The following is a 141,440-nucleotide window of genomic DNA, read 5'->3' on the forward strand; positions in this document are numbered from 1 at the left end:
AAAGAGACACAGAGTGGCAGAACGGATAAAAAAACATGATCCGTCTATATGCTCCCTACGAGAGACACACCTTAGACTTAGAGATAAAAACAAACTAAAATTCAAAGGATGGAAAAAAATATATCAAGCAAACAACAATCAAAAAGAGCAGGAGAGGCAATACTAATTCCTGACAAAATAGATTTTAAAGTTAAATCCACCACAAAGGATAAGGAAAGGACACTATATAACGATTAAAGGGATAATATACCAGGAGGATATAACCATATTAAATATTTATGCACCCAATGACAGGGCTGCAAGATAAATAAAGCAAACTCTAACAGCATTCAAAAGTGAGATAGACAGCAGCACAGTAATAGTAGGACACTTCAACACACCACTTTTGCTGAAGAACAGAACATACAGAAAGAAGCTTGGTAAAAACACTGAAGATCTAAATGCCAGATTCAACCAACGTGACCTCATAGACATACACAGAACACTCCACCCAGTAGCAGCCAAGTATACTTTCTTTTCTAGCACACATGGAACATTCCCTAGAATAGACCACCTATTAGGCCACAAAGCAAGCCTTACCGGAATCCAAAACATCGAAATACTACAAACCATCTTCTCTGACCATAGGCCATAAAAGTAGAAATCAATAACAGAAAAAGCTGGGAAAAGAAATCAAATGCTTGGAAACTGAACAATACCCTGCTCAAAAACGAAGGGGTTATAGAAGACATTAAGGATGGAATAAAGAAATTCATAGAATCCAAAGAGAATAAAATATTTCATTTTGAGACACAGCGAAAGCAGTGCCCAGAGGTCAATTTATATCAATAAATGCACACATACAGAAAGAACAAAGGGCGGAAATTAAAGAACTATCCCTACAAATTAAACAAATAGAAAGAGAGCAACAAAAGAAACCCTCAGGCACCAGAAGAAAGGAAATAACGAAAATTAGAGCAGGATTAAATGAAATAGAGAACAGAAAAACAATTGAAAGAGTTACCAAGACCCAAAGTTTGTTCTTAGAAAAAATTAACAAAATTGATAAACCTTTGGCCAAATGGATAAAAGAAAAACAGGAGAGGAAACAAATAACCTGAATAAGTAACAAGATGGGCGATATCACAACAGACCCAACTGAAATTAAAAGAATCATATCAGGCTAATACGAAAAACTGTACTTTAACAAATTTGATAACCTAGAAGAAATGGATGAATTTTTAAACACACACTACCTACCTAAACTAACACAAACAGAGGTTGTTGTTGTTGTTGTTAGGTGCCATCGAGTCAGTTTCGATTCACAGCGACCCTATGCACAACAGAACGAAACTCTGCCCGGTCCTGCGCCATCCTTACAATCGTTGTTATGCTTGAGCTCATTGTTGCAGCCACTGTGTCAGTCCACCTCGTTGAAGGTCTTCCTCTTTCCCAAGGACCCTGTACTCTGCCAAGCATGATGTCCTTCTCCAGGGACTGATCCCTCCTGACAACATGTCCAAAGTATGTAAGGCGCAGTCTCGCCATTCTTGCCTCTAAGGAGCATTCTGGCTGTTCTTCTTCTCAGAGAGATTTGTTCACTCTTCTGGCAGTCCATGCTATATTCAATATTCTTCGCCGACACCACAATTCAAAGGCATCAATTCTTCTTCGGTCTTCCTTATTCATTGTCCAGCTTTCACATGCATATGATGCAATTGAAAATACCGTGGCTTGGGTCAGGCGCACCTTAGTCTTCAAGATGACATCTTTGCTCTTCAGCACTTTAAAGAGGTTCTTTGCAGCAGATTTGCCCAATGCAATGCATCTTTTGATTTCTTGACTGCTGCTTCCATGGCTGTAGATTGTGGATCCAAGTAAAATGAAATCCTTGACAACTTCAATCTTTTCTCCGTTTATCATGATGTTGCTCATTGGTCCAGTTGTGAGAATTTTTGTTTTCTTTATACTGAGGTGCAATCCATACGGAAGGCTGTGGTCTTTGATCTTCATTAGTAAGTGCTTCAAGTCCTCTTCCCTTTCAGCAAGCAAGGTTGTGTCATCTGCATAACGCAGGTTGTTAATGAGTCTTCCTCCAATCCTGATGCCCCGTTCTTCTTCATATAGTCCAGCTTCTCGTATTATTTGCTCAGCATACAGATTGAACAGGTATGGTGAAAGAATACAACCCTGACGCACACCTTACCTGACTTTAAACCAATCAGTATCCCTTTGTTCTGTCCAAACAACTGCCTCTTGATCTATGTAAAGGTTCCTCAGGAGCACAACTAAGTGTTCTGGAATTCCCATTCTTCGCAGTGTTATCCATAATTTGTTATGATCCACACAGTCGAATGCCTTTGCACAGTCAATAAAACACAGGTAAACATCCTTCTGGTATTCTCTGCTTTCAGCCAGGATGCATCTGACATCAGCAGTGATATCCCAGGTTCCACGTCCTCTTCTGAAACCAGCCTGAATTGCCGGCAGTTCCCTGTCTATATACTACGGCAGTATGTAATTTTATAACTCCCAACCAAAAAAAGCCCTGGCCCAGACAATGGCTTCACTGGAGAGTTCTACTAAACCTTCAAAGAAGAGCTAACACCACTACTACTAAAGTATTTCAGAGCATAGAAAAGGACAGAACACTCCCAAATTCATTCTATGAAGCCAGCATATCTGAGATACCATAACCAGGTAAAGACACCACAAAAAAAGAATATTACAGACCTATATACCTCATCAACTTAGATGCAAAAATCTTCAACAAAATTCTAGACAATAGATTCAACAACATATCAAAAAATAATTCACCATGACCAAGTGGGATTCAGACCAGGTATGCAGGCATGGTTCAACATTAGAAAAACAATTAATGTAATCCACCACATAAATAAAACAAGAGGCAAGAATCACATGATTTTATCAATTGATGCAGAAAAGGCATTTGACAAAGTTCAACACCTATTCATGATAAAAAAAAAAAACTCTCAGCAAAATAGGAATAGAAGGAAAATCCCTCAACATAATAAGGGGCATTTATACAAAGCAAACAGCCAGCATCACCCTAAATGGACAGAGCCTGAAAGCATTCCCATTGAGATCGGGAACCAGACAAGGATGCCCTTTATCACCACTCTTATTCAACATTGTGCTAGAAGTCCTAGCCAGAGCAATTCGGCTAGGTAAAGAAATAAAGGGCATCCAGATTTGCAAGGAAGAAGTAAAAGTATCTCTATTTGCAGATGACATGATCTTATACTCAGAAAACCCTAAGGAATCCTCCAGAAAACTACTGAAACTAATAGAAGAGTTCAGCAGAGTATCAGGACACAAGATAAACATACAAAAATCAGTTGGATTCCTCTACACCAACAAAAAGAACATCGACGAGGAAATCACCAAATCAATACCATTTACAGTAGCCCCCAAAAACATAAAATACTTAGGAATAAATCTTACCAGAGATGTAAAAGTCCTATTCAAAGAAAACTATATGACACTACTGCAAGAAACCAAAAGAGACCTACATAAGTGGAAAAACATACCTTGCTCATGGATAGGAAGACTTAACATTGTAAAAATGTCTCTTATACCAAAAGCAATCTACAGATACGACGCAATTCCGATCCAAATTCCAAGGACATTTTTTAATGAGATGGAGAAACAAATTACCAACTTCATATGGAAGGGAAAGAGGCCCCGGATAAGTAAAGCATTACTGAAAAAGAAGAACAAAGTGGAAGGTCTCACACTACCTGATTTTAGAACCTATTATACCGCCAGAGTAGTCAAAACAGCCTGGTACTGGTACGACAACAGATACATAGACCAATGGAACAGAACTGAGAATCTAGACATAAATCTATCCACATATGAGCAGCTGATATTTGACAAAGGCCTAAAGTCAGTTAAATGGGGAAAAGACACTCTCTTTAACAAATGGTGCTGGCATAACTGGATATCCATCTGCAAAATATGAAAAAAGACCCATACCTCACACCGTGCACAAAAACTAACTCAAAATGGATCAAAGACCTAAATATAAAATCTAAAACAATAAAAATCATGGAAGAAAAAAAAGGGACAATGCCAGGAGCCCTAATACATGGCAAAAACAGTATACAAAACTACTAACAATGCAGAAGATAAACTAGATAACTGGGAGCTCCTAAAAATCAAACACCTATGCTCATCCAAGGACTTCACCAAAAGAGTAAAAAGATTACCTACAGGTTGGGAAAAAGTTTTTAGCTATGAAATTTTTAGTCAGCATCTCATCTCCAAAATCTACATGATACTGAAGAAACTCAACTACAAAAAGACAAATAACCCAATTAAAAAATGGGCAAAGGATATGAACATGCATTTCACTAAAGAAGACATTCAAGTAGCTAACAGATACATGAAGAAATGCCCACCATCATTAGCCAGTAGAGAAATGCAAATTAAAACTACAATGAGATTCCATCTCACTCCAACAAGGCTGGCATTAATCCAAAAAACACAAAAGAATAAATGCTGGAGAGGCTGTGGAGAGACTGGAACACTTGTACACTGCTGGTGGGAATGTAAAATGGTACAGCCACTTTGGAAATCGATTTGGCACCCCCTTTAAAAGCTTTTTTTTTTTTAAAGCTAGAAATAGAACTACCATACCATCCAGCAATCCCATTCACTGGAATATATCCTAGAGAAATAAGAGCCTTTACATGAACAGACACATGCACACCCATGTTCACTGCAGCAGTGTTTACAGTAGAAAAAGATGGAAGCAACCAAGGTGCCCATCAATGGATGAATGGATAAATAATTTATGGTATATTCACACAATGGAATACTACACATCAATAAAGAACAATGATGGAAGAATCTGGAAGGCATTGTGCTGAGTGAAATTAGTCAGTTGCAAAAGGACAAATATTGTATGAGACCACTGTTATAAGAACTCGAGAATTAGTTTAAACAGAGAAGAAAATATTCTTTGATGGTTACGAGAGTGGGCAGGGAGGGAGGTCGAGGGGTACTCACTAATTAGATAGTAGACGAGAACTATTTTAAGTGAAAGGAAAGACAACACACAATACAGGAGAGGTCAGCGCAACTCGAGTAAACCAAAAGCAAAGATGTTTCCTGAATAAGCTGAACACTTCGAAGGCCAGCGTAGCAGGCGCGGGGGTCTGGGGACTATGGTTTCCGGGAACATCTAGGTCAATTGGCATAATATAATCTATCAAGTAAACATTCTGCATTGCAAATTGGAGAGTGGCATCTGGGGTCTTAAATGGTACCAGGTGGCCATCTAAGATGTATCAATTGGTCTCAACCCACCTGAAGCAAAGGAAAATGAAGAACACCAAAGATACAAGGTAATTATGAGCCCAGGAGACAGAAAGGGCCACATAAATCAGAGACTACATCAGCCTGAGATCAGAAGAACTAGGTGGTGCCCGGCTACAACAGATGACTGCCCTGACAGGGAACACAACAGAGAACCCCTGAGGGAGCAGGAGAGCAGTGGGATACAGACCTCAAATTCTCATAAAAAGACCAGACTTAACGGTCTGACTGAAACTAGAGGGACCCCGGACATCATGGTCCCCAGACCTTCTGTTAGCCCAAGATAGGAACCATTCCCAAAGCCAACTCTTCAGACAGGGATTGGACTGGACTACAGGATCGAAGATGATAGTGGTAAGTAGTGAGCTTCTTGGATCAAGAAGACACATGAGACTATGTGGGCAGCTCCTGTCTGGTGGGGAGATGAGAAGGCAGAGTGGGTCAGAAGCTGGCTGAATGGACAGAAAAATAGAGGATGGAGAGAAGGAGTGTGTTGTCTCATTAGGGTGAGAGCAACTAGGAGTATACAAAGCAAGGTGTATATAAATTTTTGTATGAGAGACTGACTTGATTTGTAAACTTTCACTTACTGCACAACAATAATTTTAAAAAAAATACATAGAGAGGTTTTTGAAATAAATTCTTCAAAACTTTCAAAAAAAATAAAAGGATATGTTCTACATTCTACTTTGGTGAGCAGTGTCTGGGGTCTTAAAAGCCTGTGAGTGGCCATCTAGGATACTCCACTGGTCTTACCCCTTCGCAAGCAAGGAAGAATGAAGAAAACTAAAGACTTAAGGGAAAGATTAGTCCAAAGGACTAATGGGCCACATATACCACGGCCTCCACCAGAGTGAGTCCAGTACAACTAGATGGTGCCCGGCTACCACCATTGACTGCTCTGACAGGAATCAGAATAGAGGGTCCTGGACAAAGTTGCAGAAAAATGTAGAACGAAATTCTAACTTGAGGGCGGGGCCAATATGCCTGACTAGGTAGAAGCTACCTCAGATCCCTCTTGCAACAAAGACTCGGAAAAACAAGTGAATCGATCACATACATGACAATCTACAAACCCTGACCATCAAACACAGATCTAAAGAGTTGAACTGAGTGACAGGTGCGCGAAAAGCTGCGTCCTCAAGCAGCAACTGCCTCTGGAGCTGGCATCTGGCACCACAGCCTTGAGCCCTCGCAGTTCCCTGGTGCTGAGTGGCGGGGCTGACTGCGGCTTGCTGAGTCGGGGCAGGCACGGGACACAGCCCTAACCCCTAGCTCCCGGGGGTAACCTCCATAGAGACTCAGCCAGTGCAAGCAGGCTACACACTGACGCGGCTAACAAGAGAACGAGCAACCACGGGGAAGCACCGACTGTTTTCGGAGCCTGGAGCCAGTGTCCCAGTCAGAAAACTGTGGCAGCAGGCTTTGGACTGGGTGCAGGGGAGCTGAGCACGGCATCTTGAGACGGTGCAAACAGAGGACTCAGCCCTAGCCCCCTGAAGTAAATTGGGGGAATCCCAGCCAGTGCACACAGGCAGTGCAGCGACACTGCTGACAGAAGAGAAGTCACCGGGAGGCAGCGAATGGTTTTGGAGCCTGGAGTGCAGCATCCCAGCCAGGGAACCTTGGCACTGGGCTTTGGACTGGGAATGGACAAACTGACTACGGCTTCTGAGGCAGCACAAGCACAGGACGCGGGCCTGACCCTCACGGGGGGCAATCTCGACCCAGCCAGGCTACAAGCCCCTCGGGAATCTCAGATAAAACAGTCCTCACCAAGCAAGATAAGTAACTTTGTCTATATTCCGGGGTGTTACTCTCTCCTATTTATCTGATCCCTCCCCTCCCTTCCCAGGCAGCTTAATTAACATTGGAATTTCCCGGGCCAGAGAGCGAAGTGCTCTGAGGTTTTCGTTTTTTTTTTTTTTTTGTCTTTTCCTAACCCATTCTCCTAGCCTGAGAGAAAAAGCAGCTACAAAAAACCCAGGGACCAAAATTCCTTCCCTGACTTCCCGAAATTGGAATAAAAATACAGAACCAGCTCCAGCCAAGCATATAAGATCCACAGTCTTGGGCTTTCATCCCTACAGGGAACAAGGCGGCTATTATAATGCAAAGGCAATTCTGATAGTGATCTGACTGTAATTGTTTTAGCGGATTACTGCAAAGACAAGTTTTCCAGGTCTGATATCTCTACCTATTAAACAGAGCCCTCACTGACCCACAATGGGGAACTGAGGGCTGAGGCTCCACTCAAACCACCTAACCTCCTGCCACAGGGGTCTGAGGATAGTGACACCTACCAAAATGTAGAAGTACATGCATTGGGTGCCTAAGGTACACCTGGAGAGCCCACCCACCAAAGTGCTTTAGGAATAGAGACACACCTACCTCACTGGCACTTGGGGGAAGCCTGTCAGCATCCTGCCCCCCGGCGTGTGACCCCCTGCTGCTACTGGAATCTGGTACACACAACTATCACCACTACTCCTCTAAGTGAATAGGTGACAGTCTACACCACACACTTGGGGACCCAAAATCAGATTCTACTCAAGAATAGTGAATGGACTCTTAGGGTTATATATCTGGTAACAGCCCAAACCAGCTGGTAATAGGACATAAGTGATTAAAAGCTACAACAATCAAGACAGCGCAATCTAGGAGCCCATCTACGTATATTGAAAGAAAACAAAACAAGATAAGACTCACTGAGCAAACATAAAATAAATCATTACAATAGTTTATAGATGGCTCGGAGACACCAGTCGATATCAAACCACATAAAGAAGCAGACCATGATTGCTTCTACAACTCCCCAAATTAAAGAATCAAAATCTTTCCCAAATGAAGATACAATCCTGGAATTGCCAGATGCAGAATATAAAAAAACTAATTTACAGAATGCTTCAAGACATCAGGGATGACCTCAGAAATGAAATAAGGCAATCTACAGAAAAAGCCAAGGAACACATTGATAAAGCAGTTGAAGAAATCAAAAAGATTATTCAAGAACATAGTGGAAAAATTAATAAGCTGTAAGAATCCATAGAGAGACAGCATTCAGAAATCCAAAAGATTAACAGTAAAATTACAGAATTAGACAACCCAATAGGAAGTCAGAGGAGCAGAATCAAGCAAGTAGAATGCAGAGTGGGGGAGATGGAGGATAAGGCAATTGACACCAATATAGTTGAAGAAAAATCAGATAAAAGAATTAAAAAAAAATGAAGAAACCCTAAGAATCATGTGGGACTCTATCAAGAAGAATAACTTGCATGTGATTGGAGTCCCAGAACAGGGAGGGATAACAGAAAATACAGAGAGAATAGTTGAAGATCTGTTGGCAGAAAACTTCCCTGACATCATGAAAGACGAGAGGATATCTATCCAAGATGCTCATCAAACCCCATATAAGATTGATCCAAAAAGAAAACCACCAAGACATATTATCATCAAACTTGCCAAAACCAAAGATAAAGAGAAAATTTTACAAGCAGCCAGGGATAAAAGAAAGGTCTCCTACAAAGGAGAATCAATAAGAATAAGTTCAGACTACTCAGCAGAAACCATGCAGTCAAGAAGGCAATGGGATGACATATATAGAGCACTGAAGGGGAGAAACTGCCAGCCAAGGATCATATATCCAGCAAAACTCTCTCTCAAATATGAAGGTGAAATTAAAACATTTATAGATAAACACAAGCTTAGAGAATTTGCAAAAACCAAACCAAAGCTACAAGAAATACAAAAGGAAATTTTTTGGTCAGAAAATCAAATAATATCAGATGCAAACACAACACAAGGTCACAGAACAGAATATCCTGATATCAACTCAAATAGGGAAATCACAAAAACAAATTAAGATCAATTTTAAAAAGAAAAAAATGCTCAAAACAGGAAATCATTGAAGTCATTATGTAAAAGATCACAATAATCAAAAAGAGGGACTAAATACAGGAGGCATAGAACTACCATATGGAGAGGAAAACAAGGCGATATAGGACAATACAAGATAGATTTTTACTTAGAAAAATAGGGGTAAATATTAAGGTAACCACAAAGAGGTCTAACAATTCCATAACTCAAAATAAAAACCAAGAAAAACATAACAACTCAGCTAACATAAATTCAACTACTATGAAAATGAGGAACACACAATTTACAAAGAAAAATGTCTCAGCACAAAAAGTAAGTGGAAAAATGAAACTGTCAACAACACACATAAAAAGGCATCAAAATGACAGCACTAAACACATACTTATCTATAATTACACTGAATGTAAATGGCCTAAATGCACCAATAAAGAGACAGAGATTCTCAGACTGGATAAAGAAACATGATCCGTCTATATGCTGCCTACAAGAGACACATCTTAGACATAGAGACACAAACAAACAAAAACTCAAAGGATGGAAAAACATATATCAAGCAAACAACAGTCAAAAAAGAGCAGGAGTAGCAATATTAATTTCTGACAAAATAGACTTTAAATTTAAATCCACCACAAAGGATAAACAAGGACACTACATAATGATTAAAGGGACAATTGAACAGGAAGATACAACCATATTAAATATTTATGCACGCAATGACAGGGCTGCAAGATACATAAAACAAACTTTAACAGAACTGAAAAGTGAGATAGACACCTCCACAATTATAATAGGAGGCTTCAACACACCACTTTCAGAGAAGGATAGGACTTCCACTAAGAAGCTCAATAAAGACACGGAAGACCTAATTGCTACAATCAACCAACTTGACCTCATAGACTTATACAGAACACTCCACCCAATAGCTGCAAAGTATACTTTTTTTTCTAGTACACATGGAACATTCTCTAGAATAGATCACATACTAGGTCATAAAACAAACCTTTGCAGAATCTAAAACATAGAAATATTACAAAGCATCATCTCAGACCACAAGGCCATAAAAGTGGAAATCAATATCAGAAAAAATCAGGGAAAAGAAATCAAATACTCGGAAACTGAACAATACCCTGCTCAAAAAAGACTGGGTTGGGTTATAGAAGACATTACGGAGGGAATAAAGAAATTCATAGAATGCAATGAGAATGAAAACACTTCCTATCAAAACCTCTGGGACACAGCAAAAGCAGTGCTCAGAGGTCAATTTATATCGATAAATGCACACATACATAAAGAAGAAAGAGCCAAAATCAGAGAACTGTCCCTACAACTTGAACAAATAGAAAGCGAGCAACAAAAGAATCCATCAGGCACCAGAAGAAAACAAATCATAAAAATTAGAGCTGAACTCAATGAATTAGAGAACAGAAAAACAATTGAAAGAATTAATAAACCATTGGCCACACTGACTAAAGAAATACAGGAAAGGAAACAAATAACCTGAATAAGAAACGAGATGGGCCATATCACAACAGACCCCACTAAAATTAAAAGCATCATATCAGATTATTACAAAAAATTGTACACTAACAAATTTGCAAACCTAGAAGAAATGGATGAATTCCTACAAAAACACTACCTACCTAACGCAATCAGAAGAAAAACAACTAAATAGACTCAAAACAAAAAGAGAGATTGAAAAGGTAATCAAAAAAACTCCCAAGAAAAAAAAGCCCTGGCCCGGACGGCTTCACTGCAGAGTTCTACCAAACCTTCAGAGAAGAGTTAACACCACTACTACTACAGGTATTTCAAAGCATAGAAAATGATGGAATACTACGTAACTCATTCTATGAAGCCACCATATCCCTGGTACCAAAACCAGGTAAAGACACTACAAAAAAAGAAAATTACAGACCTATATCCCTCATGAACATAGATGCAAAAATCCTCAACAAAATTCTAGCCAATAGAATTCCACAAAATCTCAAAAAAATAATCAACCACAACCAAGTGGGATTTATACCAGGTATGCAAGGCTGGTTTAATATTAGAAAAAACATTAATGTAATCCACCATATAAATAAAACAAAAGACAAAAACCACGTGATCTTATCAATTGATGCAGAAAAGGCATTTGACAAAGTCCAACACCCATTCATGATAAAAACTCTCAGCAAAATAGGAATTGAGAGGCGGGGCCAAGATGGCGGACTAGGTGGACGCTACCGCGGATCCCTCTTGCAACAAAGACTCGGAAAAACAAGTGAATTGATCACATACATAACAATCTACGAACTCTGAACAACAAACACAGACTTAGAGACGGAGAATGAACAAATACAGGCAGACAGCGATCGTTTTCAGAACCAGGAGCCAGCGTACCAGGCAGGTGACCTTCGGAGCCCGATCTGGGGCAGAGCCCAGGGGGGCAGACGGAACAGACAAGGGGCCCAGCCCTATCCCCCGAACTCATCCCGGGAGGGAGCCTATCCGGTTGGTGCAGACGGCGTAGCGGTGCAGCCGGTGGGAGAAGCACGGGGGAGGCAGTGACAGGTCTTGGAGCGGGGAGAGCAGCATCCCAGCCAGGGAGCCGTCCCGCTGGGATTTTGGCGGGTGCAGACGGGGCGTGAGCACGGGGATCAGTTATATTCCCCTGAATTGACCTCGGGGGCGGGCCCAGCCGTTCGTACGGGCGACGCCCACCCAGTTCGCACGAACGGTGTGCCGCACCGGAGGGAGAAGTCCCTGGGAGGAAGTGACTGGTCTCGGAGCGGGAAGAGCAGCGTCCCAGCCGGAGAGCCGCCCCGCTCGGATGTTGGCGGGCGCAGGCGGAGCGTGAACGCGGGGATCAGCTCTATATTCTGAGGTGCTACACTCCTAGCTCTCTGATCCCTCCCCCACCCTCCCCAGGTGGCTCGATTAACATCCGAATACCCTGAGCCAGAGGGAGAATTCAGATAGGGATCTGACTGCATTTTTTTTTAGCTGATTACCTGGAAAATCTAGTTTCCCAGTGATGGCTCGGAGACAGCAGTCCATATCAAACCACATAAAGAAACAGACCAAGACAGCTTCTCCAACCCCCCAAGCAAAAGAATAAAAATCTTTCCCAAATGAAGATACAATCCTGGAATTATCAGATACAGAATATAAAAAACTAATTTACAGAATGCTTAAAGACATCACAAATGAAATTAGGCTAACTGCAGAAAAAGCCAAGGAACACACTGATAAAACTGTTGAATAACTCAAAAAGATTATTCAAGAACATAGTGGAAAAATTAATAAGTTGCAAGAATCTATAGAGAGACAGCATGTAGAAATCCAAAAGATTAACAATAAAATTACAGAATTTGACAACACAATAGAAAGTCAGAGGAGCAGACTCGAGCAATTAGAATGTAGACTGGGACTTCTGGAGCACCAGGGAATCAACACCAACATAGCTGAAAAAAAATCAGATAAAAGAATTTAAAACAATGAAGAAACCCTAAGAATCATGTGGGACTCTATCAAGAACGATAACTTGGGAGTGATTGGAGTCCCAGAACAGGGAGGGGGGACAGAAAACACAGAGAAAATAGTTGAAGAACTCCTGACACAAAACTTCCCTGACATCATGAAACACGAAAGGATATCTATCCAAGATGCTCATCGAACCCCATTTAAGATTGATCCAAAAAGAAAAACACCAAGACATATTATCCTCAAACTTGCCAAAACCAAAGACAAACAGAAAATTTTAAAAGCAGCCAGGGAGAAAAGAAAGGTTTCCTTCAAGGGAGAATCAATAAGATGAAGTTCAGACTACTCAGCAGAAACCATGCAGGCAAGAAGGGAATGGGACGACGTATACAGAGCACTGAACGAGAAAAACTGCCAGCCAAGGATCATATATCCAGCAAAACTCTCTCTGAAATATGAAGGCGGAATTAAGATATTTACAGATAAACACAAGTTTAGAGAATTTGCAAAAACTAAACCAAGACTGCAAGAAATGCTAAAGGAGATTGTTTGGCCTGATGACCAATAATATCAGGTACCGGCACAATACAAGGTCACAAAACAGAACGTCCTGATATCAACGCAACTCAAATAGGGAAAGCACAAAAACAAACAAATTAAGATTAATTCTAAAAAATAAATAAATAAACAAAATAATACACATAACAGGGAATCATGGAAATCAATAGATAAACGATCACAATAATCAAAAAGAGGGAATAAATATAGGAGGCATTGAACTGCCAGATGGAGAGTGATACAAGGCGATATACAACGATACAAGTTAGGTGTTTACTTAGAAAAATAGGGGTAAATAATAAGGTAACCACAAAAAGGAATATCAATTCCATAACTCAAGAAAAAAGTCAAGAAAAACGTAACGACTCAACTAACATAAAGTTAAACATTATGAAAATGAGGATTTCACAATCTACTAAGAAAAACGTCTCAGCACAAAAAAGTAAGTGGAAAAATGAAATGGCCAACAACACACATGAAAAGGCATCAAAATGACAGCACTAAAAACTTATTTATCTATAATTACGCTGAATGTAAATGGACTAAATGCACCAATAAAGAGACAGAGAGTCACGGACTGGATAAAGAAACACGATCCATCTATATGCTGCCTACAAGAGACACACCTTAGACTTAGAGACACAAACAAACTAAAACTCAAAGGATGGAAAAAAATATATCAAGCAAACAATAAGCAAAAAAGAAGAGGAGTAGCAATATTAATTTCTGACAAAATAGACTTTAGACTTAAATCCACCACAAAGGATAAAGAAGGACACTATATAATGCTAAAAGGGACAATTGATCAGGAAGACATAACCATATTAAATATTTATGCACCCAATGACAGGGCTGCAAGATACATAAATCAAATTTTAACAGAAATGAAAAGTGAGATAGACACCTCCACATTTATAGTAGGAGACTTCAACACACCACTTTCGGAGAAGGACAGGACATCCAGTAAGAAGCTCAATAGAGACACGGAAGACCTACTTACAACAATCAACCAACTTGACCTCATTGACTTATACAGAACTCTCCACCCAACTGCTACAAAATATACTTTTTTTTCTAGTGCACATGGAACATTCTCTAGAATAGACCACATATTAGGTCATAAAACAAACCTTTGCAGAATCCAAAACATCGAAATACTACAAAGCATCTTCTCAGACCACAAGGCAATGAAGCTAGAAATCAATAACAGAAAAACTAGGGAAAAGAAATCAAATACTTGGAAAATGAACAATACCCTCCTGAAAAAAGACTGGGTTATAGAAGACATCAAGGAGGGAATAAGGAAATTCTTAGAAAGCAACGAGAATGAAAATACTTCCTATCAAAACCTCTGGGACACAGCAAAAGCAGTGCTCAGAGGCCAATTTATATCGATAAATGCACACATACAAAAAGAAGAAAGAGCCAAAATCAGAGAACTGTCCCGACAACTTGAACAAATAGAAAGTGAGCAACAAAAGAACCCATCAGGGACCAGAAGAAAACAAATAATAAAAATTAGAGCTGAACTAAATGAATTAGAGAATAGAAAAACAATTGAAAGAATTAACAAAGCCAAAAGCTGGTTCTTTGAAAAAATTAACAAAATTGATAAACCATTGGCTAGACTGACTAAAGAAATACAGGAAAGGAAACAAATAACCCGAATAAGAAACGAGAAGGACCACATCACAACAGAGCCAAATGAAATTAAAAGAATCATTTCAGATTACTACGAAAAATTGTACTCTAACAAATTTGAAAACCTAGAAGAAATGGATAAATTGTTGGAAAAATACTACCTACCTAAACTAACACATTCAGAAGTAGAACAACTAAATAGACCCATAACAAAAAAGAGACTGAAACGGTAATCAAAAAACTTCCAACAAAAAAAAAGTCCTGACCCAGACGGCTTCACTGCAGAGTTCTACCAAATCTTCAGAGAAGACTTAACACCACTACTACTGAAGGTATTTCAAAGCATAGAAAATGACGGAATACTATCCAACTCATTCTATGAAGCCACCATCTCCCTGATACCAAAACCAGGTAAAGACATTACAAAAAAAGAAAATTATAGACCTATATCCCTCATGAACATAGATGCAAAAATCCTCAACAAAATTCTAGCCAATAGAATCCAACAACACATCAAAAAAATAATTCACCCTGATCAAGTGGGATTTACACCAGGTATGCAAGGCTGGTTTAATATCAGAAAAACCATTAATGTAATCCATCACATAAATAAAACAAAAGATAAAAACCACATGATCTTATCAATTGATGCAGAAAAGGCATTTGACAAAGTTCAACACCCATTTATGATAAAAACTCTTACCAAAATAGGAATTGAAGGAAAATTCCTCAACATAATAAAGGGCATCTATGCAAAGCCAACAGCCAATATCACTCTAAATGGAGAGAACCTGAAAGCATTTCCCTTGAGAACGGGAACCAGACAAGGATGCCCTTTATCACCGCTCTTATTCAACATCGTACTTGAAGTCCTAGCCAGGGCAATTAGGCTAGACAAAGAAATAAAGAGTATCCAGAGAGGCAAGGAGGAAGTAAAGCTATCACTATTTGCAGATGACATGATCGTATACATGGAAAACCCTAAGGAATCCTCCAGAAAACTACTGAAACTAATAGAAGAGTTTGGAAGAGTCTCAGGATATAAAATAAACATACAAAAATCACTTGGATTCCTCTACATCAACAAAAAGAACACCGAAGAGGAAATAACCAAATCAATACCATTCACAGTAGCCCCCAAGAAGATAAAATACTTAGGAATAAATCTTACCAAGGATGTAAAAGACCTATACAAAGAAAACTATAAAACTCTGCTACAAGAAATTCAAAAGGACATACTTAAGTGGAAAAACATACCCTGCTCATGGATAGGAAGACTTAACATAGTAAAAATGTCTATTCTACCAAAAGCCATTTATACATATAACGCACTTCCAATCCAAATACCAATGTCATACTTTAAGGGGATAGAGAAACAAATCACTAATTTCATATGGAAAGGAAAGAACCCCCGGATAAGCAAAACAATACTGAAAAAGAAGAAGAAAGTGGGAGGCCTCACCCTACCTGATTTCAGAACCTATTATATAGCTACAGTAGTCAGAACAGCCTGGTACTGGTACAACAACAGGCACATAGACCAATGGAACAGAATTGAGAATCCAGATATAAATCCATCCACGTATGAGCAGCTGATATTTGACAAAGGACCAGTGTCAGTCAATTGGGGAAATAATAGTCTTTTTAACAAATGGTGCTGGCATACCTGGATATCCCTTTGCAAAAGAATGAAACAGGACCCATACCTCACACCATGCACAAAAACTAACTCCAAGTGCATCAAAGACCTAAACATAAAGACTAAAACGATAAAGATCATGGAAGAAAAAATAGGGACAACCCTAGGAGCCCTAATACAGGGCATAAACAGAATACAAAACATCACCAAAAATGATGAAGAGAAACCAGATAACTGGGAGCTCCTAAAAATCAAACACCTCTGCTCATCTAAAGACTTCACCAAAAGAGTAAAAAGACCACCTACAGACTGGGAAAGAATATTCAGCTATGACATCTCAGACCAGCGCCTGATCTCTAAAATCTACATGATTCTGTCAAAACTCAACCACAAAAAGACAAACAACCCAATCAAGAAGTGGGCAAAGGATATGAACACACATTTCACTAAAGAAGATATTCAGGTAGCCAACAGATACATGAGAAAATGCTCCCGATCATTAGCCGTTAGAGAAATGCAAATTAAAACTACGATGAGATTCCATCTCACACCAACTAGACTGGCATTAATCCAAAAAACACAAAATAATAAATGTTGGAGAGGCTACGGAGTGATTGGAACTCTCATACACTGCTGGTGGGATTGTAAAATGGTACAACCACTTTGGAAATCCATCTGGCGTTATCTCAAACAGTTAGAAATAGAACTACCATACAACCCAAAAATCCCATTCCTCGGAATATACCCTAGAGATACAAGAGCCTTCACACAAACAGATATATGCACACCCATGTTTATTGCAGCTGTTTACAATAGCAAAAAGCTGGAAGCAACCAAGATGTCCGTCAACGGATGAATGGGTAAATAAATTGTGGTATATTCACACAATGGAATACTACGCATCGATAAAGAACAGTGATGAATCTGTGAAACATGTCATAACATGGAGGAATCTGGAAGGCATTATGCTGAGCGAAATGAGTCAGAGGCAAAAGGACAAATATTGTATAAGACCACTATTATAAGATCTTGAGAAATAGAAAAAACGGAGAAGAACAAATACTTTTGTGGTTACAAAGGGGGGAGGAAGGGAGAGGGTTTTTTATTGGTCAATCAGTAGATAAGAACTGCTTTGGGTGAAGGGAAAGACAACACTCAATACAAGGAAGGTCAGCCTAATTGGACTGGACTAAAAGCAAAGAGGTTTCCGGGATAAAATGAAAGCTTCAAAGGTCAGCGGACCAGGGGCTGGGGTCTGGGGAACATGGTTTGAGGGGACTTCTAAGTCAATGGGCAAAATAATTCTATTATGAAAACATTCTGCATCCCACTTTGAAATGTGGCGTCTGGGGTCCTAAATGCCAACAAGCGGCCGTCTAAGATACATCAATTGGTCTCAGCCCACCTGGAGCAAAGGCAAAGGAAGAACACCAAGGTCACACAACAACTAAGAATCCAAGAGACAGAAAGGGCCACATGAACCAGAGACCTACATTATCCTGAGACCAGAAGAACTAGTTGGTGCCCGGCCACAATCGATGTCTGCCCTGTCAGGGAGCACAACAGACAACTCCTGAGGGAGCAGGGAGACCAATGGGATACAGACCCCAAATTCTCATAAAAAGACCATACTTAATGGTATGACTGCGACCAGAGGAATCCCGGAGGCAATGCTCCCCAGACCTTCTGATGGCACAGGACAGGAACCATCCCTGAAGACAACTCATCAGGCATGAAAAGGACTGGTCAGCGGGGGGGAGAGAGGTGCTGATGAAGAGTGAGCTAATTAAATCAGGTGGACACTGGAGAGTGTGTTGGCAACTCTTGACTGGAGGGGGGATGGAAAGATAGAGAGAGAGGGAAGACGGCAAAATTGGCACGAAACGAGAGTGAAAGGGCTGACTCAATAGCGGGAGAGCAAGTGGGAGAAGGGAGTAAGATATATGTAAACTTACATGTGACAGACTGATTGGAATGGTAAATGTTCACTTGAAGCTTAATAAAAATTAATTAAAAAAAATAGGAATTGAAGGAAAATTTCTCAACATAGTAAAAGGCATCTATACAACAGCCAACATCATTCTAAATGGAGAGAGCCTGAAAGCATTTCCCTTGAGAACGGGAACCAGACAAGGATGTCCTTTCTCACCGCTCTCATTCAACATTGTGCTAGAGGTCTTAGCCAGAGCAATTAGGCTAGACAAAGAAATAAAGGGCATCCGGATTGGCAAAGAAGAAGTAAAATTATCTCTATTTGCAGATGACATGATCTTATATACAGAAAACCCTAAGGGATCCTCCAGAAAACTACTGAAACTAATGGAAGAGTTTGGCAGAGTCTCAGGTTACGAGATAAACATACAAAAATCACAGGATTCCTCTACATCAACAAAAAGAACATCAAAGAGGAAATCACCAAATCAATACCATTTTCAGTAGCCCCCAAGAAGATAAAATACTTAGGAATAAATCTTACCAAATATGTAAAAGACCTATACAAAGAAAACTACAAAGTACTACTGCAAGAAACTGAAAAGGACCTACGTAAATGGAAAAACATACCTTGCTCATGGATAGGAAGACTTAACGTTGTAAAAATGTCTATTCTACCAAAAGCCATCTATACATACAATGCACTTCCGATCCAAATTCCAATGACATTTTTTAATGTGATGGAGAAACAAATCACCAACTTCATATGGAAGGGAAAGAAGCCCTGGATAAGTAAAGCGTTACTGAAAAAGAAGAAGAAAGTGGGAGGCCTCACTCTACCTGATTTTAGAACCTATTATACAGCCACAGTAGTCAAAACAGCCTGGTATTGGTACAACAGGCACATAGACCAATGGAGCAGAATTGAGAATCCAGATATAAAATCCATCCACATATGAGCAGCTGATATTTGACAAAGGCCCAGTGTCAGTTAATTGGGGAAAAGATAGTCTTTTTAAAAAATGGTGCTAGCATAACTGGATATCCATTTGCAAAAAAATGAAACAGGACCCATACCTCACACCATGCACAAAAACTAACCCCAAGTGGATCAAAGACCTAAACATAAAGACTAAAACGATAAAGATCATGGAAGAAAAAATAGGGACAACATTAGGAGCCCTAATACAAGGCATAAACAGAATACAAAACATTACCAAAAATGACGAAGAGAAACCAGATCACTGGGAGCTCCTAAAAATCAAACACCTGTGCTCATCTAAAGACTTCACCAAAAGAGTAAAAAGACCACCTACAGATCGGGAAAAAATTTTCAGCTATGACATCTCCAACCAGCACCTGATCTCTAAAATCTATATGATTCTGTTAAAACTCAACCACAAAAAGACAAACAACCCAATCAAAAAGTGGGCAAAGGATATGAACACGCACTTCACTAAAGAAGATATTCAGGCAGCTAACAGATACATGAGAAAATGCTCTCGATCATTAGCCATTAGAGAAATGCAAATTAAAAGTACGATGAGATTCCATCTCACTCCAACAAGGCTGGCATTAATCCAAAAAATACAAAATAATAAATGTTGGGGAGGCTGTGAAGAGATTGGAACTCTTATGCACTGCTGGTGGGAATGCAAAATGGCACAACCGCTTTGGAAATCTATCTGGCATTTTGTTAAAAAGTTAGAAATAGAACTACCATACAACCCAGAAATCCCACTCCTCGGAATATACCCTAGAGAAATAACAGCCTTTACACGAACAGATATATGCACACCCATGTTTATTGCAGCACTGTTTACAATAGCAAAAAGCTGGAAGCAACCAAGGTGTCCATCAACAGATGAATGGATAAATAAATTATGGTATATTCACACAATGGAATACTACGCATCGATAAAGAACAGTGAGGAATCTGTGAAACATTTCACAACATGGAGGAACCTGGAAGGCATTATGCTGAGTGAAATTAGTCAGTTGCAAAAGGACAAATATTGTGAGAACACTATTATAAGAACTCAAGAAATAGTTTCGAGAAGAAAATATTCTTTGATGATTACGAGAGTGGGGAGGGAGGGAGGTAGAAAGGTACTCACTAATTAGATAGTAGACGAGAACTATTTTAGGTGAAAGAAAAGACAGCACACAATACAGGGGAGGTCAGCACAACTGGACTAAACCAAAAGCAAAGACGTTTCCTGAATAAACTGAATGCTTCGAAGGCCAGCATAGCAGGGGCGGGGGTTTGGGAACCATGGTTTCAGGGAACGTCTAGGTCAATTGGCGTAATAAAATCTATTAAGAAAACATTCTGCATCACACATTGGAGAGTGGCGTCTGCGGTCTTAAACGCTAGCAAGCAGCCATCTAAGATGATGCATCAATTGGTCTCAACACACCTGGATCAAAGGAGAATGAAGAACACCAAGGACACAAGGTGATTACGAGCCCAAGAGATAGAAAGGGCCACATGAACCAGCAACTATATCATCCTGAGACCAGAAGAACTAGATGGTGCACAGCTACAACTGATGACTGCCCTGACAGGGAACACAACAGAGAACCCTTGAGGGAGCAGGAGAGCAGTGGGATGCAGACCCCAAATTCTCATAAGACCAGACTTAATGGTCTGACTGAGACTGGAAGGACCATGGTGGTCATGGCCCCCAGACCTTCTGTTGCCCCAGGACAGGAACCATTCCCGAAGCCAACTCTTCAGACATGGATTAGACTGGACAATGGGTTGGAGAGGGATGCTGGTGAGGAGTGAGCTTCTTGGATCATGTGGACACTTCAGACTATGTTGGCATCTCCTGCCTGGAGGGGAGATGAGAAGGTGGAGGGGGTTAGAAGCTGGCAAAATGAACACAAAAAGAGAGAGTAGAGGGAGAGAGTGGGCTGTCTCATTAGGGGGAGAGTAATTGGGAGTGCGTAGCAAGGTGTATATGGATTTTTGCGTGAGAGACTGACTTGATTTGTAAACTTTCACTTACAGCACAATAAAAATTATTAAAAAAAAAAACGAACCATGCAAAATGAAAACAAAACTTAAAAGATTTGCAAAATTCTGTTGTACAAACTAAGGACTTGCATTCCAGCATGATCACCAAGGATGTGGCTACACAATCTTTTGTTAAAGAGATTAAGCCTGTGACTGATGGATGTAACCAACTACCACAGCAGAAAACCCATCCTCTTATAGAGAAGGGGGCAGAGAAAGAACGCTGTCTGCCTCTTGCAGTTCTACAGGTAAGACACAGACCAAAGTAGCTACATTTTTTTTCCTCCAAGAAAAGAAAAGAACCATCCCTGGAGCAGCTCAGAGATCAGCAAACTTTTGGAAGGAGCATGGAAAGCAGGGCCTTCTTGGTTTCAAGGGGTGGGGCCATGGCCTCTTGGGTCTCAAAGGATAGAGCCCCCATCTTCTAGGTTTCGAAAAGTCAGATCATCATCAACTCAGTTCTGGAGTGTGGGGCTGCCACTCAGTTTGGCCAAGAGAATGGGACCAATGCCCAAAGCTGAAAGGGCAGGGCTGCCATGCCCAAGGGGCAGAAGAACAGGGCCTGCTGGGGCCAAGAGGTTCCCACTCAGATGGACTAGGAGAATCGGGTGTCCCAAACCCCAGGGAGCAAATTTGCCATCCCAGTAGGCCTCCACCCAGAATCTAGAGGGGATGGCCAAAACCCAGAGGGTCCGAAAGAACAGAAAATTATTTTCAAGCTTTGAGAGTGCATGTCAATTGTTCTGCTGGGTTTTGGACTTGCTTGGTATCCAGTATCCCTTCTTTTCCTTCAATTTCTCACATTCGTAATGGAAATGTTTACCTTATGCCTGTTCCACCATTGTATTTTGGAAGCCAATGACCTACATTTTAGATTTCACAGGTTCTCAGATGAAGAGAAATTTTGCCCCAGGATGGAATATGCCTAACATCTCACCCATACTTGATTTAGATGATTCAAAAGATGAGATTTTGGACTCGGAGTAGATTTAAGACTTTTGGGATGATGTGATAGGGTGAATGTGTTTTGCATGTGGGAAGGACATGAATTTTGAGGGCCAAAGGGTAGAATGTCATGGATTGAATTATGTTCCCAAAAAATATGTGTTGTAAATCCTAACATCTATACCTGGGGTTACAATCCCATATGGGAATGGGTTGTCTTTGTTATGTTAATGAGGTAGGAATTGTGTAGAGTGAATCTTGAGTCTCTTTTGAGATATAAAAGAGATTAAACAAGCGAGCAGAGAGAGAGGGTAAGATAGATGCCAAGACACATGGAGGTCTCCAAGGAACCAGGAAGCAGAAGCTAAAGAGAGAAGACCTTTCTCCAGAGCTGACAGAGAGAGAAAGCCTTCTTCTCTGAATTAGGATTTCTAGCCTCCTAATTGTGAGAAAATAAGTTTCTGTTTGCTAAAGTCATCCACTTGTGGTTTTTCTGTTATAGCAGCACTAGATAAGACACAAATGCAGTGGATTTACAGCACAACCAAGTAATACTGAGCTTGGGAATCCAGTCTGCTCTTGAGCCCAGAGAGAGACATTACCTCATCCCTCCAGGTTGCTGTCAACCCAATCCAGAAAAATGGCTCAGGTGAAGAGAGGCCAATCATCAATAATTACAGGGGACAATAAAAACCAAAAAACCAAACCCAGTGCCGTCGAGTTGATTGGGACTCATAGCGACCCTAGATGGGCCCAAAAGCAACTTCCAATGACTGATATCAGTTCCTTTCAGCTTAGTAATGCCTAGAATATTGTTCTATTTCATTTTTGACTTCTAATTTTCATTGATTCATGCATTCCATGTTCTGATTCTTAACAGATGTTTACAGCTGTTTCTTCTCATCTTGAGTCGTGCCACATCAGCAAATTAAGGTCCTGAAAGCTTTACTTCATCCGTGTCATTAAGGTTGACTCTACTTTGAAGAGGCAGCTCTTCCCCAGTCATATTTTAGGTGCCTACCAACCTGAGGGGCTCGTCTTCTGGCACTATATCAATGTTTGGCTGCTATCCATAAGGTTTTCACTGGTCAGTTTTTTCAGAAGTAGGCTGCCAGGTCCTACCAACCTGAGGGGCTCGTCTTCTGGCACTATATCAATGTTTGGCTGCTATCCATAAGGTTTTCACTGGTCAGTTTTTTCAGAAGTAGGCTGCCAGGTCCTTCTTCCTAGTCTGTCTTAGTCTGGAAGCTCTGCTGAAACCTGTTCACCATACATGACCCTGCTGGTATTTTAAATACCAGTGGCATAGCTTCCAGAATCACAGCAACACGCAAGCCACCACAGTACAACAAACTGACAGAGGAGTGGTAGTTTCTCACATAGCAGTTAGGTATTGGCTTTTATTCAGACTGCTTGGTTTGAATGGTGGTATAGCGGTTAAGTGCTGCAGCTGCTAACCAAAAGGTTGGCAGTTCAAATCCACCAGGCACTCCTTGGAAACTCTATGGGACAGTTCTACTCTGTCCTATAGGGTCGCTATGAGTCAGAATTGACTCGACAGCAATGGGTTTTTTATGGGAAGTTTTAGTTGGAGCCCTGGTGGCACAGTGGTTAAGAGATCAGCTGCTAACCAAAAGGTTGGCAGTTCAAATCTACCAGCTGCTCCTTGGAAACCCTATGGGGCAGTTCTACTCTGTCCTGTAAAGTCACTATGAGTTTGAATCGACCTGACAGCAATAGGTATGTGGGAAATTTGACCTGTGTGTGTGTTTAAAATACGTATTTAAATTTTTTATGAAGCAAAAGCCTTTTTCAGGACCAGATCCCAAACTGACCACTTTAAGCTCATTTTTCAAAATGAAAGCTTCTCCTAAGAGGCCGCATTGTAGGGCAGGTGGGATTTTCTGTAAAAGGGAGAAAACAGATTTCAGGCAAGGAAAATGGTGGCCCAGAAGTTGATATGACTAGCATCTTGGTAGAAGCAGAGGTTGCAAAATGTATACAGAGAGGGTTTTTCCACTTAGGTGGAATCGGTTCGAGTCTTGGTTTAGAAAGGTACAAAGTCTTTTTAATATTTTGACTCTTCAATTTTTATTTATTTTATTTATACTAAATTTTATCTTTTAAATGTAATTTTATTATTTTACTTTTATTATGTATTTGTTTTATGATTTTTAAGAATTTTATTGTTTCTGTTTTTTTTAAAGAAAAGTACAAGAAGATATAGTAATTCTTCTAATCTTAACAGGTCTGGGGACAGACATTCATACTTTGGACCTATTTGTAGGTCCAAATAATCTATAATTTATTTTATTCCTTAATTAACTCTAAAAACCCAGAAAAAATATATGTTTCCCAGAACATTATGGTCTGGTAGGGGATATAGACATTTTATAAATATTTAATGAAAATAGGAAAAAAGATAGAAACTTGATAAGAGATCTAAGTAAGTGCTGTATTATTTTGCATTATGTCTGCTAGCAATATTCATTGTACATTGCCTAGAAATGTAATAGTCTTTTTCTTTTTCTCCTAGATGATTTGTGAGAAAACTGTGAGCAATTTTGCACAGAGACAGAGTGAGACTTCTATGTCTGGCTAACATTTATTGACTACTTGTAGGTACTAAGAACAGTTCTAAATGCTTTTCATATATTATCTCATTTAATCTTCACAAACAGGCACTTTTATTGCCACCATTTTATAAATGGGGAAGCATCTATAAGTGGCAAAGCTGAAATTTGAACCTGAGCAGTCTTAAGGGACACATCGTAACAGTGCTTTATTGTTCTCCTCTGTAAAATGGCGGGTAATGATACATGGTAATTGATTAAGACATGGTAAGTGATTAGGACATGGTAAGTGATTAGGACATGGTAAGTGATTAGGACATACAGTTAGCTCTTGATAAATGTCAGTATTTGTTACTATTGTAGCCTTGGTTAAGGCTCTTAGCCACTCTGTCGGTTAGATACTAACATGATCTCCCTTTTCTAGAAGAAAAAAACTGAGGTTCTGAGAGAGTATGTGACTTGTCCAAGGTCACTCAGTTGGTATATTGTATAGCTGGGCTCAAGCTGTGGTCACTTTTCCTGCTTTAAACTCTTCCCTGTTTCCACATCCTCCTCTAGATAAAGTCTTGGCATGAAGGCTTTTGATTCATAAAATTTAAATATATTTTAAAACACATATACACATAAACCATGGTGTGGCATTCAGAGCCCTCCCTGATCTAGCCCCAATCCTACCTTATCTTGATGGGTTTAGGATTTCTGATGGTCTCTTTCTTCCCTCCTTCCCCCCCGCTTCCTTCCTTCCACTAAAAAAAAAGCAACCTAATTTATTTTTTAAATTCCTTGTAGCATGACCACAATTAAAAGGACAACACACCAAATGCAGTTTATATGTGCTATGGAAAGAAAAAAACTCAACAATAAGTGTAGAGAATGAGTAGTAAGGGGGATTGGGAGTGAGGAGTTGGAATTTTAAATAAAGAGAGTCTTCTTTGAGAAGTTGATATTTAACAGAGACTTGAAGGAGGTGAGGGAGTTGGAAGGAGAACAAAAAGATAAGGCTACAGCATTTCGGGGCCGCCAGAAGCGTACCTCTTAAGTGACAACTTGTGGGACTCATCAATGGCTGCTCTTTTCCTAAACTGCAGCTGGGACCCTAGATCCTGCTTCTGACCCTGGCAGTTTCCCAGATCCTCTATACCTTTGAGACGACTGACTCCAAGAATCCCTCAGCTTTTCTGACAACACTGCTAAAGGCCCTGACTGCTAGGTTTGTCTAACCTTCTCTTCATGAACCACTGCTTTCAATACCTAAAACCTCTCAGTAATAACTGCCAGGTTTGCAAAACTACCTTCCATCCTGGATTCACAATCTGAACATTCCCAAAACCATGTTTACCCCAATTTCATTTTTTAGAGCACTTATTCGAAAACTTCCATGATCACTACTACATTAATATTAATGAAGATTCATTCATTCAGGGAACATTTACAAGCACTTAAACCTTAGAAAAAAAGGAGCCCTAGTGGTGCAGTGGTTAAGCGCTTGACTGCTAACCAAAAGGTCAGCGGTTCAAACCCACCAGCTTCTCCATAGGAGAAAGATGTGGGAGTCTGCTTTCGTAAAGATTATAGCCTTGGAAACCCTATGGGGAACTTCTACTCTGTCTTACAGGGTTGCTATGAATTGGAATCAACTCAATGGCAACAGGTTTCTAGTTTTAATCCCTAGAAAGGAGACTCTGGGTGGTGCAGATTGTTAAACTCCCAACTACTAGCTGAAAGGTCGGCAGTTGCAACCCACCCAGCGGCATCTCGGAAGAAAGGTCACAGCCTTGAAAACCCTATGAAACAATTCTACTTTTCACATGTGGAGTCGCCATGAATGGAATTGATTTGATGGCAACTAACAACAACAATCCTTAAACTCAAGGATGGTGAGACTTCATCTTGCTTACTTTGGACATGTCATTAGGAAAGACCAATTCCTAGAAAAGGACACCTTGTTCGGCAAAGTGGACAGTAATTGAAAATGTGGGAAACCCTCCACGAGATAGATTGACAAGGTGGCTACAACAATAGGCTCAAACATATGAAGGATGTTTGAAAGTGACCACAGCTTGAGCCCAGCTATACCATGTACCAACTGAGGATGGTATGGAACTGAGCAATGTTTTGTTCTGTTATACATAAGGTTGCCATGAGTTGGAGCAGATTTAACGGCAACTAACAACAACAGTAATCTTTGTCAGGCAATGTTGTAAATATTCTTAGATTAATCCTCACAATATCCTGTATGAGGTAGTTAACATGGTTATCCCCAGTTTTTCAGAGGAGGAAAATGGGAACACAAGGTCACACATTTAGTATGCAGGGGGCTGTGATTTGAACTAGGCAGTCTGGCTCCAGAATCTATCCTCGTAACCACTGTGTTAGGCTGTCTCACAGTCTTGATTCTTGTTTCAAAGTTATCTCTTCAATTACACATTTACCTCAGATCTTTCTCAAATGTCATCTTCTCAATGAGGCCTTTTACCTGACCACTCTACCTAAAATTTCATCACACACACAAATATGTACTATGCCCTTTCCTCCTTCATTATTCTCCTTAACACTTATTACTGTCATATATTCTACTTATCAACCTACCAATTATTACTCAAAAATTTTTTTTCTTACATTTATTATCTGTGTCCTACACTAGAAGGCCCTGGGTGGTGCAAACAGTTTGCACTGGGCTACTACTGAAAGGTTGGTGGTTCAAACCCACCCAGTGGCACTGTGGAAGAAAGACCTGGCGACCTATTTTTGTAAGATTATAACCATTGAAAACTCTATGGAGTGTAGCTCTAATCTGGCACACATGGGGTTGCCATGAGCTGGGGGCTGACCTGATGGCAGCTACCAACAACAGTGTTAGTTGGTGTTTCCAATCGCCTCATATGCATGGGAAAGCTGGACAATGAATAAGGAAGACCAAAGAATTGATGCCTTTGAATTACGGTGTTGGCAAAGAATATTGAATATACCACAGACTGTGAGAAGAATGAACAAATATGTCTCGGAAGAAGTACAGCCGGAATGCTCCTTAGAAGCAAGGATGGCAAGACTTTGTCTCATGCACTTTGTACATGTTATCAGGAGGGACCAGTCCCTGGAGAAGGACATCATGTTTGGTAAAGTAGAGGGTCAGTGTAAAAGAGGAAGACCCTCAATGAGGCAGACTGACACACTGGCTGCAACAATGGGCTCAAATATAACGACGATTGTGAGGATGGGGCAGGACTGGGCAGTGTTTCATTCTGTTGTACAGAGTCACTGCGAGTCGGAATCGACTTGACAGCACCTAACAACAACAAAAAACAGTAGAAGTCAGCTCCAAAAGGGCAGGGATTTTTGCCTATTTCTGAATCCCCTGTTACACAGTAGATATTTGGTAAATGTTTATGTGATGAATGAATGAATGACTGAATGAGGGAATGAACTCTGCTTACAAATATTAACATTTAACATTGTAATTATGCCAACTTAGGTGAATTTCTACGGAGAAAGTTGGCCTTGGAATGAATTCCCCTGAGTCAATTTGTTACCATACAGTAGTGCCGTTAGCCCAAAGTCAATATTTGCCATTTTCATTTTCCTGAAATTATTTTCAGTGCAATTAATCATTTTCCGATTAATTCTTACAGAGACAAATCAATTCCTACATCAATAACTTTCTTATCTGTGTCAAGTTTAACCTAGTTTCTCCCAGATATCTTCTTGGCCTCAGGCTGCTTCATTAACATCTCAGGCACATTCTTACTTCAGGAACTCTGTACTGGTTGTTCCTCCAGAAATATTCTTGCACCAGGTATCTATGCAGTTAATCTTTTGTTTCCTTCCCATTTTTGCTCAGCCCAAGCTATGAGCCCTCATGGCGCAGTGGTTAAATGCTTGGCTACTAACGGAACTACCAGTTGCCCTGTAGGGGAAAGATGTGGCAGTCCGCTTCCGTAAAGATTTAAAAAAAAAAGTTGCTGTCCAGTCCATTCAATTCCTACTCATAGCGGCCCTACAGGACAGAGTAGAACTGCCCCATAGAGTTTCCAAGGGGCACCTGGTGGATTCAAACTGCTGACCTTTTAGTTAGCAGCTGTAGCTCTTAACCACTAAGCCACCAGGGTTTCCCCGTAAAGATTACAGCCTTGGAAACCCTATAGGGCAATTCTACTCTGTCCTATAGGGTCACTATGAGCTGGAATCAACTCAACAGCAGTGGGTTTGGTTTTGCTGGCTTTAAGCTGACAAAGGGTTGGCAGTTCAAATCCACCAGGTGCTCCTTGGAAACTCTATGGCGCAGTTCTACTCTGTCCTATAGGGTCGCTATGAGTCGGAATCGACTTGACAGCACTGGGGTGGGATCCTATTTAGGGAAACCCTGGTGGCATAGTGGTTAAGTGTTACGGCTGCTAACCAAAGGGTCGGTGGTTCAAATCCGCCAGGCGCTCCTTAGAAACTCTACGGGGCAGTTCTACTCTGTCCTATAGGGTTGCTATGAGTCAGAATTGACTTGAGGGCACTGGGTTTGGCTCCTATTCATAATTCAAGCTTCTCCCACGCCCACTCCCTGAACTCCTGATTGCCCTTACTGGCTTTATTTTCAATTTAATGGATACTCATCACGTCCTAGGAGTCCCTGAGTGGTGCAAAAAGTTAAAACACTCAGAGGATGACTGAAAGGGCTGGTGGTTCCAGTCCACCCAGAGATGCCTCAGAAGAAAGGCCTGATGATCTACTTGTGGAAAATCAGCCATGGAAAACCCTATGGATATATTTATACCACCACCAAAAAAAAAAAAAAGAGTAGTTTCTGAGGCTGCTCATGTACAACCAAACACTTCATGAGATTTGGCTCCTTCATTTGGAGGTTTAGGGCCATGATTTCATGGAACATCCCAGCTAATTGGCCTAATAATGTGTTTAGTATTTCTGTTCTGCCTCCTAGTTCCCTGCGTAGTGACGAGGTCTTAAAAGCTTGCAAGTGGCTATACAACTTACAACAATATGGTCTCTATTTGCCTGGAGCAACAGAGAAAGGAGAATCAGGAATAGGAGGAGGAAATGGAATGTGTGGTTAATTGCCTCCGCGAACAACTCACAACTCTCTCCTTTGCCGTGAGATCGAAAGAACTGGACGGTGTCTGGCTACCATTACTGAACATTTTGATCAAAGATTCTACAGAAGAATCCTGATCAAGAAGGGGAAAATGCAGAATAGAATTTTAAATTCTTACAGAATACAGATTTTCTGGAGCCATGGAAGCTGGATGAACCCCTGAAACTATTGCCCTGAGATAATCTTTAAACCTTAAACCAAAAATATCCCCTGAAGTCTTCTTAAAACCAATCAATAGTTTAGCTTAACTAGTAAAAAAAAAAAAGTCTGCCTTGAGCATTATGCTTTTTTAAGAACTATCTATATGCGATCAAACTGACAACAGCAACTCGAAAGATTATGTAGGAATCTTAGGGGACAGTGAGTTTATGTTAATGGGGGAGGAAGAACTCAGAAAAGGAGGGTAAGAATGTTTGCACAACTCAAAGAATGTAATCAACATTACTGAATTGTATATGTAGAAATTGTTGAATTGGTGTGTGTTCCGTGTATATTCTCAACAACAAAAATTAATTATATATAAAAAAAAAGAAAACCCTATGGAACATAGTTCTACTCTGACACACATGGGATCGCCATGAGTCAGAATTGATTCAATGGCAATAGGTTTGGTTTTTTTGGTTTACCACGCATATAACATACAAACTTATTGCATTGTCTATTGTCTGTCTCTCCCTGATAAACTATAAGCTTCAAGAGTCCAGGAATTTTTTAATCTTTTGTTCCCTGCTTTATTCCCATCACCTACAATGGTGCCTGGCACCCAGTAAGCACTCAAGAAATATTTGCTGAATGAATAGCTTCTATCATTCTGAATGTAATTTGTGGCCAGTTTTCATCAAGTCTAATACTTCAGAGTCAAATTTTGGAGGTCCACATTTTGCTGAGAAGATTGGATATGTTAATCAATTTTCACCCAATACACTTTAAAAGTTCACAGTTTTAACTGCTGTCAGTTTATTGTGTGGTGCCTGTATTCACTGTGAATCTGGTAAAATATTTTGTCTTTACTTTCTGGGTAATCCATGAGCAAAGCAGTAAGCAATCCCCCTCAGTCCATAATTGTCTGGGATGGATTTTGCTAATTTGTGTTTTCAGTAAGCTTCCAGTCAACTTTGTGTAGTGCGTAAAGTCTAAAGTCCTTGTAATCATGGCCAGTGGGGCTCCACTGATCTGGCCCCTGCCCACCTCAGTAACCTCATCTCAAGCCACTCTCTTCCTCGCAATATCCCAGCCACACTAGCCTTCTGGTATAACTTGTCTCTTTTGTTGATTTGTGTGCTTGTTTACCCTTGGTCTCCTTGAGGACAGGGGCTGTCTTAGTGTGGGTCCCCCCAGAAGCAGACCCTAAGACAAAAATTGAAGTAGTTTATTTAGAAAGTAATCCCAGGAAGCACCTGTACAGCAGTGAGGAAGTGAAACAAAGAAGAGAAGGTAGCCAATAAAGAGTGTTATTAAACAATTTACCACTGTGGGAAACTGGCGCATATTCTCACTAGGGAGATCCGGGGGCCAGTGGAGAACACACACCTTAGTTGTCCCATTTGAAAGGTGACGGGGTAGAGATAGTTATCCACCAGCTCTCTTCAGTCACTGGTTGAGAGCTGCTTCTAGGGGTGTTAATTTCCTGGCACTTAATTTTTTTTTTCTAGCCTGTCAGCCCCTCAAGCGGAATGACCTTTGGAAGCTTGAGAGAAAGAATCCAATAAAGAAATGCAGACCCTGGCAGTCGAAGTTCACCAGTGCACAATAGAGCAGTAAGGTCACAGGGATATGGACAGGGAACCAACAGTGTCCACTGCAGGGCCAGAGTGTCTTGTTCATGGGGTATGGTTTGCACGTAAGGCTTGTAGTTGAAGACTGAAGGATGAAGGTTGGTGGCTTTTACATTGGCAGAGCAAAGCTGGGTCCAAAACACCAAGGTTCAAATGTCCTTGAGGCCCAAACGGTAGGGTGAAAACATTGTTTCAGTTCTCTGACCACTCATACTGCACCCCCACCCCCAAGAAATTCTTGACGGTAGGGATCCCAGTTTCTATCACTGTCTGACACAGGTCTTGGGACACTGTAGGCACCCAACCCCCACTCCTCCATCTCAATGTGGTCCTTAAAAGGTCAGTCACCCAGCAGAACGGTTAAAATGGAAAACGTTGGTGAGGGTGTGGCACCCACTACTAGAGGAAGTGTAGGTTGGGAAACTGGCATTATTTACTAAAGCTGATCATGTCTACCCATGGCTTAGCAATTCCTAGGTATACGCCTGAGAAATGAGTGCATACGTCCATCAAAAGATAGGTACAAGAATTTCATAGAATTATTCTTAATAGTCCAAAATACAAAACTACACAGATACCAATCAATAGTACAATAGGTGAAGTACGGTCTATTCATACAATAGATTAGAATATAGCAATCAGAATGAGCAAACAAGAACGGGAAGCACCTGAGATGAGCTACTGAGGTTTGGTCACGTTCTTTCTTGACCTGCGTGCTGGTTATATGGGTGTCCCATTTGTAAAAAGTAAATGAGCTGCACATTTACAATATGTACACTTTTCTGTATGTACACTTAAATTCAATGGTTAAAAGAAAAGAGAGAGGTGGCCAGCGTGGCTGAGCTGGGACAGGAAGGTGGTATTGTTGTGGTCAGAATGGGGGGGACAATGGCGTGGATTTTAGGATTTACTCTAATTACGGCCACTTGTTTGACCAGAATGGAGGTTTCTTGAAAGCCTGAGAGTGTGATGAGGAGGCAGGATTGAAAGTGTTCATCCTCAGCAACTGTAGGCCTGAAGGGCATGGATGGGTAGAGGATGTCCCCTATACAAGAGGTAACAATATGGATTTTTTTTTTAATTTTTATTGGGCTTTAAGTGAAAGGTTACAAATCAAGTCAGTCTCTCACAGAAAAACTTTTACACCTTACTACATACTCCCAATTGCTCTCCTCCTGAGACAGCATGCTCCCTCCCTCCACTCTCTCTTTTCGTGTCCATTTTGCCAGCTTCTAACCCCCTCCACCTTCTCATCTCCCCTCCAGGCAGGAGATGCCAACATAGTCTCAAGTGTCCACCTCATCCAAGCAGCTCACCCCTCACCAGCGTCCCTGTCCAACCCATTGTCCAGTCTAATCCATGTCTGAAGAGTTGGCTTCGGGAATGGTTCCTGTCCTGGGCCAACAGAAGGTCTGGGGACCATGACCACTGGCGTCCTTCTACTCTCAGTCAAACCATTAAGTCTGGTCTTATGAGAATCTGGGGTCTGCATCCCACTGCTTTCCGGCTCCCTCAGGGGTTCTTTGTTGTGTTCCCTGTCAGGGCAGTCATCAGTTGTAGCTGGGCACCATCTAGTTCTTCTGGTTGCAGGATGATGTAGTCTGTGGTTTATGTGGCCCTTTCTGTCTCTTGGGCTCATAATTACCTTGTGTCCTTGGTGTTCTTCATTCTCCTTTGATCCCGGTGAATACCGAATATTTAACAAGTGCATTAAAAAAAACCCATTGCCATCAAGTTGATTCTGACTCACAGGGACTCTATAGGATAGAGTAGAGCTGCCCCATAGGGTTTCCAAGGAGTGGCTGGTGGATTTGAACTGCCAATCTTGGTTAGCAGCCTAGCTTTTGACCACCGTACCACCAGAGCTCCATTATCAAGTGCATACTACATGCTAATCGCTAAGTGAACACAACGTACCTGCTCTTATAGAACTTACATCCTAGTTGGGGGTGAGTGCGGGTAATGTGTTCTCTGGGCCAGTGGTGGGGTATGGCTCCAGCATGCTGAGGTTTATTATAGGGTGTATTACCCCAGTATACTCAGGTATTTGATGGCTGGGATAACATGTCTCTTTCACTTCCATAGTCCCAGTAAATGCAGGTTGGAGGGTGGAGAATGCTCCTTTTACACATTAGTATTCTGTGCTTTGGGGCTTAGCCTCAACTTGGGAGACTTCTACCCACAAGGAAGCACTCAGCGGTGATAGTCCTCACTTACAGGAAGGTTTGTATGTATACTGCTCCCACCTTAGCCACATACAAGTGGACTAGGGCTCCTCCTGAGACTCAGTATCTAGGGGTGGGGCATTACCTCTGGTGGGACTATCAGGCCAGATTTTCTTCTGGCAGCCAGTGACTGGGGGCTCCTACAACCTCTGAAGCCCCAAGAAAGGACAAGCATAGCAATGGTAGCAATGAGTATATGCATGAATATGAATATGTGAGCTGTGGAAGGGGAGAAAGGGCAGAAATGCCAGAAGCATGAAAGGGAGCCCAGATGTACAGACTTAGGGAGCTAGGAGAAAGTCCCTGGAAAGAAACAAAGACAGCCAGAGCCAGAGAAAAGTCTCCTACTCCATCTGCCAGGTCCAGAGAGAAAAGAGTCTGAGACAGTAAGCCCGTGATGCAAGGAGACGGCCTATTCCCAGAAAGAAAGTGAAGTGGGAGGAAAGAAAGACTTCCTGTTTGAGAGAGAGACACAGAAAAACAGGGAAGGAGAGAAGGCAGGGTAGAGAAACAGAGTTAGAGACCACTCAGATTTTGGGTAGAACGGAAGAAACAAAAACAAACTAAACTGAGCCAGTTGTCATCAAGTCAATTCCTACTTGTAGTCATCTCAAGTATGTCAGAGTAGAATTGTGCTCCACAGTGTCTTCAACGGCTGGGTTTTTTTTTTTTTTTTGGAAGTAGATTGCAAGGCCTTTCTTCTGAGGCACCTCTGGGTGGACATGAACCACCGAACCTTTCAGTTAGCAGCCAAGCAGAAAGGTGCATAAATCATAAATCTAGACTCATCAAAAGAAAGGCTGAAAGAGGGAAGACAGAGAAGGCAGGGAGAAAAACAAATACTCATCCTCAGCAATAAAAAAGCCCTGCTCTGCTCCACCATCCTCAATCCAAGGTCTCCCTGGCCCTTCTTCAAACACAGGCAATCCCAGTGTGGTAGCTTGTGTCTAAAGATGACTGCCATCAATTTCTTCCTAAGTGCTACTTCCCCATTCAGAGGAGCCCTGAGCCACCTTGTAAAAAGCCCAGGCTATTTTCTGCTAGAGAGCGGCCACATGGAAGAAGACTCATGTGCCAGACAGGTGAGTGAAGAAGTCATCTTGGATGCCCAGCGCAGTTGAGCTGTCAGATGACTCCAGGCCCAGCCACCATCTGACTGTAACTACCCAAGGACAGTCTTTGGAGGAACTACCTAACTGAGCCCAGTCAATCCACAGGACCATGACAGATAATAATAAATTGTTGTTTTAAGCCACAAATTTTTAAGGTGGTTTGTTACACACCAAAAGATAACCAAAACACCCAGAAACGGCTGCAGTGGCCTTTTAAGGCTTGTGAAACCCCCACCCCAACCCCCCACACAACAAAAGCAACACTAGCCAGTCCGATTTTCAGTCTCTTTAATTAGGTGCTCTGAGGAGAGGGCAGGAAGGCAGGTGGAGTGGGTGGGAGGGTGGTGCTTCGTAAGCCCCACTTGGCAATCAGTCAGTCCTCTTCCTCTGGCAGCTGGATCTTGCTGGGGTCAAAGCAATTGGATTCCATGATGGGAAAGCCATTGGCCTCTCGGTACTTTACAAGCCTCTCAGCTTCCCTGCGGGCCCACTCGTGCATCCTGGAGGCAGCAGCAGCAGGGGGTAGATGTGAGGGAGCCTCACTGGACACCTATCCCTCATTTTAGCTCCCCATTCCCCAACAGTGCAAGGACGGGATTCCGGGCAGAATCCCCTTCAACCTCCACCCCTGCCTCTGCCCCTCACCCATCCCACTCTCTTGGACACCCCATGCACCTGTAGTCAGGCAGGTAAGCCACAAAGGTGCTGCCAAGGACTAGGACGATGGAGAAGCCAAAGAAGAAGACAACACGCATGTTCCAGAGGTCCACAACAGGATCCTTGTCATAACCATGGGAGTCTGGGTTCTGTGGCAAGGAGAAGGAGGTATCAATGAGGGCTTCCTGCCATTCCACAAAGTCTCATGCTGGCCCTGCATAACCTTGTTTCTGGTCTCACGTCAGATCCATCACTCCTCCCTCACCACATCCCTCTCTTTCTATTCTTAGGACATGGCAAGTTCCTTCCCACCACAGGGCCTTTGCACTTGCTGTTACCTCCCATGGAAACTTTTCCCTGAGATCTGGTCATGGCTGGTTCCTCCTCATTCAAGGTTTCGGCTCAACCATCACGTCCTTTAGGAGGCACTCCCTAGTCATCTTGTCTATTAAGTTAGGAAGCATAGGAAATTGCCATTTTATAGGTCAAAAAACAGTTGAATATTGGCAATTTCCTATGGTTCAACCTAATAAAATAACCTATCTATAAGTCACTCCCCATCCCTTTATCCTGCTTAACTTTCTTTCTAGCATTCATCATTATTTGAAATTATATTCATTGTTTACCAAAGCAGTGTGCCCTCAGATCCTCTGTATCATATTATCTTATATTATTATTACTTTATACTATCATCTTCTGATATTTTACATGTTTATTTTCTGTCTTTCCCACTATCATGTAAGGTCTATGAGAGCAAGGGCTTTGTCTGATTCCCATACTGCTGTATCCCTAGAGCCTTGAACTGTGCCTGACATAAAGCAGGGCTTTGATACATATTTACATAATGAATGAATAAATGAATAAGCATCCTACATATCCACGCCCCTTAACCAGAGGTTAGTATTGATGAGGTACCTATTATGTGCCAGGCCTTTTCACATATATAATCCTCACAATATCGCAGTAAGGTGGAAAGTGATGAAAATAAACCCTGGTGGCGTAGTGGTTAAGTGCTACGGCTGCTAACCAAAGGGCCAGCAGTTCGAATCTGCCAGGCGCTCCTTGGAAAAAAGTTCTACTCCATCCTATAGGGTCGCTATGAGTTGGAATCAACTCAACGGCACTGGGTTTGGTTTTTTTACCTTGTTTTGGTTAATGTTAACTGAAGGAGCCCTGGTAGCACTGTGGTTAAGAGCTGGACTGCTAACTGAAAGGTCAAAAGGTCAGCAGTTTGAACTTACCAGTCACCTAGCGGTAGAAAGATGTAGCAGTCTGCATCCATAAAGATTACAGCCTTGGAGACCCCATGGGGCAGTTCTACTCTGTCCTATTGGGTTGCTATGTGTGGAATCGACTTCATGGCAGTGTTTTTTTTTTAAATGGGTAATGTTATCTGGGTTTTTAATGTTAACTAAGTACTTACTAAGTGCCAGCTGACTCATTTAGTTTCAAGAGGCAGGTGTCCTATTACTTTTTCTATTTTACAGGCAAAGAAACTGAAGCACATGGGGTTAAAGTATTTGCCCAAGGTCACACAGGTGAGTAACTGTCAATGCTTGGATTCTAACACAAGCCACCGGATTTCAGAGTCTCTGCTATTAATACATCACAGTAGACCTGGCAGATTTAAGTTCAAATACCGGTTCCACCACTTACTCAGTTATGTGAGCAGAGGCAAGCTACTTAACATCTCTATGCTTCAGTTTTCACATCTGTAGAATAGGTGTATAATAGTGCCTACCTCAAAACAGGAAACCCTGGTGTCATAGGGGTTAAGTGCTACGGCTGCTAGCCAAAAGGTCGGCAGTTCGAATCCGCCAGGCGCTCCTTGGAAACTCTATGGGGCAGTTCTACTCTGCCGTATAGGGTCTCTATGAGTCGGAATCAACTTGACGGCAGTGGGTTTGGCTTTTTTGGGGGGGGGGATTACCTCAAAATAAGGTTGTTTCGAGGATTAAACAAACTAATGTATACAAAGTGTTTAGCGCCACATAGATTCTTAACATTAATGTTGTTAATCCTATATTGCTTATACTGTGTTTTGATCGCTACCCATTTCAGGTTTGATTTTTGTCTGCAAAATAAGGTCAATCTCACCTCTGGGTCTGGACCGAGGATACCGGGGGACAAAGGCAGAAAACAAACTAAGCAAAATTCCCAAATCTTAGACGATTTCGTTGACTGCGCAATATCCAGCCACCTAATAATGTCCTCTAACTGCGCCCCGTCCTTCCGCCCCCGATTGACCCTCCCGATGTCCCGTTCCCCCTCCCTCTCACCTTCTCGTAGAGGTTTTCGTCCTCGGGATCCGGATCCTCCTGCGAGCGTATGGTCGGTTCCCGCGGCCGCTTCCCCGCGATGGCGGGTGGAGCAACCACAGCCCTGGAGGCGCTGGATTCCCAGCGGACACGGACAGTCGGGAGCCCTCGTAGCGCCGTTGCCGCCAAAAGGCGGCGAGCACACAAACCTAACAACCCCACCACCATGATTGTTCTGCAGCGTCTCGGAGGCGGGGACGGAAATGAGAGTTTGCGCAGCTGCAGCTGCCCCTAGCGCGATAATTTTCGCTCCGCCTCCGGCGCACCAAATAGGTCCCAGGTCAAATGAGGCTGGGCACTGAGTAACCCTCTTTCCCTCCCTTTGTCGTGGCTTTACGGGACCACCCAGTCTCTTATCCTCTCGATCAGGCTGAGAAATTTCTTATTGCTAGTTCTGCTCATTTCCTTGATGGAAGAAAGCGGTGACATTTGGGTGGATACAGTTCCCAGCCAATCTCACAGAGATTTCCCTTGCCCTTTGGGGAAGGGGACGGAGCTTCCGTTTGCCTTTCATCTTCAAAGGAAACCAACCTTCTAAAAAGCAGACCTTGCTGGATTGGCCAATAGCTACTCAACTTCTCGACTTGCGGGCGTTCGCATGGAGAGTGGGGAGGTGGCATACACTTGCCAATCAGAGGAGGCCAGGGCTGGCCGACAGCGGGCAGTGGCCAATAGCCGAGACCCGCCAGAGCGCGCTCCCTTAGTAGGTGGATGGTGGTCTAAGGGCCGGCTCCCTTCTCGTCGTCGCCATTTTGTGTTGGTGATTGCGGCTGGCTGGGAGTAGGCGGCGGTGAGTTTCTTTGGGGAGGGTAGCGCGCCTGGCGCTTCTCCCTTCCCCCTTCCTCGTCCCTTCTGCCTCCAGCCTCAGACTTGGTTGTTGCGTGGACCGGCTCAGGCTGAGCTGGGAGAGTTGGAGGAGGTGGCGACGGGCCGAGGTGATGTCTGGGAGCCCTCCCTTGACAGCCCGGACCGAGAAGGTGAGCGTCGACGCTGGTCGTGGGGGCGGAGGTAAGGGGCCGGGGGTGGGGTGGGGGCGTAGGGGTGGTGCTAGGGCGGACTATGGGCTAGGGGGCCTGGAGTACGCACAGAACCCAGGAATTGCGTGCACTGTCTGAGCCAGGGAGGGGGGTGTTTCTCTTTTTTTTTTTTTTCCTTTTGAGAACAGAGGCGCGTGCGCGATTGGGAGACGGGATGGGTGCACGCGGGTTGGGGGAAGGGAGGGACAAATGGGAGTGGGTTACTGTGTCTGCGACGCTGGACTTAATGGGAGACGGGTGTCTGCGACTTTGGTTTTTATCCATACGGGAAGTGGTGTGCTGTTTGCTCTGTGAATCTGATGCTTCATCTGTCCATGGAGAAGTGTTCTGTGGCTCTGGTCCTTATTCCTTGCCGGAGGCGGGGGGGGGGGGGTAATGTCTGTAGACTCTGGTCCTTATCCTTAGGGCGTGTGTTTGTAACTCAAGTCCTTATCCATGGGGGCTGTCTCTCTGACTGGCTCGAACTCACTTTGTGGGGAGGAGGAGCGGGGAATGTGTGCGTGATTATTGCCCCTTTTGGGAGGTTTGCATCTGTAGCTCTGACGCTCAGTCGTTGAAAGTGGTCGCAGTGTGTGATTATGGCCATATTTATTGCGGCTTCCTATCAGTGATTTTGACCCGTAATTATTTGGGGCCCCTATCTGTAACTTTGGTCTCTATCCGTTGTGGATTCTAGTGTGTGACTCTGGCTTCTTTGCCAGAGTCTTTTGAGATTTTTGTATCTAGCTCTGATCCAGTGGGGCCCCTGGTTGTAGTTCTAATCCTTATCCATCTAAAAAAAACGGTGTCCTCTAGAGAGAGGTAACTGGTTCCCTGAGGCTTGTGGCGGAAGAGAAAATTTGTGTGTATGTGTACACACATGGGAGAGAGGTGTCGTGGCAACCTAGTGTTGGGCAGGGGCTGTTAACACCCGGCTTAGCATAATTCCTGTTTAGAGGGTGGGGCCTGAAGAATTTGGGTACGTCCTGACCCCTGGCTGGGTCACATGGCTCTCAGGACTCCCTTAGTCTTCAGGGCAACTGTGAGGGTTGGGTGAAGTGATTTCTCTGTCCTGGCAGAATAGCACAGTGGTTTGGAACAGCCTCTGAAAGGCCCCCTTTTGCCTCTGAGAAAACTTGGGCTTAGAGCCCTTGGGGAGAGAGAGCTGTCTTGGGACCTGGCTGTGTGTAAGGCTCAGGGCTGAGCCAGTTGCTGTGTGGGCTGAGCTGGCTGGGAGCCCAGGGAGTCAGCAGCTGTCTTCTTGCCAAGTTAGCACCTTCGCTACCCCCAGCAGCCTTTCATGGGGTCTACCACCATGGAGGGGTCTGCCAGCATCTTGTTGGGGGGATGAAATGGTACCTGATGGGTACCTAAGACTCCCATTGTTGTGACTTGAAGTCTTGCCTCAGTGCCTTATGAACCTAATCTCTGGTCATTCAGCATTGATAGCACCCTGAGCTTGTCTACCAGTCTCAGATCGCAAAGCCGTGGTACCACAACCCCTCTACAACCCTTGAATCTACAGCCCCTGGGAATGTTCCAGGTCTCTCTGCAAGATGTCCCCTGTCTGATGAAGGCCTTGCTGTTTCTAGGGCAGTGGGCTCTAGCCTTATGTTTGTGGGGAAAGGAAGGAGCAAGGCAAGAAGGGGCTGTGTTCTCGCTTTGGTCCACAAGAGCAGTAGGAGTTGGGAAACAACTTATCTGGGCTAAGGGACAGCAGAGAGCCTTGAAAACTAGGGTTTCTCAAGGAGGTCCCCTCTGCCTCAACTGCCTTGACCCCTTTCTTCCTTCCGCTCTCCCCAGAGTCCCTGCAGGAGGCAGCATCACCCAGGCTGGCAGATCATGGTGGCAGCAGCGGGGGTGGCTGGGAAGTGAAACGGAGCCAGCGGCTGAGGAGGGGCCCCAGCAGCCCCCGCAGACCCTATCAGGACATGGAGTATGAAAGACGGTGAGTTATCCGCTCCCACCCCTACTAGGCAGCCTAGGCTCGTCCCCAGGTGGGAATTGATCCATGAAGGTGCTAGAAAGGGCCTTCTAGGCAGAGGAAACAGTAATAGATGATTGTTTTTTTGTTTTGTTTTGTTTTTGGCACCTGTTTTGAGCCAGGAACTGTGCTAGGCTCTGGGAATGCAGTGGTGAGTAAGACAGATATGGTTTCAGCCCTCTCTTTATTTGGGGGTCTCACAAGGAAGAGTGCTCAGTTTATGGGTGATTACAGAACAGCATGATGGATGTCCTGATTAGATGTGAGGTTGGGAAGGGATCAAGAGAAAGGGAGGACTTGGGGCTGATGCCAGAGTTTCCAGCTTGGGTGACCTGGATTGGTATGTGGTGCCATTCACTACTGTGAGGACAGCCACTGCAGGAGGAGAGGCAGAGATTGGTATCAGATGGCTGTTGGGTTGTAAGTGCCTGTGGATGCACAGGAGAGAGGTCTGGACTGCGACTTGGGGTTTGGGAGGTGGGTGGGAGTGGGGCCTTCAGGGTCAGGAATTTGCCCAGGACAAATGAGGCAGATAGTGGGAGACATCAGGGACAGGTTGGGCTAGGGTTGGTGCTACTTGTCTTGGAACAGACTCACTCAAGGTTGGTGATACTTGTCTTAGAACGAACTCTCTCAAACAGTTATTTTTAAATTCTGGTATGAGCAAGAAACACTTGGGATATTGGGTAAAATACAGAGATCCTGGGCCATAACCTTACTGACCTGGTGGGCTACCCCAGGTGATTCTGATACAGGTTATCTATCCATGACATTTTAAGATTGTATAGAAAGTGGGAGACCTGACTCTCCCAGAAAGCCTCCATTAAGAGACCAGGATGGCTATAATCAGAAAAACGGAAAACAACAAGTGTTGGTTACAAAGATGTAGAAAGATTGGAACCCTCATCAGTTGCTGGTGGGATTGTAAAACGGTGCAACCACTGTGGGAAACAGATTTGACACTTCATCAAAAAGTTAAACACAGTTACCGTATGACCCAGCAATTCCACGCCTAAGTATGTACCCAATAGAGTTGAAAGCAGGGACACAAATAGATACTTACTTGTATACAATGTTCATTGCTGCATTATTCACTCTAGCCAAAAGGTGGATACAACCTAAATGTCCATCAATAGATGAGTGGGTAAACAAAATGTGGTATATACACACAGTGGACTGTTATTAATCCATAAAGAGAAATGAAGTTCTGATATGTGATGTGACATGAATGAATCTTGGAAACATTATGCTAGGCAAAATAAGTCACAAAAGGACAAATATGTATAGAGACCAACGTTTATTAGTGGTTGCTGGAGGTGAGAAGGAGAGCAGAAAGGGGAGTTGTTTCTTAGGGGGCACTGAGTTTCTGTTAAGGTCGATGGAAATGGGTAATGGTGATGGTTGCACAACACAATGAAAGTAATTAATGTTACCAAATTGTGCATGTAAAAATGTTAAAACAGCAAACGTTAATTTAAAAAAGGAAATTTGTAAAAATTTGAAATAATTTTTTAAATGCCTTACAAAGGATTTTTTCTACTTTTACCCGTTTTTAAAAGTGCAGAATGTTTTTTTTCTGGAAAATGAACCCAAATTTGAGTGTTATTCAGTCTTGAACTTCTTTAAAGGTGTCTTTTGAAAGGCATTTGATTTTGGATAGTATTAACCAGAAGTGCTTTGTGGCACTTTCCGAGTTTGAGCAGATGATATATTTGATTCCGACTTTACCAAATAAAGCCACTGGCTTTCTTTTGGCTTTTAAAGGACCTCAAGTGCAGAGGTTTGAGTTAATCATACTTTCCAGTTCAAGGTAGGTTTATTTCATAGGTCAGCACAAGGCCCTCTTTTGCCATATTTTTTTTTCCCTTTTATCCTCTCCATTTCCTATCTCCGTAGGCAGCTGCTCTGTCATGTTTGATATGTATTCTTCTAAAATGTGTAGTGTTGTTTTGAGTGTTTGTGTTTTTAACTTACACAAATGGCAAAGTGCTACAGTCTTCATTTCTATTCTGTTTCCTGAACTTTTTTAGTTTCAGGCTTTTATGTTTTTAATTCTGTCCATACTGTTGTATGTATATTAGTGCTTTGCTTCTAATTGCTGCTGAGGGCACAATAAAGTATGTCTATTGCATTTTCCTTATCTATTCCTGCAAGAATGGATACCTGTTCTTAATTTTGATGTGCTTTAATATTGACCTTTTTTTTTTTTTTTTTGGCTTATCATTTGTGCTTTCAGATTCTTCTCTTTTCCTACCCCTGGATCACAGAGATTCCTTTCACTCTATAGTTTTACCTTTAGCTCTCAGGTCTTTAGTCTGTCTAGAGTCCACTTCTGAATATGGTATGAGGTAGGTTCTGGTTTTATGTTCCTGCATATAGTGAGCAGTTTTCCCAGTACCATCTCCTAAACAGTTTGTTCTTTCTTCGTTTGTGGTACTTCATCTGATCTCAAGTTCCTTTGTATACATGGATCTGTCTTGAGTGCTGTAATTTGTTCCGTTGATCTGTGTGCCTATTCTTGTGCCAGAGCCTTACTACTTTTATTATTATGACTTTATAAAATGCCTTAATAGCTCCCTCTTTGCTCTTATTTTTCAAAGTTGATTTAGCCATTATTTTTCTATATAAAAAGTTTGTTAAGTTCCTCAAAAACATTCAACAAGAATTTTACAGAGATTGCATTTGGGGAGAATTCTCATCTTTATAAGTAGTCATCTTATCCAAGACCTGTAGAGAGAATATTTCATTTAATTTTTATTCTGAGAAGTCAAAATATACTTTTATTATGCTATAACTCTAGATTGAGGATATGACTTTAATGTGTGTCTACCACGGGCATCTTTTTTTTTTTTTAATAATATTGTGTTTTTGGTAAAGACTTACACAGCAGTTTAGGTTCCCACTCAGCAATTTCTATACAAGTTGTTCAGTGATATTGGTTGCATTCTTTATAATATATGAACATTCTCATTATTTCAATTAGAATACTTTAAAATTCATTTAAAGGACATAAAAATCTGAATAAATGAGAAAGCAGGTTTTGCATATTCTTTGTTAAAGTAATTCCTAGGTACTTCAGTAGTTTTTGTTGGTGTCTTATTTCTTTTATATTTTCCAAGCTGATAATTGCTGAGGTAGAGGAAAGTTCTGGATTTTTCTAAGTTATCTTATCCCTGCCATATGCTCTTGTTATTTCTAATGGTTTGTTGTTGATTCTAATGGTCTTTCTAAGTAGTTGATCATATTGTATGCAAATACTGAGTTTTATCCCTTTCCTATCAACCCTGTCACTTTTATTTTTATTTTTTATTGTGGTACATTTATAGGTAACAGAACATTTGCCATTTCAACAATCTTCTCATGTAATTCTGTCATGTCTTATTTCTTTTTCTTCACTTATAGCTTTGGCCAGGACTTTTACTACCACTTAAATAATACCAGTGATGCTGGCTGTACAAATTAAGATTTGTTTTGGCTGGTTGTGACAGAAATCCCAAAGAATAATGGTTTAAACAAGATATTTTTCATTCACTTAGAGGAAATCTAGAGATAGGCAGTCAGTCTAGGGCTGCTTAGCACATGGTATTCTAGGCAACCAGAAGGAAGAAGGGGAATAAAAGGATATGCCTTCTCCCTCTAAGAACACTTCTTGGAAGTTTTATGTGGTATTTTTATTTACTTCCCATTGGCCAGAACTTATCCACATGGTCTTTATTCTGGGCAGCCAAGTGCCTAGCTAAACACTGGGGATTTACTAAGAATATCAGAAGCCAGATATGGTAGGCATCTTTATTTTGTCCTTGATCTTAAAGTTTCTCCTTTAAGTAAAATGTGTGCTATAAGCTTTAATATAAAAAAAAATGATATAAAAAAAATGATATAGTCTTTATTAATCCAAGAAAGTTCTCTATTCTTAGTTTACTAAGATTGATCATAAAATGAGTGTTGAACTTCATATTCTTGTGCTTTTTTTTTTTCTCCTCTTGTCCAGTAATTTCATAATTACATTAAATTACATCCTTGGCATTCCTAAGATATACCCTACTTGATCATAGTAGTATGTATAACTTAATATTTTGAAAAAATTTCAAATTAACAGAAAAGCTGCAAAAAAGTACACTGAACTCCCATATATCCTTTATACAGAATCAGTGATTATAAACATTTTGCCATGTTTGCTTTATCATTCTCTTTATATACATACACGTGCATGTGTGTATATATATATACGCACACACAAACATACACACGTTACATTTTTTTGTTTGAACTGGTGGCAGGCATCATGACCCTTTAAGTACTTCAGCATGTATGTTCTGAGAACAAGGACTTTCTCTTACGTAACCACAGTACAGTTACTGATATCAGGAACTTTAACATTGATACAGTACTTTTGTATAAAGTTCCTATTCACATACTTTATAGCTATTTTTCCGCAATCAGGATCCAGTCCAAAATCATGCATTGCATCGAGTTATTTTGTATTTTTAGTCTCCTTTAATCTCTGGGATGGAAACCCTGGTGGCGTAGTGGTTAAGAGCTACAGCTGCTAATCAAAAATCAGCAGTCCAAATCCACCAGGTGCTCCTTGGAAACTCAGTGGGGGCAGTTCTGCTCCGTCCTAGAGGGTTGCTATGAGTTGGAATCGACTCGATGGCAATGGGTTTTTTAATCTGAAACAATTCTGTAGTCTTTCATGACCTTGACATTTTTTAAGAGTACAGGCCAGTTTTTTGGTAGAATGTTTCTGAATTTGGGTTTTTCTAATGTTTACTCGTGAATTTTTGGGAGAATTATTAAGTATCTTAGTTAATCTGTTGCTATAACAGAAATACCACAAGTAAGTGCCTTTAACACACGCACATTTATTTTCTCACAGTTTAGGAGGCTACAAGTCCAAATTCAGGGTGCTGACTGTAGAGAAAGGCTTTCTATCTGTTGGCTCTGGAAGAAGGCCCTTGTCTCTTTTGAGCTTCTGCTCCCTAGGTGATCTTCATGTGGCTTGGCATCTCTCTTCCCCGGTCTCTGCTTCTTTTGCTTGCTTGTTTAATCTCTTATATCTCAAAAGAGATTGACTTAAAACACACTGTATGCTAATCCTTAATCTCATTAACATAATGAAGACAACCCATTCCCAAATGGGATTATAACCACAGATACAGGGGTTAAGATTTACAACACATATTTTTGGGCAGTATGTTCTTCCCTTTTGGTTTTCTAACTCCAGGTCTTCGCACATTTCATTATAATAGTTTGTCCCCTTGAGCCACCCTTCGAAATCTTCTGTTCAGCTCTTTTACTTCATCATTTCTTCCGTTCACTTTAGATACTCTATGCTCAAGAGCAAGTTTCAGAGTTTCTTCTGAAATCCATTTTTAGTCTTTTCTGTCTTTTTAATGACATTTTGCTTTCTTCATATAGGATGTCCTTGATGTCATTCTACAACTCGTCTGGCCTTTGGTCATTAGTGTTCAATGTATCAAATCTGTTCTTGAGATGGTCTCCAAATACAGGTGGGATGTACTCATGGTCGTATTTTGGCTCTTGTGGAGTTACTTTAATTTTCTTCACCTTCAACTTGAACTTGCATATGAATACTTCATGGTCTGTTCTGCGGTCGGAACCTGGCCTTGTTTTGACGGATGATATTGAGCTTCTCCATGGTCTTTTTCAACAGGTATAGTCAGTTTGATTCCTGTGTATTCCATATGGTGAGGTCCACGTGTATAGTTGCCATTTATGTTGTTGAAGAAAGGTGTTTCCAGTGAATAAGTAGTTGTTACTGCAAAATCCTGTCATGCAATCTCCCACGTCGTTTGAATCACCAATGCCGTATTTTCCAATTACCAGTCCTTTTTCTTTTCTTTCAGACTTTCACATTGCAATCACCAGTAATTATTAATGCATCTCAATTGCTTCTTTGATCAATTTCAGATGCAGAATTTGGTAAAAAAAAAAAAAAACTTCATTTTCTTCATCTTTAGCGTTAGTGGTTGGTACATAAATTTGAGTAATAGTAATATTAACTAGTCTTCCTTGTAGGCATATGGATATTATCCTATCACTGACAACATTGTACTTCAGGATAGATCTTGAAATTTTCTTTTCGACAATGAATGTGACGCCATTCCTTTTCAATTTGTCATTCCCAACATAGCAGACCATACGATTGTCTAATTCAAAATGGCCAATACCAGTCCATTTCAGTTCGTGTCTTAGTCATTCTTAGTCATCTGGTGCTGTTATAACAGAAATACCACAACTGAATGGCTTTAACAAAGAGAAATTTATTCTGGCACAGCCTAGTAGGCTACAAATCCAGATTCAGGGCATCAGGGGAAGGCTTTCTCTCTCTGTCAGCTCTGGAGGAAGGTCCTTGTCATCAATCTTCCCCTGCTCGAGGAGCGTCTCTGCACAGGGACCCCAGGTCCAAAGCATGCACTCTGCTCCAGGTGCTGCTTTCTTGGTGGCATGAGGTCCCCAACTCTCAGTTTGCTTCCCTTTTATCTCTTGTAAGATAAAAGGTGGTGCATGCCACACCACAGAGAAACTCCCTTTACGTTGGATTAGGAATGTGACCTTAGTAAGGGTGCCACAATCCGACTCTAATCCTCTTTAACATCAAATTACATTCACAAAGTGGAAGACAACCACACAATACCGGGAATCATGGCACAACCAAATTGATACACACTATTTTGGGGGACATAATTCAGTCCCTGACATTCCACCCTTTGGCCACCAGAAAATCACATCCTTGCAACATGTAAAACATTTTCATCCCATCAGCAAAAGTCTTAACTCCAAGTCCAAAATCCAAAAATTCCTCTTCATCTGCGAAGTCTAGAATACAAGTTATCTGCTTCCAAAGTACAATGGCAGAACAGGCACAAGCTAGACCTTTATCCATTACAAATGAGAGAAATTGGAGGGAAAGCAGGCGTAACAGTCGCCAAACAAATCAGCAGAACCCATTACATTAGCCCTCAAGGCTTTGAAAATAATCATTTGTTCTCTGAGACCATTTACACAATGGCCCTGCCCTCCAGCCTCTTGGTATTGGCCACACTCTCCGGATTCTGAGTGGAGACCCCTCGGCCCTGGGCTTGAGCTCTGCCTTCCGGGCCCACTGGGACGGCAACTCTGCTCCCTTGGGTTTAGGTGTACCATTTTCCTAGTCCATCTGAGTAGTGACTCCAGCCCTAGAAACACCAGAGGCCATGGCTTCACCCTTTGAAACCCCATGGATTATGACCATACCTTTTGACACTGGGGCAGCTCAGCTTCTTGTGTTCCTTGTCTCTTCAGCTTCTGCTTCCGGGTTTCTTGGCCTCTTGGCTCTTTGGGCCTCACGCCCTGGAGGCGCCCCATTCTGCCTAGAAGCGTCCTGCACACAGGCACTCGGCTATCTTGCTCCATGGGTCAGGTCCAGCACCTCGTCGCGCTTGTCTCCTAGTTCTCCTGCTGCTGGTTCTCTGCCGCTGCTGGTCCTCAGCCACTGCCACTCCTCTATCCATTCACAGTTTCAAAACTGCTTCCACATTTTAGGTATCTGTTAGAGCAGCACCCGACTCTCGATACCAAATCCTGTCTTAATTATCCAGTGCTGCTATAACAGAAATACCACAAGTGGATGGCTTTAAAAAGAGAAATTTATTTCCTCACAGTAAAGTAGGCTGAAAGTCCAAACTCAGGGCGTCAGCTCCAGGGGAAGGCTTTCTCTCTCTGTCGGCCTTCTCATCAATCTTCCCGCAGACTAGGAGCTTCTCCACGCAGGGACCCTAGGTCCAAAGGATGCGATCTGTTCCCAGTGCTGCTTTCTTGGTGCTATGAGGTCCCCGACTCCTTGCTTGCTTCCCTTTCCTTTTATCTCTTGTAAGATAAAAGGTGGTGTAGGCCACACCCCAGGGAAACTCCTTTTACATTGGATCAGGGATGTGACCTTAGTAGGGGTGCTACAATCCCACCCTGATCCTTTTTAACATAAAATTACAATCACAAAATGGAAGACAACCACACAATACTGGGAATCATGGCCCAGCCAAATTGATACACACATTTTTGGGGGGACGTAATTCAATCCATGACAGTTTACTAATGCCTAGGGTGTTTATGCATTCCATTTCATTTTTTATGACTTCCAATTTTTGTAGATTCATATTTCATACATTCCACATACCAATTATTAATGGATGTTTGCAGCTGTTTCTTCTCATTTTAAGTCATGCAGCATCGCAAACGAAGGTCCTGAAAGCTTTACTCCATCCACGTCATTAAGGTCGACTCTACTTTGAGAAGGCAGCTCTTCCCCAGTCATACTTTGAGTGCCTTCCAACCTGGGGGGCTCATCTTCTGGCACTATATCAGACAATGTTCTGCTGCTGTTCATAAGGTTTTCACTGGCCAGTTTTTTTCAGAAGTAGACAATCAGGTCCTTCTTCCTAGTCTCCCTTAATCTGGAAGCTCTGCTGAAACCTGTCTACCATGCGTGACCCTGCTGGTATTTGAATTACCGGAAGCATAGCTTCCAGCATCACAGCAACACTCAAGCCACCACAGTACAACAAACTGACAGATTGGCCTGAGTGTTGCTGTGATGCTGGCAAACTGATGGAAGACAAAGTATTACAGTGAAATGTGCAAAGACCTGGAGTTAGAAACCCAAAAGTGAAGAACACGCTCTGCATTTCTCAAGCTGAAAGAACTGAAAAAAAATTCAAGCCTCAAGTTGCAATTTTGAAGGGTACTCTGGGCAAAATATTGAACGATGCAGGAAATATCAAAAGAAGATGGAGGGAATACATAGAGTCACCATACCAAAAAAAATTGATCAACATTCAGCCATTTCAGGAGGTAACATATGATCAAGTACCAATGATATTGAAGGAAGAAGTTCAAGCTGCACTGAAGGCATTGGCGAAAAACAAGTCTCTAGGAATTGACGGAATACCAGTTGAGATGTTTTAACAAGCAGATGTAGTGCTGGAGGTGTTCACTCGTCTATGCCAAGAAATTTGGAAGATAGTACATGGCCAACCGACTGGAAGAGATCCATATTTGTGCCCATTCCAAAGGTGAGCCAACAGAATGCGGAAATTATCGAGCAATATTGTTAATGTCACATGCAAGTAAAATTTTGCTGAAAATAATTCAAAAATGGTTGCAGCTGTACATAAACAGGAAACTGCCAGAAATTCAAGTAAGATTCAGGAGAGGAGGTGCACCGAGGGATATCATTGCTGATGTCAGATGAATCTTGGCTGAAAGCAGAGAATACCAGAAAGGTGTTTACCTGTGTTTTATTGACTCTGCAAAGGCACTCGACTGTGTGAATCATAACAAATTATGGATAACATTACAAAGAATGGGAATTCTAGAACATTATACATAGAAAAAAAAATTTTTTTTAAGCATAGACCAAGAGACAGTCATTCGAACAGAGCAAGGGGATACTGCATGGTTTAAAATCAGGAAGGGTGTGCATCAGGGTTGTATCCTTTCACCATACTTACTCAACCTGTATGCTGAGCAGATAATCCGAGAAACTGGGCTGTATAAAGAATGCGGCATCAGGATCGTAGGAAGACTCATTAAAAACCTTTGATAGGCAAATGACACAACCTCACTTGCTGAAAATGAAGATGACTTGAAAGCACTTATTAATGAAGGCCAAAGACTATACAGCCTTCACTTCAATATAAAGAAAACAGAAATCCTCACAACTGGACCAATAAGCAACATCATGGTAAAAAGAAAAGATTGAAGTTGTTAAGGATTTCATTTTACTTATATCCTCAATCAACGCCCATGGAAGCAGCAGTCAGGAAATCGAACAACATATTGCATTGGGCAGACTTGCTGCAAAAGACCACTTTAGAATGTCCAAAAGCAAAAGATGTCTCTTTGAGGACTAAGGTGTGCCCGACCCAAGCCATACTTTCAGTCACCTCATGTGCGTGCAAATGCTGGACAATGAATAAGGAAAGCTGAAGAAGAATTGAAGGAGCTGCTTCGGGGATGGTCCTTTTCTTTTCTCGGAGGACAACAGATGTAGCTCCTTTGGCCTGTTTCCTGCCCATAGAATTCCAAGAGTCAGCGTTCTTTCCCTTCACTCTTTCTCTGTCCTGTTCCATATAAGCTGATGAGTTTTCTGCTGTGGTGGTTGGTTAGATCCATTAGCCACAGGCTTAATCTCTTTAACAAAAGATTATGTAGCCACATCCTTGGTGGTCATGCTGGGACACATGTCCTTAGTTTGTACAACAGAATTTTCCAAATATTTACATTTGTTTTCATTTTGCATGGTTCATTTTTAAGTCGATCTCTTTCTCTCGCATTTTACCATAAGCAGCAAGGAGAAACCACATGGCCTCTTTTAAGATCTTCATAAAAATCTGATCAGCCGGATATCCAAGTTCATCACTTAAAAGTTCCACCTTCCACCATGTGTTTGAACATAATTCAGACAAGTTCTTTGCCAGTGCATAAAAAGCATCACCCTCCCTCCGTTGTCCAATCACATGTTCATTTTCTTTTAAAGTCTCACCAGAAGCACATTTGATATCCAGATTCTAGCACCGTTCTGTTGCTGATGCCATATGTATTCTCTAAGATGATAGAGATTTTCCCTGTAGCTCTCTTCACTTCCTTCTGAACCCTCACCAGAATTGCCTTTGATGTCCGTAATTATATCACAGTCTCTTCAAGACAATCTAGGCCTTTACTATTGGGCATCTTAAAATTCCTTCATCCTCTACCTATTACCTAATTCCAAAACCACTTCCACATTGTAGATATTTGTTAGAGGAGCGCTCCCACTTCTCAATACTAAAGTTTTAGTTATCTAGTGCTGCTATAACAGAAATACCACAAGTGGATGGCTTTAACAAACAAATTTATTTTCTCATAGTTTAGGAGGCTATAAGTCTCAATTCAAGGTGTCAACTCTAGGGGAATGCTTTCTTTCTCTGTTGGCTTTAGAAGAAGGTATTTGTCTATTTTGAGCTTTTGCTCCTGGGTGATCTTTTTTTTTTTCCAAAACTTTATTGAGGTATAACAATATGCAATAAACAGTACATATTTAACATATTTACAGTATACAGTTTGATAAGCTTTCATCTATCTATATATGATAAAACCATCACCCAAATGAAGATAACGAACATATATATATGCATCTCTCCAAAAAGTTTCCTCATACCTTTTGTAATACTACCATCCCCTGAGCAACCATGGGTCTGCTTTCTGTCATTGTAAATCAGTTTGCTTTTCCTAGAATTTTATATAAATGGAATCATAGAGTATATATTCTTTAGCTGTCAGGCTTCATTCACTCAGCATAGTTACCCAGAGATTCATCCATGTTGTTGAATGTATCCATAGTAATTTTTTTTTGTATCTGCCATTTATTTATTTTTTATTATGCTTTAGGTGAAAGTTTACAGAGCAAATTAGTTTCTCGTTGAACAATTTATACACAAACTGTTTTTGTGACATTGGTTGCAATTCCCGTGACATGTCAGCACTCTCCTCTTCCCTACCCTCGGTTCCCCATTTCCATCCGCCCGTTTTTCCTGTCCCTTCCTGCCTTCTCAGTCATTTCTTCCAGGCAGGTGTTGCTCATTTAGTCTACTATACTTGATTGAACTAAGAAGCATGTTCCTCAAGTGTGTTATTTTTTTTAATAGATCTGTCTCATCTTTGGCTGAACAGCGAACTTTGGGAGTGGCTTCAGTTCTGAGTCGAAAGGGTGTCCAGGGGCTATAGTCTTGGGGGTTCCTCCAGTCTTTGTCAGACCAGTAAGTCTGGTCTTTTTTTTATGTGCATTTGAATTTTGTTTTACAATTTTCACCAGCTCTGTCCGGCACCCTCTATTGTGATCCCTGTCAGAGCAGCCAGCGGTGGCCGGGCGCCATCTAGATGTTCTGGGCTCAGGCTGCTGGAGGCTGTGGCTCATGTTGTCTGTTAGTCCTTTGGACTAGTATTTCCCTTGTGTTTTTGGTTTTCTTCATTTTCCTTTGCTCAGGAAGGGATGGGACCAGTAGATGTATCTTAGGTGCCTGCTTTCAAGTTTTTAAGACCCCAGATGCTACTCACAGAAGTTGGATGTAGAACATTTTCCTTATCAATTTTATTATGCCAGTTGACCTAGATGACCCCCAAGACAATGGTTCCCAGCCTTCAGCCCCAGTGACTCAGTCCCTCAAGGTGTTGGAATGTGTCTATGAAGCTTCAATGACTTTCTTTGCCCTTGGTCAAGTTGTGCTGACTTCCCGTATATTGTATACTCTCTTTCCTTTCACCAAGGTTATCACTTATCTATCTAGGTAGTGGTTTTCCTTCTCCATCCTTCCTCTCCAAAAATATTGTTTCTTTCTGTGTGTAAACCTTTTCTCGAGTTTTTATAATAGTCGCATACAATATTTGTCCTTTTGTGATTAACTTATCTCACTCAGCATAATGCCCTCCAGATTCATCCATGTTGTGAAATATTTTGCAGATTCATCATTCTTTATCATTGCGTAGTATTCCATTGTGTACCATAATTTGTTTATCCATCCATCTGTTGATGGGCACTTAGGTTGTTTGCATTTTTTTGCTATTGTGAATAATGGTGCAGTGAACATGGGTTTGCATATGTCTATTCATGTGATAGCTCTTATTTCTCTAGGATATATTCCTAGGAGTGGGATTGCTAGATCATATGGTATTTCTATTTCTAGCTTTTTAAGGAGGCACCATATCATTTTCTATAATGGTTGTACTGTTTTACATTCCCACCAGCAGTGCATAAGAGTTCCAGTATTGCTGCAACTTCTCCAACGCTTGTTATTTTCTGTTTTTTTGATACATGCCAGTAATGTCAGGGTGAGTGAGTATCTCGGTGTAGTTTTGATTTGCATTTTTTCCATGGCTAATGATCTCAAGCATTTCCTCATTTGTCTGTTAGCCACCTGAATGTCTTCTTTAGTGAAACTTCTGTTCATATCCTTTGCCCATTTTTTAATTGGATTATTTGTCTTTTTGTTGTTGAGGTGTTGCAGTATCTTAGAGATTTTAGAAATTAGACCCTCGTCTAATATGTCATAGCCAAAAATTATTTCCCAGTCTGTATGTTCTCTTTTTACTTTATTGGTGAAGTCTTTTGATGAGCATAAGTGCTTAATTTTTAGGAGCTCCCAGTTACCTAGTTTATGTTTTGGTGTTTGTGCATCGTTAGTTATGATTTGTATTGAATTTATGTCTTGTATTAGGACCCCCTAGCATTGTTCCTGTTTTTTCTTCCATGATCTTTACAGTTTTAGGTTTTATATTTAGGTCTTTGATGCATTTTGAATTAGTTTTTGCATATGGTGTGTGGTATGAGTCCTGTTTCATTTTTTACAGATGGACATCTAGTTTTGCCAGCACAATTTGTTGAAGACTGTCTTTTCCCCCATTTAATGGACTTTGGGCCTTTGACAAAGATCCCCTGAACATAGGTGGATGGATTTACGCCTGGGTTCTCAATTCTGTTCCATTGGTCTGAGTGTCTGTCATTGTACCAGTACCAGGCTGTTTTGCCTACCGTGGCTGTATATTCTGAGATCAGGTAGTGTGAGGCTGCCTACTTTGTTCTTCTGCAGTAATGCTTTACTTATCCAGGGCTTTTTTCTTTTCCATATAAAGTTAGTGATTATTTTTTCCATCTCTGTTGGTATTTGGATCAGGATTCCATTCTTTCAGTAGATAGCTTTGGGTGGAGTTGACATTTTCACAATGTTGAGGCTTCCTGTCCGTGAGCATGGTTTTTCCGTTTATGTAGGTCTCTTTTGGTTTTTTGCAGTAGTGTTTTATACTTTTTTATATATAGGTCCTTTACGTTCCTGGTTATATTTATTCTTAGTATTTTATTTTTTGGAAACCCTGGTGGCGTAGTGGTTAAGTGCTATGGCTGCTAACCAAAGGGTTGGCAGTTCGAATCCGCCAGGCACTCGGAAACTCTATGGGGCAGTTCTACTCTGTCCTGTAGGGTCGCTATGGGTTGGAATCGACTCGATGGCACTGGGTTTGGTTTTTTGGTTTTTATGTCCCTGGTTAGATTTATCCTTAGTGTTTTATTTTTTGGAGCTCTGGTGGCACAGTGGTTAAGAGCTCGGCTGCTAACCAAAAGGTCAGCGGTTTGAATCCATCAGCTGCTCCTTGGATACCCTATGGAGCAGTTCTGTTCTGTCCTGTAGGGTCTCTATGAGTCGGAATTGACTCGATGGCAATGAGTTTGGCTTATTTACTTTTTTAGGGACTGTTATAAATGGTATTGTTTTCTTGTTTTCCTTTTGGAAAGTTCTTTGTTGGTATATAGGAATCCAGCTGATTTTTGTATGTTAATCTTGTTTCCTGCCACTCTGCTGAATCTTTCTATTAGTTCCAATTGTTTTCTTGTGGAATCTTTGGGGTTCTCTATGCTTAGGATCATATCTGCGAATAGGGATAGCTTACTTCTTCCTTTCCAATTTGGATGCCTTTTATTTCTTTTTCTTGCTTTATTGTTCTAGCTAGAACTTTCAGCACAGTATTAAATAGAATTGGTGATAAAGGGCATCCTTGTCTTCTTCCTGTTCTCAGGGGGAAATGCTTTCAGTCTCTCTCCATTGAGAATGATGTTGGCTATTGGTCTTGTATAGATGCTCTTTATTATGTTGAGGAATTTCCCTTCTATTCCTATTTTATCAAGAGTTTTAATCAGGAAGCGGTGTTAGACTTTATCAGATGTCTTTGTGGATTAAGATGATCATGTGATTTTTTTTGTTTGATTTATGTGGTGGATTACATTGATTAATTTTCTAATGTTGAACCATCTTTGCATAACTGATACGAATACCACTTGGTCGTGGCATATTATTTTTTTGATATGATGCTGAATTCTGTTGGGTAGAATTGTGTTGAAAATTTTGCATCTATATTCATGAGAGATACTGGTGTGTAATTTTCTTTTTTTGTGATGTCTTTGCCTGGCTTTGGTATCAGGGTTATACTGGCTTTATGGAATGAATTTAGAAGTATTCCTTCCTTTTCTATGCTCTGAAATAGTTTGACTAGTACTGGTGTGAGCTTTTCTCTGAATGGTAGAATTCCCCAGCAAAGCTGTCTGGGCCAGGGCTTTTTTGTTGTTTTGGGGAGTTTTGTTTTTTTTTTTTAAGCCTCTTTAATCTCTTCTCTTATTATGGGTCTGTTCAGATTTTTTTATTAGTTTCGTATTAGTCTGTTCATTTTGTGTTTGGGTAGGTAGTGTGTTTTTAGAAATTTGTCCATTTCTTCTAGGTTCTCAAATTTGTTGGAGTACAGTTTTTCATAGTATTCTGTTATAATCCTTTTTATTTCAGTTGGGTCTGTCGTAATGTGCCCCATCTTATTTCTTATTTGGATTATTTGCTTCCTCATCTTTTTTCCTTTTGTCAGCTTGGCCAAATGCTTTGTCGATTTTGTTGATCATTTCAAAGGACAAACTTTAGGTCTTGTTGATTCTTTCTATTTTTTTCTTTTTCATTTATTTTTGCTCTAAACTATTATTTCCTTTCTTCTGGTGGCTGTGGGCTTCTTTTGTGTTCTCTATTTGTTCAAGTTACAGGGCTAGTGTTTTGATTTTGATCTGTTGTTCATTTTTTGTGTGTGCATTTATTTCTATAAATTAATCTCTGAGCACTTCCTTTGCTTTTTCCCTAAAATTTTGGTATGATGTGTTTTCATTCTCATTTGATTCCAGGAATATGTTTATTCCCTCTTTAATTTCTTCTATTATCCAGTTATTTTTAAGCAAGGTGTTATTCATTTTCCATGTATTTGATTTTTTATCATTCCTATCCTGTTATTGATTTCTACTCTCATGATGTCGTGATCAGAGAATGCTCTGTATTATTTTGATGTTTTGAATTTCATTGGAGGTTGCTTTGTGGCCTAAAACGTGATTTGTTCTGGAGAATGTTCCTTGTGCACTGGAAGAGAATGTGTACTTTGTAGCTGCTGAGTGGAGTGTTCTGTATATGTCTTTGAGGTTCAGCTGGTTGATTTTAGCCTTTAGATCTTCTGTATCTTAGATGAGTTTCTTTCTAGATGTTCTGACCTTTACCCAGAATGGTGTGTTAAAGTCTTCCACTATTATTGTGGAACTGTCTCTTTCTCTTTTCAGTGCTGTTAGAGTTTGTTTTATGTATTTTGGAGCCCTCTTGTTGTGTGCATAGATCTTTGTTAAAATTACGTGTTCTTGGTGGATTGCCCCTTTAATCGTTATTTAATGTCTTTCCTTTTATTGTTGATTTTACCTTGAAATCTGTTTTATCTGAGATTAGTATTGCCACTTCTGCCCTTTTTTTGGTTAGTTTGCTTGATATGTTTTTTTCCCCCATCCTTTGATTTTTAATAAATTTGTCTTTGTGTCTAAGGTGTGTCTCTTGTAGACAGCATATTGATGGGTGTTTTTTTTTTAATCCTTTCTGCCATTCTCTGTCTCCTTATGGCTGCATTTAAACCATTTACGTTCAGTGTGCTTCAGTAGGTATGAGCTTATTGCTGTCATATTGGTTTTTTTGTGTGTGTGTGTTGCTGACGTTTTCTTTTTTCCTCTTAGTCTCCTGTGCTGAGGTCCTTTTGTTTGTGGATTTTCTTTTTTTTTTGTTATTGTAGATTTTGTGTTTACTGATTCTTTGTTTTTCTTTGTTATTCTAATGAATAGGTTTGTTAACATTCTTTGTGGTTACTTTGAAATTTACTCTTATCTTCCTAAGTTTGGACCAGTCTTTTATTACTTGGTATTGCTTTGACTTGCTGTCCACTGTGAGTCAGAATCGACTCAATGGCACTTAACAACAACAACAACAACAACATACCTACGCTGTTTATTGCACCTTCTATTGTTTTGTCCTTGTTATTTCTGATTGATGTCTGTGTTTCCCCGTTGTAAGTCTTTTAGTTTTGTTTTATTATTGAGAGTTCTTTACCTTGGTTGGTTTCTGGCTGATGCTGTCCTGTGTCCTAGACTCTGATTGTTATCTGATGTTGTTGGTTCTTTAACTGAAGGACTCCTTTTAATGTTTCTTGTAAGTTTGGCTTCGTTTTTGTGAACTCCCTTAATTTCTCTTTACCTTGAAACACCCTAATTTTGCCATCATATTTGAGAGAGAGTTTTGCAGGACATATTATTCTTGATTGGCAGTTTTTTTTGTTTCAAGGTTTTTATTTATGTTATTCCATTGCCTTCTTGCCTGCATAGTTTCTGCCGAGTAATCAGAGCTTAGTGTTATGGTTTCCCCTTTGTAAATGACTTTTCATTTTTCTTGAGCTCCTCTCAGGATTCTTTCTTTGTCTTTTGTTTTGACAAGTGTTATGGATTGAATTGTGTCCCCCCAAAATGTGTGTCAACTTGGCTAATCCATGTTTCCCACCAATTGTATGGTTGTCCTTCTTTTTGTGATCTGATGTATTTATTCTTTGTGTTGTAAATCCTAACCTCTATGATGTTAATGAGGCAGGATTAGAGGCAGTTATGTTAATGAAGCAGGACACAATCTACAGGATTAGGTTGTATTTTGAGTCAGTCTCTTCTGAGACATAAAAGAGAGAATCGAGCAGAGGAGAGGGAGACCTCATTATCACCAAGCAAAAACAGCCAGGAGCAGAGTCCTTTAGACCTCCCCTGTGTTGAGAAGCTCCTAGACCAGGGGAAGATCAATGACAAGGACCTTCCCCCAGAGCCAATGGAGAGAAAGCCTTCTCCTGGAGCTGGTGCCCTGAAATCAGACTTCTAGCCTCCTTGACTGTGAGAGAATAAATTTCAGTTTGCTAAAGTCATCCACTTGTGGTATTTCTGTTATAGCAGCACTAGATAACTAAGACAGCAAGTGTAATTATGATCTGTCTTGGTGACTTTCTTTTCGGGTCTGTCCTATGTGGGGTTCATTGAGCTTCTTGGGTGGTCAGCTTTTCATCTTTAGTAATATTTGGGAAGTTTTCTGCTAGCAAATCTTCAATAATCTTTTCTGTGTTTTCAATTTTCTCCCCCGTTCTGGAACACCAATATTTTTGCTCTTGATTATGTCCCACGTAATTCACTGGTTTTCTTCATTTTTTTCTTCTTTCTTCTCTCTGATTTTTCCTCAAAGTGTCGTCTATGGATTTGTCTTCAGTCTCACTGATTCTGTTTTCTTTTGTTTCAAAACTGGTACTAAAACCTTCTGTTGAGCTGTCCATTTCTGAAATCTCTTGAAGAGCTCTAAATATTAGTCTTTTGAATTTCGTATCAGGTAGTTTCACTGTCTTTTATTCTACCGGAAGGTCGTCTGATTCTTTGGATTTCATGCTGGAGCTCTGTTATTCTGTTTACTTATATGTTTTGATATCGTCCGCTGTTTCCATGACATTAAGGCATTATTTTATTTATCAATTATATGTTCGTTTGTTTCATCCTGCTTTTTTGCTTTGTTTCGATGTATCTGGGCAGGCGAGCCAGGGTTGTTTGGCTGCTTGCTTGTCTGTGGGCACGATAGTTCCCACCACCTTGTCTAGGTGGGCAGGGCAATAGCAGACAGAGTGAGTCTGCTTTGCTGTACACTAGTTTGGCAAGGTGGCTGAGGGCGACAAGGTGGGCGCTGTCTGCCTCCTGATGTTGGTCCAGTTCTGTGGGAGCATTCATAGCCCCTGGCCAGATAGGCGGGGGTGTCGTATGGGCAGTGGCGTGGGCTCACTTCCCACTGTTCGGCAGCTGGTCAAGTGGCAGGAGAACAGGGCAATACATGCCTGGTGTGGTAGTGGGCCTGAGCACTGAGGATGCTCTAGCTACAGTGGCATGTCAGAGGCCCGTGGGAAGTGGGGCTGTTGTGTGAGGCTAGGTGGAGGGGGAGGAAAAAAGAGAGAGAATTTTTTAAAAGAGTAGTCCATGGGTGGGGGCTGGGTGGACCTGGGAGCCAGCGGGAAGGGGGAAAGGTGGCATATGAGGCTAGGTGGAAGGTAGAAAGAAAAGAAAGTAAAAGAAAAAAGTAAGTGTTGGCACAGTGAGGGTGGGCAGACCCAGGGCAGCAGTGGGCCAGTGGCTTTCCAGCCAAAGCAGCATGGTGGGGTCCAGCAGTGGGGGGTGGGGGGTGTACTGGGCTATATCTGAGGGAAAAGGAAAAAATTTAAAATAGAAAAAACTGGCAGCATGGTGGGGGCCAGCAAATGGGGGCGGGTTGGACCTGAGGGCCAGTTGGAAGGGAGGTGTTTTAGTCATCTAGTGCTGCTATAACAGAAATGCCACAAGCAGATGGCTTTAACAAAGAGGAATTTATTCTCCCACAGTCCAGTAGGTTACAAGTCCAAATTCAGGGTGTCACCTCCAAGGGAAGTCTTTCTTTCTTTGTCAGCCCGGGATAAAGGTTCTTGTCCTCAATCTTCCCCTGGTCGAGGAGCTTCTTGGGCACAGGGACGCCGGGTCCAAAGGATGTGCTCTGCTCCTGGTGCTGCCTCCTTGGTGGTATAAGTCCCCAGCTCTCTGCTTACTTCTCTTTCCTTTTTCTCTCTTGAGAGATAAAAGGTGGTGCAGGCCACACCCCAAGAAAACTCCCTTTACATTGGATCAGGGGTGTGACCTGGGTAAGGGTGGTGTTACAATCCCACCCTAATCCTTTTTAACATAAAATTACAATCACAAAATGGAGGACAACCACACAGTACTAGGAATCATGGCCTAACCAAGTTGATACACATTTTGGGGGGATATAATTCAATCCATGAGAGGAGGGAATGTGATGTTCGGAGCTAGGTGGGATGGAGAAAGAAACAAAAGCAAAAAAAAATGGTGGCGCTGTGGGAACTGACAGGTAGGGTGAGGCAGACCCAGGGTAGCTGTGGACTGGTGGCTCTCTAGCCGATGCCGCAAGGCATGGCCGTGCAGGACAGGGTGGAGGTGGCGTGAAGGACTAGGTGGGAGGAAGAAGGGGGAAAAGGAGAAATGGAAAAAAATGGTGACACAGCAGGTGTAGGCGGGGCAGACGCAGAGCAGCTGTGTGCTAGTGGCTATCAGTGTGGCTGTCAGGAAGGGATGGAGGTGGCACATGGGGCTAGGTGGGAGGGAGGAAGAAAAGGAAAGAGAAAAAAATGACACAGCGGGAACCAGCCAGTGGGGGCGGGGTGGACCTGGGGTGGGGGCGAGCCAGTGCTTCTCCAGCTGAGCAGTGTGGCACAGCCCGTCAGGAAGGGCCTGAGGCAGCACACAGGGCTAGGTGGAGGAAAGAAAAAAAGGAAGGAAGGGAAAGAGAGAAAAAATGTCACATCAAGACCTGGCCAGTGAAGGCGGGGCAGACCCAGGGTGGTAATGAGCTGGTGTCTTTCCAACCAAGCTGAGCGGGAAGGGGCTGAGGCAGTTGGTGCACAGGGCTGGGTGGGAGGGAGGAAAAAAGGGGAAGAGAAAAAAAATGGTGTTGAGGGAGCAGGCTGGTGGGGGCAGGGTGGACCTGGGGCAACAGTGAACCAGTGTCTCTCCGGCCAAGCGTTGTGGTGTGGCCCATTGGGAAGCAGCATGCAGGGCAGAAGGGTGAGGAGGTGGGAAAGCATATTTCTGTGGTTACCGGTTGCTCTATCTCATATTGGGAGAATTACGAAGTTGCCATCTTGTACTCCCTGTCCAGGGTTGTTGCTGGCTGTACTCCAAGATGGCGAAGCTGTGCCACATTAGCTGATAGTTCTCCGTCAGTTTCTTCTTCTATTCTGTGCATGCTGTAGCTCTTTATACCTTAATTTAATGCTCAGGGTTCCGGGATTGACATTTGTATCTGTTTTACTTAGTTTTTCATTTTCAGATCTTTGCTGAAGAGGGACAGCCTGGTGCCTCTGCCTGTGGTGCCATGTTGGCTCCGCCCCCTCCTGGGTGATCTGGATGTGGCTTGATATCTCTCTTCCCCATCTCTGCTTCTTTTGCTTGCTTGTTTAATCTCTTTTATATATCTCAAAAGAGATTGACTTAAGAAACATCCTGCACTGATCGTGTCTCAATATGAAAAAGACAACCCATCCCCAATTGGTATTATAACCACAGATATAGGGTTTAGGATTTATAACACATATTTGGGGAGGACACAATTCAATCCATAACAATGATGTTATATATATTTTAAAAAGAGATTTGATTCGCTGTTGCATTGTAGGATATTTACATCCGTGTTCATAAGTGAAGTGGTCCTCTAATTTTCTGGTGTTTTTCTAGCATTGGAATCAAAGGCAGCTTTTGCTATTTTTCTGTTTATTGGAACAATTTGTATAAGAATTATCTGTTCCTTGAAAGCTTGGTAGAACTCACCCTTAAAAGCTCCTGGGCATGAGTTTTTGATTATCATTTGGTCTATTCTGCCAATTTTGGCATTTTATTTTTTTCAGAAATGAGCCCATTTTATGTAGGTCTTTATATATTGTTATTCAGTCTAGCTTTCTAGAAGTGTTTTATAAAAGGTTATCTGCCTTTGAAAGGTGTTTAGCTGAACTTCTCTGTGGCCAGTTTAAAGTATCCTTCCTTATCCAAATCTTTTTCTCTTCTAGAGTTTACGTAGCAAGAGTTCAATACCTACATGTATTTGCTTTCTGAGTATCACAGAGTTCAGGATTTCATCTGAAAATTCATTCACATCTGTTCATTTCTTGAATTCTCATGACTAGAGTTCAAATAGCAAGGGATACTTGTAGCAAACAAAAATGAAAAAAAGAATTTATTGTATCAAACACTGACAGCAATTTCTTCTCTGGGCATCTATCTTTAACTTTAAGGAAATAGTTTGGGTTACATGAAACTCATAAAGCCAGGGACTTTGTTTTGTTTACAGCAGTATCTCCAACACCTGGAACACTGACTGACACACAGTAAATGTCACAGTAACATTTGTTGGGTGAAGAAATAATGAACAAGCAATTACCAAAATTAGAGACAAACCAAAATGTTTGGAAATATTTTTAGAAACTAAAAGTACTTGATTAAAAAAAAGATAATTGGTTAAAATAGTAGTAAAATGATATGTTCATATAATAGAATGTTGCACAGCCGCTTAAAATGGTTTTGTAGAAGAGCATGGAAAGATGTTTATGATACATCGTTCAGAAAAGGAAGAGGTTATAAGATAGCATGATCACATTTTAATATAACGAAAAGGGGCCTAGAGGTTCACATAGGCATTATCAGTATTTTGCTACTGCAGGCAGCACTGTAGTGAGTATCTTTGTTCATATGTTGGAGTGTGTTTATAGGATTAATCTCCAGAAGAGAACTTGCTATGTCAAAGGATGTGTACGTTTACATTTTTTATCGATATAGCTGAATTTTCCTCCACAAGGGTTTATGAGAGGGCCTCCTCTCCCACACACCTTTGCCAATAAAATGTGTAATCAAATTAATTTGATCTTTGCCAGTCTTCTAGGTGAAAAATTATTTTTATTAGTATTTCTTTAATAATGAATGGTTTGTTTTATTGAGACATATTTCATTTGTACTGTTTATTCATGTCCTTTTTCCCATTTTTGATCTTTATTAACTTGTAAGAACTCTTTACAGATTAAGGAAGTTATTACCCTTTTATCTTTAAAATGAGTTGCAGATATTTTCCACATTTATGATTTATATTTTAAGTTACGGTATTTTTCCAATGTTTTATTATGAAAAAATTTCAAACATGCAGCAAAATTGGAAGAATTTTACAGTGAACACCTGTATACCTACCATTACCTTTAACATGTTACCGTACTTGCTTTTATCTCATGTTTATTTGTTATTGGTATTTTTTTTTAAAAAAATGGCTGTAACAAAACATATACCCATTCAGCATTTTCTACATGTACAGTTCAGTTACATTTATTACATTCTTCACATTGTGTCTCACTCTTGAATTTCTGCCCATACTATTTCACCACCAAGACTCTCTGCCTTCTAAACTTCTCCTCTGTGTTTTAGAGTTACTGCTGTCAGTTTGATCTCACATGGAAAAGTCTTTGAAAGAGCGCAGTGCTCAAGGCAAACATTCTTTATTATTTGAGCCAAACTTTTGCTTTGTTATTCTTTATTATTTGAGCTAAACGTTTGTTTCATTTGAAGGTGACTTCATGGCATAATTTTGGTTCAAGGCTTGAAGATCATCTCGGGGCAGTTAGATTCAGGGGTTCTTCTAGTCTCATAATGAGTCCATTAAGTCTGGTTTCTATAAGAATTTGAAATTCTGTTCCACGTTTTTTTCTCTTTTTGATCAAGATCAATCTATTGGGTCCTTGATCAAGACATTCAGTAATGGTAGCCGGGCACCAGTTAATGGTATTTTTTTTATACTGCAGATATTTTTAATTTTTACAAGACCAGATTTATGATTCTTTTCTTTCATAGCTTCTGGGTTTTGTCTTGTTTAGAAAGACCTTCCCCGTTCTTGAGGTGGTAATTTTTTTCATATGTTTTCTTTCTAATATTTTCATGATTTCTATTTTTGAACTTAAGGTTTTGATCCATCTAGAATTTATTTGCTGTAAGAAGTGAGGTAGATAAGCAGCTTTATTTTTTAGGGGTCAACAGCTTTTATCTGTAAAGGGCCAGGTAGTAAATATCTTTGGCATTGCGGACCATACAGTCTTTGTTGCAACTGCTCAACTGAAAGCAGCCATTTACAGTGGATATGGTTGTGTTCTAATAAAACTTTATTTAAGGCGATTGGATTTGGCCCACTGGCTGTAGTTGGCTGACCCCTGGGATGATGGTTATCACAGCTACATAATTACTGACAAATCCATTTTCCCTGTTAATTTGAAATGCAACCTTTGGTTTATACCAAATTTCCATGTGTATTTTTGTGTATATGGACTCTATTCCATTTCACTGAGTTCTACCTTTATGTTTTAATATTTGGTAGCACTCCTCTCCCCTCATTAGTATTTTTTTAACAGAATTTTCCTGACTCTACTAAGTTGTTTACTATCGTTTGCTGTTATAAACAATGCTGCAGTGAGTAATGTTTTTACATGCGTACAAATATATCTGTATATTAGATTCCCAGAAGTGGAATTGTGGGTCAGTGAGTATATAGATTTTTAGTTTTGTCAGCTAGTACCAAATTCCCTCTGTAGGGGTGTACCATTTTCACTCCCACCAGCAATGTGAGGGTACCTATTTTCTATACAGCCTTGCCAACAGTTTGTTGTCAAACATTTGAACTTAAGCACATCTGCTGGGTTAAAAATGGTCTATCACAAATATTCCTTACAGAATTCCAAATAATACATATGAATATTCTTCTCCAGTGGGTAGAGCTTAATTCCCCTCCCCTTGAGTGTTTTTTTGAGTGTGGGCTGGACTCAGTGACTCACTTTCAAAGAATAAAGTATGGAAAGGGAAAAATTGAAACTTATCAGTGGGAAAACCTGGCAAACACCATTTTAACCAGGTAGTCAGGGTTAACCTCAGTGATGAGTCATATTGTTATCATGTACTCCCGGATATGATGTGATGTGATATGATATGTGATGAGCGTACCTCACTTCCCTGGTATTCTTTTTAAAAATCCATAACCCAAGTATAATCATGAGAACAAATCAGACAAACCCAAATAGAGGGAATTCTACAAAATATCTGACCACTACACTTCCAAATTGTCTAGGTCATAAAAAAACGAGGAAAGACTGAGAAACTTTCACAGACCAGAGGAGACTAAGGAGACATGATAACTAAATGCAGTATGATATCTTCGATTAGATCTTAGAACAGAAAAACCACATTAGTGAAAATACTGATGAAATCCAAATAAAGTCCGTGGTTTAGTTAATAGTTTTGATGAAATGTACCATGATTTTGTTAGCATTAGGGGAACTGGGTGAAGGGTATATGGAAACTCTGTATTATCTTTGAACTTTTCTGTAAATCTAGAATTATTTCAAAATAAAAAATTTGTTTAGAAAATGGTCTATCAGCGTAGTATTAATTTTCATCTTTCATTGTGGGTGAGATGGAAACCCTGGTGGCGTAGTGGTTAAGTGCTACGGCTGCTAGCCAAGAGGTCGGCAGTTTGAATCCACCAGACGCTCCTTGGAAATTCTATGGGGCAGTTCTACTCTGTCCTACAGGGTCGTTATGAGTCGGAATCGACTCAACAGCAGTGAGTTTGGTTTGGTTTATTATGAGTGATAGAGCAACTTTTCAAGTACAAATCATTTGTATTTCTTTTCTGTGAATTCTGCTCATGCTTTTCCCTGTATTTTTTCCCAGTTGATTGTTTATCTTTTGACTTAATTTTTTTTTGTTTTTTACAAGCAGAAGTACTTTACTTTTATATAGTTGAACTTAATAATCTTTTTTTTATGGCTTCTGCTTTTGGAGTCATAGCTAGGATTTCCCTATTTCAAGGTACAAAGAAATTATCCTGTGTTTTCTTTATTGACTTTTATGGTTTCATTTTTTCCATTTAAATCTTTTAATCTATCTCAAATGTATCCTGGTATATATGTGTAAGTATTGTCATAACATCTTGCACATATCTAGATATTTAACCTTTTTGATGTGCTTATACTTTGGGTCTTTATTTCTGCAGGTTAATTTTGTACCCAGCATCCTTATTGACTTATTATCTGTAATCATTTTTCAGTTGATTCTCTTAGGTTTTCCAGGCATACCCTCATATCACCTACAAATAATGGTAATTTTGCCTTCTCCTCTCCAGCTTTTAATTCTTATTCTTCATTCCTTTGTTTAATTGCACTAGCCAGTATCTTTAGAATAATATTAAATAATGGTGTTGATAGTGGACATTCTAGTATTGTTCCTGACCAGAGTTGGAATCCTGCTAGTAGTATTCTACCAAGGTATCTGTTTTTTCTTGCCTGTTCATGTTTTCTTTTTAAAAATATAAACATGTTTTGACTATAGTAAATTTTTAATTATTATTTTATCTAAAAAATAATTACTGAGTACCAGGCACTGTGCTAAGCTTTAGGGAATATGATAGTGAACCAAATGGATATGGTGCCCTCATTTTATGGAACTCACAATCTAGTATTTTTTAAAATCATAAAAGAAATGCAAATTAAATCAACTTTGAGATAATTATTTTACAGTTATTGCATAGGAGAAATTTTAACAAAACAGCTTCCAGTGCTAGCAAGGTGGCCGTGAAACAGAGGGGCAGGGTGGCGCAGTGCACGATGAGGCGGAGAGGGAGAGAGGTCGGCAGGGACCTCACCCCGCAGGACCCTGCAGACCTTGTAGGACCTTGGTGAGCATTTTGGTGTTTTATCTTGAGAATAAGAGGGAGCCATTGAAGGGAGTGGTACGGTTGGGTTTGATTGGCTTTGCCTTATAGAACACTCACACTTGTTGGGATGTAAAGAATGAGCTGGGGGAGGCCTGGGTGGAGGTGAGGAGATTAGTCAGGAGGCCACAAGCGAAGTCTCAATAAAGGAAGGCAGACGTGTGGGCCAGAGAGGTGGGGGAGGGATGGAGAAAAGTGGATTGGATTTGAGAGAGAGGCGAGAGCTTGCCCCATGGGGTAAAGATTTAGGAATCCCTGTTTGGAGGGTGGGTGGGACTGAGAACCTAGAGGGAGTGGGCAGGGATCACCCTTATCTCTTATACCTTTTTCAGAAAGGACTGCCTCTAATGCCTCCCCATTCTTCTTCCCCCAGAGGTGGTCGTGGAGACAGGACTGGCCGCTATGGAGCCACTGACCGCTCACAGGATGACAGTGGGGAGAGCCGCAGCCGAGACCACGACTACCGGGACATGGACTACCGTTCGTATCCCCGCGAATATGGCAGCCAGGAGGGCAAGCATGATTATGACGACTCATCCGAGGAGCAGAGTGCAGAGGTGAGGCCTGGGGAGAGCTGGGCCAGGCCTGGGTGGGGAGGACTCCTGAAGGGCCTCTGCGTCAGGCTGCAGCACCATGTGCAGGTAGCTCTCAGCTCCCATGCCTTTGGACTGTGCTGGGTGGCTTTGCCTCACCTGAAGGGTCTGTGCCCATTCTTTTTTTAAGGGGTGCTCTACTGATTTGGCTTCCACATGCTTGGCTCTACCTCTGAAGGCCCCGGCTATCACCTCTTTCCCTTCTTCCCTGTTGTTCAGTGATTCATTGAACCCTGTGGTTCACTGCAAGCCCTGTACTGCCTTCTCCCAGCCCATTTAGGACACTTGAAGAGTTCTCACATGGGATCTGGCGCCTGAGGTTGGGAGGGCACCTGGGGGAATAGGATATTACCAAACAGAGCAGTTTCAGGAGGCCAACCATGGGCATTCCCAGTGATGACAGAGCTCCTAGACAGAAGGAAGGAGCCCTCAGTTCTTTCCTTTGGGCTCAGGGGGTAGCCAATTCCATGTTGGGTAGCTACCCTTAGCCTGAGGGGTGAGGATAATATTCACCATCAGGGAACCAACATATGAGGGGGAGAAGCACCCTTGGGAACCCCAGTTTGATGGGGCAGTCAGGGCCCTGGTCCAAGCAAGCACATAGTTCTCCTGTGGGGGTGGGGGTGGGGAGGGTATCCTCACAACTCCAGCCCTGGAAGCCAGAGTGCCACCCTTTGAAGGGTCCAGTGCAAAGACCCCAGTGGTAGACCACCAGCTTTGGTGGGTGTACCAGGGGATGACAGTAGCCATGCTTCCCCAGTGGCAGCTTTTGAGCTGTGCCTGGATATCTCCAGGGGCACTGAGTGGGTCCTGGGTCGACCCAGTGGGAAGAGTGGGAGTGGGGTGCTGAGTTAGCCAGCCCTCCTGAGGGCTGGAGGGGTATGGACCCAGGCCTGGCTGGGTTAGTCCTGGCATGGGTTGGGTAAAAACTAAGAACCCAGCAACCACACCCTGTTTTGAGGGATACTGGTGGTGGTGGAGGACTGGCCCAGGCTTAAGATTAGGCACTGAAGGGCAGCATCTGTGGCCCTCGTACCTTTGCCAGCTCTTGCTGGCTGGCTCTGGCTGAGATTTTATGCTGTTTCTATGCCCACAGCTTGATTGCATAGGAGACGGACGGCCTTCTGTGGCTTGTGGAACAATTGTGCACACACTAGCTAGATTGGTGAGGGTGGGGGCAGGGAGGAACAGAGGACAGAGTCTAGTGTGCGAACTCCAAAGGAGGCTTAAGCTGTGTCTGGTGACCTGCCTGCCCATAGGAGTTGTTTCCCCTACCGCCACTAAAACTGCCACCAATCTCCCCCTACCCCCCGCCCCAGAAGGGCTGCAGTCCAGGGCCTACCCACCCTGTCTGCCTTGAGCCTTTAACCGGAGCCCGCCCACCCCTGGCTTTCAGAGCCTGCTTGCCTCAGAGAGCCAGTGGCCAGCCCCTAGGCTCGCCCCAGACTGACTGCCAGTCTGGTGTCTCTCATCTCGTTCTGTTGGCCAGGATTCGTACGAGGCCTCCCCGGGCTCCGAGACTCAGCGTAGGCGGCGGCGGCGGCACAGGCACAGCCCCACCGGCCCACCAGGCTTCCCCCGAGACGGCGACTATCGGGACCAGGACTATCGGACCGAGCAAGGGGAGGAGGAGGAGGAGGAGGAGGATGAGGAGGAGGAGGAGAAGGCCAGTAACATCGTCATGCTGAGGATGCTGCCACAGGCAGCCACTGAGGATGACGTACGTGCCCCCCATGGCCCCGGGCAGGTGGCAGAGCAGGAGGCCAGATTGGGTCTTTGCCAGGGCCCTCATCTTCTCCCCCACTCCTTCCCTCACCCCCAACCTCAGCGCCTTTCAACCCCTCTCCCCAACTGGCTCCTGCCCCCAGCACTGATCCATCCTCTGTGGGCAGGCCCTGTAGTCTCCTGGTCTGGAAGGGAGGAGTGTTGAATAGGTCCGCTTGACCAAGGGGGTGGTGGTGGTGTTGGGTGTCTGGCAATCATGGGCATGGGAGGGAGATGTGCATTCCTCCTGCACATTCCACTAGTCATCCACCCCTTCTGCATATGTTGATCAAGGGCCAGGACTCGCCAGGCCCAGTGCTGCAGCGCTAGGTATTGCTGGTAGCAGAGATGATGCTGGTTCCCTCCCAACCTAGGGGATCCCCATGGGATTTCTTGAAATTTATTTCTCATTCTTTCCCAATGCCTTTCGTCAGTATCATCAAATCTCATCACTGACCTGGTACCAGAGCCTTGGGTTCTTCTCTTACTCTTCTTCTGGCTGCTGACAGCTTCCCCACCCTGTTTTCCTTTGTGACATTCTCTCTCATCTTCCTCCCTTTTCTCCTGTTCTTTCTCATACAGACTCCTTGTAACGATCCACGTATAAGCCCCATGAGGCCCCCTGGACTAGCCTCCTTACTTAGCTTCTCTGATTTCCCAGTGAACTCTCTATCAGCACTCTCTGAATCTTGTAGCAGAGAAAATCCCACCTGCATATTTGAGAGCTAGATGCTCTTGTCCAGAGTCAGTAGTAGTTGACTGCTTACATTTGCTGAGGCTTTACCACATGGTGGACCACATGCCAAGCCTGATTAATCTTCACAGTGGCCTGTCAGGGAAGATACTCTTTGTAATCCAGTCCTACAGATGAGGAAACCAAGCCCCTGAGCAGTCAAAGTGACTTGCCTCAGGTGCCACAACCAGTGAGTGGCAGAGCGGAGTCGGGGTCTGACCCCTAGAGCTGCACCCTAGAGCCCACATTCTTGCTGTTTCCGGAACCCTTCCTGAGTGTTTGGAGTCCCAATAGACTGTTTATCTTTCCTTTTCATCCTTGTGACAGCCCTGTGGTGTGTTAATCGCCTTTCTGTTGTTTAACCTGATGAGAAAACTGACGCCCAGAGGCATTAAGACTACTGCCTGAGAATGTTTGGCCTAGGCTCCCAGTCCTCCTCAAGAGGCCTCACTAGCCTAGAGACCCTACCTCACCTGGTCCAAATCCTAAATTGCCCCTACAGCTTTCCTCTGGCCTACTTATCCAGGGAACTTTCCCAAACCCTAAGCACCTCCCTAAATTACTGCTACACTCATGGTCTTAGACGCATGGCTAAGATGTGCTTAGACTCCAGTCCTTCCCAGTTTGGTATTTGTGTCATGGGTTTCTTTTGATGCAGTCTGGAGGGTAATCTCTTTGAGGTAGATACAAATTGTGTCCCAGCTTTCCTTGTTTTGTGACTGCCATCAAGCCCGTTGTTAGATCACCCCCTGCCCCACCATTCATGAATTGCTGGCTTGCTTTCTCTCGTTGTTCTGTGTGCCCCCCCAGGGGTCATCATGCTGCCATCCTTAACCTTGCACTGTGCCCTTTCTCCATTTGAGTCACTTTCTGCAAGTCTGGGGTTGAAAGCTGACTGGGTGGGTGCTGGTGTGGGGGTAGAGGTATTGTTGCTCGGAGAAGAGCCCTGAGTGAGGAAGAGGAGACAGTGGGTGCAAATCCTCGATGACCACTCAGGGTCCTGGAGGCCTCCAGCCAGCCTCAACTATCCAGCAGCCCCTCTTGTGCTGAGCCTGCCCCATTCTGTATCTCCCATACAGATCCGTGGCCAGCTGCAGTCCCACGGGGTCCAAGCACGGGAGGTCCGGCTGATGCGGAACAAATCCTCAGGTGAGCTTTTTTGTTCCAGTGCCCTCCCTTCTTCTGGCCAGCTTCAGCCTTCAAATCTCCCTCCTGCCTCTGCCATCTCCCTCACCCTCCCTGCCTTCCTGCCACAGCTGGGAATGGGCAGATTGGGGGGGGTACCCTCTCTTCCTTCTCTCACCCTCACCCTACTCTCCTCACCCAAAAGCCTCATTCATGGGGCTATCAGGGAGGGGGATGCAGCTCTGAGCTGAGTGCTCCCCGGGGGCAGGGCCAGGGCCAAGCTCCGGGGAACCTCCTCTTTGGGACTCTTGAGTATCTGAGATGGTAACCTCCCCCTCCCAAGCACACTCTTCCCTCTCCTTTCTTCTCCGTCCCCTGTGCCTCACCCCCCCTCCCCGACACACACACATTTTTCTGGTAACAGCCTCTGACCAGAAAGTAGGTTGGACATGGCCCCACCCATGTACCTCAGGAGGGGAGGCAAGGGATGGCTCTTGTCCAAGGGTGCATCCCGAGGAGCAGCCAGGAATTCCTGGCCTCACCTGTTCCCTCCCTCCTTCTTGCAGGCTGCTTGGAGTTGGCCTGAGGTTAGCAGGGCGGTAGGGGAGGGAGTTGTCTCTGCAGGACCTTTGGCCTAGGCCCCCCAAGGCAGGCACAGTGGGGCCTCACTCTGCCTAGGCTTCTCTCTCCATCTCTCAGTCTCTCTTCTGCCCCTACCTCTCTCTCTCCTCTCTCTCCTCTCTCTCTCTCTCTCTCTCTCTCTCTCTCTCTCTCTCTCTCTCACCATTCTATCCTCCTATGCATCCTATGGCCTATGGTTGTTCTTTCAGAGATGAAGCATGCCTCCTAAGCCCCGCTACACCTAAGCTCTCCCTGTGTATCCACCTCTAAAGGAAGAGATGCTTCCTGAGGACTCAAGCCCTGAATCCCTTTGCCAACCCTGACCAGGCCTGGAGTCTGTCATGGTAGCGTGTAGGTCACACTCTGCTTCACCCCAGCTAGGCCTCATGCTGACAGAGATTCTAGGTCTCCCTCCCCCACAAGGAGATATCCCAACTGCAGCCCCCTCTATGGCCCTGGGCTCTTTACCCAGGCACACACTGTTTCTTACTCTAAGATCCTCCTGGCCAATCCCAGCCCCCATTGTCCTTCTGTCCAGGAGGACCTGGACTGTTCATGGTTGTCATCTCCCCAACTTGGTCCTGAGGTTGCTCTCTGGTGAGGCCCACTTCCCATGCACTGTGGAGAGGCTGAGGTTAGCTTGTGCCTCTTAATTCCCCCCAGTTCCTCATAAGCCTGGAGCATTCCTAGCCTAACGTAGCCAAGCTCCTCTTTTACTTCTTTACTTAAACACCTGTTGAATTAAACATCTCCTGAATGCCCCTGGCCTTGTGTGGGCCCCACCCTTGAGTTACTTACTCTGGCATGTATGGAGCCAGCAGCCTTCCCACCTTCCTGTCTTTCCTTCTCTGGAGACAGACCTGTACTTGTAGCCTTCCCCTCCTAGCTTCTTCTCTCTGTCACTGTCACCCCAGGCTGGCCCGGTAGGTCTGCCTGAGCCCCTTCTCTTTGTCTCTCTTCCCAGTTGGTGTGTGTGTATCTCCCTTGACCCCACACTCTGGCATCTCTCCTACTCTGTTTTCCTCCCTCCTCTCGCCTTTCCTCTTCCTGTCTCCTCCAGCCATCTGCCTTGCCTCCCACTCCTCTAGTCTCTCTCTCTCTGATTGATTCTCTCTCTTCCTCTCTCTTTCCTCTTCCCCCTTCCCTCTCTGCCCCCCCGGTCCTCTCCCCTCGGGTCCCGCCCCCGGGAACGCCGCGTGTCCAAAGCTGTTGACTAACCCACTGCGTCTGTATCTGAATGCTGTCTCCAGGTCAGAGCCGGGGCTTCGCCTTCGTCGAGTTTAGTCACTTGCAGGACGCTACACGATGGATGGAAGCCAATCAGGTTGCTTTGCCGCACTTGAACCCCCCCCCAAACAAATACTACTATGTAATCAAACGCTCCCCATCGCCTGGTTCTTATGGACACAGTTCCCTGCCCTGTGGCCCCACGTCCCATCCCCCCCCCAGCCCTTCTCTCTGTCCCCTTCCTGACCCTCACTATCTCCTTTTCCCACCTCTCGCTACCCCACTGGGCTTCCCATCAAGAACCCATGCTCACCATTGGCCCCTTCCTACCACCAGGCACTAGCTCTGCCCCTCTACTTCTCCTGGCTGAGCCTTCAGAGAAAGAGCTACCAGGGTGGGTTCTTTCACCTAGGTTCCCACTCCCCAGGGAGTGAGGCCTGTCCATCCTGGGGCCTGGGTAGGGTGTGTCCTAGGGGGACCACCCTGCTCTGGGGTTAGCCAAAGCCAGGACTTTGTTCCACTCTCAGGCACTGCTGGAAATCCAGCTACTGGGAAACTTAGTTGTTCACATACTAACTAGTAAGCCCCATTTTGTTAGCTCTCTCCCTGCATGTGAATTTGGCCTTTTGAGTTCCATGCAAGAGGACAGCGCTGCTCTGTTGATCTAAAGCACCAGTCAAGTGTGATAGTTTCGTTCATGCCCCGGACACACTTTGGTTGCCCCTACCTCTCCCACCACACATACCTACCACAGGAATTACCACCTCAGGCAAACCCATGTCTTCTCAGCAAGGAGCTGTGCACAGCCAGCAAGAAAGGGAGCCTGCTTCCCCAGTCCAGCATAAGATCTCTACCCAGCAGCTTTGGGACCTTCAGAGACCCAAGAATCTGCTCTGGTCACCCATCCCCAGCCAAGATCACTGGCATAGGGCATTGAAGAAAAGCTTCAGGGAAGGAAGGACTTGGGGCGGGCAAGGGTGGAAGGGGGCAGATGTAATGAAATGGGGGAATCCCAGCAGGAGCAGCAGGCTAGCGCGATGGGCCCAGGACCCAGCCATCCATGGGAAGACAGCCTCATGGCAGGAACTTGTGTTTTTCAAATATGGCTCTGTCTTTTTCCCCTCCTCCAGCACTAGCGTGCGTGTACTCTCTTTCTCTTTCTCTCTCCCTCCTTCCCTCTCCCCAAGTGTAGCTTGTGTAGTGCTGGCCCTGGGTGTGGCCTGGTAGTGTCAGGGCCAAGTGGGGATTTTCCCCACTGTCTGGCAAGCGTCGGTTAGCTGAGCACTGTGTGCCTGGTGGTGTGTGTTCACATGTGTGTGTCCGTGTGCCCGGAAAAGCAGCAAACAGCTGCGCCCGAGAGCTGTGGCGCTTTCCCTCCCTCCTTCCCTTCCTTCTTCCCTTCGTCCGTTCTCCGACCTCCCTCCTTCCCTGTCCCTCATCCATCCAGCTGAAGGGCTCGCTCACTCTCTTCTCCTGTGCTGAAACGGTGCGTGGGGCACTGCTGCCTGGGCCTCACGGTGGTCTGCTTTTTCCCGCAGCACTCCCTCAACATCCTGGGCCAGAAGGTGTCCATGCACTACAGTGACCCCAAGCCCAAGATCAACGAGGACTGGCTTTGTAATAAGGTACAGGGGCAACAAGCAGCATTTGCCATCGATAGAGACAACAGCAACGGTGGCGGCAGCATCTCTGTCTGGGGCCTCTGAGGGGTGTGGGCATTGAGGACTGACTCAGCTCAAGTACTACTGTCCCTGGCCATACACCCATCCATCCAGTCATCTATCAATTTGCCCAAAAATGTGTGCTGAGCTTTCACTCAATGCCAGGCTCTCTGCTCTCATGAAACACAATCTTGCCTGGATTCCCAGTAGACTTTAAACAAATATTTACATGAGTGACTAATTAGCGACAGTGTAGGCATAAACATGGTACGTAGAATGTGCACTACAGGAGCCGAACTGGCTGAGATTAGAGTATCCCAGATCTGCCTTGATTTTGGTCAGGATACTTAACCTCTCTTTCCGTGTCTCTAAGATGGGAATAATAATGATACCTCTCCCAAAAGGTAGTTGTAATGATTAAAATGCATTGATGTGTGGGTAACATTTAGAACAGCACCCGGCCCACAATTGACTCTGTTATTATGAAAGAAAAGCACAGGGTGTTCTGAGAGTCTGTATTAAGTGACCCAGCCTAGAAGACCACTCTGACAAAGCCGCATCAAAACTAAGACCAAAAGGGCATGGTTGTAGGTTTTGTGGTCATCTCCATATTACATAGGAGGAAGCTGAGGCTCGGAGGGGTGGCGGGGGGGTGGGCTGCGGGTGAGCCTTTAGCCGTGACTTGTTCCTGATCACAGGGGCCATGGATGTCACAATGGGTTCAGATTTACCCTTGGGGCCCCCTGGGGGCCTGCCTCACAACCAACCCAAAGCCAGCCTTGTGGTTCCACAGCCTATAGCCATCTGTCAGTCCTGAAACCTACGGGGAAGACTGAGAGGTTGTAGAGGCTCCGACGCACTCTCCAAGAAGTATTCTGCCTAGTAAGGGGGAGTGGCTTCTGTTTGTTTAAAAAAAAAGGGGGGGTGGGTGTTCAGTGTCTCTGGAGAGATAGGGACAAAGTGATAGCAGAACTCCATCCCTCCTATATTTTCAGATACTCCTCGAAACCAGGGACTTATCTTCGACTCCTTCCCCTCCTTTATCCCCTGCATCCTGTTGGTCACCAGGTCCTGTTGCTTCCATCACAGAAATGCCACCTTCCCTCCCTTGCCATTTCCGCTGCTCATGCCAATCCTCACGCCCTCTCACCCAGACAATCGCTGCGGACCCCTCTCTGGTATGCTGGCCTCCTGCCCTTTCACTGTAACATTCCTAAAAACCAGCTCTGAGCATGACCTTCTTTCTCTGCTTAAAATCCCTACAACTCTGAGCTTAGGCATGAAGACCCTCCATAATCTAGCATCATCTTCCCTCTCCAGCCTCAGCTTTTGCCTTTACCTTCATTTTCCTACACCAGCTATGGAAAATCTGTTGTCCCCTCTGCTGGGAATCCCTTCCCAGCAAAAAAAAAAAAAAAAAAAAAAACTTCTGGGCATCCCAAATCAAACGTCCCTCCTTCTGTGCAGCCCACCGTGAATCTCCCGTTGATGGACAATCCACACAGACTGACCTATCTCTCTGCTGTTAGGCCATGAGGGCAGAGGCCACATCCTTGGCACATGGGGCAGGGCCTGACACAGGATCAGTGCTCGGTGCCTGACTGGGGAACAGAGATAAAAGTGTAGTGGAAGCTCAGGGGTTTCCAGAGGCGGGAATATCCAAGGAAGATTTCTCAAGAGCAGTAGAATCCAACCCAGTCCTGGAGAGAAAGGAGGGGTGGGCATTTGGAAAGAGAGGCTACCAGGTTCTAGGGATAGAAACATTGAAGGTTTCTGAACGGGAGCATATTTTGGAAAGAGGAAACCTGCTAAAGGGATTGGGGGAGGGGTATCCCTGGGAGTTGGTATTCCCTGAGGAGGAAAGTGAGGGGAGAAGGCAGCAGTTATAATGGGGATGGGGGAGCTGTTGATTCCTGAATTGAGGGTGTGGCACTAGGGATTGATTTAACCTGTGTAAAGGGGACATTCACGAAACCAAGAATGGCAGCAAAAGTTCCAGAGCACCCTACCCACCCCTGGCCCTGGAACCCCCTTCCTGGGGCATTGTGGGGCTCTCCAAGGGATGCCATGGTTCCAAGTTTGGAGGGTACCCTAAGAAGCCCTACCTCCCCTCATGACCTGGCCTGTGCCTCACAGTGTGGAGTCCAGAACTTCAAACGACGTGAGAAGTGCTTCAAATGTGGTGTGCCCAAGTCAGGTGAGACCCTCCTACTTCCACCCCACTCCCTGGGATGTTGGTGGGTGGCAGAAGGGTGAGGGGCCAGTGCTCAAGGGTTGATACGGATAGGAGGGTGACTAACCATGGAGTCTCCCCCTTTGTCACCTGCCTATTCTTTACTACCCTTGACAGAGGCAGAGCAGAAGCTGCCCCTCGGCTCAAGGCTGGATCAGCAGACGCTGTCACTGGGTGGACGGGAGCTAAGCCAGGGTCTGCTCCCCCTGCCACAGCCCTATCAGGCCCAGGGAGTGCTGGCCTCCCAAGCCCTGTCACAGGGCTCAGAGTCAAGCTCAGAGAATGCCAACGACAGTGAGTCAGTTCCTTTCTCCTTTCTCTGCCCTCGGGTGTCTGGGTTGGTCTCTCCTAGGTAGAAAATGGTGGTGACCAGGACTCAGTCCTCACAGAGGTCTCCACCTGGTAGGAGGACAGACATGTGGTATAGGAAGTGCGGAAGGAGGAGGGTTGCTTGATCTGGGTTTGGGGGTGTGTTGGGAAGGTTCTCAGCAGATGAGCACTTGAGTTAGGATTTAGGCTCACAAGCAGAGTTTATCTAGGAGGGAAAGGTGAGAGGAAGCAAAGGCATGGAGGCCAGAGAAGAGGGAGCAGTGGGGAGCCACCAAAGGGTGAGACTGGAGCAGAATATCAGGGATAGCCCCTAATGCTTTGCCCCTTCCTGCAGCTATCATTTTGCGCAACCTGAACCCACATAGCACCATGGACTCCATCCTGGGGGCCTTGGCACCCTATGCGGTGCTGTCCTCCTCCAATGTACGCGTCATCAAGGACAAGCAGACCCAATTGAACCGTGGCTTTGCCTTCATCCAGCTCTCCACCATCGTGGTGAGGGCGGCACAGGGGGGGGCCGGGCAGCCAGGGACCCGGCCCCCGGGATGGCTGGGAGGGCCCTCTGGGGTGGGGAGGAGAGACCCTTGCCCCAGCCCCCCACCGCGGCCCCAAGCCTGGATATAGGGCAATGGAGCCGGGGGCCTCCCCGGGCCTGACCTTTCTGCCCCTGCCTACCCTCCACACAGGAGGCAGCCCAGCTGCTGCAGATACTGCAGGCCCTACACCCACCACTCACCATTGACGGCAAGACCATCAACGTTGAGTTCGCCAAGGGTTCTAAAAGGTCAGGGCCCCACCTATGTCCCTTCCTAGCTTGACCCTCAGCTTGGGCCCTCCCATCTCATTCCTGCTCTCTAACATCCTCCCCAGGGACATGGCCTCCAACGAAGGCAGTCGCATCAATGCTGCTTCTGTGGCCAGCACTGCCATTGCTGCGGCCCAGTGGGCCATCTCACAGGTACTCAGACTCCCCTCTGCCCCCCAGCATCCTGATACCTGGGCACCCTCCTGTACTCTCTCTGCAAGCAGAAGGGCTGGCTTGCTATCTGTGGACCCAAAACCTTCTTAGCGTGGCTGACATGGGCTTTGGGGGCCCTGCTACATTCCTCTCAGCTCCCTAGGCCTCCTAACACATTACCACTGCAGTCCTAACTACAGCTCCCTTCCTAGCCACTGTCTCCCAGGTTTTCGTGTTCAACACCATCATGGCTGTTTTTCCATTTCATTTGGTGGGTTTTTTTCTTAATTGTCCTGAGTTGTTACAACATCTTTAATAAAAAGGAATGTATGGGTGGTTGAAAGAAAATTGGGGGAAGAGGAAACAAGTAGGAGACTGGTATCTTGTTTGGCCTGATACTCAATACATGTAACACATGTGCCAGTATCAGCTCTGGGAGCATTTTGGCGTGCATCTTTTTATCAATCTTGCTTTTTGCCACCTCCCTGTTCTGCTGTCGCTGGGCAGTCTGAGGGCTGTGTGTTTTTCTGTCAGGTAGACAGACCCTGACATTATCTATGGGACCAATGTGCCTTATCAGGTTCTCTAGCTCCCCTACTCCCCTTCTTGTTCTAATGAACCCCTCCCACCTGCCTCTCAGGCCTCCCAGGGTGGGGAGGGTGCCTGGGCCACCCCCGAGGAGCCAACGGTCGACTACAGCTACTACCAACAGGATGAGGGGTATGGCGGCAGCCAGGGCACAGAGTCTTCCCTCTATGCCCATGGATACCTCAAGGGCACCAAGGGCCCCAGCATCACTGGAACCAAAGGGGACCCAGCTGGAGCAGGTGAGCCCCCTAGCATCTCCCCATCAGCCCATGGTGGGGGCCAGCAGGCATAGGGTTCTGGGCCCTGCCATTCAGGCATTCTTCTCCTTCTGCCCCTCTTACAGGTCCTGAGGCCTCCCTAGAACCTGGGGCAGACTCTGTGTCACTGCAGGCTTTCTCCCGCACCCAGGCTGGTGCTGCCCCTAGCATCTACCAGCAGTCAGCAGCTGAGGTTAGCAGCAGCCAGGGCAGTGCTGCCAACAGCCAAGTGAGTGAGCTCTAGGGGTATCCTGGGTAGGCAGGCGGGCAGACGGGGTATCCTGGGTGGGCAGGCGTGGCATTGGCAGACATTGAGTCCTGTTCCCCTGTCTGGCCCCATGACCAGTCATACACCATCATGTCACCTGCTGTGCTCAAATCTGAGCTCCAGAGCCCCACCCATCCCAGCTCTGCCCTACCACCAGCCACCAGCCCCACTGCCCAGGAGTCCTACAGCCAGTACCGTGAGTAGCCACAGCCTGTGGGTAGAGGGTAGGGAGTTCTTAACAAAGCAGGGAGAAGTGTGACACCCCCCTCCCCACTTTTCTTTACCTTCCAGCTGTCCCTGATGTCTCCACCTACCAATATGATGAGACATCTGGTTACTACTATGACCCTCAGACTGGCCTCTACTATGACCCAAACTCCCAGGTGATAGAACAGCCCGAGGAGTGGTTGGGGTGGGATTGGGTTGGATGGCAGCTCTCCCTGCAGCTCACCCTTCTCATCTTCCCTCATGCTTCCCTTTTCCTACCCCCAGTATTACTACAATGCTCAGAGCCAGCAGTATTTGTACTGGGATGGGGAAAGGCGGACCTATGTACCTGCCTTGGAGCAGTCAGCTGATGGGCATAAGGAGACAGGGGCACCCTCAAAAGAGGGCAAAGAAAAGAAGGAGAAGCACAAGACCAAGACAGCCCAGCAGGTGAATACTGTGGCAGTTCAGCAGTCACTGGATGGCTGTTGGGTATCTTCCAGTGACTACATTTTGTCATCTATTGCCTTCAACTGCTGAGGGAGGTGGGGTGGTGGATGGATGCATAAGTGGACATTTACTGTGGTCAAGAGGGACAGTTCTTCTGGCCTATTTTTGCTCTTCAGCTGTGTGACCTGTCTTCGCAGTTCCTGTCAGGGCTACCACCTCCCTGAGGTGGCCTGTGCCATCCAAGTGAGCCCTGTGAGCTTTCCTCTGTCCCCCACTGGGAATCCTCACACATTGCTAGTGGGAGTATGAACTGATACGAGTATGTGCCTGAAGTCAGGCTGGCCTAGCCTGTAAAAATTAATCAGCAGGCATACTCCTTTGGACTCAGAAACCCCACTCGGGTGTATATGTATATATATGTGTGTGTCTGTGTATGTATGTGTGTGTATATGTATGCGTATATACCCATTGTTGTTGAGTCAATTCCAACTCATAGCGCGACCCTATAGGACAGAGTAGAACTGCCCCGTAGGGTTTCCAAGGAGCGGTTGGTGGATTAAACTGCCGACCTTTTGGTTAGCAGCCGAGCTCTTAACTACTGTGCCACCAGGGCTCACTCGCTCTCTATATATATCCCAGAGAAATTCTCACGGGCCCATAGGGGTTGGGAAGGAGAGTAGCTATTGCAGTATTTTGGGGTAGTGGGCAGCTAGAGGGAGCCTCAGTTAGAAGCAAACACTAAGTGTTCCCTTAGCAACCTGGTAAATTCTAAAAATGGTGTCCTGGTGGCGGGGCGGGGGAGGGGGTAATAAACAATGTGGAAATGGTGTGGTATCACACATGTAAATTAAAATTATACACAGATAAAAACAAGCCTATTTATCTTAGAATGATGAAACATACAGCAAACATACTAGTGTGAGTACCTGTCGGGAATGGAAGCACAACAGGAGAAGGGCCTTGACAAGCAATGATGACAGTGTGACAAATACGAACTTTCATCACCACATCTCTCACTTCTGCTTATTCTGCCTCAGACTCCCTGTGTCTGCGTCCCAGATGAACCCACCTCTCTACCCCACACTGTTTCTGCCTCCTTGTCATTGCAAACCAAGGAGGCTGCGGGGGGGTGGGGGGTGTTAGGAACTGAGGTCGGTAGAGACCAGGCTATGCAGAGGTCGGAAGCCATAGTTGTAAGTTTGGGTTTATTCTTAGTGTAATAGGAAGCCAAAGAAGGGTTTTAAGAAAGTAGTGTTTGGGTCGAGGCTGGTTTATATTTTTTAAAAGAGCGCTCTACTGTGTGAAGGGGGCAAGAGTGGTAGCTCAGAAGCCAAGTGAAGTCTCTCGGAGTAGTTCAGACTGGGGACTGAGTTTGAGGCTGTAGAGCAGTAAAAGTAGACTGCTCAAGGGCAGTTGGTCGGTGGATAGGGTTGACTCCCCCAGGAATATGAGGGTTCCGAAGGCTGGGGAGCTCCAGGTGCCCAGCACTCACCTCCACCCTCACCCCCAGATTGCCAAGGACATGGAACGCTGGGCCCGCAGCCTCAACAAACAAAAGGAAAACTTTAAAAACAGCTTCCAGCCGATCAGCTCCCTAAGAGATGATGAAAGGCGGGAGTCAGCCACTGCAGATGCTGGCTATGCCATCCTTGAGAAGAAGGTGTGTTATGGCCATCCATCTGCACCCCCTCCCCCAGTTTTGTCATTCTTCCAGTCCTTCTATAGAGTCCCTGAATTTCTGTGCCTCTCCACCCCAGGGAGCACTAGCCGAGAGGCAGCACGCCAGCATGGACCTCCCAAAATTGGCCAGCGATGACCGCCCAGTGAGTGCCCAAGGCAGAAAGAGGGGCAGGGAACTCTGATCCAGCCAGGCCTGACCTCCCCCTACCCTCATCCTCACAGAGCCCGCCACGGGGCCTGGTGGCAGCCTACAGTGGGGAGAGTGACAGTGAGGAGGAGCAGGAGCGAGGGGGCACTGAGCGGGAGGAAAAACTGACTGACTGGCAGAAGCTGGCCTGCCTACTTTGTCGACGTCAGTTCCCCAGCAAAGAGGCCCTCATCCGACATCAGCAGCTCTCAGGGCTCCACAAGGTGACTGAGGGGAGGGCAGGCAGGGAACCCTAGAGCCTGACCTACCCCAGCCCAGCAGCTTAACAATGCCTCTTGTTCTACTTGAAGCAAAACCTCGAGATTCACCGGCGAGCCCACCTGTCAGAAAATGAGCTGGAAGCACTAGAAAAGAATGACATGGAGGTGAGGCATGACCCATTCCTGGACTCCATCCCCTCTACCCCCTGCAAGATCCCCATCCGTGCAGGCAGCTGAGTTCAAGTCCCTTACCTGCGTACAGCCTGACTTCCATTAGTCATCTCATATCCTATCCCTTTGAGGCTTTTTCCAAATTCCCCTACCCTGGCTGCTTGCTCCCACTATGTCCTGTCCCTTGGGATCTGGGACTTCTCATCCAGATTGAGCTCCCCATGGGCCCAGGTCTTGCCCCACACCACCCATTCCCATGTTTCTTGCATGATGTGACCAACCCCCCACCATTCATACACATACACAAACTCAGCAAATGAAGTACCGGGACCGTGCAGCTGAACGCAGGGAGAAGTATGGCATCCCTGAGCCGCCAGAGCCCAAGAGGAGAAAGTACGGTGGCATGTCTGCAGCCTCTGTGTGAGTGTCCAGGGCCAGGTGAGGGGGTCTGGGGCCTGGCAGGTCAGTCACTCACACTGTACTGCTGTCCCCTCCAGGGACTTTGAGCAACCTACGCGAGATGGGTTGGGCAGTGACAACATTGGCAGTCGTATGCTCCAGGCCATGGGCTGGAAAGAGGGCAGTGGCCTGGGCCGCAAGAAGCAGGGCATTATAACACCCATTGAGGTGAGTATTCCATGGTCCTATCCCCATCCCCCAAGTACTCCCCATTCACACTGCATCCCCATCTTGCCCCCATCCTTCCCTACTCTCCAGCCAACCTGACAGTCTGTGTCTCTCACACAGGCCCAGACACGGGTACGGGGCTCTGGCTTGGGTGCCCGGGGCAGCTCCTATGGGGTCACCTCAACCGAATCCTACAAGGAAACACTGCACAAGACAATGGTGACCCGCTTCAATGAGGCCCAGTGAGCATCCGGGAGAGCAACTTATACATATGTTGGGTGTCCAGCTGAGGAGGATGAAATGTTGGGTTGTGTGAGGGAGCCCTGCTCCTATCTACTAGCCCACTCCCCAGGTGGAGAGGCCCTGACCAAATCAAACTTTGCGTTGGTGACTTTTATTGGAAAACTGGGCTGGGATCATGTTCTTCTTTTGTAATAAAAGCTGAAAAGTCTGCAACTTGCATGTCTCTCTTCCTCATGCTCCATCGTGTTTTGTGGGCCACGTAGACACAGGGACACAAATGCAGATGGACAAGGGGCCTCCTCAGGCTGAGGTGGGTGGCAGTGATGATGTTCACAGTGTCTAGTGCATGGTTTCTACTCGGTGGGGAGAGGGAGCAGAACATGGGGTTTTGGTCTATGCCCTAATCCCCAAAATCCTGGTCACAACCCTCACCTCACCATTGTCAGGGTCCAGCAGCCCATGCTGTACCAGGAAATCCAGCACTGCCAGGGCATCATTGGATTTGAAATCCCCCCTGGATCAAAGCCAGGACTGGGAGTCGCCCCCACCCTCCCATCCACCACCACCACCCCCCCAGTTGCATTGTGGGCTCCCAGCTGTATTTCATCTGCAATTCTGAGGCTAAGCTACTGTACCTTGCCATCCCAGGCCAGGGGACTGTGCCTTTGGGCACCTTTCCAAGTCAAGACAACAGGCACACATTGGCCCAGCACCCTTGAGGTGCTAATGACTCCACAGCGGGGTGCAAGTAGAGGAGGCTTGGCCTAAGTGTCTGCCAATCCCAGGTCACAGGAATGCCCCCATCAGGACTATTTGGGCCCACTTTCCTCTCATCTCCTCCAGTCCAAATCCTGAATGGCCATTACTTTGGTATCCCACCCCTCTGGTCACCCCTCAGTTCCCAAGCATGTGCTCTGACAGAGATTCTGGGTGCAGCCAAACCAAGCCGGGGCTGCCTTCGATCTGGGAGGGCTGTACTGTGAAATGGGGTCAGGAACTGCCCCCTTCTACCCCTCACACATACACGCTTGTGAGGCAAGAGGAGGAAAGGGGCTGTGTAGGAAAATCAACTGGAACAAAACCCCTCCCTCCATTTATTATGTGTTGTGCCATCACCCCATGGGTGGGGGTTAGAAAGAAGGGATCCCCTAAAGGTAGAATGGTGCTGATTTGGGCAGAGGGGTTGGTGGGGGGCGTTGGTCAGTGAGAGGGAAGGGAAAATTAAGCAAAAAGGAGAGGTGGAGGAGAGGGATGGGAATAGAAAGACCACCTAGCCTTAATCTCAGGGTGGATGTTCTTTTAGTCTGGAGATGCCCCACATTCCCTTCCCTCCTCCCCACCCCAGGACTGTGGCTGGAATTCCGTAGTTGGAAACCGTCATGCATTACTAGTGGCAGGGTACAGCTACTCTGGAAAACTGGCAGTTTTGCATAAAGTTAAATGTACATTTACCCTATTACCCAGCAATTCCACTCTTAGATATTTATCCAAAATAATTGAAAACATGTCTACAAAAAGACTTGTATATGTATGTTCATAGCAGCTATATTCATAATAGTTAAAACCTGGGAACAACCCAAATGTTCAACAGCAGGTGGATGGATGAATTACAGTATACTCATGCAATGGAATACAACTCAGTCATATAAAGGGACAAAATACTGATACAAATATCAACATGGATTAATCTCAAAAACTATATTGAGTGAAAGAAGCCAGACACAAGAGTACATACCATACAATTCCTTTTATATGGAGTTCTAAATCAGGCAGAACAAAATTATAGTGCTAGAGCAGTGGTTGGGGTGGGGAGGGTGTTATCCACTGGAAAGGGTTGTAAGATGGTTTTCTGGAATGATGGAAATGCTCTATATCTTGATTGGGGTGCTGAGTTAACCCAGGCACCTGTAAAAATTCAACGAGCTGTATAATTAAAATGTGAGCAACCTCAGTAAGAAGAGAGGAAAAAAGGAAAGAGCAGAAATTGATGAAATAGAGAACAAAAAAATAAAAGATTAATAAAATCAAAAGCAGAATCGTTGAAACAAAAATTAAGAGGAAAGACAGGCCTCTGGCAAGACTGATGAAGAAGACAGAAGATGCAGATAAAGTACAAAACTAAAAGGAAATTTACTACAGTTGCAAAAGAGCTTTTAAAAATAATGAAAGGATATATTTGAAAACCTAGATGAAATGCATACATTCCTAGAAAAATATAAAATTCCCAAACTGTTCCATGAAGAAATAGATTACTTGAAATAAGTAATAAAATGGTAGTCAAAGGCTTCCCTCCCTGTCTGCCCCAAAAAGGGCCCAGATGGTTTTTAATAGGTACATTCTACCAAACTCCCAAAGAACAGTTCCTATCTTATAAAAATTGTTCTAAACATTAGAAAAAGACCAAAAGATGGTTTGTTTTAGGAGGCTAGTATAATCTTGGTCCCCAAAACAGATGAGACAATACAAGAAAATTTTCAAGCCCATTTCATGTATAGTTGTAGATACAAAAATCCTTAATAAAATATTAGCTAAATGAATCCAATAGTATATTTATCAAATACGTTTTGATCAAATAAAGTTTATCCCAGGAATGCAAAATTGAGTCAACGTCAGAAAAGCTTTATATATAGTCCTCTATTATCAACAGGAGCCCTGGTGGCACGGGTAAAGCACTCAGCTGCTAACTGAAAGGTCAGCAGTTCGAACCCACCCAGCAGCTCCACGGGAAAAAAGATCTGGCAATCTGCTCCATAAAGATTTCAGCCAAAGAAAACTGAATGGGGGTGGTTTTACTCTGTCCTATAGGGTTGCTATGAGTCAGAATTGACTTGGCAGCAGTCAACAACACAACAGTATTATTGTGGGAAATTCTCAGCATTTCTATGTGGAAGACTATAAAAAATTTTAGGCACAAAATGGCAACAAAATATTAAAAAAGGAACCCTGGTGGCACGATGGTTAAATGCTTACATACTAGTCAAAACCCACTCAGAGGCTCCTTGGCGAACAGGCCTGACTATCTGCTTCCTGAAAGGTCACAGCCTTGAAAACCCTTTGAAGAAGTTCTACTCTGCACACGTGGGGTCACCCTGAGGTGGAATCTACACAATGGCAACTAACAACAACATATTAACTGACTAAAAGGAAACAATAATCTCAACCACAGAAAAAACTTTGATAAAGCGCAAGAATCCATTAATCCATACTTATATAATTTTTTTATATAAATAAAGGAATAAATGAGGAAACAAATGGAGGAGGGAAAGCTTTTCTTTACGATAGAATGTCGTCTAATAATTATAAAACAAATGATAAAACCCTCTGAATTTCAGTGGGTTAAACTTCTATGAGGAACAATATTTACATAGTATTAAAGTACTTCACCACCAAATACTTGCTAACTACAAAGGGAAAAGATAATAACTTTACAGTAGAGAACCTCGCAGATAGCATTTTAATCAAGGGATCAAAGTGAGCATCATCAGTATTAAAACCGTACACCACCTGATAAGATGAAATGAGAAGACAGCATCACTTCTGTGATACAGTGTATTCCTATCCAAGATGCAGAGCCCGAATCAAATCTGAGGAAACATCAGACAAACCCAAACTGAGGAACATTCTACAAAATAACTGTAATCTTCAAAAGTGTCAAGGTCATGAAAATCAAGGAAAGACTGAAGGAGACTAGAGAGGTGAGACATCTGAATGCTCAAATGTCACTTCTGATTGCCCTAACTACCCTATTTAAAATTCCAACCCCTCCTCCACCATACTCTCTATGCCCCTTCCTTGCGTTGCTTTTCTCCATAGCACTTCTCAACTTCTAATGTACTGTATATTTTATTTATTTTTCTATATGGTTTGTCTCCATCACTGAAGTGCAAGCTCCATGAGGGTAGGGATTTTTATCTGTCCTGTCCACCGCTGTATCCCTAGTGCCTAGAGTAGGGTTTGGCGTACCAGATATTGGAAACGTGAATAAATGCACACACCACAACTGTTCAAATCATTCTCATCCTCAAGACTCTATTTTTAAAAAGTTCCTGAAAATCCGTAAGTACACCAACCCAATAGAAAGGAGGCAAAGGACATGCACAGAAAGTTCCCAGAAAAAAAAAATGCAGTTATCTTCAAATCTGTGAAAAGATACTTAAACTCACTCATAATAAGAGAAATGAAAATTCTAATTACAGTGATTGACAAACATCCAAAAGCTTGACAATACACTCTGTGAGATTGTGAATAAACCGGCACTCTTCTATGTTGCTGAAGGCAATGCAAAATGCTTTTCCCCTCACCTCTCCCTCTACTTTTCCCCTCTTTCTTACCTCCACAAGCTTTTTTTTTTTTTGCTCAAGTAGTTTCCTCCAACTCTCCCCTCTCGCTTGTCCAAGTCAAATTCAGCCTCAGTTACTGCCTCTGAGACATTTGAAGGCAATCAGTTCTTCAGAGAAGAACTCTGACACATCCATGGCATCAATTTCCACCTCTCATGAGCTCAAATCCGTATCTCCAGCCCAGACCTATTCCCAACCCCTGAATTTCAGACCCGGTCCCCAGCTATTCACTCAACTGACACCTCTACTTGGATGTCTAACAGCAACAACAAAAAATCAAAGCTGTTGCTGTTGAGTTGTTTCCTACTCATAGCAACCCTATAGGACAGATTGGAACTGCCCCATAGCGTTTCCAAGGAGCGGAGCTGCTGATGGATTCAGATTGCTGACTTGTAGTTAGCAGCCGAGCTTTTAACCACTAGGCCACCAGGGCCCCATAATCATGTCCAAACTTATCATGTCCAAAAACACACTCCTGATCTTCCCCCATATCTGCTCGTAATGGAGTTATGTGCCATGTCAGTTGATGGCAACTCTATCCTTCCAGCTGCTCAAGCTAAAAGCCTGGGGGGTCAGCCAGGACTCTATCTTTCATGCCCTACATCTGATCTCTCAGCAAACCTTGGCATCCTTACCTTCAAAATCAATCCAGAATCATCACTCCTCACCACTTCCACTTTCACCATCTTGGTCTGATCCTCTCATCACTTCCTAGACTCTTACAGTAGCCGTTTCACAGATCTCGATTCTTCCACCTTTGCCCCTATAACCCTCTTTGTCCCTCCATACAGAGCAACCAGATTGTTCTAAAACATAATTTATATTATGTCACTTCTCCGCTTAAACCCCTTTTAAGGCTCCCTACGGATCTTAGAGTAAAAGCCAAACAAACATCTCAGCCTGGCTTACAATACCCTACTTGATTTGGTGTCTGATCTCATCTCCTAACACTTTCCCTTCCTCATTCCTCAAGGAGCCCTGGTGGCACAGTGGTTAAGAGCTCGGCTGCTAACTGAAAGGTTGGCTTGTCGAACCCACCACCTGCTCTGCTGAAGAAAGGTGTGACAGTCTGCCTCCCTTACTCTGTCCTATAGAGGGACTATGAGTCAGAATCAGCTCAGTGGTAATACGTTTAGTTTTTTTGGTTTTCCTCATTCCTCTCCATCTACACAGAATCATGCCACGATCCTTCCAACCTCAAGGCTTTGCACCTGATGTTTCTTTTGCCTAGAATGCTTTCCTCCACATTTACACATGGCTCACTTCCTCACTCCCTCACTGCTCAAATGTCACCTCCTCAGAGAGGCATTCCCTGACTATTTTAGACTGTGGGTATCAGGCAAGGCTTCTCTGAGGTGATGCAAGATCTTGACAACTGCAAGGGACCCTTGCTATGTTCCTTGCTATATCCCCAGGGCCCTGCACTTAGTGGGCGCTCAATAAATCATTTTCAAAGGAACGAATTTGGAGGTTGCTAACAGGGTATGAGATACAGAATTTGGGATAAGGTGATAAAGATATTCTGTGTTAAATAAACTCCTTGGCACAAATGTCATCTTTTCAGTGAAACCTTCACTGGCCACACTGTCTGAAATTGCAACCTATCCCCACAGATTCCCCTTACCTTGTCCTGTTTTCCCCCATAGCATTTAGAAGTTAGCATATGTATACAATGTTATTGTTAAGTGGGCCTCAGGTATACAGAATGATGCCCTGTCCTGTGCCATCTTCATGATCATTGGTCTGTTTGAGTTCATTGTTGTGGCTTCTATGTCAGTCCATCTCATTAAAGGGTTTCCCTCGTTTTCACTGAGCCTCTCTACTTTACCAATAAATATTTATTTATATAATTCACACATTAATATATGTATTTAACATAAAAAAATTTATTATACCAAAACCCGTTGCCATTGAGTCGGTTCCGACGCATAGCGACCCTATAGGACAGAATAGAACTGCCCCATAGAGTTTCTAAGGAGCGGCTGGTGGATTTGAACTGCCGGCCTTTTGGTTAGCAGCCTGAACTCTTAACCACTATGCCTCCAGGGCTCCAAATTTATTATATACAGATGTAAATCATTTTAATAAATACTAGCTAGGTTAAAAAAATTTTTTTTATCATGTTAAAAAAAATTTTATCATGTTAAAAAAATTGTACATTACACATAATTTATGTCACATGTTTATTATAATACATATTTATATGTGAAATTATGATTTTTTACTTATTTGTTATGTTTATGGTCTGTCTGTCTGTCTAGCTAGAATGTCAGTTCCATGAGCACCTGGCCCACAGTTTAAGCTCCATAGATGTCAAGTGAATGAACTCCTCTGGCCACCTGAGCCTCAGTCTCCCCTTCTGTAGGGTGGGTGTGCCTTTCCGTTTGGAAGCACCTCCACGTTCTGCTCCCTTCTCCCACTCCCCCAAGAGCACTGCGCCCGCGGCCCAGGTTTACATTTTCCCTTACCCTGGGAGCCGATGCCCACCACGTGCATCAGGCGCTGGCCAGACAGGACTACCACCCCCAGCATGCCCCGCGCCGTCCGGGACTACCACGGTCTGTAGGGGTGTCTGGGTCTGAAACGGGCGCTGGCTGCGCGGAAGCAGGGACAGGTGCCCCTCTAGCCAAGCGTCTGTGGTAGGGCCCAGCCCAGGGGACCTCTAAGGCCCCGCGCTTCTGAACTCCGAGCAAACTCTGGCTCCTATTGCACGACGGAGGTGATTTGCTCTTCCGTTGATCCGTGGCATCGGCTCATCTCTAGCAGGAAGGCGAGGCTTCCGCCCGGCCCAGGGGGTAAGATGGAGCACAGTGCCCCCAACCCTTGGACAGCATTTGGAACAGGGCGCTCAACTTCAGAATCCCCTAGTGGGCGCATTTGGAGGCTCCAGGCCCAGGGTAGCATTTAGGGGTGTCTGTTTTGGAAGGATCCTTAGGAGGTGGCATTTGAGGACTCCGGGTGGGATTTGGAAGCCTGTTTTGGGGCATACCCCCTCGGAGGCAGTGTTTAGGGGGATGTTTGGGGAGACCAAGAAGCCCCGGTAGTACAGTGGTTAAGTGCTCTGCTGTTAACCGAAAGGTCGGCCGTTCGAACCCTATCTGGGGGAGAAAGATGTGGCAGTGTGCTTCCGTAAAGATTGCAGCCTTGGAAACCCTATGGGGCAGTTCGGCTTTGTCCCACAGGGTCGCTATGAGTTGGAATCGACGGGAAGGCAACGGGTTTGGTTTTTTTTTTCTTTTTGGGGGGCGGGGGGAGAGACCCTTAGGGTCCACGTTTGAGTACTCTGTCCATGAGGGAGGAATTGAGGTGTCCCCCAAGCAGGGAGGCGGAGTTTGAGGTTCCTGAAGTCAAGGCGCAATTTTGGGAGAGTTTATATTAGGAAGTGTCCCGCTGACAATGTTTAAGAACGTTCAGGACCGATGTGGCATTTGGAAGGTATTCATGGCCATTGTGACCTCTGATGGTTCCATGATGGGGTACTCTCTGCACTTGGGGAGCCAGGGTGGTGAGACTGAGCACGTCGGGGTCCACACGTTTTTGGGGAGAGGAACCCCGACCCCATGCTGTGCCCAGGGACTCCAGAGCCCGGTCTGCTGGGCTTTTCCTGAGAGGAGCAGATTTTTGCCTCTTTCACACCTGGTCCACTGTAAGTATTGAGTTGTGAATTATTCACGAGGGGGCGGGTCAGTGTGCTGAAGCTGGGTTTGGGGTCTGCCACACCAAACTAGAGCTTATTGACTATTCATGCGGGTGAGTAGAGCCTCATGTTTTCTGCGGCCTTTCTAAGGGCCCATTCCCACCCCATTGCCTTCCAGTCAATCCTCATTCATAGTGACCCTATAGGACAGACAGAACTGGCCCATAGGGTTTCCAAGACTGTAATCTTTACAGAGGGGCCCTGGTAGTGCAGTGGTTAAGAGCTCAGCTGCTAACCAAAAGGTCGGCAGTTTGAATCCAACAGCCGCTCCTTAGAAACCCTAGGGGGATGTTCTACTCTGTCCTATAGGGTCGCTATGAGTCCAAATCGACAGGATGGCGATAGATTTTTTTAATCTTTAGGGAAACAGACTGCCACATCTTTCTCCCACAGTGCGGCTGGTGGGTTCGAACAGCCAACCTTTCGGTTAGCACAGGAGCGCTTAACCACTGTGTCACCAGGGCTTCTTTTCCTAGGGGCATTGTGTATAATTCATGAGGGGCATGGCTTTTGCGGCCTCTTCTACATGATCCGTGGTTAGCTTTCCCTCGTAGGTTCCAGTGTATAAGCCTTGCATCTAGCGAAGGAGTGGAGCCTCATGCATTGTTCATAATTCCTTATGGCCCAGTATCCCATGTTATCAACAAAAACTCTGGATGCAAATCTCATCAATCCTTGCCAGCTGTGTGATCTTTGGCAAAGCTTTTGTGAGCCTGAAAAATGGGTATGAGGATAATGATAATAAAATTAGCAAACACTCATTTAGCACTTTATTAGCTCATTTAATCTTCACAACAACTCTGGGAGGTAGGTTATTATCACCTTTTATAGATGAGGAAACTGGGACACAGTTAGGCTAAGTAATTTGCCTAAGGTTACACAGCCAGTGAGTGGCTGAGCCAGGATTCAAACCCAGTCTAGTTCCAGAGTCTGCAGTCTTAACCAAGTGCCATAATGCCTCCCCACTCCTCCCCAATATAATAGTACTACCACTAATGTTAGTCATATAGCAGTGCCAGGCACTGTTCTAAGTGCTTTGTACATATTTACTCATTTAAACTCCTTCACAAGGTAGGTTACTATTATTATTACCATTTTATGGATGGGGAAACCAAGGCCCAGAGAGGTGAAGTGTCTGGTCCCCGGCCACACAGCCAGCAACTGGTGGCCAGAAATGTAAGGGTTTAAGTTTTTTTTTTTTGTTTTTTTTAAGGAGGTTACATTTGAGTTGAGACCTGAAGAACCGGAAGGAACCTGTTTCCTCCTCTGCAAAACAGGGCTAATAAAAGCACCACCTTCACGGTGTTTTCCTGAAGAGGATATCAGTGGCACAATGCATAGAAAGGACACACCACAGGAGCTACCACTTAGTAGGGGATTAGTTACTGTGGTCTGTTATTATTTAACAGAAATGTGTTGAGTTCTTACTGTGTGCCTGGGGCTTTGGCATATGGTTGTATCTGGTGACCTGGTAGACTGTCCTACTTATTTCACAGACATTGGTTGCCTTATCATGCTGTTTTCCAGTATTCTTCTGGGAGGGTGTTTCACAGCATTATTTTTTAAATAATGCTCCAAGTGGGGGTTTCTCAAGTGACTGGGTATACCCTCACCCAGAACTAATTTCATATTAATATAAATACATATTTATAAATTACCTTTATATTACTATGTAATATTTTAAAAATTTAAGTGTTTTTGTGCCAGCAGTGGTCTAATCTCGTCCCATAATTCATATCCTCTAATTTTCATAATAACTTATTTCAACCCCATGAGGTGGGTGGGTTCTGTTACTATACCCATTTTCAGTTGTGGAAACTGAGGCATCTGCCAAAGGCATGTAGTGAGTCTGGGTTTGGTGGGATCAAGGCAGTCCTGGCTCATGAGCAGTTCAGGGGTGGCGAGGAGGGGACATCATTCCCTCTGTGACTCTGCAGCATTGTCTTTCATTATTTATGAACCGGGAAGCGTGACCACATTGTCTCGGCAACTAGGCAGTAGTACCATAATCCCTCCCTGCTGGCAGGGGGCTGTTTCATAGTGCATAATTCATGAAACTGGGTGGGATTTTTCTGACCTCTCTGAGTTTCCAGGTTGAGCTGCTGCAGCAGTGTCATTCATTATTCATGATCCGGGGAAGTGTAGTTTCTCTGCAGTAAGTAGCCCCATTTCCCTGCTTACTGGATATTTAGTGCAGCAATAGGCGGGCCTGTGCCTTTTGTTCCAGCCCAATAGGCGTTATGCATTATTCATGAATAAGATGTGGCTTTGGTCTCCTTGGCTTCCGGGCTGCTGCAGGATTATTCATTATTCATAAACGGTGGGGCGTGGCTTCCATGTTTAACATTTGCTTTGTGGTTGTAGGTTGTTAGTCAGCCAACCACCCGGTGTCATGCAAATTCATGATCAGGAAGCGTGGCCTTAATATCCTTTCTTTGTTTCCAAGGTAGCCTGGCTGTGGCAACTGTTTCATTATTAAATGTTTCAAGGGGTATAGCCTCTACGGTACATGTTTTCTTAGTTACTGCCACAGGAACCACCAGGTGGAGCTGTTCCCCTTCCAACAGCATGAGTCGCTAAAGAAAAAAGAAACCCAGCAGGGAACATTTTACAAGATTCATGAGTGGGTGCGGCCCGCTTGCATCCGGGCTCCTGGGGGTGGGGTCCATGGTTTTGTTCCGGACTTGGGCTCAGCGGCCGCCATCTTGTGTCGGCGGCTCAAGGGAAGGAGGTGGTGGGGACTGCCACAACCACAACGGCCCGGGGAGGAGAAGGCGGCGGCGGCGGCAATTCTAGGCGGCCTAGGCGGCCCAGGCAGCAGGGAGGAGAAGGAGGAGGGCGGCGGCCGGGCTTGGTTTCGGCTCCTTGAGGCGTTGGCGGCGGCGCGACCCGGGGAACCGGCATTGGTAATAAATGGTCTTTCTCGGCGCCTTGCCCGGGACAGGTTTCGGGAGGCATTGGAGAAGGCTGGGAGGTGGTGGGCCAGGCTGATGTCCGGACGGACTTCGGTTGCTTGGACGCTAGGGATGGGTAGGGATCTGCCGACTGGTGGTGGGGGAAACATCCTGGGGCGGGGCCGACATCCCCATCCGGGACCACCCAATCCTCGAGCTCAGAAATCTGACCTTGAGTTCAGACCCCTAGAATCTACTTTTAGAGACTCAGCTTAGTATTCTTATTCAGGAACCTGACTCCTTCCAGGACCTTGCATCTCAGATCAGAATTCCCTCCAATCACCAATAGAGACTCGCCGGGCTCAACATTCTTGGTCATAGGCTAGTCCACCTCCAATGTATGCCATTAAAGGCTTTCCCCAAGGATCTCCTTTCAGGCAGCGTTAGCTTTTCAGTATTTGCTCTCACAGCTTCCAAGAAGGGCCTGCCCAGGGAGGGTCCATATGGCCTTCACTTCTGAAAGAGAGCATCTTGCTTCAGGCATCGACCTCCCGCCTCCCCCCCTCCCCGCCCCACACACTGTCTACCCTCAGAGCTTCCAAGGCTATTTGAACTTGGTCTCCCTATCAGAGACCTCTTCCCCACATTTCAGGGATCTCCCAACCCCACCCTGGGCCTAGAATCTTCCATCAGAGGCCCCTCTGAGGCCAGCATTTTTATTCAGAGACACCCCCCCAAACACCTGCCTTTAGGGACTCCTAGAATTTCTAGAAATCTGCTCTTCTTCCTGTCTATGTAACCTTCTCAGACACCCCCAGCCCCAGCATCTGTACTCAATGGCTTAACTCCACTCTAGCCCGTATGTTCTTTTAGGAGATAGGACCGTTTTTTATGGTCCCAGTATTCATTTCAGAGACTAGCCCTCCAAGACCTTAGGATCTCCCTTTCAGACGCTCCTAATCCCCAGTATTTTCCCTCAGAGCCTCCTAGGAGACTAGACACCAGGGAGGAACTGTTTGATCACATAATCCTCTGTCAGATATCCTACCACTAGCATCTTCCATTACAGATGGTATTTAGTCCTAGTCACCTCCATCAGAGACTCACTTCCCCAGTTCCACCCTGGACCCAACCTCTCTGCCTTCAAAAGCTCACCAGAGTTTCAGTGTCTCCTATTACATACAGATCCCTTAACCTTACATCAGGTCTCAGAATCTTCCCTTAGAGCTTTTCAGGGCCTCCAACATTTTTAGCTGGAGGCCGTCAGCTTTTACTTGCAGCCTCAGAACTCCAACATCATTGTCATCCCTTCCCCCAACAGATCCAGTTTTCCCATCAGAATAGAAAGCCCCTTCTCAGCATCTGTTCTCAGAGCTTCCATAAGGTCCAACATAATTGGTTAGGGGAAACCCAACCTCACTTGAGGACCTAACCAGTGCCTCCTAGTTCACCTTTTTGGGGCCTGAACATTCTGAGCTCAGCCTCCCTTTTCCACCCCCTCAGAGCAGTTGTAGTATCTAATGTCCTATCAGAGACCGCCACAGGGACTTTGTGCCTCATTAGAAATTCTTCCCCAAGGGTCTGTTCCCAGAGTCCTCCTAACCCCACCCTCAGTCTCTGGGAACTCTAGCGTCAATGTTAAAAACAGGCTTCTTTCTGCAAGCCCTACTGTTTTTGGTTATGGATTTCTCTCTGCCCGCAGCATCTGCCCATAGAGACCCTCAGTGCCCCAGTATCCCCCCACCCATTGCCTGTGCAACTTCCCTGGGTCCCAGCATCTGCCCTCCTACCTACCCCCTTGTAGCCTCTGGGGACCTCTGCTAGCCCTCTTGCAATTTTCTGACCTGTTCCCTAACTCCAAATCCTTCATGTGTTGCTCCTGCCCATTTTTATATCCCCATTTTACATATCCCCTTAGCCACCTCCCTTGGAGCTCCCGGTGATTTCTCATTTAACCCCTCCCAGGAGTCCCTTCTCTGTGCCTTAACTTCTCCATCCTGGTAACTCTGCCTGCCCCCTCTCAAACCTACTCCAGAATTCTTCTCAGGCCTTCTTCTCTGATTTGGGGGTGGAGAACCCTCAGGCTTCAAAATCATCTGGAGACCCCAGGCAAGTTTTGAAATTCTCTAAACCCCAGTTCAGCTTTGCTGGACAATTTACACTACATATATTCCCCGACTAATGACAGGGTCTTCTTCTGACAATTCTTTCATAAGTTAGTCCTGACATAAGTCAAATATATTACTTTTTACCTTTACCGTTAATGTTTGAGAATGGTAACATTAGCAGAATACATGCTGCAACATTGTGTGTAGTACATGTTACTAATGATAAGATGTACAAAAAAAAGACAATTTTAAGCGCAGTTATTTGTACTCATGTGCCTCATACGGGGACTACCTGTGTATGCCTCCTAATAGGGACTTGAACAAATGTTGAGGGAGAAAGGGTATAGGTATTTTTTGGCTGGGGACAGGGAGATCTTTAGCCCTTCTCTGGGGTTTTTGCACTAGATCCTTTCTGCTTGCTTTGGGACAAGGTGATTACAAAGCACTGCAGTTGAAGTCCAACTTTGAACAGTCAACCAAAACCTGCTCAGACCCTTGCCCCCAGCACTAGGGGCCGAGAGGTTAAAGGTCTTTCTGGCCTTGGATCATCTCTGATTTAGGGAGTGGGGAGATGGTGTGTCCCAAATAAGTGAACCAATGATAAGGCAAAGAGGTAACTGAGTAATGGAGGCCACTACAGGTACCCAGGGAAAAGGTTATGTTCTCAGGTCGCTGAGTTCTGACCACAGACCTTGACTTCTTTAACCTTTCCAGGAGTCCCTCAGGGATGGTTCTGTTTGTCCCTGCTTTTGAAGAAAATGGGGGCACAGAGGAAGTGAGATCAAAGTGAGGTCAAAGAATCAGTAAATGGAAAATAAGATTTGCCTTTGTCTCCCTGTTAGCTCACCAAGGCTCTTCCTACCCAGATTGGTTCTTAGTATTCCAAGCAATTCTGCTGGCTGACTCCGGCCCTAGCCAGTCTCCTCTCTCTCCCTTACCCCCCATTCCTTAGCCCTGTGGGCTAGGTGGGCCCTGAGCTAGGTCCTGACTTTAATTCACCCAGGAGGTATTTGGCAAACAGTCCCCACCAGCTGTGTGACTTTGGGCAAGTGATTGGAACTCTCTGAGCCTGTGTTTTATTATCTGTGATGTGGACATAAGGTTATCTGGTTCCCGGTGATTGTTAGGATTAAACAAAGCCCTTTACCCTCTGATTGGTAGACAGTAAGCTCTTGATAGATGGTAAGTAGCTCTTGTCATTGAGGTTAGTGCTAGAGTGTGACGACAGGTGCCAGGATGGAATCTTAGGCGCAGCGGGGGTACTTGGTGTGATTGGGTGTAGAAAAGGCTCGGTGTAGGAGGACTTTTGTGAACAAAAGCTTAGAGAGGAGCGTTGGGGGCCAGGGGAAATGATTCTGGGCCCTGTTGTCCCATTGTATGGATCCAGTCACCACTGCCACCACCACCACCACCAACTCCCCCCCGCCACATACACAGCAGATTATACTTCCACAGGTGGCCATATTGCTTTTTCTCTAGGACCTAGCATGTGACCCTTGGCAAGTTACTTGACCTCTGTGAGCTCAGGTTTTCTCATTTGTCCGGCAAGGACACTAAAGTCCTGTTTTGCAGGGTCAGGTCTGTTGAGAGGATGAAACGTGGTAATGCTTTACTGGGAGGCAGCTTGGGCTTCAAGAGGCAGCAGATCCTGGTCTGTCCCAGCTCAGCCACTCTCTTTGTGGGAACCTTGGTCCAGTCATGAAATGTCCCTGAAAGAATTTTTTTCTTACACTGTGAGATGGGGGGAGGGGTATTATTGATAGTAGTCCAAACCTCATGGGCGTGCCCTGAGGACAGAGTGTGACAAGGCTCATAAAGTGCTTAGTGTGACATCTGGCAGAGAGAGGACTCCTAATAAATACTCATTTATCATTATTGTTAACCCGTTTAAGGGATTCCATATGCAAAGACGAGGCTTGAGAAGTGTTTCCTCTTTCCCTGCAATCTCATTTATTGGCCTGGACCAGTTTTCCCCTCCAAAAGCTGGGGGTGAGGGCAAGAAGGGGTTTTGTAAAACTCTAGCTGTCCTCCCTGAGCCCCTCTGGGGACTGGGTTCTCTGCATGGTGTATTCTGCCATCATCCTGCTCTCATTGATGTCTAAGCTCGGGTATCTCTTCTGTACCCCTCTCCCTGGGGTTAAGGACGAGGAGAATGGCTGTTACGCCTACCTATTCTGTGTCAAGCTTTATACCCTGTGTTATTTCTCATCATCTCTACAACCCTATGGAGTAGGTAAGCAGTATTTTCACCATTGTTTTATAGGCAAGGAAAGTGAGGCCATAGGGGTTAAATGACAAGGAATGGCAAGGTCAAGATTTGAAAATGGGTCTGTCCTGAATCTATATCCCTTCTCCAACTTTCCAGCAAGTACGTTTTTCTTGTCAAAACTTTCACCCCATAGGATTGTAGTCTCTCCCTTGTTATGCTATGCTGAGGAGAGGCAAATGGCTTAATGGTCAGTAGGACAGATTTGCAAGCCATACCACCTGGGTTCAGATCTTATCTCTTGAGAGCTGTGTGACCCTGCACAAGTCACATCACTTCTTGGTGCCTGTCTCCTGTGCTATAAAATGGCTGTAGTAGCTCTTCCCTTGGAATCACCACTAATAGGAAAACTTAACCCACATGTACCAGGCTCACCTCTGACCCTACTTTTCCCTCCAGATGTCCAGCTCGCCGCTGTCCAAGAAACGTCGCGTGTCCGGGCCTGATCCAAAGCCAGGTTCTAACTGCTCCCCTGCTCACTCCGTGCTGTCTGAAGTACCCTCGGTGCCAACCAACGTGAGTGTCTTCTCCCTGGAGGCTGACAGGTGGGGTGGTGGGTGGGAAAGTCTTTTGTACTAGTGCTCATATCTCCAAACCCTACTCTTGGTTGTCTCCCCTGAACCTGTTCTCCTCCATCCCTAGGGAATGGCGAAGAACGGTAGTGAAGCAGACATAGATGAGGGCCTTTACTCCCGGCAGCTGTAAGTGGGACCAAGGCCTGATTGAGAGGTGGGAGGAGCCACTGAGAAGATAAGGTTGGGTGGGTCAGGCCCTGACCCCACGTGCCCCCTGACCTGGCAGGTATGTGCTGGGCCATGAGGCAATGAAGCGGCTCCAGACATCAAGTGTACTGGTATCAGGCCTGCGGGGCCTGGGAGTGGAGATTGCCAAGAACATCATCCTTGGTGGGGTCAAGGCTGTCACCCTACATGACCAGGGTACTGCCCAGTGGGCTGACCTCTCCTCCCAGGTACCTCCTCCCAGTTCCCTTCCCCCCAACTGAGGAATTCCCTCCCTCCACCTCCTGGCCTCCGCAGCTACTTCATTTCTTTCCCTACCGCACCCCCATGTAGTTCTACCTACGGGAGGAGGACATCGGTAAAAACCGAGCTGAGGTATCACAGCCCCGCCTTGCTGAACTCAACAGCTACGTGCCTGTCCGTGCCTACACCGGGCCCCTCATTGAGGACTTCCTTAGTGACTTCCAGGTACCTTGGGGCATGACACAGCCTCCTCCCTAATTTTCTCAGAGCCCATTTCTGGTTTATTCATTTGTTCAATATTTAATGGTCATGTCTGCCAGGTTTCATGCTGAGGGAGGCTAGGGGATACAGGCAGGATTTAGGCCCTGGACCTGTCCTTGGGGACCACACCTTTTCAGGCAGGAAGATGTGTTCAGACAGTACAGCATAGTGGTTATGAGCCAAACCGCCTTGGTGTGAGTCTCTACCTCTACTAGTTGTATGACTTTAGGCAAGTCATTTATCTCTTGTGCCTTAGTTTTTCCTGTCTATAGAACGAGAATGGTAACAATAGTGATCTCATAGAGTTTTTGTGAGGGTTAAGCACTTAGAATAGCAGTGGCATATGGTACCAAAACCAAACCCACTGCCATCGAGTCGGTTCCGACTCGTAGCGACCCTATAGGACAGAGTAGAACTGCCCCATAGAGGTTCCAAGGAGCGCCTGGTGGATTTGAACTGCCAGCCTCCTGGTTAGCAGCTGTAGCGTTTAACCACTATACCACCAGGGTTTCCGGCGTATGATAAGGTCTATACAAATATATGTTACATGAAGAATAAATCTGGGCCAGAAAGAGGGGCTGTGGGAGCTAAAATGCTACCCTGGGTGTCCCAGAGACCCAGGGTACTGCAGCTGAGTCCTGACGTAGGATTAGGAGCTCATCCTTGTAGGTAACAGTGGACATTCAGGCAGAGAGCAAAGTCCCAAAGATCATGGCTGAGCAGGTGTTGTCTTGAGAATTGGGGCAGGTAGGTGTGGCAGTAGTGAGCTCAAACTTTGGCTGGGGACAGAGTTTTAGTCATTCTGTTTCCTCTTAGGGCATGGCAGGGTCTAGGCAGGCAGCAGTGGGTGTTTGTCAAATAAGTGAATCAGCTGGTCTCCAAACTCTACCTTCCTAGGTACCTCTTTGCTTTTCCTCATGGTCTAGGGGTTTGTATGTCTCTCCACTGAGTTTCACCCTCACTGAGTTTGACACATAGTAGGTACTTTTTTTGTTTGTGAAAGGGCTGAACCAGCAAAGCCTGCACTTCTCTGTCTTAAGGACTTCCTGAGCTCTCTTCATCAGCCTTTTTTTGTTATTTTTTCTCCTTTGCCCCAATGTTGGGCCCTTGGCCTGAGCCTGCATCTTTCTGCAGGTGGTGGTCCTTACCAACACCCCCCTGGAGGACCAGTTGCGAGTGGGTGAGTTCTGTCACAGCCATGGCATCAAGTTGGTGGTGGCAGACACTCGTGGCCTATTTGGGTGAGTGTCTGCCCCCACTCTTCCCCAGCCCCTGCCAGGCCCAGGCCAAGACTCATCAGCCACCCTGATTTTGGATTCTGTGTGTTTGTTCATCTTTCCCTGTGTGGCATGAGCAGTGTCTGATTCCCAGCAGTGATGGGTTGAGTTTGCTCAGTAAGGATTCACTGCATCTTGTAGACCCATGGGGTCTCCACGTGCATGGAATTTGGGCATCAGCCCTGTTGCCTCCCTCTACAGGCAGCTGTTCTGTGACTTTGGAGAGGAAATGATCCTCACAGATCCCAATGGGGAGCAGCCGCTTAGTGCTATGGTTTCTATGATAACCAAGGTGAGAAGACCAGCCCCAGGGGTCCCAGCAGGCAGATGGGCATCAGCAGTTATCCCTGTCTGCTCTTGGTACCCTGAGCCTTCCTCTGAGGCTCACTCCTCCTTTAACCAGGACAGCCCCGGTGTGGTTACCTGCTTGGATGAGGCACGACATGGGTTTGAGAGTGGCGACTTTGTCTCCTTTTCAGAAGTACAGGGCATGATCGAACTCAACGGAAATCAGCCCATAGAGATCAAAGTTCTGGGTGAGCTAGGGCCATGGGAGACTGCGAGGGGAGACAGGAGATGTCTTGGGGCTCTGGCCAGGGGATGGAAGGGAGGAGACATGTCCATGGGCTTTCAGCAAGAGGTCCAACCAGAGTTGGTGGATACTGGGGAGAGATGCTGTTCCTAGGAGAGTGGATTTCTGGTATCTGAGCTGAGGGAGAAAAGGTTTCTGGTGTTTGAAAAGAGTAGATTAGAGGATCCACTCATGTCTGAGCTCATTTGGGCAGGGAACAGAGAGGGTCCTCCACTGTAGATGTGGACCCAAGGACACACTGGGTCTGGGGCAGAGAAGAGATGGTTTCTGATGTCCAAGTGGATCCCAGGGCAGAAAGGAAGTGACTTCTGATGTCTGAGCTGGGTTAGGGATAGTTTTTTCTTCTTATCCTGAGGGTGTTGTGGATCTTGGGTTGAGTGGACTGACAGCTTCCTCATCCATCCTAGGCCCTTACACCTTTAGCATCTGCGACACCTCCAACTTCTCCGACTACGTCCGTGGAGGCATCGTCAGTCAGGTCAAAGTACCTAAGAAGATTAGCTTTGTGAGTATCTTGGAGGGAGTTACCTGGGGAGGGGGTGGTTCTAGGCATTTCCAGGTTCTCCATTCCTCTTCTCTGGTCCTGATGCCCTGTCTTCCACAGAAATCTTTGTTGGCCTCACTCGCAGAGCCTGACTTTGTGTTAACGGACTTTGCCAAGTATTCACGCCCTGCCCAGCTGCACATTGGCTTCCAGGCCCTACACCAGTTCTGTGCTCAGCACAGCCGGCCACCTCGGCCCCGCAATGAGGTAGGTAGGTGGGCGAGCCAACCAGGGCAAATGTTTTTGCTACTGAAGCCTACCATCCCTCTCTACCTGTCTACCCTCCTTCCCTCTCCCTACCACCGCGGTGGCCTGACAGGCCCTGTCTTGGTTGCCTCTGCCCCACTAGGAGGATGCATCAGAACTGGTAGCCCTAGCCCAGTCTGTGAATGCGCAAGCCCTGCCAGGAGTGCAGCAAGACAACCTGGACGAGGACCTTATTCGGAAGCTGGCGTATGTGGCTGCTGGTGATCTGGCACCCATAAATGCCTTCATTGGGGGCCTGGCTGCTCAGGAGGTCATGAAGGTCAGCATGGGTGGGGAAGGGCAGGGTTGGGTGGACTTGAGAATAGAGCTTGGGGCTGGGCACATTTATGTCTCCATCATTTGCTATTCATCTTTATCAGATCCTGATTAACCACTGACCGTCTTTCGTCTCCTATCTCCCTCACCTCAGGCCTGTTCTGGGAAGTTTATGCCTGTCATGCAGTGGCTGTACTTTGATGCCCTTGAATGTCTCCCTGAAAACAAAGAGGCCCTCACAGAGGATAAATGCCTTCCGGTATGTGAGTGGAGCCCATGGGAAAGGCCTTACTGGAGGGGGGCATTTCTAGGGAGGCCTCTCTGACCCTCCTTCCTTTGCATTTCTCAGCGCCAGAACCGTTATGACGGGCAGGTGGCCGTGTTCGGCTCAGATGTGCAAGAGAAGTTGGGCAAGCAGAAGTACTTCCTGGTGAGTGATCCTATTGGGCTCCAACTGCCTTAACCTCTCCTGGCGTCTGGCTACCTCTTCTCCAGTTTTTTGCCTTCCAAGAGAGGGTCTTTTAGTTCTCGAACCCTTGTCTCATCCCCTTTGCCATTTTCTTTATCTTGAGGGAAAGCCCGATGCATCCCTCTGTTTCCACCCTCTGGTGCCTCACAGTTTCTCAGATGCCTGTGAGTTATTTCTTACAGTCATGGCACTTGAAGATGTGGCGCTAGCCCCTCTTCCCCTCTTCTGCTGTCTCCAGTTGGAGTGAGGGATAATGAGTGGCTTTGTGCTAGCCTGAGTCACCATGACCAGACTCTGTCTCTTCTTGGCCACCTGCTAGGTGGGTGCAGGGGCCATTGGCTGTGAGCTGCTCAAGAACTTTGCCATGATTGGACTTGGCTGTGGAGAGGGTGGAGAAATCGTCGTTACAGACATGGACACCATTGAGAAGTCCAATCTGAACCGACAGTTTTTGTTCCGGCCCTGGGACGTCACGGTGAGTGGGGTGGGAGTGGCATTTTGTTTTCTCGCTTTTCTCCTGTCTTTCTTATTCTTTCTGGCAGATGCCTTTGCACCTCTGTCCTTCCTGAAACTCTTCTTTTCTTCAGTTTCTCTCTGTTATTAATTCAACGAACATTTATTGAGTACCCTTCTATCAAATCTACCATTTTTCATCTCCCTTGCCCCCACTTTTTTCTTTGATCTTTAATCAGTTCTGCTCGGGTGGTATGTTGGGGTCCCCAAGACCACCCTCAAGTTCAATGACTTGCTAGAAGGACTTACAGGATTCAGCATATAGTCCTACTCAGCAGCTATAGTTTATTACAGTGGACGGCTATAGAGCAAAATCAGCAAAAGAAAAAGGTGCATGGGGCGAAGTCCAGGGGAGATCAGGTATAAGTTTCCAAGAGTCCTTTCATAGTGGAGTCACACAAGATGAGTTTAATTCCCCCAGCAATGACTTGTGCCAACACGCATGAAATGTTGCCAACCAGGAAAGCTCATTAGAGACCCAGTGCTCAGGGTTTTTATTGGGGGCTAGTCACATAGATAACCTTTGCCCGGTCCGTACCCAAATTCCAGGCTCCCAGAAGGAAAGCAAGTGCTCAGCATAAATCATATCATCTGTACAAACAGTTTTGGCACAGTGAGCCATTCTTACCCGTTTGAGAATGGTGGGAACCCTCCTGAAATCTAAGTTCCCAGATGCCAGCCAAGAGTCAGCCTTGCAAGCAAGCCTTGTAAGGGATAGCAGTTTAGGCCTGCTATGGTAACTCTTTCCTGCACAGGTGGAAACTGGGTTATACAGGGATTTATCTGGGAAGCCTTCTATAGGTGACAATGTCATTTACCTGCCCAGAGTATTCTCCTTGTTATTCATTCATTTGTTCACCAGGTAGTTATTGAGTAGGTACTGTTCTAGGCACTTGGGATACACCAAGGAACAAGGGAGGACAGACAGCAAACAGTAAATACAAAATCATAGTAAATAGTTAATATTAGGTGATAAATTCTGTGCAAAGGAAACAACAAAAAAAAAAGGGAAATTGGTAGTGGCAGGGGAGGTTGGTTTGCCATTTTGATTATAGTGGTTAATGAAAGCCTTGTTGAAAAGGCCTCATTTCTGCAAAAACTTGGAGGATGTAAGGGAATGAGAAGACATATAGGGGAAAAGTGCTCCAGGTATCTGCCCGAACCCTGGGTGCTGTTACCCGAAAGAATAATAGATGTTAGGTAGTCAAAAGAACAGATGTCTAACCCATTGTCTCCTGTCTGTGTCTGTCCACTGCTTCCCTTTCCACTGAGCCCCTGCCACAACTGTCACAGGCCTCACCATGTGGCATTACCACAGACTATCTCTCCTGCTAAACTAGGGAGCCTCCTGAACTCCGGGCCTGGTTCTTACCCGCATTAAATAAGTCAATCCTCAGGAGAACAGTTCTGTAAAGGTTTATTGGGTGCATCTATGAATGACTGAGCTCTGTTCCTCCATCTTCACCCTGGAACTGCACCCCCTCGCTCCACTAGAAGTTGAAGTCTGACACAGCTGCTGCAGCTGTGCACCAGATGAATCCGCACATCCAGGTGATGAGCCACCAGAACCGTGTGGGCCCCGACACAGAGCGCATCTATGATGATGACTTCTTCCAAAATCTGGATGGTGTGGCCAATGCCCTGGACAACGTGGATGCCCGTGAGTTTGGAGGCAGATGAAGAGGACAAGGGCAGAGTTGTGTGTGTGTGTGCACGCATGCGTGTGTGTATATCAAGGAGTGCCTGTGTTCCTGTCCTATCCTGACATTCCTTTCTTGAGTCTCACGCTGTCCCCCTACTTACCTGCAGGCATGTACATGGATCGCCGCTGTGTGTACTACCGTAAGCCCCTACTGGAGTCAGGCACACTGGGCACCAAGGGCAACGTGCAGGTGGTGATCCCATTCCTGACAGAATCATACAGCTCTAGCCAGGACCCACCTGAGAAGTCCATCCCTATCTGCACATTGAAGAACTTCCCCAATGCCATCGAGCACACCCTGCAGGTGATTAGCTTTGGGAGGAGGCTGAAGGGGGCAGGCACCCAGATCACCACCAGGCCCCTGGCATTCAGATGCTCCAAGCCTTCTTGTAATATAGACTTTTCTCCAAACCAACCTGCTTCACTTCCCACCTAGCAGCATAGGTTTCTGGAATGATTCATTGTTTTTTCAGCTTTTAATTTGAAAATGGCTCAACATGTAAGCAAGTGTAAAGAATAGTGAACATTCAAATACCACTCCACCAAGATTTAATAATTGTTAATTTTTTGCTACGTTTTCTTCTTAGATTCATGTTTTTTTTCCTTCTTTGTGCTGAAGTATGTCATGGACATCACAGTCCTTTACTCCCTAATACATCAGTATGCATCTACAAAGTGAGAATATGTTCCTACGTAACAGGGTTTCTTAACCTCGGCACTATTGACATTTAGGACCAAATATTTCTTTATCATAGGGGTGCTGTCCTGTGCATTGTAGGATGTTAAGCAGCATCCCTGTCTTCTACACTAGATGCCAGTAGCACCTCCACCTTCCAGTTGTGACAACCAAAAATGTCTCTGGACATTCCCAAATGTCTCCTGGCGGGACAAAATTACCCTCAGTTGAGAACTACTGCCGTATAAACAAAACAGTAGTTATCTATCTTTAATATGCAGCTTATATTCAACTTTCCCCAACTATTGCCCCGAATGGGTTTAACAGCTGGTTTGTCGGGATGATTTTGTTTATGTAATGCATGTACACACAGAACAGAGTACATACCTAGCTGAATTTTTACAGAATGAACACACCTGAGTAACTGACCCTAAGTCCATTCCCCTTCCAGTCACTACCCCACACCCAAGGATAACCACACCCAAGGATAACCATTGTGCTATCAGGATGATTCTTAGTGCAGCCTTTGAGGCCAAACCATTCAGAGTGTTTAGGAGTATGAAGGTGGGGAAAAATGGGGAGGGGGGAAGAAAATTCTGTCACTTTCCCTTCCAGCCCTGCAGTTAGAGATTGGGTGTGTTTATATTTGTGCACTCACCACAGTCTCTCATTAGGTCATGTGTGACCTTGGACTTAATCTCTCTGTGCTTCAGATTCCTCATTTGTAAAATGGAATGACAATATATCTGTCTCACAGGGATGTTTTAAATAAGCTTTAAACGTATATATATTTGTTCCTTCATAGAAACCGCGTGAGCTAGGCATTACTACTACAACATGTTTTAGGAATGAGGACGTAGAGGTAAAAGTACTACCTTGTGTACCTGAAGTCACAAAACTAGGTAGTATGTGGCAGAACCATGATTTGAACCTGAATCTGTAACATCTGTGTGCTTCAAACCATCTCACTAATGACTATATTTACTGTCCTTGGAATTCTCAGAGGGCAGAGCCTCTGTCTTGCTTTTTGCTGAGTCCTCAGAGCCTGGATAGGGATTTTTGCTTTGATTCTGAATGTTTTCCTTTTTTATTGAGACATAACATACCTAGAGTAAGGTACACAGATCTTAGGAATACATTTTTTCACACATATACACTTCTTTAACCACTGCCCAGGTTAAGGTCATTGGCTTTTAAATCGAGGTGTCGGGGGATGGTGTGGAGGGGTGGAGGACGTTGGGAAGCAGTGGTTAAGACTTTCCTTCTACCTTCTCCCAGAGCAACAACTGCTCTTTTGACTTGCTTTATTCACTAATGGTCTTTCTAATGCCCGCGGGAACCCATTTTGTCAACCATCACTACATGTAATCTGTTTGCTCTGTCTGCAGTGGGCTCGGGATGAATTTGAAGGCCTCTTCAAGCAGCCAGCAGAAAACGTCAACCAGTACCTCACGTGAGTACCCAAATGCCCCCTTGCCCTATTCCCTGCCCATAAGCCAAGGCATCCTGTCTGTTTTCCTCACCACTGTAACACCCAGCACCAGGTACACTTTTTGAATGAATTAATGAATGCTTGAAGGAAGTAGGGAGGGGGTTGTCCTGGAGCCCACTCTTGGGGCCGTCGAGTAATCCTACCTGTTCCTCCCCCCACCCCACCCGATTCCTGATAGAGACCCCAAGTTTGTGGAGCGGACACTGCGACTGGCAGGCACCCAACCACTGGAGGTGCTGGAGGCTGTGCAGCGCAGCCTGGTGCTGCAGCGGCCACAAACCTGGGCTGACTGTGTGACCTGGGCCTGCCACCACTGGCACACCCAGTACTGTAACAACATCCGACAGCTGCTGCACAACTTCCCTCCCGACCAGGTAGTGCATGTTTGCTGGGTCCATTTGGCAAGATGCACTGCTCCCAAACAGGAGCCTGCTGTGGGCTCTTGATGTGGCTCATCCTAGTTATTAATCCAGCTATGGCACGTACCTTGGGGCATGGAGACCTCAGAAGAATGATTAAGCCTAAATTTTAATTTTTTTTTTCTGCACAGACCTGGTTTTTCCCCCATCCTCTGTCTTTCAGACAAGGAATTTGGTTTCTGTTTCTCTTACCTGTGGTTGTGGGTTGAGTCATACCTGACTCCCAGTCAGGGCTGTAGGGATTTAAGGGGAGAAATTTTGGCGTTAAGACCACAGGAATCAGTATTGGGTCAAACATCAGTGCCATCTGAACTTGGGACAAGTCACGTAACTTTTCTCTGCGCCTCACTTTCCTCATCTGAAGTAGGAATAGTCATCTATGGGGGGCGTGGCTTATGAGGGTTAATGAATATTTATTAATATTAAGTTAGTACAGTGCTTGATAAGCCATAAGAGTTTATTACGTAGCTGTGTTTCTGGCACAAAGTGAATGCTCAGGAATTGGTAGTTGTTTTTCTTGGCAAGGTTTCTGGTTCAGCCTGGCATTGAAACCTCCATCTACAGTCTGGGTCTTTAATGATTGACTCCAGCCTGGTGCATGCCCAACCAGAGATAGTCAGGGGGTACCTGGGACCAAGGTGATGAGTTGGGATTTTCAGAGAGGCTTCCACTCTCAGGTCCTACTCCCCAAAAATCTCTTCACCCTCTTAGCTCACAAGCTCGGGAGCCCCGTTCTGGTCGGGGCCCAAGCGATGTCCGCACCCACTCACCTTCGATGTCAACAATGTAAGTCTCTTCTCTAGGAACTCCTAGGATCAAGCGGAGGGTGGGTGGGCGGGTGGGTTGGAGGCTTCTCAAATGAAGGCTGGTGTGCTCACCCTTCCATGTCCTGTCTTATCCCAGCCCCTGCATCTAGACTACGTGGTGGCTGCCGCCAACCTGTTTGCCCAGACCTATGGGCTGACAGGCTCTCAGGACCGAACTGCTGTGGCCACACTCCTACAGGCTGTGCAGGTGCCTGAGTTCACCCCCAAGTCTGGTGTCAAGATCCATGTCTCTGACCAGGAGCTCCAGAGTGCCAATGCCTCTGTTGGTAAGCGTGCTTGGCCATTTGGGTAGGAGCTACTACCCCCAGTTGTTCCCTGCCTAGGCTGTGCTCTGTGACCCCAGGCCTGGGACCTTCCCCACACCTTACTTTGAGCCTCACTTCCTTCTCTGTGAAATGTAGAGGGATGGTTGGGGCAGATTCACTCACTCACTCTCATCGCTCTCTTCTAGCTCTCTCTCGGGAGAACTAGCTGTTCATCTCTGTTACTCTGTGTGTGTGTGTGTGTGTTTGCCTTGGTTTTGTTCTCCCTTTCTGTGTTTCTTCTTGATCTGTTTATCTGGGCTATGTTCTCCACCAATGGCCTTGATATTTTCCCTGCTTTGTCTCCTATATCTCTCCTCATCTCTTCATCCGTATGTATCTACACCGTGTTCTTCTGTTCATTTTTACACTAGTATTGCCTTCCATGTATCTCCCTCTGTACATCTTCCTTCCCATCTCCCTCTCCATATCTACCCTCCAACTCCTCTTGTCTCCCTCTATCTGTTCCCCTAAGTCATGCTGTATATCAGAGGTAAAGGGCCAAAAATTAAATATTTTGGTCTTATCATGAGGTTTATATAGCAGCTAATCAACTTTGCAGTTGAAGTGCAAAAGCAGCTGTAGGCAATATGTAAACAAAAGAACGTGGCCGTTTTCCAATAAAACTTTATTTACAAAAACAAGTGGCAGACTGAAGTTGACCCGTGGGACCATAGTTGGCTGACCCTGATCTATATATTTTACTCTGTGTAGCTCCTTGTCCATATATCTCTCCTTCCATAGATAATGCATCTGTAACAACTCTTCCTGCACCTTCCATATATCCCCCCACAACCCCTCCTTATATATCTCCTCCCCCCATTTTCCTCTCCATTTATCTACTCCCATCTTCCTTCCTAAATATCTACTCCCTCACTTTCCTCTGTGTATATTTCTTCCCATCTTTCCTTCCATATCTACCTTAGTCTGCCTCATGTTTCTTCCATGTCTCCACATATAGATGTATATATATCTCCCATCTCTCTCACCTTCTGTATGTGCCCCTATTTCTCCCTTTTCATATCTTTTCCCATCTCCCCCTCCATATTTCTCCTTTATATCCACGTCTGTATATTTCCCCCCAACTTCTCCTTCATGTGTCTTTTCTATCCTCCCCTTCGTCTTTCCCCGCACCCTCCTGCACGTCTCCCTACCTTCTCTATTATTCTCTCCAAGATCTGTACCTCTCCCATCCTGATCTTTCCATCTCCATTTTCTTGTAATGGCTTCATTTCTGTTCCTTATGTCTCTAGAGATACTTCTCTTGATAGCCTCTACTGCTTTCTCTGTCTTTTTCAGGTTTGTACTCTGTTCTTCGGCTCTCCCTCTCTCCTTTGCCCTGCCTCTCTCCTTTCCAAATCCTTTACCTGCCTGAACACCTTTTGCCCCACCCTGGACTCCCACTTATGCTTCAGACCCTGGGGTCTAAGGGGCTGACATGTCCCTCCCTCCCTGCAGATGACAGCCGTCTAGAGGAGCTCAAGGCCACACTGCCCAGCCCAGACAAGCTTCCTGGCTTCAAGATGTACCCCATTGACTTTGAGAAGGTGCTGGGTGGGGCCCTGGGCAGGGCAGGGGGATGGGCTGAGCATCGAGGGGCTAGACAGAAAAGGTATCTGGGGATCTGGAACCAGCCTCAGGCCTTTGTGGGCATCAGATCACAGGCCCGCCACACAGCCCTGAATGAATAGGTTTTCCCAGCCATCCCTTTGTGATATGGGAGAGTCCAGCAGGTAATTGTAGTAGACAGTACTTATGTCCCCAGAAACCAGAAAGCCTCTTCCTCCTCTGATCTTCTTCCCATTCTCCTCCCACTCTCCCCACGCATAACAGGATGATGATAGCAACTTCCATATGGATTTCATTGTGGCTGCATCCAACCTCCGAGCAGAGAACTATGACATTCCTCCTGCAGACCGGCACAAGGTGAGTGGAATCTAGACTTTACATTCCACCCCCTTCCAGCTTTGAGTTCCCCTCATTCAGCCCTTTCTGAAGACCCTGAACTTTTCTAACTACCACCTTTCCTGGTCTTCTGCATCACAGAGCAAGCTTATTGCAGGGAAGATCATCCCAGCCATTGCCACAACCACAGCAGCTGTGGTTGGCCTTGTGTGTTTGGAGTTGTACAAAGTGGTGCAGGGGCATCAACAGCTTGATTCCTACAAAAATGGCTTCCTCAACTTGGCCCTGCCTTTCTTTGGCTTTTCTGAGCCCCTTGCTGCACCTCGACACCAGGTAGGGGCCTGTGTCAGGAGGGATGGGTTTGTGTGTGGAGTGTGTTCTTGTGTGTCTCTGTAGAGCTAATTGTAGTCTTTATTATACGTTTTCACTAGGCAAGGGTTTCTTTCAATGGGTACCTGTTCTTTTTTGTGTACCCCTTGTTCACTAATTGATTCATCACATATTTTTGAATATCTAGTATGTGCTAGGACCAAAAAAAAGACCAGGGCAAGGAGGACTTGGGAGTAATGGGGCAAGGAGCAGGTGTGGGATTTTAAATGGGGTGGTCAGGGAAGGCCTTGCTATAAAGATGACATTGAGACCAGACTTGAAAGAAGAGGTGAGGGGACAAGCTATTCAGGTTTCTGGGGGAAGGGCATTTTAGGCAGAGGAGCCAGTCTTTGCAAGGGTCCTGAGGTAGGAGTATTCCTGGCATGTTTGAGGAGCACTAAGTAGAAGGCCAGTGCAGTTAGAGCAGAGAGGATGAGTGGCAGTAGAGGATGAGAAAAAGAATATGATTCCAATGTTGTGTAGGGCCTTCTTGGTCATCATAAAGGTTTCAGAGCTTACTCAGGATGAGATGGGAGCTATGAGAGAGTTTTGAACAAAAGAGGGCTGTGATCTGACTTAACATGTCTTCATGAGTGTGTGGGGTGGGAACTGACATGGATTGGACCCTCCAGGGTAGTCCTTGTCCTACTCTCCTGCTCCTTGTCCCGCAGTACTATAACCACGAGTGGACATTGTGGGACCGCTTTGAGGTACAGGGGCTGCAGCCTAATGGTGAGGAGATGACCCTCAAACAATTCCTCGACTATTTTAAGGTAAAGCCCCTTCCTTACCCTCTCACCTCACCTGGGGGGCACGGTGTGCCGGTGATGGATTATCCACTCCCGTGACACTGCTGTCTCCCTCTCCCCCCTCCAGACAGAGCACAAATTGGAAATCACCATGCTGTCCCAGGGTGTGTCCATGCTCTATTCCTTCTTCATGCCAGCTGCCAAGCTCAAGGAACGGTTGGATCAGCCGTGAGTTGGCTACTGGGCAGGCTGGGGAAGGCTGGGGGCAAAAAAAAGGGGGGTGTGGAGGATAGGGAGCCTCATCTTCCATGTACCCCACTCATGTACTCTGCCTTTTTACCACCTGCCTGCCCTTCGTCTCTTTCTGCCTCCCTGACCCTTTGCTTTCCCACCCCCAGGATGACAGAGATTGTGAGCCGTGTCTCTAAGCGAAAGCTGGGCCGTCATGTGCGGGCACTGGTGCTTGAGCTGTGCTGCAACGACGAGAGCGGAGAGGATGTCGAGGTCCCCTATGTACGATACACCATCCGCTGACATCATCCACTCCTCTAGATTGGCCCTAATCTACCCTTCTCAGACCCCTTCTAGCCCAGGGCTCCCATTTGACCTCTGGCAGTGGCATAGCTAGCCAAGCCTGGTATTCCCTCACCATCTCCCACCCTGAACCCCTCTTGCCACTGCTTCCTACCTTGTTTGGAACCCGAATCCTAATAAAGAGCTATTAACCCAGATGTGGCATGCCCTGCTGATCCCCAGGGAAGGAAAGGGCTTCATGGAGCTGTCTGGGTTCAGGTGATATCCCAAAGGCCTCAGCCTCACCCCAGCATCATGGAACTTGCTCAAAATCCAGGTTTCCTGGGCAGAGAAGATAGGGCAATTACTGGCAATTCTTCGTGCCCTCCCTGCTTGGAAAGAAATCTAAGCTCAAGTACCTGGATGCATGTGACTTGATTCACTTGAGCAGGGTTCAAATTCTACCTTCTTCATCTCCTGGCTGTCTTTCCTGTTGATTTTCAGATGTAGCAAAGAGTAGTGCTTAAGCAAATCTTTCAGCTTCCATAATATTTCTCCCTTCTGTGAAGAGGAAAATTCTGGCGACCAGGCTGCCACGGGCTTGATCAACATGGCTTTTGTCCTTGGGGCAAATCTCCTCCCACCTGGCTTGAAGCACTGAAACCCAGGACAAGCCTTTACAATCATGGTTCCTAGCTCCAGGAATGCCTGTGCTGACCTCAGTCCAACTTCCTGGCTGCAGGGAGGCCTGAAAACCTCTGCAGGACTGAGAAATGCCAGTGCTTTTAAGATACACTCTACATTTACTAAGGAAATTATTTGGCTGAGAACATCCCTTTCCTGCCCCACCCTGCCCTTCTCAGTTCTAGGTTTGCTTTTCCTCCCCTTGAGGGTCCTCAACCTTCCTACCAGTGAGAAGAGTGCAGACTTGGGGGGCTATTAGGAATTATTGGTTAGAGCAGGCAGGAAGAGGCTTGCCTGGCCTCACCAAGACTGTAAAACTGCCCACACTCTGTCCTTGGTCTTAGATGAGTACTTCAGATAGCTGAAGACACCAGTCTGGTTGGCCACTTCCATTTCTGTGCCTTCTTCCTCCTGTACTGGCTCCTGGTGCCCTAGGATACCACTCACCTCTCTCTCACCCAGCCAGATGCCCATTCCTCTACCCCATTTAGACACCTCATTCTTCCACTTTAACCTGGGTATTGGGAGTAGCTCAGCAAACCAACCCTGTTCTGTCCTAACTGCCATCACAGCCTGTCCCCACCTCTCTTGCCTTCTGGGTCAGTTCTTGACCCCAGGCACAGTGTATATCCTTGTCCACCTCTCATGACTTTTCTTCCTGTCCTGTTCTGCATGGGTGACCTTATTCTTCCATTGGTCCTCTTAATTTCCCACCTGGACAGTGGGAACATTGGGAGCAAAAGTGTTCTTTGTCTAGGTCAAGTGGAGAGGTTTAGATGTAGGTTTTACACCACAGGCACTTCTTCCATGGTTGCTGCTTTAGTGTACCCCCAAACACCCATGCCTTTGACCACTGTCTCCACCATTATAGGGGGAGGCTTACACACACCTTATTCCTCTGCCCCCTTTCTTCACAATCCCAGCTACTAGCTACTCAAGACACTGTTCGTTGTATTTCTTCCCCCATTACAGCTCCTGACTCTCCAGACAATTCTTTTTTCTTCATCACACTTCCTGAATTCCTTAGACACCTTATTCATACCTGGATACCCATGAATCCTGGTTGCATCTTAGTTCCCCACACATACCATTTTACTTCTCTGGTATTTTTGTCTGTTATAACACCAGCAAGGAAGGAGACCAAGGCTCAGCAGGCAGGGTTTGGGTCGCTGCTGCACCCAACAGGCACAAGGGATAGGGTATATGGGACCAGTGTATCCTGGTTTCTGCATGGAACTATTTGTCACACATTCAACATTTATGGAGTGCTTGCTGTGTGTCAGTCACTGTTAACAGGTGTTGTGGCAGAGCAATGGATAAAATAGATCCTTGTGTCTTAGCGGGGCTTATGCTAGAATGAGGCCCAGTAACACATTGTGTGAGAGGTTGATTGGTGCTATTCAGAAGGTGAAGAGTAGAGCCTGGTCTGGAACCTGGAGTGATGGTGCAGGTAGGCAATTTTAAATTGGGTTGTCAGGAAAGGATTCACGGAAAATGGGACACTGAAGTACAGGGTAGAAAGTGAGGGAATGAGCCATGTGGGTATCTGGAGGAAGAGCATTTCAGGCAGAGGAGAAAAAAACAAGTGCAAAGTTCCTGAGGCTGGATTGTGCCTGCCTTACAACAGAGAGGAGGGTAGTACGGCTGGAACTGAGTGAGAGGAAAGGTAGGAAATGAGGTCAGGGAAGTGATAAGACCTGATCATCTAGCACGGTCCTCGCCTTTTAAAGTCTTTGTCAAATATTCCATTGCCATCATGGCCTATTAAGGATGTTCCAAAGGCTGTCGCCATTTGAACTGGATTTAGTGTAGGAGTTTTCCAGGCAGAGACGGGTGAGGTATTAGGTCTGCCTGGCAGTGCTTGGCACAAACAGGCAACCAACCAACAAAGAATACGCAGAAAATCACGGACGGGGGTGGGGTTGGGGGTGGGGCAGTGGGCGGGGCTCCGGCGGGCAAGAAGAGAGTTCCAGAGGTGCATACGTAGATGTCCTTAAGAGGCGGAAAAGGGCCCCTCCCAAACCAAAGCCCCCAAGCATGCGCAGTAACGGCACCCGTCCTACTTAAGGTCCGCCTTTATTCTCAGGCTAGGCTCCACCCTACGGGCCCCACTAGGGGAGATGGAAGGATTAGCGGCAGGACGAAACCGAGTTAACGTTCTGTTTACCAATCACCTTGCAGGATACTCAGCCAATAGTGAGACGAGCTCAGAACAAAAAAAGGAGCCCTTCCCCCGCCATCCTGATGGTGAAAGCCAATGAAAACCGGGCAGAAGCGGGGCGGGGGGTGGGGGGGAGCCAGGCGGGGAAGTTACACCTCTTCAGCCCAGCCACGCCCTTTATTCTTGCTCTGCCTTACCCGAGGGAGCAAACCCGATTGGCTGGGCGGCAACCTGGAAGGGCGGGGCCCGCACGCTTTCACGGTGGGAATGAGCTGGGGGGCCAGCTGGGCGGAGCTAGACTCTGTCCTATCTAAGGTGGTAAAAGCCTAAGATTCTCCAGGCCGCCTCTCCTAGAAAAGTCATCTTCTCGCGAACCTTTAAAATTCCTGCCTTTTAAGGCACCGCAAGGGGCTAAAACTACCTCATTCATCTTCTTCCTCATTGCAAAAGTAGCAAGTCCCGTTTGCTACCATGGGGATGTACCAAGTGAAATCGAGTAGGGGGAGCTAGTGGTGACTGGCACGCCTGGTTACTGGCTGCTGCTTACCTCGGCGCTAGCAAAATTCTGGCAGTATCAGGATTGAGTGCTAAACAACCCATACACTTCCCCCTGGCGCCGTTCCAGGGCCAGCGCCACGTTCCCCGGTGGGCGCGCAATGGCCGCGCCCCCTCCCACTGCGGACACGTCTTTTGGTACATGCAGTCCGAGGTGAGTCTCCTCCTTTCCACTTCACCCTTTTCACCGCGTGCGTGCGCATGCGCGAAGCGCGGCACGCGCGGCGGTTGGGCCGTTGCCTGTTCGGCCCTGGGATCCGCCGCGTCTCCGCGAGTAGTCGGGTCTGAGCCGCAAGCCCCGAGCACTCGGATTCGAACCGGCGCCAACGAGCCTAGGGGCATCGCTGGTAGCGGCCGAGATCATGGCGGGCTGAGCGGGACGCCGCCGCCGCCTCAGCCACCGCCGCCGCCGCCGCCTCCTCCTCCTCAGCCGGCGGCGGCCCGGGCCCAGCAACCATGGCCGAAGACTACTGGGACGGGCGCCTGCGGCGAAGAGGAGAAGGAGGTCGCGCGGCCTCAGCCCGGGCCGCCGCCCCAGGCGCCCCCGCGCCGGCCCCGCGGCGCTGAGGTTGCACGCGCGCCCCCGCCGGTGAGCGCGTCTTCTAGACTTGGGTTAGGGGGCTATCCCTCCTCCTACGGAACCAACCCCGAACCCGGGCGGTGCCTGAGTGTCTGGCTTATGCGTCTGCATGTGCCTCCTCCCCTAGCGAATTTCCCAGAGTGCACCGGGGGCGGGGGGCCATTTGGGGCCTTCCTGACCTTGGCCCCGCCCTGAGCCCGGTCTGGGAGTTGGGGATGGGATGTGCAGTGGGTGCTAATGGGGAGCAGGGTGATTGAAGGACCAGATGTGTAGAAATGGGTGGCAGAGCGGTGGAAACTCGAGGTTCGCTAATAACCGGGGTGGGGTGGGGAGGCCTAAGCTGTAAGCTGTGTAGGGGTCAGAGCATGTGGTAATAAGTCTTAAGGTTGTGTAAGGTGGGAACCCCAGTGTGTGCAAATGGGAGGGTAGAGTAGTTGAAGAACTCCAGGATGTATAATAGGGAGTAGGGTGTTGCAGGGGGAGGTTTCCGAGATATGCTAAGGGAGGCTATAGCTGTGGAGAGGCCCAATGTGTGTTAATGGGGGACAGGATGGCAGAGGTACCAGAAGGTGTGTTAGTAGGATCAGTGCTCTGAGGCCCCGTGTGGTAATGAATGTCAGAATGATTTTAATACTGTAGGGAAACTGAGGTGTGAGCATCCAGAGTGTGCTGATGGGGGTCGTAGCTGTAGAGGGTGTGTGCATGTGGTCATAAAGGGCTGAGTATGAGGTCCAGTATGTGTTAATGGGGGCAGAGTGGTGGAGGGACCTGAGGATGTGTATGGGGGCAGGGAGGTGAAGATTTGACCCTGTGCTAATAGGTATCAGAGTTGGGGGGAGGGGAGGGTGAAGGAATTGCATCTTAGAACTGGATGAGGTTCAGTGTAATGAAGGTCAAGATGGTATGAGATCTCTCTGTCCGTGAGGACAGTAAATGTAAGACACCAAGGCGTACTAATAAGGGGCAGGATAGTATATGAAGTTCTAGTGACTGCTAAGGTTGGTTTAGAGCCATGGAGGTGCTTAAAAATGTGTGCCACTTGTGGAAGGGTGAGAAGTATGATGTCTGGAGTATGCTAATAAGCATTAGAACATTGTTGAGGACAGTGTATGTTTGTGTCCATGGGGGACTGGGGTGTATTGAAGTTCCAGGGAGTGCTATCAGGGCTGTGAAGGGACCCAAGTGTGAACCAATTGAGGTTATAGTTGTGGGAGATTAATAAGAAGAAATAAAGGACAAGAATACGTGAAGGTCCAGATGTGCTAATGTGGCTTAGAACCGTGGAAGTACCTGCTAATGGGGGTCAATACTGAATGAAGACCTGTGTGCACTAACAAGGGTCTATTAACAGTATGCTGTGTGTCCCTGGGAAAAAGGGCTGAGTAAGGATTCAAGGTGTGTTAATAGGGAGGCAGCACTGTGAGGGGACCCAGTGTATGCTGGTAGGGGTCCAGCTTGTGCTGATGGAGGGGACAGGGTAATGGGAGAATGGGAATGTGTGTTAATGGTGGTCATAGCTGTGGAGGGATCTGAGTGTGTGCAAAAACAGGGTCAGGGTTCTGAAAGGTTCACTTTACATTAATGGGTTTTGAAGGTCCAGTGAGTGCTAATATGGGTCAGCTGTAGAGGGCCCCAAGTGCATGTTAATTAGGGTTAGAGTTATGTGGGGAGAACTGTGTTAACGGAGGTCAATGCTGTGGAGAGTCTGGTGTGTCTTAACCAGGGGCAGGGAGGTTTGTAGATCCAGGGCATGCTAATGGGGCGGGGGGCAGAGCTGTGTGAGAGTTCAGTGAGTGTTAGTGTGAATCAGCTGTAGAGGGGGCTCAGCATGTGACAGTGGCAGTCAGTGCATGGAAAAGCTAAGAGGCAACTGGCTGTGAGGGCCCAAGTATGTGGTGGTCAGTTACTTGGGGTCCCTACCTCAATGCTAAGAGAGTTTGTTGTTATATGTTGGGGCTTTGTGTGCTGATGGAGAAATCATGGGTAGGAATTAAGACATGGGTAAGAGTTAAGTCCTTGTGAGGCCTCCTGAGGGTCCAGTGTGTACTGAAGGAAGCAGGACACTGAGGATATTCAGTGTGTACTAGTGGGCATCAGGACAGGGTGAGGATAATATGTGTCTGTGGGAGTGAGTAGAGTGTGATGATTGTGTCCTCATTGGTCTGTATGGTATGAGGTGGCGGTTGTCCTTGAGTATGAGTAGTCTGGGGGTGGGGTATGTGTCCTGGGGTGGGTGGGGGGTGGGGGCGGGTAGAGGGTTAGGAAGGTCATGTGCGTTTTTGTGTGTGTGTGTGTGTGTGGAGTTGGGTGTCCAGTTTCCTGTTCCCTCTCATGCTATTCTAAAATCCAAAAAGCTCAAACGATAACATTTGAGAGTTTTGTTACGTATAAATGTGTAAGTGTTCACAAGGGTTTGCCTGGGACCCCCTGCTGGGTGTGTCACATGATATACACAGATTTTGTACCCCATCTTCCTAAAATCCCAAACAACTGGATTCTAGAACATGTGTAGCCTCTGGGGTTTTCAGTAGACCCTGGTTTCTCTGGCTCCCTCTCCATCCTCCATTCAGCCCTTTTTACAGTTCTGCTCCCACCATAACATGCAAAGCGACTGGGTATCCATGCCATATGGGGACACAGGGCAGTCTTTTGGGGCTGGTCTTTCTTTACCTTCCTCAGCCTCAGGCCCAGTGTGTACCCTCTCGGTCAGGATTTTTTGTTATCTTGGGTTCTCTGTGGATGGACCTCATCCTCTTTATCTAAGATCTTGCTGCTAGGCTAACTCCTCTACCCCTCCTGGGGGAGACGAGGTCAGCCAGGCAGGAAGGGGGGTAGAACTGCTGGGGTAAGCACCTGATTTCAAGGTAACAGATGACCCACTTCTCTCTTTGAGTCCCGCCTCAGCCTCGTCTTCAACCTCGTGTCTGTCTATACTTCCCTTGGGCCCAGGGCCATCTTAGTTCCTGCTGTGAGTCCAGATGGTTTGTAGGCCAGGTCTTACCTCCTCCCTGCTGGCTCAGAGCCCAGGAGGAAGCAGAGGAAGGCTGGTCTAAGCCTTCTGGTAGCCCGTTCCTCCAGGAGCCCATCTAGGTCATCTTCCTCCTGATACCAGCATCTCAGGGCTACCTTGTCTGGGGTTGTTCATAAATGGCAGGAACTCACCACCTTGGTGGAAGCTTGTCCTAGGCCCTCCGTCGCCTGATTTCATTCATTTCTGTCGTAAGTGCTTCTAGAGCATCTACTTTGTCAGACACTATTCTAAGTTCTCAAGATATAGCTGTGACCTAAACAGATGGAAATCTTTACCCTAGTGGAACTGATCTTCTAGTGGTGGTGGTGAGGAGACAGACAGTAAAGAATAAAGAAGCAAATAGGTAGATTATGTCATTTCTAAGGAACCCTGGTGGCACAACAGTTAAGTGTTCAGCTGCTAACCAAAAAGCACAGCTCAAACCCACCAGCCATTCTGCAGGAGAAAAGACCTGGTGATCTGCTCCTATAAAGATTACTAAAACTAATTTATTGCTGTTGAGTCGGTTCTGACTCATAGTGACCCTATAGAACTGCCCTGTAGGTTTTCCAAGGCCGTAAATCTTTATGAAAGCAAACTGCTACATCTTTCTCCTGTGGAGCAGCTGGTGGGTTCAAACTGCTGACCTATCAGCGGCCGAGCGCTTAACCATTACACTGCTAGGGCTCCTGCCCATAAAGATTACAACCTGGGAAACACTATGGGGCAGTTCTTTGTCCTGTACAGCTGTTGTGAGGCATACAACAGCAACACCAACAACATTTGTACTGAGGTGTTGAGTGCAGTGGGGAAAATAGGCAAGGTGAAGGGAGGTTAGGGTGGCTGAGATTTTAAATATGGTTGTTTTTGGATGCCTCACTACTCAGTGGAAGAGGTGACATTGGAGCAGTGGCCTTAAAGAGGTAAGGGAATGAGCCATTTGGAAATCTGGGGGAAGAGTATTTCAGGCACAGGGAACATCCAGTGCAAAAGCCCTGAGGTGGGACTGTGCTGAACAGCAATTAGGAATGATAAGGCGGGAAGGTGAGGTTAGAGAGGTAAAAGAGGCCAGTGAGATAAGATCGTGTGGGCCACATTGGGGTATTTATTTGGGGTGATAAGGGAGATGTGGTGCATTCTCAAATAAAGGAGAAATGTAGCCCAGCTTGGCTTGTAAAACTCTGGGTGGGATCTGCTGGGTCCCAGTCTAATTGAACCTTTCCAGTAAGCCCTGAGGAGAGCTGGTATGCATTGAGATGCCCCTCCCCATGGCTCCACCCAGTGGTTGGATCTGGGTAGGGCCCCTCTCTCCTTGCACTCCCCCGCAGGCCAGCTAGACTAGTGGAATGGTCCACTAGTCACCGTGACGATGGTTGCTGGGTAGCTAGGAGAGGCGAGAGCGTCCCTGTGGCTGCGGGGAACATTCTGCCTTGGCAGCTGGGGGTGATGTGGGGCTGGTGCCAGTGGAACATGCCATTCTATGGGCGTGCCCAGGGCCATGTCAGCGGTCCCGCGGCCCTGGGCGAGCTTGTAGCCCCATCCATGGCTGAATCCACCACTGCCACTGCACCTGAGAACACCTGCTGTGGAGCCCTCTGCTCCTACAGTGAGGCTGTCCCTGTAGAGACCAACACCCCACCGGGTGGGCCCTTGCCCTCAGCCAGCCACCCAAGCCTGAGTACCCAGGTGGGCTACTTAGGAACAGAGTCCCATGGGTGGTCAGGCACTGACAAGGGTCCCTGTCCGTGCTAGGTTTCCAAGAATCCTGAGAGGTTCCAGGGGTCTACAGAGGTTGGGTGGGCACTGACACAGGCTTGTTTTAGTGCTCCCCAGTAGGTTACCATGGATTTCAGGGGACCCGTGATGGTTAGACAGGTGGTAACGTGGGACCTGTTCCCATCCATGCCATCTGCTCAGGTCGCCATGGATCGGATGAAGAAGATCAAACGGCAGCTGTCAATGACACTCCGAGGGGGCCGAGGTATAGACAAGACCAATGGTACCCCTGAGCAGATAGGCCTGGACGAGAGTGGTGGTGGTGGTGGCAGTGACCCTGGAGAGGCCCCCACACATGCTGTCTCTGGGGAACCTCGCTCTGGACGGGGCCTACTCAGTGCTGCACAAGGTGGGGCCACTAACTAATCCTTCTCCCCCCAACCCCAGGATGGTTCCTAGGTGTTGCCTACCCTCCAAATTTCTCTTAGATTTGTGTTATTTTTATTTTTTTCTGTTTTCTTCTCCTTCCCTGTCCCGCATGTACTCTATTCTCTCCCTCCCTCCCTCCATCATCCTCTGTTAATACCCTACCTCACTCTGTTTACTTGTGCCCCTTCACTTGGCTTTGTACCCAGGCGTGCCCTGCCTGCAGCAGCTGCCCCAAGCCTCCCTCTGCCCTTCTGTACTCTGCGATGGCCCCCCTTGGGCCTGCTTGCCCTGGGCCTGCCTCCTTAGGTCCCTTGGCTGCCTCTGCTGCCACCTGCCCACTGGCCCTGGGCCAGCTGCAATCTCAGCTTGCCCTTGGAACAGGTGCTTCACTAGATGACTACTGGTCCACCCCCTACACCTGATTTATTCTGTCCTGAATCTGTCTGAGCCTCCCTTGGGCCCTGCCACCTCTTAAGGAACCCCAGGCTAGCCTGGGGGTCATGTGCACACACGTGTGTGGTGGGGGAATGTGTTGGGTGGGGTGGGGTGTCCTGGGGTTCCTGACCCCACCTTGCCTGCCTTCCCCTCTTTCTTTCCCCCGTCCACCAGAGATCGTACATGAGGACTTGAAGATGGGGTCTGATGGGGAGAGTGACCAGGCTTCGGCCACGTCCTCAGATGAAGTACAGTCGCCAGTGAGGGTGCGCATGCGCAACCATCCCCCACGCAAGATCTCCACTGAGGTACTGATCCCCTGCACATGTGGTAGGGGGGTTAGAAGTGGGGTTGACTTGGGGGCGATGGGGCTTAGTGGTCCTGTCTCCCCCATTTTGCCTGCTAGGACATCAACAAGCGCCTGTCACTACCAGCCGACATCCGGCTTCCTGAGGGCTACCTTGAGAAGCTGACCCTCAATAGCCCTATCTTTGACAAGCCCCTCAGTCGCCGCCTCCGTCGTGTCAGCCTGGTGAGCATCTCTCTTCCTATCCTGCTTCCTATCCCAGTTCCCTCCCCTGAACATGTTTCAACCTGCCTCCTTTACCTCACAGTCTGAGATTGGCTTTGGGAAATTGGAGACCTACATCAAGCTGGACAAGCTGGGCGAGGTGAGGGACCGCCAGGAGGCCCATGGTGAGGATGAGGGTCAGTGTGAACTCCCTGCAGCCTCATAGCTCCTCTTTCTGTCCCTCTTCCTCATATTCCAGGGCACCTATGCCACCGTCTACAAAGGCAAAAGCAAGCTAACAGACAACCTTGTGGCACTCAAGGAGATCAGACTGGAGCATGAAGAGGGGGCACCCTGCACCGCCATCCGGGAAGGTACAGACCCTCAACCCATCTGCCTCAGGCTTTTTGGATTCCCTCCATGGCACACATACATGTCCTATGGGGAGAACAAAGGCTGCGGATTCTGGGACTTCTGATGCCCTGGGCTTCATGCCTTTGCTCACCAGCCCACTAGAGAAAGTGCCCATCATCTACGTATGCAGGTAATAACCAAGGTAACCAGGAATCCTCTCCTGTTTGGCGAAAAGGCAGATGATTTGGACGCCAGGGTGTTTGCTTTGGTTCTGAGAGCACCCCTGAAAGTGCTCACCAATTTATTTGATCCAAGTTTTTAGTCAGAAAATAATGGAATAAGTCTGAATTGCATAGAAATTGTGTGTGCAGACTCAATTTTACACGATGCCGCAGGCCCATATACTGAGGGTTAGAGCAAGACCCCTTTGCAGAAACCAAAAAAGAAAAAGGTTGTGGAAGTTTTGTGTCACCTGTTATCCCAGTTTCTTCTGAGCCTTAGTTTCCACGTCTAGAATGTAGGGACACACCTTCCTGGTACAGGGTGGATTGGAGCCAGTGGCTGCAAGGCATTATTACCCCAAACTGCATGGGGAAAGAAGGAAACCCTGGGCTTGTATTTGTCTGGTCCCTGTCCTTACCTCTATCCTAACTCTTCCCTGGTATGACCCCTATGTTTTCCTGCAGTGTCCTTGCTCAAGGACCTCAAACATGCCAACATCGTCACGCTACATGACATTATCCACACAGAGAAGTCCCTCACCCTTGTCTTTGAGTACCTGGTAAGGTTGGGTGGTAGTGGGTACTGGGGGGAGATGGAGAAATGGCTAGGAGCCATAGGGTATGACCCTTGTTCCTGTACCACCTCCTCTTCTTTCCCCAGGACAAGGACCTAAAGCAGTACCTGGATGACTGTGGGAATGTCATCAACATGCACAACGTGAAAGTGGGTGTGGGGCAAGAATCAGGGGCACAAGGGGGCTCCCACTCAACACTCCACCCCAAAGATCTCCCAGAAATGGACTTTTCCCATTTAGCTATTTTACTGGGAGCTCTTGGAGGGTGTCGGGACCCTGTCTTCATTTGTATGGCAAGATTCTGGGCTCGTTGCCTGTTTGGGAGGGAGAGCAGTGCTGGCTGGGGGGTCAGGCTGGTGGATACTCCCTGACTGCCTGCCATTCCTCGGTCCCCAGTTGTTCCTGTTCCAGCTGCTCCGTGGCCTGGCCTACTGCCACCGGCAGAAGGTGCTACACCGAGACCTCAAGCCCCAGAACCTGCTCATCAATGAGAGGGGAGAGCTCAAGCTGGCCGACTTCGGTACACCCAGCCTCCCCCTTCCCCATGACCATCTAGTCTCAATCCCCTTCCCCAGGACCCCTGCCCCAGCTCTTCTTCCTTGTGACAGCCTTAACTTTCGCCTCACTCTAACCCCCACCCCTAGCCTCATTCTCTGCCTGCCCACCTGCCCTCAGATTTTTTGAGGCTCATCTATATCCTACCTCCCTCACTTCAGCTTTCCCAGACTTTGATTTAGGACACCCTCAGTCCCAACTGCGCTCTCCCCCAGAGATTGCTCAGGACCTCCTCAATTCCATCTGCCCCTTCTCTCCACCTCCCAGGCCTGGCCCGGGCCAAGTCAATCCCAACGAAGACGTACTCCAACGAGGTGGTGACATTGTGGTACCGGCCCCCTGACATCCTGCTGGGATCCACAGATTATTCCACCCAGATTGACATGTGGTGAGGACAGGTGGAAGTGTGGCAGGGACTAGGTAGTAAAGGGGGTAGCTTGGTCACAATGGCCAACCAGTCAACTGCCTTCCTACTCACTGTGCCCTCCCTGCCCAGGGGTGTGGGCTGCATCTTCTATGAGATGGCCACAGGCCGGCCCCTCTTCCCAGGCTCCACGGTGGAGGAACAGCTGCACTTCATCTTCCGCATCCTGGGTGAGGGGGCATTAGCCCTAGGAGCCATGGGGGGCATGTCAGGGAGGACCTGTGAGTTGCTTAGGGTGACTCTTTTTCCCTGCTAGGAACCCCAACTGAAGAGACATGGCCAGGCATCCTATCCAATGAAGAGTTCAAGACATACAACTATCCCAAGTACCGAGCTGAGGCCCTTTTGAGCCATGCACCCCGGTGAGGCTGGTGTGTGTCTGTGTGTGCGTGCGTGTGTGTGTTGGGGCCAGAATGCCAGAACTCAAAGCATGTTTCCTTGTCCTTTTGATAGACTTGACAGTGATGGGGCCGATCTCCTCACCAAGCTGCTGCAGGTGAGACCACCTTTCTAGGCCAGCCTTGGGGGTAGGGGAGCTTCAGATATGGGTAAACAAGGACCCCAGGGGCAGGGTCCAGGGTGGGAAGGAAGAGAGGCCGTGTTGCTGAAGGTACCAATATTCCCCTAACCCCCACCTCAGTTTGAGGGTCGCAATCGGATCTCCGCAGAGGACGCCATGAAACATCAGTTCTTCCTCAGTCTAGGGGAGCGGATCCATAAACTTCCTGACAGTGAGTGAGGCTGGGGTATGGACTGGCTGGTGTGGGGCTGTGGGGGTACAGGACTGCTGCAGACACCTGGGAAGGTTGTACAGTGCTCTGGCTATGCCACTGCTAAGGGAGTATCCCTTAGTTATGTGTTGAAGTTGTAGGAAGTTGTGTTTATTACAAAGAGGTTAGTTTTTTTAATATTCTGCTTTTTATGAAATTTTCAGACATAACAGAAAAATGGAATATTACTTTACCTTTTTTTAAGTTAATGTTTCCTTAAAAAACGCACAAATCACAAGAATACAGAATGATGAATTTTCGTAAGTTATACACATCCAGGTAACCAGCATACAGGTCAAGAAATAGAATATTATAGATAAGGCCCCCAGGAGCCCCTTGCATCCCCTTCAGGTATTCCTGGCCCCTCCCCAAGGATTATCACTGTTTTGACTTCTGACAGCATAGATAAGTTTTCCCTGTTCTTGTGCTTTATATGAATGAAATCACACTGGAGGTTCTCTTTGTATATCTGGTTATTAAAACTCTTAAAAATTTTATATATTAGGTAAAAATAATATGGTGAGTCCTCAAGTATCCATTATCTACTTCAACAGTCATCAACTGGTGGCTAATCTGGGTTTATCTATATTTCCTCTGATTACTTTTAATCAAACTACAGATATATCTATCATTCATCTATAAATTTAACATGTGTCTCTAAAAGATTTTTAAAAAACATAGCAATACCATTATCACACCTGAAAAAAAAGTTCCACTTCCCTTATCGCTGCAGTGGATTAATTTAAATTAAATCCCATACACCATTCATCACCCAGCTTAAACCAAAAAAAAAAAAAAAACCAAACCCAGTGCCGTCGAGTCGATTCTGACTCATTGCGATCCTCACCCAGCTTAACAGGTGGTAATTGAAGTATCATTATCACACTTGACAAATGAACAATTTCTTAGCGTCATGTGATAGTCCATATTCCATTTCCCCTAGTTGCATCTGATTTGTGTGTGGAATTATGTGACAGATGAAAGTCAAGTCTCTCAAAGAAGGGGCAGCTTTTTCTAATTCCCCCAATGAGTTTATATGGAGAGTGGTCCTGGATTGCCTCAGGGGTCATTCCCCATCTCTGTCTCACATCTACCCACAGCTACTTCCATATTTGCACTAAAGGAGATCCAGCTACAAAAGGAGGCCAACCTTCGGTCTTTGTCAATGCCTGACTCAGGTAGATATAGCCCCTAGCTCCCCTCCCTGCCCCACCCACCTACCTGCTTACCCACCAACAGCCATCCACTCTGCTTTCCCCCGCAGGCAGGCCAGCTTTCCGGGTGGTGGACACCGAGTTCTAAGCTGAGTACTAAGCCACAGACCCAGGCCCCAACAGGCAGCAGCTGGAGGGATGCCACACCCCTCACAGGGCAGCCCCCGACTGCATCCCACCTGCTTGCTGCCTGCCTACCTGCCTGATCCATGCTTACCTGCCCACTTGTTCCTGGCTGCCTGTCCCAACACCTGACCATTGGCCTGTCAATCCACCCATTGGCCTGTCTACTGGGTGCTAACAAAGCTCTCATCACTCCTTCACCTGGTCTGTCTTGTGTCTCTCTCTGTCTCGGCAGTTGCCGGTGGACAGCATGGCTGTGCCAGCGTCCCACACTGAGGCCAGGCTTACTCCCCTCCCCATCATACCCTCCCTCAGGACTACTACCCCATGGCCAGCCAGGGATCCAGAGCTAGCCCAGGTTGGGGATCTGGACTCAGACGAGATGGTGGTGATGCCCCAGGTCTGAGGCTTCCCGTGCCTGACTTCCTGCCTGCCCCACCTGCCTCATGTTGTGTGGGCCTCTTTTTGTTTGTTTCATTCATTTTTTTTGTTTTAATTACTTTGAATGAGGTTTTCATTTTTTTAAATGCAATACTCCATACAGACTGGCTGGGCCCCACCCTCTGTGTGGGCCCTCCTGCAGTATTTTGTGCAATGAAGCCTCACTCCCAGCCCCTCTGAGGCAGGGACACAGCCCCTATCCAGGACCCTGACCATCACCAGATCCTGGGGTCAGCTAAGGGAAAGCATGCCTTGGCCACTCACCTTCCTACCCCCGCCTGCCATTCTCAGCCGCTAAGGGACCTGGGAACTACCAGAAACTCTGAGAGATGGATGAGGTGGGGGTCCCCACTCTTACCCTCCTGCAGTCCTGTAGCCAGGCCCTCCTTCCTTCTCAGGGTCTCCCCAGCCCGGCCCTCCTGTGCCCCCATCCCACTCGGTGCTGTTGAGTAGGGGTCCTGCCGGGAACTAACCAACTCAGCAAGGAGCCATAGTGTGTATATGTGCACAAGCAGGGACAGGGGTGCATGGGGGGTTTGTGCCCAGGCATTACCTCCTAATCCCCGGGAAGGATGCGGCAGGGCAGGGACAGTTTCCGGGATCAGTCCCCAGATGGGTGGTTACCTCCCTTTCCTCCACCCTAAACCCTGGGGCCCTCAAATGGGGTGGGAGGGCAGCGGTGAGGGCCCTCCTAGTGGGGTTTGGGAGGTTGGGTTCCTGAATGCACCGTAATCGCTGTATGAAATATTAAAAGTCTAAAGTGAAAAGCCTGATTGCGAATCCCTGCAGGGTGGAGGAGGGCTCTTGAGCAGGAGTGATCACTGGGACTTTGGAGAATTCATACCTGGTCCGCATCACTGGAAGTGGGCCAACGACACTTAATGACTATGGAAAAGGCATCTGAGTAGTGGTGATGGTCAGGCAGAGAAAGGAGTTAGACTTACCTAGAAATAAGAGGGTGAAGGAAGGTGAGTGTAGAGAGGCTGTGTGTTCAGAAGACACTTGGAGGGCCTGATAGAACCAGGGGGTGTGGAGCGGAAGGTGGGGAATGAGGCAGAAGAGGCCCAGTCTGACCGCCATATATCTGACCAGGACACCATGAGGAAGGCTAGCTGGAAAGGGAATATGAGAGGTGGGTAGATTTGGGACCACTAAGAGGAATCTAATACATGGATCAAATTTAGGAGTAGAGCCAGAGATGGAGCTGTATCATTGGTGTCCAGAAAGTAACAGAAACCACGAGCATGGAAGAGATGACCCTGGGAAGAATGCAATGATTTGCAAGAGGCCAGTGGTCAAATGGTACAACCTGGGACTTGGTCTTAAGTATGGGGATACTTTGGAGGTATTCGTTTCTTTGTCTTGTGAGTTCTAACCCCATCCCACCATCTTGAGCAGAGCCAAGGATAAGACATCCAGGCAGAAGAGATGGGGTGGGCAGGGGTGGGCAAATGCTGAAAATAATAGCAAACTTCACTAAGAATGGCTGTTTACTGAAGTCCAGAGATGGAGGCCGAGAACTTCTCATCACTCCACTACGCCCCTGTAAGTACTTTGATCTCTCAGCTTACAGCTTTATGGTGCCAAGGTGTCTGTCATGTCCTCAGAGATGGGAAAGCAAGCAGAGCCAAGAAGGCATCCTCCCTACCTGTCTGTTTTCTTGTAACAGGGCTGAGACTTCTACAAACTCCTAGATTTCCCGTGCCATCCATTGGGTAGAATCAGGTGACATGGCCACCTCTGGCAGCACAGGCTGGACTTTCAGAAGGACTAAAATTCACCCAACTGCTCTGGGAAGTGGTGAGGTCATAGGTATGGCAGAGGTTGGCTTCTGGAAGGTGGGAAAACTGAGTCTAGGGCTGCAGAAGGCAGCCTCTTGTTACACTGTAGAAAGGATAGGCTACCCAGGTAAATAGAGTGGGGGGAGTGAAGTCAGAGGATTTGACAAGATTTCAGCAGGGCTTGAAGAGCAGATGTGCTAGACCCAACTCAAATGCCACTTTCTTTGGGGACCCCAGCTGAAAGAGTAGTTCCCTTTCCCCCTTGAGGGCTCACAACTGAGTTGTGACCCCATCTGTGCTAGGTCTGGGCTGGGAGCTGGAATCACAGTAATAAAAATAGAATCTCTGCCTCGCAGAGGTTAATAGAAAATAGAGCCGAATTATGAGATCAGGTGGGGAGAGTAATGACTGGAAAGAGTGTTGAAATTGTGCCGGGAGAAGGTATTCTGGGCACTCCAAGTCCAAGGAAAGGCAAGGCTTGTTTTTGTCTGGGAATTGGGTGGTGATAGTGAAGGAAGTAACAAACAGACCCAGAATCCTGAGCTTGTCTTGAGGTTATGGGATGGCTAGGTGGAGACAGCCAATAGGCAGGTGGATGTAGGAAGCCAGAAAGGGAAAATAAAAGTTATCACCAAATACCTGTTGGTAGGCCTGGGAGCCCAAGCAGAGAAGAGGATGGCATAGCCTAGTTCAGTGGTTCTCAACAGGGGACACCCCGCCCCCAATATTTATCAATGTTTGGAGACCTTTTTGATTGATTCAGCTGCGAGTGCTACTGGCATCTACTGGGTAGAGGCCAGGGATGCTAGTAGACATTCTACAATGCTCCTCACAACAAAGAAAACGTGTCAAGGTTGAAAAACCCTAGCCTAGTGCAGTGGTTCTCAAACTTGGTTTCAGAAGCCCTTAATATTCTTGAAAATTGAGTACCTCCAAAGAGCTTTTGCTTATGTCTGAAAAATTCCACCGTACATACATGAGAGCGTGAGAGTGAAAACATTGTGAAAAGTTTAGGCTTCGTGAACCCTGAGAGGGTCTCCTGGACCGATAAAGGTCTGGGACCATAGTTTAAGAATTCTTGGCCTGGTGTTTAAGATTATGGCTCTGGAGCCAGAATTCATTGAGTTCGAACCACAGCTCAGCCACTTACTAGCTGGGGTAGTTAACGTTTTCTGGTCCTCGGTTTCCCCCACGATTGCCCATGGGTGACAACGATAGTGCCTGCTGCCTAAGGCTGCTATTTAAGTGCAATAAAGTACTTAAAGGAGCCCTGGTAGTGCAGTGGTTAAGAGCTCAACTGCTAACCGAAAGGTCGGCAGCTGGAATCCACCAGGTGCTCTTTGAAAACCTTTTGGGGGCAGTTCTACTCTGTCCTATAGGGTCACTATGAGTCAGAATTTAAAGTACTTAAGCAAGGCCAAGTACTTGCTTGACTCCAGCAAATACGGAGGGCCGGGGACTGACTTCCTCAATACACATCTGTCAAATGAATAACTAGTTCAGGACGGGAAACAGCGGCCTGCAGGCCTGAGTGGCTCCCTGGAGGTGGTGACCTGTTTTATATTGGGTTTTGATGTATGAGGAGGATAGTGTAATGAAGGAATAGCATTCTGGCCAGAGAACAAAGGCGTCATTCTCAGGTTTGGGGGCCGTGGTCCTCAGCAAAGCATAGGACCAAGAAAACCCTGAGCCTTTAGATGCCTCTGAGCACTACACAAACAGGTCGCTGCCCACTTCGCCAACCTCTGCTTCCGACTTCCTCGCAACTTTTTGCCCTGACTCAACACAGGGTCTGCCCCAGAAGACATTTTTGTCTTTCTTGGTCTTCGAGGTTTTTACCACGCCTATTGGTCGCAGAGATCACCGCCTCCAACTCGATCCCCGCCCAGCCCCTCCACGTGTACAAGTATGGGGCCTATTTCTAAAATGGCCGTAACCCCGGGTCGGTTTGGGGGGCTCTGCTTCCGTTTCCGGGACGAGAATCCGGAAGTGGCTTCTGAGGGGCCTCTTCTTCAGCGGCGGTGGCTGTGTGAGGAGGGGAACAGCGATGGCGGCGTCTGCAGCGGATGCGGTGGCCTCAGCAGCTGAGGACAGAGAGCCACAGCGCAAGGCGATGCCGGGCCTGGAGAGCCAGTGGCGCCAAATCGAGAATAGCGAGAGTGGGCGAGAGCGCCCACTGCAGGCCGGCGAGAGCTGGTGAGGCGGGACTGTGAGGGAGCCTCAGCTGAGGGGATGGTGGGGGCGTTGGCGACGGCGGAGGACGTGGCGGCCGACGTCCGCGGGAGAACTGCTGTGGGGGCGGGGGACAGCAGGCAAGAGGAGCGGGAAGGTGCCTGTGGGTGGATCCCATCGTCTGAGAAAGGGGCGGGACTTGTCTGCTGGAACTTGGCACCTGAAAACAAGATGGAGTTTGTTGTGGCCAGGCGAGGGGGCGGGGCCCGAGGGGTAACGCCAGTGGAGGGGGGCTGGGCCTGCGTGGTGGAACTTGGAACCTGGGAATGAGGCGATGTGACGCTGAGGGGCGTAGTCTGCGTGGCCACGTAAAGTAGCATCTGGGAGCAAGGAGGGGCCTGCGATTGCACCGCGGTGCCTGAGAATGAGGCGAGGCTTTTGACATAAGGTACCAAAACCCACTGCCGTCCAGTCGATTCCGACTCATAGCGACCCTATAGAGGAGCGGAATCCAAGGGGAACGGTTATGGGCTGAGGAAAGGGGGTCGCGCTTGCGTGGTAGAGGAACAGGGCGCCTGGGAAGGAGGCAAGGCTTGTGACGTAAGGCCAAGGGGCGTGCTCTGAGAGAACGACTGTGGAAGGGGAGGTGGTGCCTATGAGATAGAAAATGGCGCTTGCGAGGGAGGGAAGTTTGTGACGCGGAGAGGTTTGTGACTGTCGCCGAGGCTCTCTTTCCAGGACGGGCGAAGATGCAGGTGATTGTCGAGGGAAAGGGCCTTTAATGTTAGTTATTTTTTGTTTCAGTACTATTTTGTTTTTGTAATTAGGAAAAATTAGTTATTTTAAAAACTCAGTATGTGTGGATAAAGAGGTATGTTTTAACATATTTATTTGCTAACCGGTGCTTCTTGAAATTTACTGCTTCAGGGTTTATTTTATTTCTCGCTGAGTTGCATCTTTTTTTTTAATGGTAAAATATGTAAGACGTGAGATTATATAAAAGCTTTACGTGGCCCAAATTGACAGACCTTTCTTAAAAAAAAAAAAAAACCCTCAAAACGGCCTCTAATCTTCAAAAATGTCAAGGTCGTGAAAGACAAAGGCTGAAGGACTGCTCCAGATTAAAGGCGATTTAATGAGTCATGAAAGCTAAATGCAACGTGTGATCCTGGATTGGATCCTGGAGCAGGAAAAAAAAATTATGTAAAAATTAGATTTTTCTCTTTTACTGTAGGAGAGATCAATAGGAAAAGTGATGAAATTTGACTAAAGTCTGTAGATTACTAGTATTGTATCAGTGTTAAAATTCCTTGATTTTCGTAATTGTATTGTGGTTATGAAAGAGAATATTCTTGTTTTTAGGAAATACACCCCGAAATGTATTTAGGGGTAAAGAGCCATGTCATGTAAGCAGCTTACTCTCAAATGGTTGAAAAAATGACGCGTGTATAAATGCATATAGAGACAATGATAAAGCACATAGGTAAAATATTAATTTGGGGAGTCTGAATAAAAAGCATATGGGAATTATTTGTACTATTTTTGCAACCTGTCTGAATCTTATTTTAAGATAAAAATTTTTAGTTAAAACTATTTAAAGGCTAAAAAATTACGTACACTTTAAAGAATAATAAGACTTGTGTTTTCGCCACCAAGCACCTCCCGTGCCCACCTCATAGGAAACTATTACGCTGAATTTTGAATTAATACCCACCCAGTGCCGTCGAGTCGATTACCTCATAGCGACCCTGTAGGATTAATAGCCCCTTGTTTTTTTTTAACGTTCATCACCACTCTGTGCATCCCTAGAGTCGCGATGGCGCTGGGTTTTTACTGGGTTGTGCATCCCTGAAGAGTATTTAAGCTTTCACTTTATATATGTAAAATATATGTATGAAGTCATAGTATGTATGGAATCATATTGTATGTATACTGTGTGTCCTTTTCATCACATCGTGTCAGGTGGTACATTATATCCGTATGACGTCAGTGGTGATGTTAAGCTTAATCACGTCGTTAAAGTCATGTCTGCGAGCTTTCTCCACTGTAAATATTTTCCCCTTTCCATGTAATTTTTTTTTAAAACATAAGTTATATCATGTCTGTCCATTCCTCAAAACGTTTTAACAGCTTCCCATCTCATGCAGTGTAAACGCTAAAATTCTTAAAGCGACTTGTAAGGCTTTATGAGGTTGGTTCCCTGCTTCCACTCTGATTTCTTCTCAGATCTCTCCCTCACTCTCTCTATTCCGGCCATATTGGACTCAGCTTTTCTTCAAACACCTCAAGCATGCTCTCACCGTAGGGACTTTGTGACTGAGACTTTCTCACTTTACAGGGTTTTTTAGTAATTAAAAAAAAATTAAACAGTGAAATGTATATCCCTGTTACTGGAGAGATAAGTTAAGGTTCACCAAGTTGAGAATATGAAACCAAGCAGTTTTTTTTTTTTCCTACCATTACATTGAAAACCCTGGTGGCGTAGTGATTAAGAGCTGCGGCTGCTAACCGAAAGATTGGCAGTTCAAATCCACCAGGTGCTCCTTGGAAACTCTGTGGGGCAGTTCTGCTCCGTCCTGTAGGGTCTCTATGAGTTAGAATCAACTCAATTACACTATAGCTTTCCAGCAAGAAAAAGCCTCAATCCACCCTGAGAATAAATAATAACAAAAATGTTTTTATAGTCCATTTGGAGGTGTTCAAAGGGACCTTGAAGCTTTGCCCCCATCCTACCTTTACAGCCTTGTCATGTTTGTGTCATTGGTAGATAGGACATACAACAGAACCATCCTGAGCAATACTTTTTAAAATGATCCCACCAGTATGAGGGTTCATTTTGGGGGAAAATGTTTTGAAACTAGATAGAGGCGGTAGTTGCACAGCATTGTGAATGTATTAATTGCCACTGAATTGTTTAATTTAAAATGGTTGGTTTTATGTGAATTTCACTTTAATAAAAAAAAATTACCCCACTAATGTTTAGTTCAGTAGTGAGGGCAATTATATCTGCTATCGTGGGTAATGTAAAGCTTTTTTACTAAACTCCACTTTTTAAATTTTTCTCTCTTTATGTAACAGCAGAGCCTCTCAAGGTTCTTTTAATTTGCCGTCCATTTTGTAGGGATTGCCGCAGTGGTCAGGAGATCTGTGCTTACAAAGCTTTTTGAAGCCATGGACTAATTTCAGATATACTATTAAATGTATATAATTTAGCAGATAATATTAGATATTAATGCCGCAGTTAGTCCATGACTTCAAAAAGCTTTCTCAGTCTTTTGTTGGAAACCGTGGTGACGTAGTGGTTAAGAGCTACAGCTGCTAGCCAAAAGGTCAGCAGTTCAAATCTACCAGGCACTCCTTGGAAACCTATGGGTCAGTTCTACCCTGTCCTATAGGGGTCACTATGAGTCAGAATTGACTCAGTGGCAATGGGTTTGTGTTTTTTTTTTTTAATCTTTTGTCAGCTGGCAGATTTAGGGCAATTAATTTGGCCATATGAACTGATCTAATTCCTGGGGAGAGCTTAAATTTTATGAATAAATTCAAAACTGTGATAGTACAGCTTCTTTGGCAGTTTTTAGCCTTTCTTTTTGTGTATGAACCATCTACAAACAGTTATATCAGACATAGCCAGAGGTTAGGTCTAGAAGGTCTGTGTGCAGAGTGTGGATAGTTTCCTAACAAAGGAAGGAGGGTGGCTGAGTTTAGAGTGTTACAGCAATGGATAGTGACATGTGAAGGGAAAGCAACAATATTTCATGATAGATTAACCATTAGCCGAAAAATGCTGAGGGTTAGACACAGTGGGTATGCCTTGGCTACTGCGTCTAATGAAAGACTGAAATAAGCAATAGGCCTCTGACAGTACCCGTGTAATTGAGTCAATACTCATAGTGCTTGTTCAGACCTTTCATGAAAAAAAAGGGGGGGAGTTTGTGAATCTAGAGTCCTGGGATGATCATCTTTTGGTAGACAGTTACAGCATCAGTCTTTGTTGCTTAAACATGAGTATACTTTTTAACTTGAAAAGGCTGCAGTTATTGAAAGATATTTATGTTAGTGTATTTCGTTATATGCAATTGCTGTAGGAATTAATATTAAATTTGGTAAATGAAAACGCTTTTGTAAAATTTTTAAAAAAATTTGAAGAACTTTAGCTAAACCTAATTATTTCTATTGTTCTTCCTTTTATAGGGTAAATGAGCAAATACCCAGTTATCTCTCAAAGATAGTTTAGACATAAAAGAGCATTTAACAGTGTTTCTCTTCTGAATTTGGGGCCTGAATTTGGAAAAGACAAAGTGTGAGAATAGTTGTTAGAGGAGACATAAGCTAAAAGTAAAAATAAGAAATATTTATAGTCAATATTAATAAAAACAGCAATAAACAACAAACGTTATTAGAAGCTTAACCTTTTTTTTTTTTTTGAGCAAAGAATCTCTTGAAAAATGAGTTAAGATATCTTTAAAAATGCGTCAATAGTATGTCAGAAACACTAAGAGTTAATAATTTGATGGCACAAAAGGAACTTCTACTAGTCTGGGCATAAATGAACGCAGTCATTTTACAGAAAAAGACCCAAATTCTAGTTTTCCTTCTTTGGTACATTATTTGTGTCTAACAATTTACAGTAAAGGGATTATTAGTATGCTTTTATATTTATTTAGGTTTTTATAGGGACATAATTAATAAATTTAGTACAACGGTGTATGTTAAATAACATTCACCAGAGAAGAAAATCTAATCTCTTAACTTACATATTTTTGTTTTTCAAGTATAATTAACTATTTATGTAACTAAAACAACCAATTTTCTTTTCCCCAGATGCAAGAGAAAACTAGGGGACAGAAGATAAAGTATTATTTAGTAATTTTTTTAATGAGCACTTGTGTCATTTTAACAAATTTGAGGAAGCACAAATAAATGACTTTAATAAGATCAGTTGTGTTTTTATATACTAGCAAAAAAAAGAGATTTAAATTTAAAACATACCATTTATAATACAAAAAAAACCAAACTTGTTGAGTCTGTTCCGACTCATAGCAGCCCTATAGGACAGGTAGAACTGCCCCACATAGTTTCCAAGGCTGTAAATCATGGAAGCAGACTGCCACATCTTTCTGCCGTGGAGTGGCTGGTGGGTGTCATATACCTAGGAGTAGAGATAACAACGTGGGTGCTTTTATTTCAGATAGTGACAACTTTGTCGTGACTGTCATTTGGACTGGCAGAGAGTGTGAGACATTCCAGTTTCAGAGATACCAAAAAAGATTTTTTTTATGTGTCTTTTAATTGATGAAACACGGTAGTAATACTTTGTGGATATTTGTGTAAAATTTCAGACATCCATGAAGCCTTTAGAAATTCAGGTTCTAGCCAAATCTGGAAGTTTTAATTATCTCTATAGACAGTGACTTTAATGTTAATTTTCTTTAAAATCTGCTTTAAAAAAAAATTGAGCAGTGGCTCCCTTTGTGTCGAAGTACCATTAACCATAAATTAATTTTAATGAATAGATTAGCTTCATAACTTAACTATGGAGGAAATTAAAACAATGACGGGGGAATAAAGGTATGTGTGTGGCAGAGAGTAGGGCCAGGGATAGGGTCTTTGGGATGAGTGATGGGAGGGGTATGTGGAATGAGCTATCAGGAGTGAGGAGTGTGTGTTATCCTGACATGAGTGATGGTGACTTGTGTTTCCTTGGCTTGAGTAATGTGGCAGGGTCTGTGGGAGTCAGTGTTGAGGGGAAAAAATCCCCAAAACACAGAAAAATGTTGCCTATTCAGGTGATTTGTGTCTATTTGAAAATTTTTATGTCCTTTCATTCCCCCACCTCTCTGATCCTTTTATGAACAAGGGAAAGTTGATATTCTAAAGAATCACATTCATTAGGTCAAAAATGCTAGAAAACCAATATTTTTTCATTAGTTTTGTTATTTTTTAGAAAGTGTTTATCTTAGAATGTTAAATATTTGGGACAGCCTTATAATAACTTTTTTTTTTTTTTTTTGGTATTTTAGTATTTCTAATGGATTTTTTTAATGATATTTTATAAAGGTGGATTTCAAGATATTCCTAAATGTTTAGCCTTGTATTACATATAAAAGTTCGTTTTTTAAAAGAGAACAAGTCACAGTAAACTCAGAAGATTTATTATAAATGAAAATAAATCCTAAATACAAAAATCATGAAAAATGGTAGCATGCAGTTTTTCTTCTGAAGGAAAATCTTAAGATTCTGTAGCATTTTAAATTCTTTTGAATTTCGGAGCAGATTTTACAGAGTTTATCAGATCCATTTCTTACCTGAAGAATTTTATCTCCGTTTATGTTCTTTAAAGACATTGTATACTTAACGAATGATTAAAACCTTATAATATTAGCTGGAGATGACAGGTATTTTGAACCTAATTTAACTGTGTTACCTGACAGACATATAAGTGAATTATCTTCATTCTATGATAAATCTCTTGTTTTTATAGCACTGTAGACGGGGGTTTTTTTTTGTTTGTTTGTTTTTGCCATTACTGAGCACATTTTCCATTTTTAATCAAATCTCTTTTAGTATCTTAAGAAGCTGGGTAATCTAATATCAAATCTGAGCTTCTTGACTGAATAATTTTGCTTCTAATTTATTTTCATCTTGAATTATAACGTGTTGATACTTTTAGTGTACTCTAACAGTTGTACAACGACTCATAGCAGCCCTATAGGACAGGTAGAACTGCCCCACATAGTTTCCAAGGCTGTAAATCATTATGGAAGCAGACTGCCACATCTTTCTGCCGTGGAGTGGCTGGTGGGTGTCCTATACCTAGGAGTAGAGATAACAACGTGGGTGCTTTTATTTCAGATAGTGACAACTTTGTCATGACTGTCATTTGCACTGGCAGAGAGTGTGAGACATTCCAGTTTCAGAGATACCAAAAAAGATTTTTTTATGTGTCTTTTAATTGATGAAACACGGTAGTAATACTTTGTGGATATTTGTGTAAAATTTCAGACATCCATGAAGCCTTTAGAAATTCAGGTTCTAGCCAAATCTGGAAGTTTTAATTATCTCTATAGACAGTGACTTTAATGTTAATTTTCTTTAGTTGTACAATTAAGCCCCACATAACCATGTAACACTCTTGTTACATGTTTGGGCCCCAGGTTCCTTGTGGAGCAGCACTGGTATAAACAGTGGGAAGTGTACGTGCAGGGAGGGGACCAGGACTCCAGCACCTTCCCCGGCTGTATCAACAATGCCAAGCTCTTCGAAGGTACCAGGCCTTTGCCTCCCCACATCAATGTAGTCCTGGAGTTCTTATCCCCTCTGTCCCTACAAATGATCACAAGCCCATCCTCTGGGGAGTCACTGGTAGGGTGCCCAGACTTACTTGCCAGTTTCCTTCTCTGATTCTTCCTACCCCAAGACCAGGTAAACTGGAACCTCAAGAAGGGACTGGTGGAAGGTGAGGACTATGTGCTGCTCCCAGCAGCTGCTTGGCATTACCTGGTCAGCTGGTATGGTCTGAAGCATGGCCAGCCACCTATTGAACGCAAGGTATGGGGAGAGTGCTGGAGACAGTAGATTCTGTAGAAGGTAGGAGAGGATGAGAAAGGTCTTGTTAGACCCAGGATAGGTCCAGATCCATGTGTACATGTATCTCTGTAAATGCTGCACAGATGCACCCATGCCTGCACCCCTCTCTCCTCACAGATCATTATACATGTGTATGTGTGTCCACTGTATGTGTTCACCTGTGCTCTTAAAAAAAATCCTTATATAGTGTGTATGTCTACACATAAGCTCTCGTACCCCGAAAGGTAATTTGTTGTGCCTGTGTCTGTGTGTGTATGCTGTGAAGGTATACCTATGTATGCACCCCTCACCTTTATAGGTTGTGGAGCTGCCCAGCATCCAAAAGGTTGAGGTTTATCCAGTAGAGCTGCAGCTTTTCCAGCACAGTGATATGAGCATACCTCATACTGCCCAATTCAGCCACACAGATTCTATTGGTGAGTCTAAGAGTCACAGAATAAATTGGCGTTCCCAATCACAGGTCACAGCTTGGTGCGCTGAGACTGTGTGGGTTAGGCTGTGGCAGACTGAGAAGGCATTGGACAGACTTTGGAGAACCAAGAAAGGCCTTTGGAGGTTCACAATTGGGCAGAAGCACTGAGGATGTCCCCTCGAGTTCCGAAAGTATTTGACCTGCATTTCAGTGGCTTAGATGGTGTCCTGGGGAACACAGGTCCTGCAGGTATATTAGTCATCTGGAGATTGATAGAAGACACAAACTTCTGATTTAGGTATTGACAAGTATGCAAGGTGAATGACAGTAAGTCAGGGGTCTGATGCTGAGATGAGTCACTCATCCTGGGTCTCAGGAAGATCTTGAATGTGTTCCATCACTCTCCACAGACCTGGTATTGGGCACAGCTCGGGAGCGGTTTCTGGTGAACCCCCAGGAAGAGACTCGGCTGTGGATTCAGCTCTCAGACGGCTCTTTTGAGCGATTGTGCAACACACACGTTACAGTACTTGACGCCCGCCTCAAGACTGGGCAGGTAAGGATGGGGCGGGCTTTTCTGGACTGGCAGATAGACTCACCTGGCACTGCTTGAGTTGTGAGAGGTGAGGTCTAGGTGCCCATAAGGCCCTCTGTTAATGTCTTTCCTTCTCTTTTTTTTCCTCCAACCCAGGTGATCGTCATGGAGACCCGAAAGAAAGATGGCACTTGGCCCAGCGCAAAGCAGTATGTCGTGTGAGTCTTGGGGTGTCTGGTCCAGAATGGGGCCCCACAACAGGCAGAAGACTGAGCCCATGAACACGTTTCACCTGCATGTAGTTGGCCCTCAGCTGATAGAATTTCTCATCCAACCCTAGGAAGAGTGTGTCCAAGGAAGATGAGGACTTCCAGGGCCAGCCAGGCGTCTGTGGTCTCACCAATCTGGGCAACACATGTTTCATGAACTCGGCCCTGCAGGTTGGCCCATTTGGGCTGTGTCTGGCAGCCAGAATGGGCTTCAAGAGCTGGGGATTGGGGACAAAATTAGGGGGCCAGGGGGGCCTTCAGGGTAGGGGGTTGGATTGGGAGCTAGGGCCCCACAATTCTGAATCTATATGCCCCTATTCATCCTGAAGCATCGATTTTTCTTCCTGAAATATCAATACTATCTCGCTGTGTTCACCCCCTGCTTTCCCTTTTTTTTTCCCTTTGCCACCACACTCTTCCTTCTCCTGAATATTGATATCTTTGCTCCCCAATCCCTTTGTCCCTTCTTTCTTCCTCCTTTTCTGCTACCTCCTTGCTTCCTTTTCTCTGTCCCCACTTGGGCCACCTTCTCTCTCCTCTTATCTGCCTCATTCACCTGATACCTGCCTTCTGCAGTGCCTCAGCAATGTGCCACAGCTCACTGAGTACTTCCTCAACAATCGCTACCTGGAGGAGCTCAACTTCTGCAACCCACTGGGCATGAAGGGTGAGATTGCAGAGGCCTATGCAGACCTGGTGAAGCAGGCATGGTCTGGCCACCACTGCTCCATTGTGCCCCATGTGTTCAAGGTACAAGGCCAGCTGTGCACCGCTCCCCCCGTACACACACACACACATTTCTCTTGGCTCTCCTAACTCCCTCTCTCTCTGATGGCCTTGCCCCTTCTCCCAGACCAAGGTCGGCCACTTTGCATCCCAGTTTCTGGGCTACCAGCAGCATGACTCACAGGAGTTGCTGTCGTTCCTCCTGGATGGG

At 45.5% G+C, this 141,440-nt stretch overlaps 5 protein-coding genes across 17 annotated transcripts in view; 4 read left to right on the forward strand and 1 right to left on the reverse strand.

The window, feature by feature from the left end:
* Positions 1 to 35,454: 35,454 nt before the first annotated feature.
* Positions 35,455 to 38,683, reverse strand: NDUFB11 (NADH:ubiquinone oxidoreductase subunit B11). The gene is made up of 3 exons (XM_064278213.1): positions 38,120 to 38,683; positions 35,859 to 35,989; positions 35,455 to 35,683 (listed from the first exon to the last, which is right to left on the reverse strand). The coding sequence occupies exons 1-3, from the start codon at positions 38,324 to 38,326 to the stop codon at positions 35,557 to 35,559; spliced, it is 465 nt and encodes a 154-aa protein (XP_064134283.1). The 5' UTR covers positions 38,327 to 38,683; the 3' UTR covers positions 35,455 to 35,556.
* Positions 38,684 to 38,810: 127 nt separating this feature from the next.
* RBM10 (RNA binding motif protein 10) lies at positions 38,811 to 83,779 on the forward strand. 10 transcript variants are annotated; one of them, XM_064278201.1, is made up of 25 exons: positions 38,811 to 39,166; positions 40,978 to 41,122; positions 67,796 to 67,979; positions 69,505 to 69,735; positions 71,592 to 71,661; positions 73,509 to 73,582; positions 75,024 to 75,110; positions 76,142 to 76,324; positions 77,283 to 77,343; positions 77,497 to 77,673; positions 78,044 to 78,204; positions 78,396 to 78,493; positions 78,580 to 78,667; positions 79,380 to 79,494; positions 79,599 to 79,741; positions 79,859 to 79,976; positions 80,072 to 80,163; positions 80,273 to 80,437; positions 81,948 to 82,097; positions 82,195 to 82,260; positions 82,340 to 82,528; positions 82,616 to 82,690; positions 83,010 to 83,116; positions 83,194 to 83,323; positions 83,444 to 83,779. In XM_064278201.1, the coding sequence occupies exons 1-25, from the start codon at positions 39,097 to 39,099 to the stop codon at positions 83,567 to 83,569; spliced, it is 3,105 nt and encodes a 1,034-aa protein (XP_064134271.1). In that variant the 5' UTR covers positions 38,811 to 39,096; the 3' UTR covers positions 83,570 to 83,779. The 10 variants fall into 10 exon arrangements, with proteins under 10 accessions (XP_064134271.1, XP_064134269.1, XP_064134268.1 ...); XM_064278199.1 differs by having other exon boundaries at positions 38,827 to 39,166; positions 78,044 to 78,201; positions 79,308 to 79,494; XM_064278198.1 differs by having other exon boundaries at positions 38,828 to 39,166; positions 79,308 to 79,494.
* Positions 83,780 to 94,314: 10,535 nt separating this feature from the next.
* Positions 94,315 to 113,202, forward strand: UBA1 (ubiquitin like modifier activating enzyme 1). The gene is made up of 26 exons (XM_064278197.1): positions 94,315 to 94,509; positions 99,271 to 99,387; positions 99,514 to 99,572; positions 99,673 to 99,841; positions 99,945 to 100,079; positions 101,250 to 101,356; positions 101,594 to 101,684; positions 101,796 to 101,928; positions 102,392 to 102,489; positions 102,589 to 102,735; positions 102,878 to 103,054; positions 103,205 to 103,309; positions 103,400 to 103,480; positions 103,839 to 103,994; positions 105,527 to 105,692; positions 105,842 to 106,038; positions 107,799 to 107,863; positions 108,081 to 108,276; positions 109,033 to 109,107; positions 109,225 to 109,414; positions 110,909 to 110,997; positions 111,284 to 111,376; positions 111,497 to 111,688; positions 112,396 to 112,497; positions 112,601 to 112,701; positions 112,872 to 113,202. The coding sequence occupies exons 2-26, from the start codon at positions 99,271 to 99,273 to the stop codon at positions 113,005 to 113,007; spliced, it is 3,177 nt and encodes a 1,058-aa protein (XP_064134267.1). The 5' UTR covers positions 94,315 to 94,509; the 3' UTR covers positions 113,008 to 113,202.
* A 2,857-nt stretch (positions 113,203 to 116,059) lies between these two features.
* CDK16 (cyclin dependent kinase 16) lies at positions 116,060 to 129,172 on the forward strand. Of its 4 annotated transcripts, none has more exons than XM_064278209.1 (16): positions 116,060 to 116,540; positions 121,894 to 122,101; positions 122,731 to 122,864; positions 122,963 to 123,088; positions 123,171 to 123,227; positions 123,327 to 123,441; positions 124,108 to 124,202; positions 124,304 to 124,366; positions 124,614 to 124,737; positions 125,040 to 125,160; positions 125,269 to 125,366; positions 125,453 to 125,558; positions 125,650 to 125,692; positions 125,837 to 125,927; positions 127,067 to 127,144; positions 128,929 to 129,172. In XM_064278209.1, the coding sequence occupies exons 1-16, from the start codon at positions 116,529 to 116,531 to the stop codon at positions 129,117 to 129,119; spliced, it is 1,662 nt and encodes a 553-aa protein (XP_064134279.1). In that variant the 5' UTR covers positions 116,060 to 116,528; the 3' UTR covers positions 129,120 to 129,172. The 4 variants fall into 4 exon arrangements, with proteins under 4 accessions (XP_064134279.1, XP_064134280.1, XP_064134281.1 ...); XM_064278210.1 differs by lacking the exon at positions 128,929 to 129,172 and adding an exon at positions 127,231 to 128,511 and having other exon boundaries at positions 116,073 to 116,540; XM_064278211.1 differs by lacking the exon at positions 116,060 to 116,540 and adding an exon at positions 116,601 to 116,975 and having other exon boundaries at positions 128,929 to 129,171.
* A 2,264-nt stretch (positions 129,173 to 131,436) lies between these two features.
* Positions 131,437 to 141,440, forward strand: part of USP11 (ubiquitin specific peptidase 11) — a 15,941-nt gene continuing 5,937 nt past the window's right edge. Inside the window, 10 exon segments of the mRNA XM_010597724.2 lie at positions 131,437 to 131,534; positions 131,536 to 131,721; positions 138,855 to 138,964; positions 139,118 to 139,248; positions 139,586 to 139,703; positions 140,110 to 140,255; positions 140,391 to 140,452; positions 140,575 to 140,674; positions 141,080 to 141,253; positions 141,357 to 141,440. The exon segment at positions 141,357 to 141,440 is cut by the window's right edge and continues 75 nt beyond it. Coding sequence (XP_010596026.1) covers positions 131,452 to 131,534; positions 131,536 to 131,721; positions 138,855 to 138,964; positions 139,118 to 139,248; positions 139,586 to 139,703; positions 140,110 to 140,255; positions 140,391 to 140,452; positions 140,575 to 140,674; positions 141,080 to 141,253; positions 141,357 to 141,440 — 1,194 coding nt within the window. The 5' untranslated portion in view covers positions 131,437 to 131,451.

This window comes from Loxodonta africana, chromosome X (genome assembly GCF_030014295.1).
Source record: "Loxodonta africana isolate mLoxAfr1 chromosome X, mLoxAfr1.hap2, whole genome shotgun sequence".
NCBI lineage: Eukaryota > Metazoa > Chordata > Mammalia > Proboscidea > Elephantidae > Loxodonta > Loxodonta africana.

What these genes read in the sequence shown, in the direction of transcription:
- NDUFB11 (XM_064278213.1), bottom strand. Translation starts at nt 38,326, where the DNA reads ATGGTGGTGGGGTTGTTAGGTTTGTGTGCTCGCCGCCTTTTGGCGGCA. An exon ending in ACGAAAACCTCTACGAGAAG is followed by an intron (nt 35,990 to 38,119) that starts GTGAGAGGGAGG and finishes TCCTTGCCACAG; the next exon opens with AACCCAGACTCCCATGGTTA. An exon ending in GCTTACCTGCCTGACTACAG is followed by an intron (nt 35,684 to 35,858) that starts GTGCATGGGGTG and finishes TGCTGCCTCCAG; the next exon opens with GATGCACGAGTGGGCCCGCA.
- RBM10 (XM_064278198.1), top strand. Translation starts at nt 39,097, where the DNA reads ATGTCTGGGAGCCCTCCCTTGACAGCCCGGACCGAGAAGGTGAGCGTC. An exon ending in ACTATGACCCAAACTCCCAG is followed by an intron (nt 80,164 to 80,272) that starts GTGATAGAACAG and finishes TCCTACCCCCAG; the next exon opens with TATTACTACAATGCTCAGAG. An exon ending in TAGAAAAGAATGACATGGAG is followed by an intron (nt 82,691 to 83,009) that starts GTGAGGCATGAC and finishes ACACAAACTCAG; the next exon opens with CAAATGAAGTACCGGGACCG.
- UBA1 (XM_064278197.1), top strand. Translation starts at nt 99,271, where the DNA reads ATGTCCAGCTCGCCGCTGTCCAAGAAACGTCGCGTGTCCGGGCCTGAT. An exon ending in TCCGGCCCTGGGACGTCACG is followed by an intron (nt 103,995 to 105,526) that starts GTGAGTGGGGTG and finishes TCGCTCCACTAG; the next exon opens with AAGTTGAAGTCTGACACAGC. An exon ending in TTGCTGCACCTCGACACCAG is followed by an intron (nt 111,689 to 112,395) that starts GTAGGGGCCTGT and finishes CTTGTCCCGCAG; the next exon opens with TACTATAACCACGAGTGGAC.
- CDK16 (XM_064278212.1), top strand. Translation starts at nt 121,423, where the DNA reads ATGTGGGGCTGGTGCCAGTGGAACATGCCATTCTATGGGCGTGCCCAG. An exon ending in AGCTGGACAAGCTGGGCGAG is followed by an intron (nt 123,228 to 123,326) that starts GTGAGGGACCGC and finishes CTCATATTCCAG; the next exon opens with GGCACCTATGCCACCGTCTA. An exon ending in CTTCATCTTCCGCATCCTGG is followed by an intron (nt 125,367 to 125,452) that starts GTGAGGGGGCAT and finishes TTTCCCTGCTAG; the next exon opens with GAACCCCAACTGAAGAGACA.